Source organism: Cyanistes caeruleus, chromosome 2 (assembly GCF_971803275.1).
Source record: "Cyanistes caeruleus chromosome 2, bCyaCae1.hap1.1, whole genome shotgun sequence".
NCBI classification, from domain to species: Eukaryota; Metazoa; Chordata; class Aves; order Passeriformes; family Paridae; genus Cyanistes; species Cyanistes caeruleus.
Window position 1 is genome coordinate 57,299,437 of NC_141702.1, and position 126,630 is coordinate 57,426,066.

Sequence of the window (126,630 nt, forward strand, 5' to 3'; positions counted from 1 at the left end):
GATGCAGTTTCCAACCTTCATCGTGTGTAATGAAGTGAGCCAGGTTACACATGGGAATGAACACTTATTTAATAAATGTTGCCATAGATTTTCTAAGTGCATTAGTAATCCAATAAAATAATTCCCATGCTTCAATTAGATATGTGTGTATTTTTCCCTCTATCTAATCAGGACAAGCTGAATTACATCAGACAGGGCCATCATGCCTCTTTAGGCACGGGCTGGCAGTTGTAAGATAGCAGAGCACTGCATTCCTGGCGCAGGCGGAGGATTATAACCTGTCGAGTCAAAGTCTTAATCTTTTCTCAGCGATGAGTCAGTGTTGAAATGACAGTCAGAACATGCACAGGCAGCAAGAGAAAGATTTGTTGTGGCTAATGGGAACAGTAAGGAAGAAAAAACTTCATCTGACTTTATCAAAAATGTAGAGGGCTCTGCTAAGAAGAGCTAAACTTATTGACAGTACTCATAACAAAATTAGAAATAAACCTAAACATGCTACGAGAGAGGCTTATTTTAAGCCTTCTATTAATTTTTATAAGTACACTGTAAATGTTTTGACATAAAAAGAAACATGTCATGTCATGTTAATCTACGAACTGAGGATTCAGGACTAACAAATCCCATAGCTAATACAGGAAAAATGGGGATAAGCAGGGTAAAAAAAACCAAACTAAACAAACACATGATAATTTTTGAATTGCTTAATGGAAAAAAATCATTACTGCCATTAATACCCTATCTCCTATAAAAAGAACAATATTGTACAATATAATATATTCATCCAGGCCTGGTGCAATAGAGAGGACTATCAATTCAGAGTAAATTCAGAAGTAATTCCTCCATTTCCCTTCAGCAAACAAGGAACACCTGTTTTTTCATTTTCATCTTTTTTTAGAAAGAGATTTCTAAAAATATAACTTACACAAGCACAATGCCACCTTCTTTTGAAGAATGCAGGGATGTGCAGCATCTCCTATCAGGTATATCACACTAGAGATTAAGCCAGGCATGTGTCTTTTCATTGAATCATCCCTTCTTTTTTTTTAATAATGTTTTTTTTGGTGGGTTTTTTTTTGGTTTTGGTTTTTTTTTTCTTTTGCACTAAGAGACAGTAGGCCAAAACCCTATGGCCCCAAATCAGGGAAGAGAACTGAAAAAGCCTAGCAGGAGACACTGGCTCCATCCATGAAAGAGTGCAATGCTTCACTTAAAAAACTCATAGAAAGGCTGTTTAATAGTATTTTTCATTATAATTGCTGGCAGAAGGTTTTTAGGGTGTGACAGGCTTACTAACGGCTAAGGAGAGGTATTTGTTTCAACTGTTTTCAACTGCCTAAAGAGCAACTCCATAGTCAAAAGACTCTCTCATACAAAGATGGAGAAGGTGACAACAGAATTGCATAAAAAAGAAAGTCTCTTCTCAGGAGGTTCCACTGGTGCCTGCCAGGGCAGCCCCCACAGCCTCTGCTGAAGTCAGACTGTGAGCAGTAGGCTAAATAAACCCGAATAAAATGCTGCAAGCACATTGATAAGCTGCTTCTAGCTCTCATTCACAATCAGTGGAAGCAATTCTGAACAAGGCTCACTGCTTCAGACTCAGTTTGGGCAAAACTCTGCAGAAGCAAGAGCTTGTTTGGCTTCCTTTCTGAGATGCCTCCTGTACTGTGTAGAAAATGTAGCTGCCTAACCATGGGCTTGGGATTCAGCTCTGAAAAGGGAAGGCAGTCAAAGGGGATTTTATTAACTTTACCTATAACTGCCTCATCTACATTGCCACAGAGCTGGACTATGTATCATAGCAGGGATAATTTAGATGGATGAATATAAATGTACTGTTCCTAGAAAAAATATCAGTGTGAAGTACACTTGCATGTCAAAAAATAGCCACAGGTAGATAATTCAACAACAGGGTGTCTGAACTGAAGGATCATTTCACACAGCAGCAAATATTGGTTCAATCTTCTTCATACGCTCTGCCTCTCTAGTTTTTTCAGACTTACCTTCCATTTTCTATAACAGCTGCTTTAGATACAGCCTCATCATCAGAAAGCACATAACTTAGCAGGTGTATCTCATCAGATTCAATTTCTGACTGTTTTTTCCTTTGATTCATTAAGCTTCCATTCTCAGGATGATCCATGGCAGATTGCAATCTTTTCCCATTTACAACATACCAGGGACATTTAATTGTCTGTTCTGTAGAGATGAATCGCTAACGTACTCAGCCACAGAAGCTAGCATGCATCTACATGTCATTTCTTCAAATGCCAAGGGTTTTTTTGGAGGTCAATCTAGTGAGTTTTTCAGAATCAATAGAGAGGCATTGGAATAATAATCATTAGAAATCATTAGAAATGTCCTAAATGATTAATGATTAATTTAACATTAACTAAGATGCCATATTTAAAAGTAGAAACATACTACCATTTTTTAGTGCAAAATACTACAAACATATCTCAATACCATGCCTTTTGCATTGCATAGGACCAAAATTTAAGTAGAATTAATAACTTATTTTTTTCATAACTCACATTTTTTGTACCAATGTGTGATGGAGGGGCATTTGCAGGCTGTGGTGCAGAAGAAGATTGAACTTTGTAATAAAATTCATGCATAACTTACTAATGGTACACTATCCAAGTCTAATATATTGATTAACCCTCCTGTGAACATCAAACAGGTCAGTGCACTAAGAGGTTACTAACTAGCTGATGCCTGTGGTGTTTTTCTTACAGGGGTTTAAAAAGAAAAGAAAATAACCCTGACTTTTTTCACTACTGTGAGAAATATATGGGTTCATTTTGCAACACTTCTCTGAATTTCAGTTTAGGAAACAGTTTTATGAAGTGCTGATACCCAGACTCTCAGTGGTACCTAGAAACACGCAAACCTAGAATGATAAAATAGCTTTAAAGTTGACTACAGTTAAAAGAGAGTAACTAGTTTTTACAGAACCTGACAGCATTTCACTCTCCTCCTGTTACAATTAAAAAGTTAAATATGGGACAAAATAGGTAAATGCCCCAAAATCATCTCTGAGCTACCAAATTCTTTGAAGCTTGTTAAATGGAGACAATCTGGACAGCATCTAAGAGATTAACCAATATGTATATTTGTACAAGAAGAGGAAGTTTTGGAGCAGTCATGTCATTGTATAAAGCTTACTAGCTTCCTGGAAAATGGCTTAAGCCTAAGTGGGGGGAGGAAATGCTAGATTGTGCCTTATACTATAAATTACTTCAGATAATCTCATTTTTTCACTTAAGAAAATGTTCTTACATGATCATTTGGGACAAGGAGTGTCTCTTGCTACAGATTTGAGCAAGTATTTAGGATAATGGGATTGCACCTTGGTAATACTGCAATGAATTATTATAACTATTTTGTATTTATGAACATCTTATGCATACTCATAGAATGTTTCTTTTCCTATGTTATTTATACAGAGATACTAAGTGCAGCAAAATTGCATGAATGCCCCAGAGCTTGTTGTTGTACACATAAAAGCTTATTCATTTAAATTGCACATATTTAGAGAGGGCTTTTGGATTCTCCTTGTTAAAAATAGCTTGGTACAGAAATACCCAGAGAAATTAGGACTGGAGGGCACTTTTAGGGTTGTCTATACAAGAAATGGGGTCATGACCTCTTCTTTCTCCCTGAGGGTAAATACCATGGTGCAGATGAATACTTTTCCCCCATGTATGAAACCCTTGTCCATAGTGGTTGTTGAGGACAGTCTTTGGAGATTATGTCCTCAGGACAGGGACCAGGGCAGGGCTGAGCTCTAATGGGTACAGCCCTGGTGGCTTAGTGAGTAGCTGGCTATCAGTGCTTGAGCCTTCTCCTGGCCCTTGAGGGCTTAGGGTGATAGGTGTAGCTTGAGAGACTCCTGGTTCAATTTGTTACCTTCAGGCTGCTCTCTGTGGAGAAATAAGTAAACAATAAATATTTCCCTTTTTCTTTCTGAAAAACCTTTGAAGATGTGGATTACACAGTCTCCCTAGGCAGCATATTTTGTTGTTTCTCTATCCCTACTGTTTAAAATGTTTTCAGCACGTTTAATCAAAATCTTTTTATTGCTTCAGTTTAGGCTCATTACTCCCTGCACCCACCACATGAGATCCAGAGCACATTATTTCCCCCAGCTTTATCAACACATCTGCATTTTATAAACAGAATACTTCTGTTTCCTTTAGACTTTCCCTGTGTGTCTTTTAGATGTCCAATCATTCCAGTTGCTTCTCTTCAATTTCTACCAAATTGGTCCAATCTCTTCTGGAGTATAACAGTCTTAGCAAGTGAGAATTAAAAGTCCTTACCTGCAGAATCTTGCACAGTTAAACTTACCTTGTGTCTCATATGCATGACATACCTCTTTATACACTCCACTGCAATGTAGCTTTTTTCAGCACAGCATGTTTTTGACTCATGTTCAGTCTGCAGATCCCTTGTTGATCCTTGTGGTAGAACTGCTGTCAAATTCACATTTTCCAGTTGTGTATTTGTGTAGCTGACTAGTCCAGATGAATATGGAGTGTTTGCATTTCTTTTATTGAATTTCATCCTGTGATATACATATAAAAATGATTAACTGGTTTTACTGCAGTTCTACATATTGCTGATCACCTGTCTTCAATCCTGCACCCTCCATGTTTTTAGTAGATCCTGAGGGACGCCTTAGAATATCCAACAACTTGAAAAGTACTCTTCTAAAAATCTTTCAGAAAGGCACCTAAGTCGTATTGTTCTATTTCTGCTCCTTGTTTTGTTCTCTATTCAAGCCCTAGCTAATAGCTTCCACCAGCAAGCCTTCTTGATTGTTTATGGCTCCTCCTTCAAAATGGCATTTAGCTTGAAAGAGCGTGCACCGGGATGGCATCCATTACTTCATGTTTTTAATGTGCTCTTGGCATCTTTTGTTATAGCCTGAGAGGGCACAGGTTCTTTCTACGCTAAACAGCCCAGTAGGGTTCCTGCTTTCCCAAAGGAGGTAACTAAGGACTTAGAAATCAAGCATGTCTACCTGATATGCAACCAAGAACAGCCAAGTTTTATCTGCCAGTTTTCAGACAATCTGCATACATGCTTCTGCAGAATGCATTAAGAAGCAGGGGTGAGAGAACCTGAGGAAAGCAGGACTATCGGCATCAAAATTTCTAAGTCATTACTTTCAGTACAGCTTTTTCTTTTGTTGCTTCCCAGATTCAAGCACCTAAATTCCATCACTCACCACTAACTGCCAAGCGAAACAGGTAAACCACATTATGTCCCTCCTGTGCAGACTGGCCAAGTTATGCAGAATAACATATTATCATTCTTCATTATTTCTTGAGTGCAAGTGAAATGGAGTGTGAAGCAAAGGTGACAGGTACTAGTCTGGGAGATGACTGATCCTGACAATTATCAATCTTGATATTAATGTCTTGCTCTCTAACCCATACTATCTTTTAATATTTTTGCTTATCTCTTTTTATGAACTAATACAAATACTTTCACTCATTTTCTCCCTTTGCATTTTACCAAAGGGTTAATACTTCTGTGTAAAGCAGAGTGGGATTCAAGGGCAAAACAACAATCAATATTACTAGAGGCTGTGGGATGTTAATTGTCCAGCCCTGCTTCCTGGTTTGTTTTGCTGTTGGCTTTTTTTTCAAATCTTTGCCTTTATTGATTTCCTACCTCCCCACTAATCCCTTCCAGAAAAAGGATGGCTGTCACATCTTTCTAAATAAAAGTGACAGCTCGGATGGTAGTGCTCAGGTGAACAATCATAGGCTATTTGTACCTGGAATTGCTGATGTTATTGAGGGCAAGAGCAAGTAAACAGAGGTTACCCACTTCTTTAGTTGCTACCTATCCTCCACACAAAGTGCCACGACAGCAGTCTGTGCATCCTAACACGTCTGAACAGCGGCACCAGAGATGCTTAGAGGTGCTGTATCTGACACTTGAGAGCTCTCTGAATTTCTGGCTGCTTTCTGAGACACAACACTGGGCACCCAGACTGTCTGCCTTTGCACACTGTGGCCCTTCCACAGAGACCTCCTGCTCTAAAGGACCCTGCATCCTTTCCCACCACTGCTGCTGCAACTGGGAGAGACTGCTCCATTGGACAGCTGGTATAGAGGGGTCCTAATGAGCCTTCTTGTCTGGGAGCAGCTACAGAGGTGTATCATGTGGTCCTAGACTATGTGGGTAAGGTGAGAGTTTGGAGGAATTCCACCACAGAGATATGGCCACCACTGGCAGATTCAGGGCATTGTGGTGTCTAGCCACTGCTGGCATAGGGAAGAAGTGAGGCTACAGACACATTCCATACTTGGATCTCTGCTCTGAGACAGGAAGAAATTGTCATTGTGCACATTTTGTAGCAAATAATGAATACATGTGTAGAAATTTATTTTTCCCTCTATTTTTTCTCTCTCATGTAGCACTTGTACCTGAGTATATCTTGGTCAGTGTAACTTAAGCATATCAAACACTCTCCTCCTGAAATCCAAATCTTCCAAAGTTTCATTATCACAATCTCAAGCTATAAACAGATCATATTCTAAGCAAAAGGGACCAGAGCAAGCACTTCAATTTAACAAATATTTGCTTTGTGCCATTGTTTTATCTGACTCATATTATTAGAGTTACTGTTTTGACCACAGGTAAAACAGCAGCAGGTTGAGCAATGATCCACTGTTCTTCACAAGGAAGAAAAAAGGACAAAGTAGCCCCTGGTAACAAACATTTGTATGAGCCAGACTGTGATGAGCTTTGCAATAAAGGCAAAACAAACGAAAAAAGTAGGGATTTGGAGCATCAAAAGGATGACTGCAAGAACAAAAAGTCACCAGTGCTGAGAGTGATAGATTGACACAAACACTGTGTCTTTGGAGTATGGAATATCAATATTGCAAACAGATGAAAAGCAATTATAAATGAAAACAAAATCATAATATATCTGGAAAGACAAGAAAGTTACCAGCCAGAAGAAGGGACATTAATTAGGACATGCAAAGTAGGTAATCACATAGAGACACAAAGCCCATTAACAGCTCATAGCCCCAAGCTAAATTCAAATAGGAGACTCAAAAATTACACTTATACATGGTCTGACACACATGGGGTACTGCTGTGATGAAAGCAAAACTTAGTTCTGCAGTGGTTTATGAAGTATGGCAGTATCCCCCTGAAGTGCTTTGGTTTACTGATGAGGAAGATGGCAACATTGATCCAGACAAGGCAATGCTCAACCACGACCCCAGCACCCACACCACAGAGGTAAGAACTCCTCTGAGCTGAATGGCATGTTAAGGCTCTTCACAGATGAACCACTTTTCTTACACAAAAATAACATAATTTAGCTCAGGATGGTATCTTTAGACTGCTCAGATGCTGTCACCAGGCACAAGACAGACTATCTGGTTGATGGAAGGTTCCAACAATGCAAAAGAGAAGCCCTGCAATAGTGAATCTCACTGGTGAGCCTGGAGCAAAGCCTCACAGCTCACCAAAAAGATACCACACAGAGCTTTTGAAAGGCAGGGTTAGCCAGTAGTCAAAGACTGTCTGGCCTTGCAAAAATAATGGAGTCTATCATTATACACCTAGGAGATTCCCTGGCAACTCTTGAGTATTTTGTTAACAAGACAAGGAATACAAGCATGAAATTACTCCTGTGATTCTGAGAACATGTAAAAGCAAATGTGCATTTCAATAAGGAAATAAAATCACCAACTGGTGTGAAGTTTGCAGCTTTAAACAATTCTGTGTTGCTGAAAATCTCCAGCCATGAGTCTTCCACTCAGCCCTTCATTTCTTCATGAACACATCATGTGAGGTAGAAACCACCAGAACTAAACTCACGTGAATCCCTGAAAGACAAACGCCTCAGGAAAATAACAAATGCTGAAGAGTATGAAATTTCATGACACATACTGGTTTATTTCAGAGCCCAGCAACTATTATTTCCAAAGTTGTTCAGAAAAAAGCTTGGAAAAACATAAGAGAAGTTGCTATGAAGCAATGGAAAGCCATGGAGAAGACTCAAGCTGCAGGGGTCCTTCCTTCTAGCATCCTCTGGGGAAGGAAAACCTGTGGAGAGCAGCATTACAAAAGAGGTCTTAGTTTTGGCCATTGTAGTATTTGACAGCATAGGAAAATGGGTATTCAGACTATCACTGGAGATAACAAATCTAAAGTTCATTTCCTAAATATCAAGGGTGCCTGATAGCCACAGAAATGAGTTTATGCTGACATTCGTGGCCAGCACTGGTGGGAAGTATCAATTGTTTAGGAAGAAAATACATGTGCTGTCATACAGGGTTACTAAAGATGAAAAGGCAATTAACACTCAGGGCCTTGAATCCCTAAGGGTCACTGCCTAAGCCTCCTGAAAAATTAGTCCTTATGTTCTGTATTATTTCCTTTGAAAGACGGATTAGGACTGTATGATATATACATGGGAAGTGGATGCAGCTTCATGTTGCTTACATTCACAAGAGATTCCCACATCCACTCTTTGGGAAGTAACCTAAGGAAGTGCAGGTTATGCAAGTGTTCCTCTGCCATTGGTGTTTCCTACTTCATGCTATGTCTGTTCTTTACTTATCCTGTCCTTTGATACAATGCTCTTGTGAGAGAGATTTAGACATGATCACATTGAAAGAGCGCAGTATTTCAGAGGTGTAGTATTTTATCTCCCCTTTGGCTTTATTGATCAACCATTAGCTTTAGATTAAATGCTGCACTGTGATTTTTATTCAGTTGCTGAAAGAACCTTGTCTATGAAGCCTAGTCTCTTATGCCTTGAATCCATTCCTTAACTTAGGTCTAAAACTAAGGCTGAAGTTTTGTGAAGGATTGTCTTTCCCCTGCCACATTAGCTCTTGCCTTTGTTATGGGTGGAACCATTAATGGTTCCATTGTGGTATGGAGAAGTATTTGTGAGGAAACTTCTCTCTCCAAGAAATGTTCTCATATGCCTCCAGCCACTCAGGAGTAAAGTAGAGATTGTGCCCACATTGGACTGCATTGCTCGTTGCCAGGACATTAGCAGATCTAAACGTTTTTGCTCAACTTTGACTTTTAAACAACTAGTTCTTTCTTTCAAATGAAGCAAAAATCATTGCAGAAAAGATTCTTGGCAGCAGTTTTTGCTCTGGCTTCCTGAGGAATGTGCTCGCTTTAAAAACTGAATGAAAAACCAATGGCACATAAAACTGCCTCATGACAATGCTGGCAGTTCTACCAGTTTCTCATCCACCCACATTTACCAAGGACTATGCATTATGTTAGAATTGTAACTTTGAAATGATAACCTCTGAGGACATGCTTTTTAATCACTAGTACCTCATTTTCCACTTTCAGAGTGTTGTGGAAGTGTTATTTGAATAGCGGGTACCAGATTTTAAATGTCTGCAGTGATTACAATATCCTGGTAGTGATAGTATCAGAAAAGTCCTTCAGCTGAGACCTTCCAGATTCTCACACTCAAAGAAAATATTTTAGCCATCTGTTCACCTGATTTGTGCTACAGCAGAAAAGAAAAAGCTCAGTATTTTCTAGTCAGCTTAGGTCCAGTGTTCTTTTGGCTTCAGAAAACATCCTATTATGGTGAAAGTTTGGGTATTCCTACTTCGTATCTCACAGAATATATCCCAATTATGATGCTCAATATGACTTAAAAAAGCCTCTAAAGCAATATTGACATTCTTTCACGTAAATTTTTTTTTTCTCAGCAACTGTAGACATCAACCAGTCTACAAAGATTAAAATGTTCCTGCTCTGAATAGGAAAGTTTTAAGTTTTGTGGCTGACTTCGTCAGCACCAGACTTCCAACATGACATACAGAGCTGAAGACCCAAATTATAGGCCACTCCAAACACAAAAGTTCTAAAAACAGCCACTCCCCTCTTTCAAAAACTCTTTTGTATTCTTTCTGGTTTCTCTAAGAACAAGTTGTTGATGATGGTATTTTCCTACTGCATTTACACAAGCCCAGAGTTATAAAAGCCAGGCAGGCAGCACTACCCAGCTGGAAGTTGATATTGACTTGCGTAATGGCTGCCCTGTGAATAGGGCAGACTTCTTGCATAAACTCAGATTTGTGGGATATGACTTTTTCTCAAGCTCTGCTTGCAGCCCAAGCTTCAAGCGTGGTGATCTACACTGGTACCTAGTTGCAGTTGCTCAGTATCTCTGAAAATCGTGTGGTCCCTACACGCCGATAAGGAGCTTAACTCCATATGCTTTGCTTTGAAAAACTAGGGCTTTTTTTAGATGAAAATCTAAAAGCTATCATAGCATTTCAGACCAGTAATAAGATTTTATCAGGTATGATCCCTTTAGTAGCACAATCTGTGTTTTAACTAAATAGCATGATGAGGCTCAAACGCCTCACACTAGCCTCTTTCTCGAGTGGTGTGTCACATGCTGAGAGCAGAAGCTGAAATGACACGGCCACCATGCCAAACAGCAGCCATGATCTGACTGAAGCAGATCTACCCAGGCACATGTGGCTGGTTATCCATGCCTCCTTCCTCCCTGCTCCTTGCTGACTTAAGACATCCACCCCTAGGGCAGTGTGGACAGGAGGTGGTTCCCACATTCATACCCAAAGCCAAACTTGGGACACCAGGCACTTCCAGTCCCAGGTCTGCACATGCAAGAGCTTGACTTCTGCCCTTGCCACAGGCGAACCTCTTTGCAAATGGGGATGGTCTGGCGTCCCTAACCAGCGCTGTGCTATGGTGGCTGCTTCTTGCAGTCATAGGCACATTTTGGTGTGTAGGATGGGCCATCAGTGATTTCACTCAGTCTCTCCTGAGAGACATGAAGCTGCTGAAAGCACTGATGCTAAGCTGGGTGTTTTAGAAAGCCATCTCCACGTGGCTAATCGTCACACTGATTGGTGATAGTGTGAAATATTTGCTGTTGGAGTTCACTATCCTGAAATCATTACGCGCACCCACGCCCACACGCACCGCGAAGTGAGGAAAACGATCGCGTTCAGCGTTCCAGTGCTGCAGGTATGCAACGCACACGAACGCAGTGTGCGTGACGGGGCAATGCTGCATTTCCTTCTAGAAAAAGAAAAGTCATAAACCCCCCAGCGGGCGAATGCTCCCGGGCAGCGCCCTGCCGCGGGCACAGCCGCTCCGCCTCCGCCGAGGAGCGGCAGCCCCGAGGCTCCGCCGCGGCACTCTGGGCACTCCGCTACAATCCTCCGTGTTGTGTTGTGCCGTGCCGTGCCGTGCCGAGCCGAGCCGAGCCGAGCCGAGCCGAGCCGAGCCGAGCCGAGCCGAGCCGAGCCGAGCCGAGCCGAGCCGCGCCACACAGCCCCTCCTCTGTCCCCGCCCCAGCCGCTCCGGGCCCACCCCCCGGCGGCGGGGCCGCTGCGCCGCCGAGCCATGCGAGGCTTTAAGCGGCAGGTGCGGGGGAGCGGAGCACACGCGAAAGCGGCGGCTGCTGCGGCCCGGCGGTAGCGGCGGCGGGCGCCTTTCGGCTCGGCGGGAGCCGCGGCGGAGCGGAGCATGTCGGTGGCGACCGGGGGCAGCGAGGCGGCGGCAGCAGCGGGCGGAGGCGGCGGGAACCGCGTTTTCTTCCAGAGCCCCCGCGGCGGCGGCGGGAGCGGCGGCTCCTCCGGCAGCTCTTCCCGGGAGGACTCGGTGTCGGCAGCGGCGGCCGTGGTGCAGGTCCAACAGCGGCGCCACCAGCAGGGGAAAGTGACGGTGAAATACGATCGGAAGGAGCTGCGGAAGCGGCTGGTGCTGGAGGAGTGGATCGTGGAGCAGCTGGGGCAGCTCTACGGCTGCGAGGTGCGGGGCCGGGGTTGCGGGGTCCCCGGCGCGGTTGCTGTCGCCGCAGTCCCCTCGCCCGCCGCTGCCGCCCTCGCCCCCGGCATCCCCCTCCTGCCCCGAGTCGCATTTTGGCGGTGGGCAGAGGAGCGCTGTCATAGCCACCTCCAAATGACATTCCCGGCCCGCCGCCCCCACCCTGCCGCTGCCCCGCGCCTCTGTGGTGCCCCGGCTCAGGGAATGCTGAAAGGTGCCCCATGTCCTATAGAAAGGGTGTCCCCCGTGCCCTCCCGAGGTCAATGGGAGGGGACCGCCCTTTGGGGACGGGCGGTGGCTGCCGCACGGCCGGGCATGGAAGGCTCCTTCTCCTCCGGGGGTACCCGGCGGCTGCGGCAGCTCCGGGAATACCAAGAGGTTCGCCCGCGGTGGTGGTGGAGGGAGCCGCTGTCCCCGCAGCCTTCCAGGGCAGGGCGGAGCGGGGCTCCGAGGCGCCTTCCACGGGCTGGGCGGGCGTCACTCTCCGTTAGACGAGCTGGCCCAGCGCCGGGGAGCTCGGCGGCTGCAGAGCGTGTGCTGGGCACAGGGCGAGCAGGGACGGAGCGGGACATACGCGGGGGCTGTGCGGAGGCGGCTGTTGTAGAGGAAAGACTCCGGTGCGGGTACGGTCCCCTCTGGATCGTGGTTCTGCGTTGCTCCGACCTAACAGGAACGGGGTAGATACTGGCCGGGAAATCGCAGTGAGCAATTCAGAGATCATTAGGACGAGAATCGAAAACACTGGGGGCTTGTTCATACCTGATTTGTACGTATCAAATCTGTTTTTCTGTTACTCTGGGCAAGAGGGAGTGTCGCCAGAATGAATTCTCTTTCATAGAGGATAGATGAGCAGGAGGATGTTTCAAGATTGTTCAAAGGAATGACAACTGTTGTCTTCCTTGTGATGTTGTAAGTAAAGGAAGTACCAGTACTTTGTTTTGTCAAAGCTTCATTAAAAATGTAGACTTTGTTATCCCCAGTGGATAGCGTCTCCCACCTCGGGTATTTACTCTTATAGAGGATCAAAACCTTAGGGCTAAAGTGAGGTTCGCACATACTTTTCCCGTTAGTAGTCTAAATCACTTTTGTTAGAGAATTCTGAAGTGAGATTTGTTGAAGCCAGATGTGAATTTTGCAACCAGCATGTCCAGGAGCCAACATCTCACTCCTGAGCATGCTGGAGCTGGGAAGAAAAGAGCTTGACAGTCCTTGAGGTGTGGATGTCTTGAGTGGGTGTGAAAATATAAATAACCTGAATGGAATATCTAGCACGCACATAATACAAATGTTTAAATGAACTCCTTTAATCTCAAAAGTGATTTATTGTCAAATATGTTAGAATGACACATAAAAAATGTTCATGTGTCAAGTTAAACCTCCTTCCTAACTGTTCACATCCATGAACTGTGGGAAGGAAAGATACAAATGGAAACTCCAGTTAAAAATGATAAAAATAAGCAGTTTTTAGACTTTGTCTTGGTGTGACTTGCCTCTCCAGTCTCATGACTTGTTTGGCCGCATGGCCTGTAGGCTGTGAGGATTTTTCTGAGGCCGGAAGTGTTTGCAGTTGTTTGTGTGAACTGATGATTCTGTGCCTGTGCAGGCTGATAACGTAGTTAGTGTGTGGCCTGCTGGATGTGTCCTCTGGTTTGACTCTCACTGTTCAAAAACACCAGGCCTGTTTGGGCTGTGTGCTTTTACAAGCGAACTTGTTCTGCTCATAGGAAAGGATGTGGGATATAGGACCGAAGCAAAGCCCAATGGAATTGTTGCTGCTCTTTACAATATTCAAATCACAGGCTTGTTGGAGGAAAACCATTGATTCTTTCACGTGTTATAGTTGTTGCTTCTAACTAAAGTAGAAGGAGGTCTGCTTTAGAAGGTCTCTATTAAGGTGGAGACCATATATAGCTGCATAAAAACAACTTGTTTGATGATTTAATTTCTGAAGTGACTTTTAGGGGTAAAAGTGGTTTAGCATAACAGTGGTTTAACAAAATGTTTTTAGATTTGAAGGCCAAGGGCAAAATGTTCAAGTCCTCTTCTGCTCTTCTTTGCTGTTATGCATGAACTCTATCCAGAGTCAGCACAGATGATGGTAGTGAAAAGGTCAAGCTATTAATATGCTATCAGAATAAAATTGAAGATGTATGATGAGTGTAGTGATTAAAGACAATAGCAATTTAATGCAAGATGCTTTGCTTGAATCTGCTTGCATTACTTCTAGGCTTAGAGATGTAGCTCTCAGGCTGAAATTTAATCACCTATGCAGACAGTTAATAACCCTGTCTGAGGGCAGGTTGGGAGGGGGTTGGGAATTGCTCACTTCAACTTCTGTGGAAGACCTACAGTAACTTCCCAATGCAATGACATTTAATTTCTGTAACAATCTAAAATCTTCCAGGTTGTCAGAAATAGCCATTGAATTTTTAATCCTGAAAGAGCTAACCAGTGTCAATGTTTCATTGCTATTCTGATTCAGAGCTCTATTTCTAAGGAGCCATGCACTTCATTTCTGGGAAGAGCAGAAATAAATAGAGGGTGCTTGCAGTTTGGTGCACTGAATGTAAGACTCGCATGTCTCTTTGTGGGACTGCATAAATGTAGTGCCTGCTCACTGTTTTCCATTTAAATAATGTTTGCTATTATGCTGAAATTCATCAGTAAGTGGATACTTGCAGAAAGACTCCCTTTATTCAAAACTAAACATGTACTCATAGTCTCTCAAGTACTTGCAAGTTAAGTCAGCTATAAGCCTGTCTTGGCGTGGTGACAACATTTAGGAGATGAGGTTAGGAAATAATGAGACAGGTTTGTTTGTGTTCTTTTTCTAGTGGATCTTGTCTTTACTGGTACATTTTTAGTTTTAAAAATTGGATGCCAAGTGATACAATGATGTTGGGGATGTGACTTAGAAGGAGATATTTGAGACTATTTTTAATGCAGGGCTCAGTTATATGACACAGAGATTAGCTTTAGAAAGGTTACTTCCACATCATACAGACTTTAGGGATAAAAGACCCTTTACCTGAATAGTAAAGGTTATCAAGGTGGAAAACTTTAATAGGACCAGAGAGACTTAAGCAGGATTTGTTTGGCACCAGAACCTGCCAGGCTAATGTACTCAGGTCTGGTGCTTCAGGTGAGTATGGATCTGTCTGTTTGCTTCTGGGACTGCTTCATAAAAAAAAAAGTTTTATAACCTGTTTGTTCTGGTTTCTGTGAATGCTGAAACTGAGGTTATAGTTGCAGGTTAGTATATTGAAAATGCAATCCCTTAACTGCAGGACTTGAACTGGCTTCAGTGTTGACCTTTATTAGGGATCTTGGTACTAAATATAATTTCTTCACAGATGCTTTTATTTTGGGCTAAATCCATTATTGGTTAGGAATTGCAGAATAAGGCTGCACAGAACAACTTACATCATCACTATTCATTCTCTGATGGTTTGCAACTTGTAGTTCAGCATGAAAATGGTGACAGACCAGTTTTTCAGATGTATAATCTATGTTGTGTGCACCTGCCAAATTTGTATGACTTTATATATGGAAAAAAGAGACCACTGGACTTCTCCCCAGAAACCATTCAGTTCTGTGGGTGAATTTCTGTGCTTTAGGGTCTTGTCTATCTGGAATTATAGCATTTGCTACAAATGGCACACAGATTTTTGCACAATACTGAAGAAAGATTTTGCTTGTGCTATGGGTTTGTTGCTGAATGTTTTTTAATGTAGAGATTTGCATGTGCAAATCAAGTGAGCCCCTAGACTTGGCACTCTAAAAGCTGAATACCTTGCCTTCTGAGATGTTGCTGAGTTTAGCTGAGTAATCAACTATTTTATTAGAGTATGTCTAATGATGTATGGAAGTCAGTGCTTGGCAGGGGATATGATATTGGTCTGGAAGTACCAGAGTGTTGTGTCCAGGCTTATTTTTCCATTCCAGGAATGGAAATTCCCTGAGATTGCATTTAAAAATTCACTGTAAAATAAAATACAGTTGGAAGGGCCCATGCATAAAGGCCCTTCAGGCATTTCCTTTGAGAGTACAAATCCATGTCAGACTGAGAATTGTTATGTGTAAGATTTTCTTCTGTCTTCTGGTACAAATACTGCAATGACAAGAGTGGTATAAAGCACTGAAATGGGTAAGGGATTTCCTGTTGGCAGTGGATGGTGGGAGTGAAGGGAGCCATTTAACTCAGTCCTGCATGGATCAGGAGCTTCCTTCACCTGGTTGCTCAGTGACTGCAGAGCTGGAGAACACCCTCTTTGTCTTCCTGAAACTGCTGGGATATGCTAGCATTTCCCTCCACACACTGTCTTTTCCAAAACAGCCTGGTCAGCATGCTGCTGAGGCTGCCATATGGTGATGTGGACCTGGTGGTATGATCAGGTACTACTTACGCCTCAGGCTCTAGTGAGATAATGTTTGGAATTCTTCATTCGTCTCTCAGAAAGGCATTTGTTAAGTAAATCCACTGAATAAAACACTACAGAAATGAACTTTTGCCTACAGTCTCACTCTTTGAATAGATTTCTTCTAACTTGGACTGAGATCTCAGAAATGGTAATTGCATGTGGATTCCCTTCGCAGTAGATTATAAGTGGAAAGAGGCTGAGAAGGATCTGAGAACTAGAGAGAGTGTCACTCTAAAAAGATGCAAGTTAGTAGGAGGCGTAATAAAGGATTTCTTTCTTCGGCAGATTGAATGTTACAGTTTAGATGCATTGGAGTAATGTACTTGTAGGTCCACCAAATTGCTTAGAAATTTATTTGGATTATTAATTTTGGATGGCTCTTACAGATCTCCGTGTTGTACAGCACAAACTTTGGTGTCCTCTCTTGAGAGCAGGGATAACTGTACAACATACTTGTGTCAGCTGAAGGGTTGCTGTGATGAGACCTGTAAAGGACACAGGAAACACAGGCATAGAAAAGGCTCATTCTATCGTGTATCAACCACAGAAATGTATTTGAATCCCAAGAGCAGAAAATGGGAAGCCTAAGAAACGCATGTTGTTTTAAAACAAACCTTGTGAAATGCATGCAGTTCTTGTTAGAGGAGTAGGCATAAGATCTGTGAGGGTCGAAAGCACCTGATGGTGATAAAGCCAGAGCCTTTTGTTTCTAAATGAACTTCTTAACATCTCGACTCAAGTTCTAAAGACCCTTCTCTAGCAGGAAATATACTACTATTCAGCTACTGAACTTGCCTTCTTTTTGCATGCAAAATGTGTAAAACACTGCAAAGGAATGTAAGGACAGAAGTTCATCATAGTCAAGTGCAAGGTTCTGCACAGAGAGGCAGTCCTAATCACAAATACTAGTGGGGTGGAGAATGGACTGAAAGCAACCCTAAGCAGAAAACTCGGGGGTGTTGGTTGACAAGAACCTCAACGTGAGCTGGTGATGTGCACTTGCAGCTCTGAAAGCCAGTTGTATCCTGGGCCATGTTAAAAGCAGCATGGCCAGCAGATCAAGGGAGACAGTTCTTCAGCATTTACTTCACACTTGTGAGACCCCACCTGGAGTACTGCATCCAGCTCTGGAGCCTCTAGCATAAGAAAGACATGGACCTGTTGGAGTGAGTCCAGAGGAGGGCCATAGGGATGACTGGGGGCTGAAGCACCCCTCCTGTGAAGGCCAAGAGTTGGGATTGTTCAGCCTGGAGAAGAGAAGGCTTCAGGGAGACTTAGAGGGGGCCTGCAAAGACACTTGAGAGGTGCGTGCAGTGAGAGGACAAGGAGGAATGGCCTTAAACTGACAGAGGAAAGGCTTAGATGAGGTATTGGGAAGAAATTCTTCACTGTGATGGTGGTCAGGCACTAGAACAGGTTGCCTAGAGAAGTTGTGAACTTCCCATCCCTTGAAGTATTTAAGTTGAACTTGGATGTGGCAGGCTTAGTGGAAGATGTCCCTGCCCATGGCAGGGGGATTTGAACTGGATGAGTTTTAAGATCCCTTCCAACCCAAACCTTTCTATGATTCCAAGAAAATAATTTTTCTACTATTTGATCTTTGTTTAGTCTAGATGTCATTTCTGCACTGGTCAAGGTTCATTGTTTTATCTGAATCAGCAGCACTATTCTTGACTTCCAGTTTAAAGCTTTGCAACACAGATTATCTTTCAGCAGCTATTCCATAGCATTTATTTTGTCCTTTTTCTCTCTGTTCAAGATTCAACTGGTCTCTTTGCTGAAGCAGTAGGTGTGGTTGTTTTATACCAAGGTGAATAAATAATTGATTGCTTACATCACTTAAGATTTTATAATTGTACATATTATTGAGAGTAGCTTCCAATCTTTGTGGCTACAAAGACTCTTGTGCCTTTAGGCAAATTGTTTTACATAGAGCCAGTACTTAATTATCCAGGATAACAAAGGAGAAAAGGGGTTGGGTGGGAGAATGTGGATACAATGGAAAAACTCTGGATAAAAAAATAAATGGTAAACTGCTACGAATCATGCAGTGAATGTGCAGTTGAAGGGGAAGAGGGGGAACTGGTCATTAATCTACCCTTTTTTACCATTCAGGTTTACCACAAAAATTCATTATATTGCTTTTGGATTGAGTGTAGCTTGGATGGGTCTGTACTTGTAGCACAATTTAACTACAACATGGATGATCCATCCACAGATAGCTGAGAGCAGGTTACATTGTGCTTTGCTGAGGATGCTGGGCTGATTCGAGCGCTGTTGGCGCCTTGAGCTTTTTACAGCACTCCTCATTGGAGGATCCCAGAGTTCTTTAGCAGCAAGTATAAATATAACTTCACATTACCTTGAGTAAAAAAAGGGAAAGTAAGAAAAATTTGCATGTGGGGGGAAACAAGTGGCAAAAGCCAAGAAAAAGGCTGAGTACATAATGTATTTTTTTCCTCCATCTTCAATAGTAAGGCCATTGTTCTCTGGATACGCAGCCCCCTGAGCTGAGAGATGAATGGAGAGCAGAATGAAGCATAACAGCCTTGTAACCCTGTGTTATGACAGAGTGGAGTCTCTCTTCTTTTTTCTCCGTGCTTTCCATTAGCTGGTGTAACCTGTGTTGTTGAAGCAAATGCCTGAAACAAAAGTAACCCTGTTTAAATGAGGAAAATACCTATTTCATGGAATGTTTAACTCTTCTTATAAGGCATAGGAAATATTTCTAAATAGGTCTTGTATCTAAATAAAAAGATGTGAAATTAAGTCTTACTTCAACTAGAACAAGTAATGTCATAGTTTACTCTTGCGACCACTCTAAACTCACTCTCTTTTGAGTCATACTTTGCAAAGACTGGCTAAGCTCCTGGTTGCATTCTCATAATTCTCCCTTTAGAACAGGTTATCAGCCACTTTAAAAACACTGTAAAGGTACTTAAAGCCCAACCAAAACCCCCAATGTGGTTTATAGAGCATACTGCTGTATATATTGTGTATGTTACATAATATTCTGACATTGTGGGAGATACCAATGGGGGAAAAAAAAAGCTATCCCATCTCTAACCTGATTCAATCTGAGTTATGTTCCCCTTGTCTCTTGTCACTACAGGTGATAAAGCAGCAGCAGCAATATCAATCCATTCCTCCAATCTTGTGTCTTGTCTGCAGTATTCAAAAGCAAAGTTGTCATTTTTCCCTGCCTTACATCTAACTCCAGAAACTTCTGTTTGACAGCATAAATTGAGCAGGTTAGACGTGGCCATCCATCTTTGTCAGTGCAAATTTTGGCTGCCTGTTTCAAAATGTTAGAAGCTTCTTTTGCTGTTCTCCCATGTGACACATGGAATTATGGAAGTCAAGATTCCTAGAACTTATTAATGCTGGAGAAGGGGTGTAAAATCTTAATTGTATGCAGTCCATACAGCAGTAATAGGACTGCGTTTCAAAGGATAGAATAAATTTAACCTGTTAAAGATCTTCTTGGAACAAGAAATTGTTTGGGCAGAGGTACACACTAAAACATACCAAATCTTCTTTGAAGTGATAAGTATTTAATTCTGAGGATCACATTTCATTAGCAGAACTGTTACCTCCCCTTGCTGCTCCACCACTCCCTCCCACCCTGGAAGCATGATATCTGTTCTAGGAACCAGTTCAGCATGGCATCTTAAAAACTATTTTCAGGGAACACACAAATCACAGCCCCAGAAGGCATCTTGTATATTTTCAATCCATGTGATATTTATCAGCAGCATAGATGTAGTGGATCTAAATATAGAGAAAAACCGTAACATGTTACTATAGGTCTTTAATTATTAGAATGCTTGTAGATGATTGATTCAGTGTAATACTGTTCAGCTTGTAAAGCAAAGGTAGTATAGAAGATAGCAATAATTAAGAGGCCTAATGGTAAGTAAGTGAATGGCTAGTGTGCATAGTGGTGCTAATCTAGAGGTGACACTTCTAGTGGTGACTCAGAAGAGTTTGCCATTCTAAATATGCTGCCAATGAGAGAATCACACACTTCAGTCCTCTGTGTTGGACTTCATAAGTGCAAATGATGGCACAATCAATGCCTAATGAAAATCCTCTTACCAGACTGTCTTAATAGGATTACTTTCCAGAACACAGAACTGGGTAGGATCTCCTAGGTCACATGGTCTGCATTGTTACTTGCAGATAAGCTCTTTGCATTTGATATCATTTTTTAATGGAGTAACTCGGTTATATGATGCTTCTTTCCACATAATTTCATGTATTCAAATATGACTTTTAAACCCTTTAGGCACTAGGATCTTTCCCATCCCTTCCATAAAATACAGAAAGACATAACCAAAAGACCAATACTTGGTTGGAATGAGCTTGCTTGGACTTTCACTCTGGGGTGAAATTTAAACAGATTGTAAATGTGCTTTACTGCCTTTTCTTACTGTGGGCATCATCATACTTAAGTGATGACCACAGCTGAGGGCAGAAGTATTAAGACAGAGATTCTCCTCTAGGTCACTTACTACCTTATAACAAAATCCATCTTTTGAGTATGTTTGCAGACTCAAGGAGAAATATGCTTACTAATATTTCATGGAATTAATTTAGCACTCCTTAGAAAATATGTTAGTGGCTTAAGATCCTAATTTATTTTAGCACTTGAATGATAATTTTTTTGAAGTCGATATCTAAATTAACTCTAGCATGATACAAGTGATTAGTTCTACTTTAGATAACTAGTATATAACATTTTGACACACTTACTTTAAACACAGAGAGTGCCCTGAACCTTTACAGTTGGTTGCATTACATTTTAAAAGATAGTACCTCAAGCACATAGTGCATTTTTTTTGTCAGAAAAAAATTCCAGATGTTCTGGAATAAACTGTTGTCTTTTTGTGTTTGTTATACTGGTAGTAATCATGCCATTTTAGGTTTATAGTTAAATTTTGTATTCCTGTTTTAGGTGTGTTGAGGTAAAACTGCTTAGTATTCTTTCTTATAACATTAACGAAGCTCCCTAGAGTTTGGATTATGTTGATACTGAAAACTGAATCCTTTCTGAGTGCAGAAACTGGTGAGGGGAAGGAGTGCTGTTGGTAACTAGTTCACAGGCAGCCAGAAACATTCCAGCTCTTACTTCAGCTGTTGCTGCAGTACTGTCTAGTCTGCTTAGCTAAAGATTTAATCAACTTGCTTACAGCTAGCCAACTACTTTTTGTTTATTAAACCCAAACTCTTAGGCAGAAGATTTGCTTTAGTGTCTTGAAGTAATAGCAATAACTAGTGCATTCATTTATACAAGGAATCAAGGTATCGGTCTTTCACTGTATAATGTTGAGACTGTCTTGTCTCAGGTTGGGGGCAACAGAGGCTTCCAGGACTAGTTCTGTAAAAATCAACACCTAAGCAACATTTCTGCCTTTTTTTTCCCTCCCCAGTATGTCTCTGAACATTTTCTTTTTTTGTTTTTTTTTAATTTATCAGATTTCACCTTAACATATGTAATGACTACATTTAGTATTAGAATTTTTAGCTCATACTCTTGGTTAGTAGTTTGCAGTGCATTTAATGTAGCAAGTGGAGGGAGAAAGGCAGGACTATGTGCCAAAATACTTTTCTGGGAATCTGACAGTGATAAGAAGCACTGGAATCAGACAGGGGTCCTATATAGTCTTTAGCTCCCTTCTCTTTTTGTCATCCTCGGTGGGATAGTCACAGCAGGTTATGCCACCTCCTGGATCTGGAATTGTTTGCGAATTCATTTTAAAGATCCCTCAGGCACTTTTCCATGTTTTGCAGTTCAGGGACTTGCCTGTGTAGCCAAGTGGTGTCTCTGCCCCCCGGGGAAGAGGAGTGTCTGCTTTAAAGCATGTTAGAACTCCTGCTGATATTTCTTGACACCACTGGACCAGAGCCAAAATGCATTGACTGCCAGTCCCTGGCCTGCCTGCTGCTCCAAATGAGTATCTGGGGGGAGGGAGAGTCGTCACTGTGTAGAGCATACTGCTATGCCCAGGCACCACTTGGAGGAATGACTTCTTACAAACCATGAGAAACTCTCTGTATCTCTTGTGTACTAAATTTCTTCAAAAATACTGCATTGCTTCTAGACTCTGCAGGATGTGAGTGCACTTGTTTCTATACCACTGAATAGAACATCCCCCCACCTCCCCAGCCCCAGAAAACAGACTTCTTTTCTCTTGTGTTAAATCTTAAAGGACCTAATACTTCAGGCTAAATAAATAATGGTGGTTGAAAACTGTCTCCTGTTCCAACCAGTAACACTTTAATTGGCTGGTAAGACAAAAATGTGGTGAGAAGACGATGAGTGTGTCAGATGCATGATGTACCCAAACTGTATGACTTTTATTGCAGTAGTCAATTTACACGCAGCTTCTCAGTGTAAAGAAAATCAATGCTGGAGACTAACAGATTGTTTTTACAGGGCTGCTGAAACTGAGATGAGAAGAGCCATTTAGAGGCCTCATTATATCACGTGCTCGTTCCTTGTGTTCTTTCAAACAATTTGATGGAGTAATTAATCCTTGAAGTGCCCCAAGAGGCAAACCTGCTTAATTGCACTGCTGTTTAGCCTAAATTCCCAGACTGCAAAGGACCTGGTGTTAATCCTTTTTTATCAAAATTTTTTCATGGAGTGTATATATATATATATATATATATATATATATATATATATATTCCTTAGGTTGTTTTCATCTTCTCTCTTAAACAAAAGCAATCAGTCAAATTTGACCTAGTGTGGCATGGTCCTAGTCATTATTGCATTCTTGCTGTAGGCAGAATTATGTACAAATTGCAGGGAAGCACTCAGCTGCCCTTGTGTTGCTTGGAGATGGAGAGTGACCTACTGTTGTGAATTGCAGAAGGTAGATATGTCCTGTGACTACTATGTGAAAAGTCATTCCACTTGCATAGTCATCAAGGCAGCAACATTAATGGCTGGTGGCTTAAGCTCTGTGCCTTTCAAGAGTGACTAGGTAGCAGTGATTTGGTGTACAGCGTGTATTTGCTACTACTTTCTGCTTGACATGGAAGTGGATGATCACAAAAAACATGTGTCCTTCCTATCTGCTTTGGAGTGTTTTAACAGAAGTGACATCCAGGCATAGAATTAGCACATCCTATTTTTGTTTTGAGAATACAAGGCATTTGTTTTGGAGACAGCACTTGATTTTCAACAAAGTCTTGTTGAGATTGAATCCATGTTATGGATATGGTTAGGAAGTGTTGAATGCTCAGTAAAGTCTGTGATCAATGCTTCGTCTTCATTTAGCAATTTCACACTCTAGTGATTCCTTTAGACTTCTGTAGAGATGCACAAATTAGACAACAATTCCTTAACCAGCATGATCTGGATATATTTGGATAAGTTGAAGTTGTTTTGACAGTTCAGTTATGAAAACAGCAAAGTAGCGGTGCTAGTACTGAAGAAGATTAAATGAAGTCTGTGACTGGGTATCAGTTCCTTCTCTATGCTTACTAGTGACACTGAAGTTGCAGAGTGCAAGGTTCTTCGCATAATGAGCAGAGAGATTTAATTTTTTAAAAAATTAACAATTATAATTAAATTAAAATAAAAATTAAAATTTGTTATGGACAAATGGAATGCCTGGTATGCTCCACTATGACTGGCAGTTTTTTCTTGGAGAAATGGGTATTTTGGTAGAGTAAAATTTTTTTTTCCTGTAATCACATCATCTCGCCAATGAATTATTTTTCTGTGTTGTGCTAAAGATGATTGAACTGCAGCCATTGAGCAGGTGATTGACTTTAATTATTGAAGTTATGGACACCATGAAGTGGAAGATTCAGAATCTTGTGGCATTTGCCCTTGTATTTCATGTGATGCTTCTTTTTCATCACTTAGTAGCAATGGCATGGATCCCAGAGAGATGCTCTGCCTTGTGTCTTGCCCACATCCCCACCTGCTGGCTGTATCCCTATGTTCACTGCCTTTGGCTCTAGGGTAATTTATCCTCTTAGGATGCTTACCACAAGGACACATCTCCTGCCTTGAGAACTGCTCTGAAGTGTAAGTGCTTGAGAAGTTGCAGTTGTTGGTAACTTTTTTTAAAACTATTGTTCTAGCAAGTCATAACTGTCCTAGCTATCATAAACACCATGCCTTATACTAGTGAAGAATAAATACACCTCTGTCCTCTAGAGCTTGCTTCTGTCTGTCTCTGCAGTAGGCAGCAGACAGTTATCCACTGCCTCTGAACCAATGGGAAGTGCTGGGTTATCAGGGCCATGTGGAAAGAGATTGGAAAAGAAAGTGAAAAGTTGTGAGGACCTGGAGAGGTAGAACTAAGGTAGAGATTGCAGTATGCATATGTAAAGTGTATAGTAGACTGCCTGCCTTGTATACATATTTTTCCAGGTTGTTTATTTCAGTAGTGTGTACTTCGGATCTAGGTGTATAGGTGAATGTCTCTCTGGCCAAATTCTGCTGGCTTGCTTGTGCCAGTTTGATAAATATGAGTTATTTTTCTTCTGGCTTGCTTTCTTCCTGTGCCTTCAAGTCCCTGATTGAATTTGTCCCCTCTGTCTTTCTCTACTAAAGACTCACAGAAATATTCACAGTAGTGAAAGAGAGAACTTCAGAAGTCAGGGGTTGTAGGGACAAATGAGATTGACAGTAGTTTGCTATAAATTTGCTTCTCTTGCTCTGGAATTTTGTATTTTAGGAAGACGGAGGTAGATTAGAGGGAGAAGTAATATGGTTGCTATCAACAACTGCTGGTATTTCTACAATTAGTGATGATGTCTGTACTTCTGAATCTAAAGATACATGACGTACTGAAATGCTTCTAAAGCATTTGTCCAGTGTTTTTTTGTAAATTGTACACCAGTTCTGGGTAAGTGTCTTCAGGTACACTTGTACAGTCACCCTGTCACTCCAAGCCTATTGCCAATAGGTGAAATGGTCTTTGTAGATGGCTTTTCCTCAGACAGTTCTGGGATGATAGGTAAGTTGTTGATGGCCATATGGACTTCCTTATGGAACAGGAGCCAGGTCCAAAGATCTGAGGTGCTGGCTACAGCAAAAATGAAATGACAGGTTTGAATTGATGTTCTGCACTCTGTACCTCTTAATGGCATGTTATGAGGAAAATTTTTAATAGAGGAGATTTTCCACTCACGAAACTCAGCTAAACACTTATTTAATTTTAGTACTCCACCTCTGATACAGATGGTTAGCGTTAGAAAATTGCAGTCTTCCACATTTATTGAAGTGACCTGTTCACCCTGTCACATTATGGCATCTGCCTTTATTATGGAATACCACAATTTTCTCATCCTTTTGACTTTAAAAAAATAAATTATGAAAAGGCAAAACCTGAACAATATATGCAGTTATTTCATAGCACTGAACTGGAGAATTAGGGATGTATTTTGGAAGCACTGTAACAGACTGGCTGGCTATGCCTTGAAAAAGCATATTTCTTCCCTTTTCATTTTCACAGCTGCAGTGTTAAGCATAAAAGCAGTGAAGTTAGAGTATGTCTGACTCTGTCCTCCCACACTGGCTTGTTTTTCATGTCGTATGATTGTTACTTTTAGGAGTCATCCATGTTTATGTGGGTTTTGTTTTCGGCTTTGATTTTCAAATGGTCAGTTAGCAATCAACATTAAGAAAGTTGCATGAAAGCCTAGCCTGGGAGTTTCTTGCCCTGGAAGACAAAATACATCGACATATATAGACAAGGCAAAACAAGGAAAGCCATCTGTGCGTTAGCAAAGACTGACTTGCAGGGTAGCTGTGCACAGAGCAGTTGGCTTTCAGCTCTGCTGCTGTAGATGAGAGTCTGGTGCTGTAGAGGAGTCTTTGCTTGCTGCAGTCTAAGGAGAAAGGGAAGAATAATAGCAAGTGGAGGTTGTGTGTTACTGGAGAGGAATTAATATATGCAAAGATATTCTCGTTTGGCATGACTTTGACATTGTGTTGGAGATATTGCAGGAAATGAGACATGGAGTGGAAGTTGGAAGAAAAGGAGTGTGACTTCTTGTCTCCTCTCTTCTGATATTCAAATTCTCCCCACTCAAATCTTATAATGCTCAGTGTAGAGCAGTAGTGATGCTGGAGCTGACTTCTGATAAAAATGCAGCTACAGAACAGTAGTATTGCTGGTGAGGCTGTCTGGCAGTGAGGAAAGAAAAACCTGGGCACCCTTGGGAAAGGAGGATGGTTGTGGAATCATATAATTGTTTAGGTTAGAAAAGACCTTTAAGATCAGTAAGTCCTAACATTAACCTAGCACTGCCAAGTCTGCCACTAAGCCATATCCCTAAGTGCCACATTTACATGTCTTTTAAACACCTCCAGGTATAGTGACCCAACCAATTCCTTGGGCAGCGCATTTCCATGAAGAAGTTTTTCCTAATATCCAATCTAAACTCCCCTGGCATGGCTTGAGGCTGTTTGCTCTTGCCCACTCAGTTGTTATTTGGGAAAGGAGGCCAACACTTCCTTTCAGATACTTGTAGGGAGCAATAAGGTCTCCTTTTCTCCATGCTAAACAAGCCCAGTTCCCTCAGCTGCTCCTTTTAAGACTTGTGCTCCAGACCCTTCACCAGTTCTATTGCCCTTCCCTGGAAATACTTGCAGCACCTCGCTGTCTTGCAGTGAGAGGCCCAAAACTAAACATAGGATTTGAAGTGTAGCCTCTCCAGGACTCAGTACAAGTCAATGATCACTTCTCTTGCCCTGCTGGCTGGACTATTTCTGCTACAGGCCAGGATGCCATTGGCCTTCTTGGCCACCTGAGGACACGCTGGCTTGGGTTCAGCTGCTGTTGACCAGCACTGCCAGGTCCTTTTTTAATGAGCAGCTTTCCAGCCACTCTTCCACAAGCCTGTAGCGCTGCATGGGACTGTTGTGACCCAAGTGTGGGACCCAGTACTTGGCCTTGTTGAGCCTCAGCCCAACAATGCTGCCTGCCTGGATCCCTCTGCAGAGCTTTCTACCCTCCAGCAGTTCAACATTCCCTCCCAACTTAATGTCATCTGCAAACTGACTGAAGGTGCGCTCAATCCTCCATCCAGATTATCGGTAAAGACATTAAACAAGACTGATCCCAGTACTGAGCTCTGAGGGATGCTACTTGTGACCAGTGGTCAGCAGCCTTGTGTGTGGCTCCCTGGTGCTGGGCAGGAGGTGTTCCTTGCATGAGCTCAGCTGGGGATGCCTCTGCCAAAAATGTCAGCAAAAAATGGTATTTGGTGGCAGGTCTGCTCTTCAGTGTTGGTTTATGCAGCGATCTGGCAGTGCTGTGCGGGGCTCACCTCAGCGTGCAGCCCTGGGCCTTGCTGCAGGTTCCACAGCACCCTCATGCCACACCTGTTCTGTGGGAGTTGCCTGGAGCAGGGAATGGCAGCCAGGGCCTGTCCCACCCCCGGCCAGGAGCACTGGGGCAGCCCCAGCCCTGGGCGTCTCCCTGTGGCTGAGCCAAGGGCAGGCTGGGATGTGGGTCTGGCTCAGCAAGGCCTGTGGCTGGGCAGGGCTGTGGGGAGCTGCCCCTGCTGGGACGAGGCTGGGCAGGGGCTCATGGCAGACATGGGGGCTGTGGGGACAGCCCTGCGGCCCAGGCTCTCCAGTTTGGCTTCCCGGTCTGGCTTGCCTGTGGGTGAAGCCTGTTTTAGGATACATTTTTATGGGAGGCTTTGGGCCTGGGTGTTTATTAAGGCTGTTGGGTGCAAATAGAGGAAATCTGTCCTTGAAGGGAAAGCTCCAGGTCTGGATTGCAGACTGTAATGCAGGGCTGTGGGGTATGTTAACATCTGTGTCATGACAGCATTTGAAGAGGTCGGTGCAAACCCAGCTTTGTTATCATAACCAAAGTGGCCATATGGACCCTGATGAGAAGGTGTGTGTTGCACCATTAATTTAGTTTTCATGTAAAGACTTGTTTTTTGAAGTGCTTTTGTTCAGCCATGAAACCCATTTAAACGTCAACTTCTGAAGCCGCGTTTCTTATTTTAATTTCCTCATATCATAACAGTTTGATATGCTGAAAGATTTTGCTTGCTACAGAGTCTTCGTTGCTGAGGCTGAAATAGCTGTAAAAGGCAGAGCAGGAGACAGGAAAAGAGAAGCAGGGCAGGCAAGCCTGGAGTCCATCAATGCTGCTTGGAGGCTCTGCAGTCTTGTTGGGGACTGGCTGGAGGTGTTAAAAGGAGAAAAGACGTTTCTTCATGAGTACTATAACTGATCTACTATTCCTTCAGAAGCTGGCCATGCAGTCTCCTCCCATCACTGGCATGCAAATGGAGTGGTAGGTAATGCAGGATTAGAGGAAGTACAGGAGCTGATTGCTTTTCTAGTTGTGTCTTCATAATATTTAGAGTACTACTTGACCTGCAAAGATTCCTGTAGGTAAGAAAAAAAGATTAAATTTGCTGGATAATAGTTTCTTTGCAGCAGTGTAAGCTGATCTTGACTGCTGCTGTGTTATTGGTGCCTTAAAGAAAACTATCAGCAGGCTAATGGCAGCTTTGAGAACAAAAATTTAGTTTGCTTCATCCTATTCACGTCCAAAGAGATGAACATTTCCAATCCTAATGATCCATTTGACTGCCAGGATTAAATACATCTCAAGAAAAATTATATGCAGTTAAACTAGAAGAAGCCTGTTAATGTAACACTGAAGCTGTGTGATTTGGGACAGTCAAGCAACTGGAAGAAAGATCTTTAGAACTGAGGTTGGTTTTCATTTGACTCTCAGACAATTTTATTCTTCCTGTTTCCCAGATAAATATTTACATTACTTTAATTCTGAAGCACAATCTGAAGTGCTCAAAGGTTAATGAACAAAGCTTCAGTACTAAGGGCTACCTAAGTATTTCCTCTGTGTCAGAGATGGAAACAATCACTTTGTGACACACATACTTGATGGTAAGATCCTACTGGCAGGTTGTTGGAATGATTCACCTGTTTAAGCTGTGTTTAATTGTAGGACCACCCCCATTTACTGTTTGTAATTCGTTTCCTAAGTATGAAGTTCCTCACTCTTCAGAAACAAACTTCCTTGTGAATTGCAAACTTCTGCAGGATAGCAGGCTTGTAATACACAAATTAATTTGGTGTTCAGCTGGCATGTTTCTTTTGTGTGCAAGACAGCCTTGCATGTAAAACACAGCCAGATGCAGAGCAGGTGCACTGGCCTGGGCTTCTGGATCCGATGCACTCTTAAAACTGCATGGATCATTGTGTACTTGGGCACTTCAGTCCCATATGCCTGTTGCTAGGACCACAAGTGTCTTATTCCAGCCGGTTTTTTCCTGCATTAAACTGAGCTGCTTTTATTTCCCAGGGAATTGTGGGCACTTGTCTGTTCTTGTTCTTGTTTTGAGGGGAAAGGAAAGAAGATATTGTGGGAAAGCATCAAATAACTGAATTTGCTCTAGGGCTGAAATCAAAGGGCTATAATCATCAAAAGGTGGAAAAGAGCTAGCCCACAAGAAAGCAGCAGTGAGGGTTTTGCCTGTAACTCCAAAAAGGCCAGGGTGGCTGGGAATGGAGCCCTGAATGCAAGGTGGACTGACTACTTAAGTGAGTGAGTGGGAGCTCCTTTGGAGCAATGCCTGAGTAAAGGCCAAAGCTGACTTGGTATGAAACAAAATGTTACAAGAAGGCCAGAACAGTTTCCCATGAATAAAAAAGACAAATGAGACAGTTACTGTTGCCTTGGCTTCTTGGGCAATGTGAAGATGTTTTAATGTAAAACTTTGGCCCAGAGCAATCACTCTTCTCACCTAAGACAGATTGAATGTATAGATAACATAAGCCACCAAGCTGATCTTACTGAGAGATTGGTAATTTTTAACTGCAGCTTGTTTCCCTGTACATTTGGAATCTTGTAGATTGGAAGCTCAACCAGCTATTATTTCTCCTTTGGCTCTATCTGATGTGTTTCAGTACTTCATATGAATATTCCCTACTTGAGTGCATACATGGAGTTTCAGTTATAAAAGGTGGTTATTTTTTCTTTGTGTGTATTTTCTGTTTGTTTAAGAACAACGGCATGAGGGAACTTAAAAATTAACCTGCATTCCTTAGTGTATTTTCATAAGTAGTTACCCAGATCTACAGCAGAAACCACAGTAGGAAATTAATTCTGGTCTGTGTAGAAACAAGGTGAAACTGATGTCCTAATTTTTCTAATTAACTACATAATTGTTTAATCCCTTTGGAAAATGGTGGTGTAAATTTGTGTACTTTGGTTTTGAATATTTTTGTTTTACAAAGTATCTTATGACTTGGCTTGTCTTTATTCAGTGGTAGATGCCAAAGGCATTATATGAAGCATCTTCAGCATTTTTAAAGTGGAATAAATATAGAAGTACTCTTGGCACAGCTATCTCCATCTTGCAGCTGAAGGTAATGGGGATTTCAAACAAAGGGTGTTTGGTATATTTGATTTCAGTGATTGGCAATGGGTTCTGCTACCTTCTTTTAACTCTGAAGTTAAAAGATAGGCCAGCTAGAAAGCTTGTGTTAGCCTCTTTTCTGGTCACAAAATGCTTCCTGGTTGCCTGTATTTTGCTGTGCTGAAATGAACAGGCAAGGACTGCTACACCCATTCCATATTGAGTGGATTTTATCCTGTGAACTGTTGTTATGGAAGGCAGCACTGTTTATTATGAATGTAGAATTTATTAGTGTCCTGACTTCTGTGCTTGGCACTGTATGTGCAGAGCTGAACCATTTGTGGCTTATCTAAGCTACCTGCCTGTGGGAGGAACATGGGTACAGTGTCTTTTACACATATCTTCTACAAGCTGTGAAGATGCATGTGAGGGGGTTGCTCCATCTTCTGTCTCCCAAACCATCTGGGTTTGGAAGAATTTGAGAAGGATTAAAAGTAGATATTTGGCAGCTTTGGGCAGTAATAAGAGAGTGGGGTCCTCAGTGTCCAAATGTAGCTTCTTTAGAAACATCTCAACCTTTTTTTTCTTCTTTATCTTGAGAAAAGTTCTCACTCCTCCAGTCCTGTATGTTGTCTTTGAGCCAGCAGACAGAAACCTCGTAAATGGCCCAAGCTTTCTAAGGCCTCCACCAGAGGAGTCAGACATTTCCTAAGCTGTTGCTTCTACAGTGAAGTTAAATAAACAGGGATATGCAGGGATGGAAAGTGTTTGCTGCACTGGAGGAATTTCACATGTTTAGATGTGCTCGTTGTGGAGACATCCTGAAAGTGGTAAGGTGAACTTTAAACTCTGCTTGCATTGGCCATTTGAATGATTAAGAAGACTGGCACCAAATGCAGGTCAGTGGGAAGGAGCTGATGATACCACTTGGTGCTGACAGGTCCTTGTGCCAGCCATTGCCTTTTCTGAGCTAGGTTTCAAATGTTTTCATTTGGTTTGCTGAAGCAAAGCTTGCCTGTGGAGGTTGCATATGTGTGCAGCTCAGCTCTGCTTAGCTGGAGCAAAACTCCTATCCAGGAGTTTGGATTCAGGCCAATTACTGCATGAGAGAAATTCCATTCTCCTCCTGTATTTTTGTATGCTCATTCAGCCTGACCAGCTCTTGGAAAATAACTGGTGTTTCTTTAGAATTTGAGGGTGTCAGTCAACTCATCCAAACTTATAATTTGAGACTGGGTATTCTATTATTAGCTGTAGCCTGAAGTGATTTTCAGTCTCCACCTGTCATTTTGATTATGCTTACTCTTTATTTGTTTTGTTTCCCTGTTCATTGATATGAGAAATAGTAAAGAAATGTGCATCCCTTGCAGCTTGTGGCTAATGTGGTATGCTAGCATGTTTTAGAATGTCTGTAAAGAGTTTTAAAGGAATCTGGTAACGTAGGTTGGACAGAGAGTGATTGCATGCAACCATGACTATACATGGACAGTCATCTACAGCTCAGGCTTTTGATTTGAGAGAAGGGGGAAAAAAGAGATTTCCAGCTACCTGAACATTGATTTACCACTACCAGTTTTAAACAGGTCCTCTTCCATTGCAGAAAGTCTTCTGAGCTGGTGCTACAGGGTACTTAAAAGCTGATCAGGAGCACCTTTTTATTTTATTTTTTTTTTTTTTTTTAAATGGGCATAAACACTTTTTCAAGCTCAGGACAGCTTGCTGAACTCATTTAAATACAAACCCTGGAAGCTGCTTCTCTGGCCTATATGAATTTGGATTGTAACTAGACTTGGCTGCATTTTAAAGTCATTAAGTTTATTTATTTCCATTATTAAGCTAAAATGACACATTAGAAGTGTTTGGCAGAAAAATTTATCTGTGTGTGTCTTTTGCTATGCTCTTAGCACCTGAGCTTGATGGTCAGAGAGACAATGATATCATAACACAATGATAATTGTAGAATTAAGCTGTTTATTTTCACAAAACTACACACCCTCTGAGTATCTTCACTAATGGGGAGAACTTAATCTTCTTTTAGTTGGCAGTGAAACCACACAGGTAAGTTGTTACAGCTTCTGTTGTATTCTTGAAAAGGAAAAGGCTTTATTTGGGCACCTGAAAATCAAGACATGAATTACAGGAAACCCGCACTTCCTTAGCACTGGTGCTTCCCAATCCATATTACTGTTTCTGCTCCATGTAAGAACAGACATGAGGAATTCAAACACAAAACAGGTGTGATATGCAGCCTTCTTTTGAATAGCTCCTTTGTTGGATACTGACAGACTAATCATGGCAGATTTATAGTTTTGTTTTGTTTTGGGGTGTGTGTGGTTTTTTTTTGTTTGGTTGTTTTTTTTGTTTTGTTTATGGAGGACTATTCACTTTAAAGTGGATGTTTTATTAAAGAAAATTACCTCCTAGTAACAAGTCCTACACTGATGTGAAACACTGTCAAGCTACCAGTCGTTCCCTGGATCTACTTTGTTGATGTGCCATTTCATTGCTCTTTGTTGTGCCACAGTGTAAAGAAAAAGCAAGCCACAAACAAACAACAGAACAAAATTTTCCACCTGAAGATGCAGCACCTCACTTCTCCAAACCCCCTTTATCCTGGACAGTACGCTGGGAGTACCAGCTTTTGTCTACAAGAAATCTTGTGGAAGTCAACCCTTTTGGGATGCATTGGATGTAGTTTGTGCTGAAAACTACTTTGACAACTGAAATCTTTTAAAGTGGAAAACAACAGAAACATGAGACAGTAGCAGCATGGAGCTTCCTCTCTTATCTTTTTTTCCCAGGGAGGCAAAGGGAGTGCCTGACTTTGATCTTATTACCTTCCTTCCACCTGATTCTCTGTGCGTGTTCATGCAGTTTCATGTCTGGAGACTTGATTATCATTTCTGGTGTTCCTGAAATATCTCCCTTTTGAGAAAATCTGTAGGTGGAGATAGAAAAGCCTGTGAGAATCTGGAGAAGCAAAGATTATGGGAGTCTTCCTCATTAACATGTTTGTGTCCAGGCTGATTTCTACAAGGGCTTCAAACCTTAAGACTGTATATTTGCAAAAAAAGTAGCCAGTTAAAAATAACTTTATTGTTTGTTTGACAGAGTATTATACTTAAAATTCAAATTTCCTTTGAACTGGCTATTCTGTATCAAACATGGACTAGCACACAACTGGTACTTTAAAAATGTACAGGAGTGCTTCTGGATTCCTTTTGATGGCAGCAGTTCTGTAACCATGACTGTAAGGTCAGACTCCATGTTTGCAGAGGGCATACGATTGCTTATGGCTATCATTTTGTTCCTAGAATGGAAATAGGCTGCTGCAGGCTTATATGCAGGAGTTTTGCAGGTGTGGGCCAAATAAGAAGGAGCTCTACTGAAGGACTTTATTTTGGATTGCTGGGAATTAGTTCCTCAGCTATGCCCTGTAGGGTAATGATGCTGTGTTTCTTCACTTCACAGGTACTTCACTGCCACTTGAAACTCTGGGTTTCAGAGTATAGGCTAAGTACAGTGTCAGTGAGAACACTACTGTCCTTTACACCTACCATTTTATCTTCAGTTGAGGTGTTTAAGTGCTTGAAGTTTTCTTCTGCTGCATTTCCAATCCTGTCTTTTATTTCAAAAGTGGAGTAATGTGAAAAGAATGCAAAATAGTCAGCTCTTTGTCTAAGATGTACTAGTGATAAAAAGCTGAACTATGTTTAAAAACTGTAACAGAAAGGATGCCCAGGTGCTAGAAAATAATTTTCTACAGAAAATACTACTGCACTGTATGGAATAATAAGTTACAATCTGTCCAAATTGAATGTTTGACTTAAGAAAGGTTAGGGTTGTGGGGTTTTTTGGTTGGTTTTTTTTTGTCACTGAAATTAACATTTTTAGGTGGTCAAGGTAACCGTCTGGCTGTGCTCATCTTCAGAACTTTTGATGTGGTAGTGAAATAATTACTCTTAAAATACAGCGTAACATATGGAAAAATTAAATTCCATTAGTTGTGACTTGTAATATGTGACTTTTGGTCAAGTATTATGAGCAACACAGTCAGCCAGCCTTTATTTAAAACAGTCTGCCGTTAGTCCCATGTCCTGACCCAACTTTTATCATGGTACACTGGTTAACTTTATCAAGGTCTGAAGGAAAGCAGGTTTCCTGGACTACAATGATGCTGTATGTTGCCTTCAGGATCAAAAATAGCAACAGTGAACTTCAGCTACTCCTTTAACAGAAGGATGTAAGTCCTCCATGTAATTATATGAGAAATACCACTGGTAAGATTCATCTGCTGGGAGACAGTCCTTTGTGCTGTAGTGCTCCCTTTCCAGTCTCTTGTTTACTGTAGATGGATGGTTGCTCAATCATAAAATCATTGAATGGGTTGGAAGGGACCTTAGAGACCATCCAGTTCTAACCTGGCTGCTGTGGGCTGGGACCCCATCCACTAGACTGAGTTGCTCAAAGTGCCATTCAACCTAGCCTTGAATACTCCTAGGAATGGGGCATAACACTTCCAGGATGGGGGCATGACACTATTTCTATGGTAGACATAGAAAGCCTGTGGTAGACCTATAAAGCCAGATGTGAGAGATCCCACCTTGTGAGCCCTGGGCCTTGGTTAGAAAAAAAAAAAAAATTTAAAAAAAATTAGTAGCTTAGCTTTAAAATATTGCCCAACATAAATGACTTTGACCAGATGAAATTCTCATTTGGGAAGATGTCTGCTTCTGAGTTAGATATGACTCTACACATTAAGTGGCTTTGTGTGTATGAACTTTAGTTGTCATGTGATGAATGTGTGTATTTGATAGCAGAGAAGGTGAAGAATGGAGAAGGCTACCCTCCAAGCATTTCCAAGAAGCCAGATAGTTAAAGGAAAGCGAGACTCAGAAATGAGCAGCTGAAGTGCGAATCCAGGTCAATTCCTTTAATGGTTCCTTGAGAGTGTGCCAGAGGCTAGAAATCAGTTAGAATTGTCTATAAGGACAAAACACATGTGTGTCTCATCTGATGGCTTGCTCAAGCTATTCTGGCTCCTTGCTGCAAATATATTGTATTGTCTGAGTTCAAGATCTAGAAATTTTGAGCCCATATTACACAAATCATGAGGTAATTTAGAAAAACAAAATTGCTCTGTCTCTTTACTCCTTAACTGCTCTCGCCAGCAGCTTTTGAATGATGCCAAAAACCATTTTTTAAAATGGCTTTGGCAGTTGCTACAGGTCCTTTTGCAAGACAAAGTCACCATTATTAGAGCCCTACTGTGATAGACACTTAGTTGCAAATGAGATTTTTTACTGCCTGAAGAATGTCTGTGGTGGTGACTGCAATGCACCCAAGTGAGATGATGTTCAATCCATCCAAAAGCTGTTGGTAGTCTCTAGCTCTCATCTGAGGTGGCTGGCCTCAAAATAGGATATTAAAGATGAGCACCATTTTGGACTCTGAAAAGATTCTGGATGGCAGAAGACTTAACTAATGATACTTTGTGATCACAAAGGTAGCCTTCTAGAAGGACACTTCAAAACTTGTGTTTCATGAGCTTCCAGGGATGGGAATCAGCTCACTGGACATCATCTCAAGACTGTATAGTAAAGTTCTCAGTTTGTCTGTTAGGTAAAAAACTGCATTTTAACTTCTGATCACAGTATTTTTCTGCTGCAATTTCATGTGTTCTGGGGCCTGAAAGACACATTTAAGCTTTTGACCTCTCCTCATGGGGATTTTCAGAGATTTGGGCTCAAAACTTTTTAATCCTAAGCAAATCTTAGCTCCTGTAGCTAGGTGTAGTGCTAAGCAGAATGTGTGTTGTTTTTAGCCACTCTCTGGCCAGGGAGCAGTACATGTAGGCATAGCCTGGGTTCCCTGTGGCCCTGTGAGCAAAGCAAGATGGAATTTTTGAAAAATGTTAAAACACTTAGCTCTGGAGATGGCTCAGAGCAAGACCCCTACACGATGAGTAGGCAAAGAGGCTCCTGTAGTATCAAGAGGTGGATTTTAGCAGAACAAACCAAGATGTAGCTGTACATACTACCACTAACCACATCCTCTAATGTGGCAAAGCTTATGCTCTTTGCTGAACCAGACTTCAACTCTGTTTGGTTATTTGTTTGGAGCATCTGTCTTTGTTGTGAGGATCAAAGTACTATCTGGAGGTACATGTGAGGTAAAGTGTCTGAGATTGTTTCAGAGTTTATATGACAACAACATTTTTAGTGTTTAGTGAAGAGAAGAATGTATTTTGAGATTTGACTTGTTAAGGACTCGTTTTAATAAAACTTATGCTGTGTTGGTTTTCCTATTTGGAATTCAAAGGCTGAGGAGTTGATATTCAATTTCAATCCCAGCTCTCCTGATTGATTTGCTATTTTTAATTTTTTTATTTTTTTAAGATGCAAAGCACAAGGTTTCTTGGTGTAGTGCAGATGATACTGGCAGTTTTCACATTTTTGCAACTTTTAATGAACTTGAGCATCTCTTAGCATGGTGCCTGGCATGCTCTGAATTTCAAGATTGGAGCCTTGAGAAAGATAATAGTTTAACCTTGACTCTTTTGATGCCAGCTCTTCTAGGAGAAACTGAGTTGAGGTTGCTGAGATTTAGCTTAAAAATTTTGGAACTAGCAGAGAGCTGTTTTGTGTCTCTTCATAATAGCTGGCCCTGACAGTTTAACAGAGCTTATTGACCATCTGCTTTGTCTAGTTTGCCACATGGCAGAGTAACAACTAAGCCAAAATACTGGCGGCACAGCGTATTAATTAAACAACTTCCCCATGAACATTATCAAGATACTAATGTGATTGATGTTGTACATTTAACTTGAAGAGTTTTGTCCTTTCTCTTGCTCCAGTTGCTGGATATTGAGCTGAAGACCATAGGATAGGTGGTGAGGAAGGAGATGTTTGGGTGTATGTTGGAGTTCCCTATTTGTCTCCTTACCCTCTGTGTTCTGTTAACCCACTCTCAACAGATGGGATCCGAAGTATATTACAGTCTTGTTCCCCTGCTGCTACTTCTGACTGCTGTTCTTTGCCTCTCACAAAGCAGGCAAAGCAACAGCTGTTTCATAATTTTTCTGTTTGAAGGGAGAAATATAGCAATGGGGGGTGGGGGGAGAGACTGTAAGACCAGTCATCTTACTTGCATAAGACTAGAGAGAAGTGTTCTTGTCTCTTTTTAGGGAGTCAGTAACTCTGAGAATAGATTTCATGTTCTTCAGTGTTTGTGTTCCTGAAAATACAATGCGTCTTTCTCCAAGGTGAGAGGAGAAGTTGAGAACTTTAATCAAATAGCACTGGTTCTGTCTGCTTATTCCTCTAGCTGGAGGAACCTGACTGTGGGCTGCTTGTTAGTGTGACTAATTCTGCTCAAAGGCACAGCCTCCTGGGAAAGCAGATTTTAAATCCAGACTGTGCTGGTGGCAGAGATGTGTAACATGCTCTCTGAAAGGGATGTGGCAAGACTTTGGCAATATCCAACAACTGTCTGCTTGATCAAGGGACATGCTGTAGGTAGCATCTCTGCATCTAGAAGATGAATCCTGTTGAGCTTGTTATAATGAACAGATGGCTTGTTAATATGTTCTGCTGTGCTATGGCAAGCCATGCTTCTTCAAGGCATTGCTAGCTACACTTTCATTGCAGAAATTTGTATACATTCTCTTTCTTCTGATAATTTTCTGTAACGACGGGTAACTGTTCATGCATATGTGGAGGTAGGTGTATATTTGTGGTCTGTTAACATGGTCCTGAAGGGTTAATGTATATGTATGCTTTCAGTGTATATATAGTATGGTCTTGGATGGTGTAACATGAAATAGTATTGCAATTCAGTGCAACATCAGTCTCAATGAAGCTACTGTTTGGCTCTATTTTTAATATACCTAAGCTGCTGGAAAAGCTTTGCATAGTATGGAAAGAACTTCAGGAGAAAACTGAGAGACTGCTGTACTCATTTGGGTTCTGTCTGAAAAGTTGTGTCTAGCTGGCTGCAGACAAAGCCTCTGATAACACGCCTGTGTTTTGGCCTCTGGAAACTCAGAGCTAACCAGAAGCATTGTTCGGATTGTGTTTGGGACTTCCAGGAGTTACAAGACTACAGCCAGGTAGTCTTGGTGTGTGCATTGCCCTGCAAAGCCGGGAAACTATTTTAGAAATGGGATCTTGAGTATATATGTGAGTTCTCCCCTTCCTGGGAATCTTTGGTATTCCTGATAATTGAAGGTGGCGCCTTCCGGCATTTAAGGGACACTTGAGAAAATTACATTCCTCTTAAAATCTTTTTCTCCTCCTCACTTTTTTTTTTTTTTTTCCTTATTCCCCCCTATGTGTTAACTAAGATACTTAAGACTAATCTTTCACTCTTTTTTAACTTGATAATGTGAGGATTATAGTCCCTCTGCTAGGGCTCCAAACCTAGAAATGAAGGGCTAGGCTTGATACAGCTTTAAAAAAAGTAGTCTTTTCCCGGAGCTGCAGTTTAGTCTTAGGATACAATTTAAGCAGTTGTTTCATGTACTCCCATGAAGAAAGGGCGGGGGGAATAAGTGCTCACCCTTTAGCAGCCTGTTGGAGTTCTCTCTCTTCAGTTCAGTCCAATTGCAATTTCTGTTTTGTTATTGCCATTCTGCAAATTCATCTATTTTAAAGGCCTTCATCAGTCCTGGACTTGCTTTGTTTGCCTGTATCATCTTTCTGCTACAGTTATTTGTGAGGGCTAGCAGCTGTTGCATGAGCATCTGGAATTTTTATGGTTGTACTGGAAAATACTGCTTGTTTGTGTATCTGAGAAGCAGAGGGACACCTCAGTGCTTCAGCCCCATTCTGTTTTGGGCTTGCTTACACTGTCACGATCATGACACCTCACCACACCACAATTTTTCATTATCCAGTATGAAAAGGTCTGTCACATGTTTGCTACTGGCAAGAGAGTATGTTGTGGAAGATGATAGGCTCTTTAGCATTTAAAAAGTAAAGCTGTAAGTAAATTAGAAGCTTCAGGAATTACTTCAGTTTTCTACTTTCATACAAAGCCAAAACAACAAATATCTTGTCTTACATTATACTTTTCTCCTTCTGTATGCCTTAAATTGCTTCTCAGGCTATGGTTATGGAACTACAAGGTTTTTATTTCTTAAAAATATATATATATATATATTTATATATATATATGCATATCATCATAACTTCTTTTGGAATGCCACTTGGAAGAAAAACACTGTTTCTTCAGCCTGTGACAATTTCCAACAATGCATATGATTAGAGATTGCTGACAAGTCCTGACTTTGCATGTTTGTGTCTCTCTGAAAAATGGAGGCAAATGTTTTCACATATATTTGACATCTACTTAAGAAAGATAAATCTTGTTGTGAAGTTGAAGCAGCAGAGGAAAATAAATTTTAGGCTGACCACAGCAAAGTGAGAGTTTAGGTGAAAAAAGTGTACTGTTTAGGGGTCAAGGGAGCTGAAATGGGAGTCCCTGGTGCTACAGGCTTTCTTGGAAGGCAGTTAGGCTGATACTGTTCTGAAAACAGTTGTTGCAGATCATCGGCAGGCTCTGCCAAGGGACACTTAGTCTGCATTTTCAAGTTGGCATTTATAATTATATTATATATTATAACATAATTTATATTATTTGCTGGCTGTTTGGAGTGCAGTTCTTTGGCAGTGAGCAGAGGTTACTCTTGGGGTGGGTAAATGTGCCTGTAGGGGGCTTCATAGTGAAACGGGTACAAGAATGTGGGAGTAGCTGGGAGTCAGAAGGTTTTGCTGGAAGCTTTTGTTTTACTTGGGCTTTGGACTTCTTCACAGTGAATTCTTCTCTTGCATTTGTGCTCTGGTGGCCAGGATGTGCTCTTGATGTGGAAATGGTGTCTCCTTACAGCCCATTTTTTGGAGACTCTCAGGAAAGTGTGAATGTGTATACTTGAAACCAAATGAATGGCAAGGCATTTTGACAGACTCCTGAGAGCTTTTAAATGGAGATATCCTAAAATGGTAACTAAAATTCCTTTCAAGCATGCTGCATTTGGATATAATAAAGGGATTTTGGAAAGAAAGAGAGTGGTTCAAAGCTTGCTGGCAATTAGATATTGACTAAAACAAGATAAAAATGACGTGACACAGAACTCATGAGCACAGATGTCAGGTTGAGAAATGTGTGAAGGAAGGGTGGTGCTGCATGTTGGAAATCCCAGTTAACAAACCAGCTGGGAAGATAACACTTCAGTGCAAGAAAGATGTGAATGATTCCATTGAAAATCCCCATCTTGAAAGGAATTAATAAAACATTACAATGACATAGAATATAATCTGAATTTACATGTTCACCTTCACCTTCCACTTGTTTTCTCTGTCTTTCAGTGATACAAAATTTTCAGAGGAGACATTTATTAAATTGTGAAGTGGTAAAGAAATGGAGCTTTCTTTGCTCTTTTCTTACTGGCTTGGCCTATTTTGTCTGCAGAGAAATGTTGAGCAAAGCTGGTTTTTTTCTAAGTTAATAGAAGCATCTGCATTGATATCATGATGACTCTTCCTTGAAGACTAGGTAAGAATTTCCCAGCCAGGAGAAGAAAGCGCAAAGAGGTATTCTGCATATTATGGGGAAGTGGCCATGTTTCTGTTGTGCTGGGCAGTTGCATCAGTGTCACAGTCAAAACCATCTGATTTTTAAGGGCTGTGACAATTTTTGCTGAAATTGTCAAATACATGGTAAAAGATGAGTAAATTACAAGTTGTATCTGACCTTCAACTTCCATTTCCCAAATAAACTGATTCAAGTATTTAAATGATGGGGCCATGAACCAAGCAAGGCATGCCAAACTGTGTTTTTTGGCCAGCTAGGGATCCCTATAAGCTGTTCCATTCCAAGTCAGAGCCAATTTTGGTTACTCAGTGTTGGATGCTTTATGGCAGTGGTTCTGAGCAAATGCTTCCTAAACAGCTGCTCATACAAAAACTACTGTGTATGGACAGAGCACAGTCAGTGCTGCAAGTGTGTGACCCCTGACTAGGGTTTCAGTCGCTCATTCAAGCAACAGATAAATACCAAACTAAAAATAGCAACTCCAGGGCCCAGGGTAAGTATTTTCAGTCACCTACATAATAGGCTCTTTTGAAAACTTGTTAAAACACAGGATACCAAGAAACTGATTTGATTTAAAAAAAACCCCTAAGTAGTGTGTACGTGCATTTGTTTTACCTTTACAAAATTCCATTTAGCAGTTAATTAGAGGGAAAATTAATCCTATCGATTCTTTGCAAATTACTTCCTTAGCTTCCATATAATAATGAATAAATAAATCTTAAAAAAACTGAGAGGGAAAAAATCTTGAACAGAAGTGGGGAAAAGAAAAGTAAAAGGATCTGTTATTTATCTTTCTTGGCCAAGGCACCTGCATAGGCCTCCAGTGCTGTTCATGGAGTTGCCAGGCTGCATCCAACACTGCATGAGTTACCTCCCTGCTGCTGATGGGAGAATGCAGCCAGTGAAATGTGGCAGCCAGCCCAGGCATCTAAATAAAGAGGCATGGTCTTCTGAAAGAGCACAGAAAGCCTTCCTTCCAGCAAGAAAACCTGCTGAGTGTGTTAGTGACCAACAGTAGGCAGTGTGTCTGCTAGGTAGGCATGGCCTTAACTGAGCTGGCAGAGTTCAAGGTGCAGTAAAACTTAGTTTTTCTCCTAACACATTATTCTTTCAATAGCAGCTTTGTGGCCCTGCTAACAAGCAGGTTGGAGAACTGTGGAAAGAGAAGGAACCAAGATTTCTTTTGCAGAGGCACTCTAGAGTATTTGACTGAGGTCACCATGTCACCATTTTTATATGGTCTATATTAACATAAAGGCAACTCTGACAATAGTGGTCACATTGATGCAGAAATGTAATAAGAATTTTAATGACTAATTTGCCCTACTGATTAAAGAGAGCCCCTGATCTCCATTTGAAAATCCCATTGCCACCACTACTGGGTATAGGTAGGCCCAAATCTACATTAAAACAGCTTGCAGAAATGATGATGCTTCATCTGTTGAAAGTTGCTAGTATTATAAGGCTCTACCTTCAAGTTGATATATCAATGTTTTTTCAACTACTTGTTCTATTGTTGTTTGGGAAATGGTACCATGTTTTATTTGAATCTTCATGTTGGCATAACTGTGTGGCACCGAGGCAGTTCAGGTGTCATGGGTAGCATCTGTTTATGATGCAGTGGAACACAGTAGCAGAGGAGTGGTCCATATTTTCCAATGTTCTAATGTGGAAAACCCAGGGTTGCATAGCTTCTATGTATTGAGTTGTTCTCAGAAACTGGTACTGCTTCCCCTTCTGTGAATAACATCAGTAAGGATTTTGACAGTGCTTGTACCTGTCTCACTGTGCTTTAGCTTAATTTCCCCTTTCCCCTCCTTCAGCTGAATTTTTGACACAGTTGGCTGTCTTATTTTTCCGTCACTCATCATACAGGTTAAAATGTTATGCTAACCATGTTGTGATATAGGACCTAACAGCTGACTTAAATTTAGTGCCTGCAACTGTAAGGAATTTGTCTGAGGAGAATCATGGTGTGTTGCCATCGTCTTTCTGTCCTCTAACCTTCTAATTGAAGGAAAGGCAAAACTGCAGTGGCATCTGCAAAGACAGCAGCTGACTCTGTGTTGAATGTCATTGCAGGAAGGTTTGTGTTCTGGGGGGATGGGTAAAGATATTCAGGGAAGCTGGGTGGGGAGACCTGTGCTCTCTCTGGATGTGGATGTTCTTTCCCTATCCTCTTTCACAAAGACTTGCCTATAAAGAGAGCTTTCACAGGGATTGCATTGAGGGATTGATGTTCTTAATCTCTGCCCAAAGCCCTGATCCATCCTTGCTCATAGAAGGATCCCACCTGGAATAAGGGTGCAAGAGATTTGTGTTCTTTTTTATCACCTGAGTGCCAGGATTGTGCTGTTGCCATTTTTGTGTACTTGCATGCTATTTTATAGTAAAAACTTTGGAGTGCATTTGCTGCTTTAGAGGGGCTGACTCTGAATGGAACTTGTAATTGGAATCGCACCTGTTTCATCTGCTCTACTGTTGCTTGAGAGCCAAGAGGAGAAGCTGATCTATGACAGCTTGAGACAAACAACAGTGGTTTACAGTGACTGAGGCAAGAAAGAGCCAGCTTGGGTAATGACATGGAAGAACTTGGCTTGAGTGGGTGATTCTCCCCTGATTATTAAAAATATCAGTTATTAATTCTTTATTGAGGTTCACAGCTAGAATTTAAGTGTTTTGTGTGTACTGTATATCCATTGCCATGTTAATATATTTATCACTTCCACTTGAAGTCTGAAGTTGCAGCTGTATCTGACATGTACGTGGACATTAAGATGCCTTTATACTTAACAGGTTCCCAGAAATTTTCAGATGTTTTGCACTATGTTTTTTATTTGTAATAATTTCTAAGTAAGTTTGAGCTGTTCTTCTATTCTTCTTGTATTTTTAAGTAACCTTAACATACAGGATCAGTGTTCCAGTTTGCCTATTGTGATATCCTTATATAAGGTTTGTCCTGCTTGAGATCATTCTTTTATGAATTCCTTTCTCCTTTCCATCACCCAAACTCAAATCCCACAAATCTGTGACCCTCATGACTTACTCTTTCTAGGCAACTTGCAAAAATACTGTGTGACAAGTCATATCAGGTAACATAGCTCACAGAGGGAGCACATCCCTTTTGTTTGACTCTAAATCTCTAAATTTGTCATTATGTAGACTGATTAAATCAAAACTTTGTGTCCCTTTTTTCTGTAAGGAGCATACTGCTCAAACTGGTCTCCCAACTGTATGATAGGAGAAGACAATGGTGATGGTTATGGAGGAGGCCAAGAATTCCTAACAGTGCTGTTTCAGGGAAGGCTGACTATGCTGTGGGATAGGCATGCTTTTTCAATTATCCAAGGACTATGGTGGTATCCTTTTAAATTATAATCCTATGCTTTTTCTTCTAATGTGTCTCTGGCTGGGAGCAAAACACACTGAATTTGCATACTGGCCTGGGTCTGGGATGCTGTTAGGTTATGCTTTAGATCTTGGAGCTTGATAGTGCTCTCTGTTCCCTAGGTTCAGACATGAATCTCCAACAGATTTCCTAGTTGACATTTCCTTGTAATATTATGTGTACTTCCTAGTCTAAGCTTGGGGCTCTTTCCCACTTACCTACTAACCAACATGGGGTAAATTGGCAGATGCAGACAGGCATTTAAAAAGCTGTTTCTTTCTTCTCTGAGCCAGGTGGATATGGGTAAGCTTTGCTCTGGAAATCTAATTGCTGTGTTAATAAACTGTGGCACTTGGATATAGATGCTCTGCCAACAGGATTTGCTCTCTTGGTCTGAAAGCTGCCCTAATGCAGCTATGTTTTCTGGACCACGCAGTTTGTGCACACTGTCTGAGCAAGCTGCAGTCCAGCTGTGCCTGCCCATGTAAACACCATCACTGTGTGTTTGTATCTGTCCATCTTTCTCACCTTTTCTGCAGCTTTGTTTCATCCTCTATATTGCTAGACTTTTCAAATTCCCAGGTAAGCTTCCACTCTGCTTCACAGCAAGGTTTGTAGTCCTCCATGAAGAGCTCTGTGAGCATTGTTCTTGGCATTACTCTTGATTTAACAACTAGCAAACACACTTAAAATGTTGAACTTGTGTAAATTGAAATAATCTAGGCTGAGGAGGTATGTGCCTAGCTGAGCTGGAATATCTTGGAAAGATATTTAGGTAAGACTTAAGTTATTTCTGATACTGAGACTAAAATCAGGAAGAAAAAAAGTGGTTTTCCACATAAGGACTATCAGCAGCTGAGCTGAAACTCTGGTATGTGTGATCTTGGAAATTTAGGAGGGACCAGATTTGCTGTGCGTCGGAGATGGCTATGGCCAGTTTATGAAAGTGTTCTCAGTTTAATCAAGCAACTCCCCTCCTCTTTCACTTGTGCTTGTCATGTGCCTGAACTTGTTAAAGTTTGGCAATAAGCTCAAAGATTGTCATATGTGAACAAGCTTGCTCTGTGGGGAACTAGAAGGGGCTGGGCTCTTGCAGTTTCATCTTGGCAGGGAGCCCTTATCACGGTCTCTGGGAGCGAAGTTGCTCCTTTTTCTGCTTCCAGCAGTCCTTTCTCTGGCCCTTGGTTGCAGAGAAGGGGTAAAAAGGAAGGGTATAGAAGCAAATACCCAAACAGATAGGAGCAGAAGTGATAGGATTTTGCAGGAAACAAGATGTTAAAGTAAACGCGGAGGACTACACTTTTAAGAGCAGGAGCAGAGGCCAGTGTGTACTTGGGGATAAAAGACTCTTGTTCTCCATACCAAGAACTGTACACGGGGCTCAGAAGACCTTTCCATGCTTTACCAGCAGCTTCAGGGGCCCTTGTGTTTGCAAAGTGTTACCTCCCTCTAGTGGTGTGTGCACAAGGCTGTGGACTGCTGGCTGCTGGGAGAGGATGCGTCAGATCTGGACCATATAGATAAAACACCGTGTTCTTGACTTCTGTCCAGCCCTTCGTACCATGTTATGTAGATGCATTTGGTGCACCAGTGAGATACTGGGCAGCTTGCCATTCTATTGATAGGTGTGTCCTTAGTGTCCCTCCTTTGTCGTGTATTTAACTGGATCCAAGTGATGTCAGACTTGAGGACAGGCTCATCACAGAGAAGGTTTCTGTTAAAGAGCCACACTGCCATCATAAATTATGATTATTCATAAACAGTAGGATTATTGACTCAAAATGAGTAGAGAAATCTGGTAACTTTGCCTTGAATGTCTCTGCACTTTTATTCAATAAACAAGAGTGATGGAGGAAGATAGACTTGCTGTTGGTGGAAGAGGCTGCTGCTCTGGTTAGAACAGATTAGGTACAACATGGGTTTTTCTACCTCTTAGTTGGAGCCAAGACTGAATGGCATGTGCTTGAGAGTGTGGGGCCTCAGTCACTGTATTGCCTTTGAGCTTTCACGTTCAGTGACTGGTTGCTAATGAGGTAAGTGCCTGATGGGAGAGAAAATAATTTGCAACTGCATGCTAAAGGTTTTATCATACTGGAAGCAACATCCTAAATGTGTTCACTGATGATCAGCAGTACAAACTAATATTCACTGTTGCATGAACTGCTTCACCTGGACCAAAAGAAATGAGAGCTAATTTTGTTTTGGTTTTTTTTCATACCCTTAGATCCTAATGTCTGCTATGGTGTTACTTCTCTTAATATTTTAGGACTGGAGAAAAACATGCTGTCATTTAGTACTGAGGATTTTTGTTCTTACTGCAAATTTCATGAACCCTGGCACTTTGGACTACCATCTTGCTGTCTTCAGCATCCTTTCCTAATCTTCTCTTCCTCATACCAATCAATAGATGGAGCAGTCTTTTTGTCTTGTAAATAGCTTTATTTTAGCTGTGTATTTCGACTCTGCGCTTAACTAGGATTAGCTTTAAATAAAAAAGAGCTTTCTTTATGTCTGGATTAATAATTTTTGATCACTTAAACTACTATTTTTATTTTTTTTTCACTTTTATCCACTTTTCCCCTCATGCATAAGTCCCCCAAAACAACTGAGTGCTTTGAAACAAGAAGCACATAAGTTTTTCTTTTGTGTCTCCTAAAAATTACTATTTGGTCATATTAATTTACCTGGACTAAGTGCAATCCATTCATAATCCCACCAGGCTACATATGCAAGCAATGACTTGTAGTCCTGGTAATTTATGGTTTTTTTTATTTATCATTCTGAGACTTGTATCCCTGTTTTGCAGTGCCATCCATCTCTGCAGATGAACTGGTTTAGAGCTACCTTTATTAGATGCCCAGCAGATGCCTGTTCTAAAATAAATAAATATTTCCATATATTAAATGTATATTTCCAGAAAAACTGGGACTATTTTCTAGTTTGGTGTTGATCACTTACGATCTTCTTCTTGATCACTGCCACTCTTCCAGGACTCCAAGAGAAATCCCTGATTCATACAATCTGAAACTTGCATACATCTGAATTGTATGGTCATCTTTCTTTCCTTTTCGTGCATTTTTCTCTTGTTTTCCTTTCCTGCTGTTTCCAAACTCACTATACAAATGATGATTTTAACTTTTCTTGCTGCATTTAACTTCTCCTTTCTTTCCCAGATTTAAAATCTAAAGTAAAAATCAAACAAGCCTATTTAATTATTTCCCAGCACTGCAAATGTGATGATGCACAGTGAGTAACAGTGAGGGTCTGGGATAGTAGGTTAATTTGCCAGTTGGATTTATCTTGGGAAGTTATCCATAGAGCAACCATTGCCCTTTAAATTTTAAAGCCTCTGATAAATGTTTAATTAATAGATACTTGAAATGATGTCAGACATGCTTTTGCTGAACTTTTGCTGAGGTGCTGTCCTCAGGGTCAGTAGACTGAAGTATGCAAGTGTTCCTCAAGATGCCACTGCAAAATCCAGCTCTTTGGCTTAAGCTGCTGTGGGAGCTGGTTTTGAAGACCTTTTTCTGGTCTCACTAAAAGATGTTCACCTGTTTCTGTTTCATTCACCACTGCCAGCTGGAGAGGTTATAATGTCTTAAACTGTTACAGCTGTTTAGTGCTTAATGCACTTAATGTCTGTGCCCAAGGTCTTTTGCCAGTAGCCTGCAAAGAATTCATGCAACCTAAGGAGTAATGGGGCTGTCTTCCAATGCAAGGTTGAATTTAAGTTGCATTAAATATCATGGAAATTGTCTTTGATATTTTCTGACTTCTGAATGATGAAGAGGAAATCAGCTCATGTTCTGCCTACATTGTCGATGCAGCCTGCAGAGGGTGCTTAAAAGGAGAGTGTCCATCCTCCTCTCCCCCGAGAGTTTCAGTTGATAGATGTTTGCATCCAGAACCCCCACACCCCTATTTTAGCTTTTCTGGGGGCTGCTCCCTGTCAGCATGCTGCTAGTGGTTTCTTGTCCCCTCCGTCATCTGCTATTTGCATCACTTTGTCTCCCTCTTACTGGAGTAGAACTGGTGTCAGTGTTTGTTTTTTTGCACAGCCTCATGACAGTAACAAGACCCTTAAAATACCATCCTTTGGCTATTCTCAGACCCTTTCAGGCTTGGCCCAGCCCAATCTGTATCTAGCTGTTGAATTGTAATTGGAGCAGACAGACTAATCTCACCAATAAAATCTGTCAAACAGAAGGCATGACTTTGTCTTTCTTCCTCTGTCATTACAGCTGTTATGGAGTGGTCAGGCTCCCCACCTAAGGGCATGTTTTTCATGCCTAACATAAAACTGTTTAGATCATGCAGGCACAGTAATTCAGATGGAGAAAAGGTATTTTGATTGTTTGTTCATTCAGCCAAAAATAAGAGCGAGTGTTTCCTTTTTGGGCTTCCCCCTCCATTCGTGTTGTGTATCAGAGTTCAAATCTGCTGTGAAGTGGAGAAGATGCATGTGATCTTTTACAGAAAATGTAACGTAATTGAATGCCATTGTGCCAGATACAATTATAGTTCCTTGTTTCAGAAATATTTGTAATGTATTTTTTGCTATCACTTTCTGTGATGTACAGGAGCTGTGTTACCTCTTATACCAAAGTTTCAATGAACTGTTGGTGCAGTTGCCCTCTGAATTGATGGCACTGTGAACCTTGAAGATGTAGGAGAAAGTTGAAGGTAAGAGGGAAGAGGGATAGAAGCAAGGATTTCTTCCACTCAGATGGTACCATTCAGAGTAAAACTAACCTTACAGGAGCATTCAACTTCAAGGAAGTGTGATCACAAAAAAGCATTTTATACCTTCTAGGCAATTTCCTCTCACTGCTGCTTTTCAGTGTTTCAGTTTGCCACTCCAAGGGAAAAGAGTTCAAAATGTGTATCTGACAAAAATTCAGTGTGCTGAACAACACTTCTGAATGCAGACATATGCACAATTGCTATTTACACAGCTCAATGGATGTGCATTTTGGTAAGTTTACAATATTAGCAGTAACTCCAGGCACCCTGTCTTAACAGTATTTAGGCTGAGCTGCTTAGATAAAATGTTCAGGAGGTTCACTCACTACCTATGTGGGGAATTTCTAGTTCTTGTTGTGATATGTGAATTAGCATAGAGTTGGGATAGTAAGCTACTAAGTAACTGTACCACTATTATAGATTATTATTATGGATTATTATTTATCCTTTCCAATTCTGATGGGTTTTGCTGAATATATATAGCCTATGGAAGACTTATCCTTCCTTTTGTTTAAATTACTAGTGAATCTGTTGCATTGGATTAGAAACTCCCATACTGCCAGATTGTGCTATAGTAATTGGTATGTTTACTTCATCTCAGCAAATGTCCATGCATCCTTTCCGACCAGGCTGATTGGGAAAAGGGTGTGCTTTGTGTATTTTTGTTCATTGGGTCTAACTGCCTGCATGACTGCACTGTAGTGTCCCTGCACACTTTCCTTCAGAGATGGGGAATAGGAAACTTAATCATCCAAATTCTGTCCTTCCTCCTCACACTAAAAGAGCTGTTGAACAGTTAGCATTTTAGCTTGAGTTTGATACAGTTACTTGTTTGCCGCTTTGATGCTTAACTTTGCTTAGATTAACTTGAACTAACTTATTTTCATTGCTAGTGTTTGCACTGTCTTTTACCCAGTAGAAGAATAATTTTGGTATTACCTGAGACAGTTGCTATTGGAGCTGTTAAATTATTTCACAATTGTTGAAAATTCTGCAATTTGCTAGAAACCACCCCATTTTTGTTAAAATGCATTTTTAAAGGCTCTTGAAAAGTGTTGGTGAGGTACAAGAATGCAGCAGCTGCTGTGATCATTTTGCTTCATCCTGACTCTTTAATCCACCCTCCCCTTTGGAGACTTTCAGGTCCCTGCCTTCATTAGGTAGGTGCCAGAGTGATGCCACACCAGTGAGTTGATTGATGGCAGTGTACTTGTGGGAGAGAAGAGTCTTGCAGTGCCCATGTGTTGGCTTAGATGGAGGAGGGGCAAGAGAGGAGCTGAGGCCGCTGTCAAGGCTGGACTTGGTGTGGCAGAGTGGCTGAGGCCCGAGTTTTGTATGTGCAGCGGGGAGCTGCTTAACAATTTTGGTGAGAAAATGTATAAAATGGCCAGCAGAATTTTTTTTGCATAAGTGAAAATGCAATAAATGGTGGTATCTGTGGATGATGAATTCTCATTGAGATTCTACAGGTCAGGGGTCCTTCAAAATGTATGGACTGCTGATTTGACTCGGGGAACAAGGCATCTGATGTGTTGGTGATGCAAAGAGAGAAATGTGTGGGTGTAGGAGGTTTAAGAAAAGCTCTCTAAAATACTCTATGCCTTAGACTTTGTGCCTCACTGCAGGAACTGAAAATCTGAGTTCTTCTGATGCAGCATGTATGTCATCCTTGTAAGCAAACTTTTTACACAAGGGAGATCTTCCACGGTGTTACAAAAAAAAAAAACAGTCCAAAGCAGTCAAAAATGCTTTCAAAACAATTTTGTGGCTTGCTGCAGTTATTATCTACTTCCTTTTCCTTCTGCTTTATCTTCTTCGTCCTCTTGCCCCGTACTGTGAGAATAGCATGACTTGCCCTGCTGGCCATGAGTTAGTAACACGTCCTGGCTGTGAGCAAAGGATTGCTTAAGAGCTGTCACCTCCTGTGAGGCTGGGGCTTGGCCTGATGCTGGCCTGGAGCAAGAAATCAAGCCACTGTCCCCTATTGATTTCCTTGTCTGGCTCCAGGAAGATGGGTTTGTGTGCTATCACTGGGCTGCTTTTGGGTTAGTTGAAGGATAGCTCTATAGACTAAGTGGGTATTTTTGCATTTCAGGAAGAAGAAATGCCAGAGGTAGAAATTGACATTGATGACCTTCTTGATGCAGCCAATGAAGAGGAAAGAGCTCTCAAATTACAGGTAATATTATTTTATAATTTTAAATAGGAAGGTGGCTAAAGTAATGCATCTGGATCAATATCTTGTGTTTGATTGAATCCACTGTGAATGTAGAATTAGAATGGAGAGATTCCTAGGTCTAATCTAGCATAGTCTACTAGACTGTTCAAAGGTAATCAAAATCCTTTTAGATAAAAAATTTTTGGAAGGTAGCTGATAACACTAGTAAATAAAAGTTCAAGGAACTTGATAATAGAGGGAAATATGCTAAGGCAAATTAGCCTCATTCTAATTTGTACAAGTATATAAAAGGAAGAACAGAAAACATAGGAAAATGAAGAACAGCACATGGAAGAAGCTACATGGCTGAGAGTCAATTATGATGACCAGATAGTTTACGTGATTCAATCAACAATAGAAATATCTATACAGACCAGAATTCTTCCCTTGTGCTTAGGCTACTGGCAGTTATTTCTCTCTATTCTCTCTATACTAGATAGAAATTGGAACCCATCAAAAAGTTCAAAGAAAGCGTAAGATAGTCAGGAACAGGGTTAGAATTAGCAGGGAAGTTCAAAAGCTATCTGCTGAAATTACACCGTTTAAACCAGCTCTCTGAGTCTTTGAAGCTTGTATGAGGTAGGAGTTACTGAATGGAAGAATGAGAGGGAGAAGAACACATCATTGCTTTAATGTAAATCTCTCTCTAAATCAATATATAAAACCAATAGGAAATGTCTCCATTTATAATCTTTTCAGATGCATTAAGAAAAGGAAAACTGTTCCAGAGTCATGGCTTGCCCTCAGCTTGCTTCTGGGAGGTGACTAATGTGGTACTTTGATGCAGCACATCTCATTTTAGTGCCTGTTTAGCACTCTTCCCGGTGCCCACTGGCCAGCCACAGAGATGTGGGGCACGGCCCCAGGCTGTTTGCTCAGCATTCATAAATAGCTTTGCTGCTTCTGCCTAAACTAGCTGCAGCGGCCCCCTGCTAGGAATGCCCTGCTAGGAATAACTAACATCTCTATTTCTGCATTGCAAAGACTCTCATGTCCTCACAGAAAGCTGCCTTTCACATGTCTGTTGCTGGGAGAAGTGTTCTTGGACTCTCCTCCTCTTCTCAGTTTTTCCAGGAGACAGGGATTCTGTAACTCCCTACCTGGAGAAAGAAGCCGTTATTTCTCTCCTGGTACAAATCACTCTGATCAACCTGGGGAGCAAAGGTGACTTGTATAACTCTGGGTTTTCAGTAACATCTTCATTCAGTGATTGCTATTATTGCTCCTTTTCTTTCTCCCCTCCCTTTCCAGGTTTCATACCATGACTTGTTTATGTTCACAATTACTCTGTATGGATACTGACACTTTCATATTTTGCTTCTAGGAAACTCTTGTAGATTGCTACAAACCAACAGAGGTAAAAGACTTTTTAAATGCTATTAACCTGTGGAAATGGTAGTTATGTTCAAGCTAAAGTAACTTTTTTTTATTCTTATGATAAAGTAACTAGGTGAATATTAATGGCTAGCTAATGGACTTGGAGCTTTGTATCCTGAAAATGTTTGTGGCTGTCACTTAGCTACAGTAAGAATGTGATTGTATCCTGTGGAGAAACTGCTGGTCGTTCCAGCTTAACTGTCAATATTGTTTGCTGTAATGTCCTTACTGACTATACTCACTTCTAAAGCTGCCATGTTTATAAGAAAACTAAATATAATTCTCATCAGATGGCTAAAATATTTGCATGTTGGACCGTGCTCTTCACTGTGAAATAACTTAATTGTATCTAGGACAGTAGAATTTATTCTGAGAACTGCTATGCAGATATGCAGCTCAGCCAATTGTTGTGTGAATGGACTTGAACAAAATTGTGGGATAACCTGTATTGACAGGATTTAGTTACTCAACTTCCAACTTGTGTAACTATTAATGTGTCCAGTGCCAACATAGCCTGCTTTTCATACAGTAATGTGTGCTTACTAGGAAGAGTAGATATTGTAAAAAAACCCCTTGGACTCATTGTAGAAATCAAAAGTCTGGGTCATGGGTCAGTTTGTTAGTTCCATATATAGAGTCAGTTCTTTCCCAGAAGTGGCTGCTGCACAGTATTTAATAGAGGGGTTGGCTTACAGGATTCCTCTTGACAGAAACCTTTCATCTGTGCATGACTAGAAGCCAGCTGTTTGGCTTTGAAACAAGGCTGCAAATAGGTTGATTCTTCTGTAATATCTGCAGCTGTAGCCACATAAACTGGTGGGGCTTAAGGATAGTCAGACTATAAGGAAGAAATGCTGATGCAGTTAAATAGGCACTTCACAGTCCATGATATTTTCTTCAAGGCTTTTCCATTGTTATTGATTCCTATGGTAGATTGGGAAGATTCTCCAGAATTGCTATTATAGTTGCTGGTACAAACATTTTGACAGCGTAGGGAATTGACCCAGAAGGACTCATCTGATAACACCTGTAGAGTTGTTGTGTGTTTTATATTGGTTACCCTAGAGCAGGTAACACATATTTCCCATTGTGGAGTTGCTATAATGCCAGGTCTTCACTGTCTTACTATAGTAATGCTACACCACAGATGACCTGTCAACCTTCTCCAGCCCTCTCTAAGCAAGCACCACAGAACCTTGGTTCTTCTTAAGATAGGTGTGAAGATGGATACAGCATGTGGAGCCTGATGTGGCTCTTGTCACAGGCTAGTAAGAGAAAGCTGGAGTCATGATTAGGTGGGAGGAACAGGTTGCCAAGAGCTTAACAGTCATGCATGTGCTGACCTCTTATCTCTGTGTTGTCTGAAGGCAGAGATCAAATAATTACTCTTCTTCCTTCTTCATTAAACATGTAATAAATTATTTTTATTAGCTGTGAAGTTTGATATAATGCAAGGACAAATTTCAGAGAGCTGATAAGGGTACATGACAGATGTCAATGAGTGTTCCACTGGAAACTTTGGTTGTAGAACTACAGGAAATATTTGTGCCATACTGGTAAATTAAGTTGGTGTGGCAGTTTGCAGAAAACAAAATCCTGGACATATGTCCTTGTCTGCCCTTAAGGCACCTGGATCAAGGTGAGATTTTAATACTGAACTGGTGATCTGTGTCTTCAATCTTTTATGGATGGGATGGAAGCAGTTCCCTTATCTGTGAGAATTTTCATCTTCCTAGACAATCTCTAGAGATAGCTAAGTTGAAGGGGTACTTAATCCAATCATTCTCTATAACTAGCTGAAAGGAGGTTGTAGACAGGTGGTGTTGTCCTCTTCTCCCAGGAACATAGTGATAGGTATGTCAGGGAAGTTTAGGTTAGACATTAGGAAGAGTTACTTCACAAAAGGGTTGGTAGATATTGGAATGGGCTGCCCAAGAGATTGTGGGCTCACCACTGTGGAGGTGTTCAAGGAAAGGTACTTCATGCTGTGGTCTAGCTGACAAGGTGGCGTTTGGTCATGGTTTGAACTCAATCTCAGAGGCCTTTTCCAATTTAATTGGTTCTGTGAGGATAGTTTTCAAAAATGAGTCACATCCCAGGACTATTTTACAACAGCAGCTTTTCTTTTTGGCATGATGAGCCCAGTAATACTTCATGACTGCTAGCTTAGGCAACTTAAAAATAGTGATTTTTATCCTGCCATGTGTGGACTTAGAAGAGGCTTTTAGTTGGCTTAAACTTGCTATATAAGGATCAACACCTTGTCTAGAAAATCTGCAATATTTTTATATTTGCAGACCATTCAAAACTATTGAGGGAGTTGGCTTGTGAAAGGATTTTTAGAAGGTTTGTGGAGAATGGAATTTCTCCTGACCAATGAAATGCAGTATGTCGAGTGCACTGGGGTTTTCATCTTCAAGTGTTAAACAATTTGCAAAAGGTAGTAATCCCTGACTGGGGGAAAAGTTATGATGTCCCTGCTATTCAGAAAGAAAAATAGTACAGGCAGAAAGCTTAATAACTCAAAGCTCTTATCCAGCTATGAAAAAAAAATAAAAACCCTCTAAACCTGCAAATGTGTATCTTAAATTTTTCTCAATATCTTCTATTTAGACTAAAAGTTAAGGAAAGACTGAGGAATGTTTGTATGTATCCTGGATTGACTTTTCATCAGAATAAGCTGAGCTATCCAGTTCACTTAAAAGATGGAAAAAGTTCCCCACCTCTTTAATAATTTGGCCAAAGATAATAGCTGACAGTAACTTATGAAGAACTGTTACAAAACCTTTCTTCTAATGGAAATACAGCTAGACAGTTGGATGTGCTTTAAAATATTAAAAGCTTTTCTTAGGTAGCATTTATGGCTGTTTTAATTTGTATGGAAATATGCTTAATGTGGATCTTTATGTAAAGACTCATTATGTACACAAACTTAAAGATTTAGTATCTGCTGAATCAGTGCCATAATCAAATTATGGATCTGAACTTTCATAATTGAAGAGGAGCAGGGAGCAGTATCCTCTTCCTGCATCATCTGTGTGCCAGAGCAATCAGTTCTTCATACAGTCCCACACCACTTGTGGAAAAGTCCTTTGTTCAGTTGCTGTTGCAGTTCTGTTTCATCTTCTCTGTCATCATCTGATGGTGGAGAATCTTAATGTTAGCAATGAATATAACAAATTTAAATACAATCTGCTATCTTGATGATGATGTTTAGATACTTCACAATAGACTCTTATTTAGGATAGAAAGATAGTTCTGATTGTGAAATCAATGAGGTTTTTTTAAGGCATGTATTTTGAAGAAGGCTGACTAAATCTGTATTGCTGTTACCTCTGCTGTTGGTAACAGCAAGGCCACTCATTTAGACTGGGCATTGGAGAAAATCTGAAATATTTGTGGCTGATGTGAATTAGAGCTTCCACTAGTGGGACTGCCAACATTATGACAAGAGAAATGACAAGGAAATTCTTAAACTACTTTGGGAGAGAAATCCAATGAGTGGGCGATTTTTATGCTTACTGACTCCAAAAGATGCAGCTGAGCAACAAAAGGACTCTGGATAACGAGTGTTTGAAGAGAACTGGATAAATTAAATTTGCAGTTTATTTACTTCTTTTTTTTAATATATAAATATACAAAACTTCAGATGAATGGGCTGGAGATCTCTCCTATTCAGGCAGGATTAAATCTATTTTGTTAGTACAATTCTTCACTTAGTGCAAAATGGAAGAAAAAGGAGATGAAGTTGCATCATTAAAGAAAGCTACATTCTGGAAACTTATAATAATAATTGTCAATGTGGTTTGCAAACAAACTATGTTGAATTGTGCATATTTTCTGGAGAACTTGGGCAGAGATTTAAGTTACTGACTACTCAATTACTTCAGCACTTGGACTATTGCAGCAGCTTTTAACACTTTTTAAAAAAGGTAGAGATGCATTTGCTTAACTGTATGTATCTCTAAATTTAATTCCTAGTTGGAGTAAATTAAAGGCTTGTGATGCAACTTTTTAGAGTGGTTTAGATGCTGTGATTTTTAAAGGCAACAGCTGTTTTGTGTATGTATTGACATAATGTATGTTTTTACTATGCAGGTATGAATAGAAAGCTCTATGCTTCTGAAACAGGACCCCATAACTTTTAAAGGACCATATGTTTATTTTGGTCCTAATATGTTATGAATTATTTCAAATTAGTGTTACTATTTGTTTTTTCTATGTAATTGCAAGGCAGCAATATGTAGGATACCCACAAGAAGCAATTGTTGTCACTGCAGATGTGTCCTAAAGCCTCAGTGCTGTGTGCTTACATCTGGACAAGCCAGGGCAGCTGATGGATGGTAAATTATTAAGTCACAGCAAATATATTTTGTGTCCATATTACGTGAAATGAAATAGGAGAATCTGTAGAGAAAAAAAGATTAGAAAACATGCTTGTTTAAAAGCAATACAGGCAGATGCATTTCCAGAAAAACATGATTTCTTGTTCATCCATTTGACTACTGAATTCAGTGAACTAAAACTTTTTACATGCCTGCTGAGATCTGCCCTATATTGTACTACAGCGTTGGAGGGAATTAAGTTTGCGTGTTTTCATTTCTGCAAGTACTCATGAATACAACTTATAAATACCCATAGCAATATCAGAATGGAAGAGCAAGTGGTGATTTGACAAAAATAAGCTGTGCTTGTTTAAATGCTGCTGAATTGGAGAATAATTAGACTGCAAGTCTTTGCCGTAACTAAGCTTTGTGGTATGTAGTAGTGCCTTATACAGAGCTCACCAAGAAGTGAAATTGCTGCAAAAATTTCCTGCTCTGGACACTGATGGCGCTGTGTCCTCACTGGAAAGAACATATTGAGGGCATAGTTCAGTGGGGCTACAGAGATGCTGCACTGGTTCTTGCTAATAGAAGGCATCTTCTGGCCCTGTTCTCCCAAAGCAGTTCCCTTCTTTCTGTACAATTGGCTTTGTGGGGGTTTGAGCCTGTGTGGAAGAGAAGGTGTTTGGCAGTAAGATAGGTTTTTATTTAAATTGTTTCCCAAGTACCTGTGGGATTGCTCTTCAGGCTGACTTCAGTTTTTACATCCAACTGTTGAAGCCATCTCCAGGAAATAGCCTTGGGCAAACAGTTAAGGAAATCTTGGTTTTTGACCTGGCTACAGGGAAGTAAAGCTGTGAAGGAAAGCTGACTTAGGACTCATTTCATGCTCTAGTGAAGCAGGAGGACTAGAAATTCTAAATTTTAGTTTAAAAACTAGTCCTACTACATTGTGTACTGTTTGAGGAAGAGAAATCTGGAGAGGCAGAGTCTAATTAGTCTCCAGAATTAATTGGAAGACTTGAATAGGAAGCCTGGAATTCATTGTCTGTCAAATGACCTCATTAAAACAATGAGTCACACCACCAAAGCAGAGAGGTGATTTTCTCCCCTTTCCTGAATAATCATTTCACCTTTGTTTTTTGCCTTTATTATTTTTTTGCCTAAGGCTGAATATAGATGAGTACAAATGAACTGTAGATTTGGTCTCTCATTCAAATTTGCCTTTAGAATGAGAAAGATGTCTTCTAGAAACAATGATTTAGAATTACAAATTAACAAGATTCTCAGTATTTGTAACAAAGGTGCCTCCTTGCAGAAATTCTGTAAAAAATAATTTTAACTAAGTTTGCATACATTTTTTCACTTTTTAAGAAATTTATTATTTACTTTGTTTACTAAGGCACAAAGTGTTGGTATGAAATTTTTGTTATATTAGAAGTGCATGTAGCCTGTGTATTCCTGGTTATAGCCCTTCAGGGAATAATAAATAAGTTCTTGAATCCTTAGCTGAATTATTCTTGGTTTTTAATTCCATGAATTAAATCAGTATATATAGGCAGATAATTCAACCTGTATTACAGAAGTGCTTTTAACATAGATTAGTACATGATCAGCTTTCAATTGTCTGATGCTAAATTTCAGCATATCTTGTTAGAGGGGATTTCAGTAAAATACTCTGTATAAAATGATTTTTGTGTACAAAGTGGAGGCAGATGTGAATATTAAGTCTTGACTCAGATGGCCACAAGGAACAACACTACAATTTTTGAGTGATGGCTTAAGAAAACAGATTTTGCTGACATAAACCTGAGTTGGTTAGTTATAAAGTGAAGGTTTACTGAAATGCTATGAAGTCTCCTTTCCTGCTTGCACGAGGCAAAATGTGCATCTTTTCTAGAACTTTTCCTTCATGGGGAACTGCTAAGCAAGAAAGGCACAAGCACTGGAGCACAACTGTGTTAATGACAACCAGCTCCATGCAAGTGTCAGATGCAAAGTGATATTTAAACCAGAAATGTGCTGAACCAGTGTTGCAGTTTTGGTGTCCATGAGAAGTGCACAACAGTGCTACTGCACTGTGCACAATGTCTGCCACATGCAAAATGCTCCTGTTGGGTTTTACTCTTAAAGGTACTGTAGACCTCTATTTCAAGGGCAAAAAATAATTCCTGAGGCATAAAGCATTTTAAATTATTATATGTACTTCTTCAAATGAATGCTTTCTCTGCCTTAAGAATAGTTGCAGTTACCTCAGGTCTCTTTTAAGGGTTAACCCTATGGTTTGGTTTATTTCAGCAGCATTAAGAAGTTTCCAGTTGGTGGTAAAATTGCTTGAAAACTTCAAGCAAATATCTTGTTTTCCAAAAGAAGGCACTTGTCATAACGCTGTTCAAAGTATAAGGGGAAGAATTTCTCTCTCTTGCTATAATGTCATATTAAAAAGCAGCTGACCCCGGGCTACATTTCATATCTAAGCAAAACTTGCTCCAGACTCTGCTGTGTTGTGGGGGAATGGGCAGAGGAATGGCAGGGTGAGATATCCCAAATGACTGCAGAGTGCCATAGATGTCCCTTCCCATAAGGCTCTTACTCCTGTGAAGCTGCTGGAGAGTTTCCAGATGTAGTGTTTTCTTGTAGAGTATTTGTGGCTTGAACAAACAATTTAAAAAGTTTTTCTAAGGGTAGAACTGCACTTCAGCCCATTCTTCTCCAAAGCTGATGGAACTATAGGTTTTGTTTTTGTTTTTTTAAATAGAAAGACTTACTGAGAGGCAATGTAAATTACATTAATCCCAAGTAAAAATCTTCTAAGATAACTTTACTTTAATGATTGTACTGCAAGGCTTTTTATAAGTTTGATAGTAAAAAATTCTGAAGTGTGTTTATGTGTTTCAAGCAGCACCATACCATATAGTTTTGCATTATCTAACAGGTCCTTAGTGATGATATGATACAGAACTAATGCAATGTTTGTTGAAAGCTGTGAATTTTTAGAGTAAGCATGTCTTCCTCCTTCTTCTGATTTTTTTAGTGGAGGAGTACTGGACTGTGACAAGTTTAGAGCTGGTATTGTTGCAGTGACTTGTGCCTTTGTGAAATAAGTCTGCTTCAAGAGGATAGGGGATTTGGGGATCTTAAACCTGTTTTTCTGATCATTTTATTAGGCTGTCTGTCCAGATGGCAAGCATGATACTGATATGCATAGATGTATCCCTGAAGTGGCTTTCACTTAGTTCAGAGTGGAGACCCCACTGTTGTGTAGCTGCTCTGCCTCTGCTGCTGTTCATTGCAGCCACAGGTAGTGTGGATGCAACAATAAGTGTGATGAAGCAGTACATGCAGTTCACTATAGCTGTGCAGAATCTGTCAGGGAAGGAAATTGGTTTGTTGGGACTATAGTTCCACCAGAAAAAAACTGATATATTTCACAAGTTAAAATGCACATTTACACAGATCTTCCTTGTGTGAAGTGTAGCACCTTATAATACATGTTTCAATGTGACCTTCTTTGAAAGGTATTGTGTTGTCATTTAAGTGGAGACTTTATTCACTGGAATTTTTAACTTCAGGCATTCATCCAGGAAATCATGCTTTTAGTTGTTTTATAGAATCATAGATAGGTTTGGGTTGGAAGGGACCTTAAAGATCATCTGATTTGACTGCCAAGGCCTGGGATACCATCCACTAGGCTCAAAGCCCTGTCCAGCCTGGCTTTTCACATCCACCTAACAGAATAATTACAGTCTATGTTTACAGCTAGCTGATTTCATAAGAATCTTTTTGTAAGTGTATACATAGTACTGTGGATAAACATAATTTTCCCAATGTGGTATTAAGGAGGTCATTCAGCTTTTAATGCACCTGCAATAAATTGTATACCAAAAGAATTTCAGAGAATGTTGCATATCTGTAAGCTTCTGTTCTTACACAGTTTAAAAAGAAGAAATCTGCTGAAACTGGGGAAAATATCACCATGAATAAAGGCCTGGTCCATTAATTGGTTTGTTGTGTTCTAGGCTGGGTTTTTTTGTGGTGGTTTGGTTTTTTCGTGGTTTTTTTTTGGGGGGGGGGGTGTTGATTTTTGTTTGTTCATTTGTTTTCAAAGTAGTGTTATTCACTTAGCTCTGCAACCAGTTTCACCCATCACAAATCAGTAGCACTACATCTGGCTCCTTTTTCCTGCCTTGCCTTGGACTGACACAAGTGTTAGTGTGGGCTGAGTGGTGGGCCTGGTCAGAGGGCTGAGCCAGCTTAGAAAGTAGCAGGGCAAGAGGAAAAACAGCTGAGATTTTTAGCCAGATCAGCTTTCTTGTACAGCTCAGCATAGAGCCAGCCAAAATACTAGTTCCAGCATGGAGAGTGGAAAGAGAAGAACCTCTTTTGGCAAGAGTGCTGATTTCTGTGCAGTCTTAAGCTGTGGAAGTCTGCTTTGACTGTTTGCATTGTATGCAGCCATAGGTTTTGCTTTATTCAATAGTTGGTATAAGGTCCTGTGCAGTAAAAGCCTGAAAAATGGGTTATAACTGAGCTGGGACAATCACTAGGAAAAGCTCATTGTTCACACTTTTGCTGGATGGGGAAGGATGTGTCTAAGGTTCCCAGCTATCAGGCCAGAGAAATTCCAGCTTAGTAGTAAAAGCTTAAATAAAAATGTATTTTTTTTTTTTTTTTAAAAAAAAAACTTGATTATGGTATTATGGGATCGTTAAAATGACTCATATTTTCTTTTTTTTTCCCTAGGAATTTATCAAAGAGCTGCTAACTCGGATAAGAGGAATGAGGAAACTCAGTCCCCCTCAAAAGAAGAGTATATAAATAACTCAAAGTAATAGCACTCTGTAAAAGACATGGCAAGGGAAATGGGACTTTGAATACAAGACCTTTATTAAAATAATTGTCTTTCTCCACAACATTTTTGATTTTATTCAGTTTTGACTCAAGAATTGTTTTGTGTGTTTTAAGGGTTCTTTTTTTAAGTGTCAATTATTTTTTATCAAAAATATCAACAATTTGGATGCTGCTCAACTTTCACCTGAGGATTACTGAAGCAAGTGAAGAATCCAAGAGTTAGTGATGAGGGGCAGCAAGCCTATGTGGTGAAACAGAAGATCTTGTAAATTTACAGAGCTAGGAGACCTCTCCTTGCAACTAGTTGGATAACGTTTCTTAAGTTGGTTGTACATTTAACTCATGGATGTCAAGTTTCTTGTGCTTGTCTGTACATAAATTTTAAAGTGGGTTGTGAATACTGTTTCACATGGATGGAAGGAGAAGTTTGTTATAGTAAATTATTTAAATGGTGGTTATTGCAAATTTGCTACCAGAAGGTACCAATTTAGATTACTAAAATGAATGCTGCCATTTTTCTAAATACCCTTAAAGCAGCCCAGTGAAGAATCTCATCATATCTCCTTGTTTAGACTGCAGCATATGAAAATTGGGAATTTTAAGGGCTTAATTTGTAGACTTAAAAGTTATTTGATCGACTTTGATGCTTTGCCAGATCACTTCCTCTCCAACTCATGATGTCTTGGGAGCTGTGCTAACCTATACTGAATATGGGCCTGGAGTGATATCTAGAGAAATGTCCATCACTATTTAAAAGTTGGTTCATGCTGGAGGAAAGGCAGTGATACCAAAATAAATTGCAAGTACTGTATTGCATTTAATGATGTGGTCTTAATCAAATGCAGATTCCTCTCCTATAAAGGTAGGCAAAGAGTAATACAGCCTTTGTTTATGGCTCTGCCCTGAGAAGTAGGGAGACTTCTTAACCTAGGCTCTCTTACTTGTAAGAGCAAGAACAGAGATGCCTGCTCCCTTCTGGAAAATGTCCTAACTAGAATGTTTGATAAGCTACCATTTACTGGTAGGTGACATTAGTCAGGCATTTTATATCAAGGGTGCTCTGAACATATTTTATTTTTCAAAAGAAGTACATGTTTGTGAATTTTATGTATACTGGCAAGCTTTTTTAATGTATTTAATTTTGTAATGTTTACTGATGATTTTATTTACCAGATATTTACTCAAATAAATGGAACAACTTGTGACTTGTTACCTGTACACTTTACAAGACTACTGTTGCTGAGTAGGTTTGTAAATGGAATTGCTGGTCAAAAAGAGAAGCCTGTGAGGTGGTAAGTACATGGGAACCCATGTGTATTGACCCTAACTGGCTTTTAACATACTCAGCATCACTCAGCCCTTGCCCAGTATCACTCACACTCCTGTAACCTGGTGCACAGCTTCATTTTTGAAGGTCTCCTCCAGATAAGGCCTTCCTTCCCTGTGTCCTGGGAATTTAAAAAGGGGTGGGGGAAAAAAAGCTTGGCAATTATTTCAGATAAACACTGGAAAATTCAGATAATGTTTTTTTCCACCAGGGAGGGACTGTAGGGGAAGGCTTACACTGGGTGTCTCTCAGTTTCCCAGTGAAGGTGTGGCAGAAGGGGATCTTTCAGTAGATACTCTTCCTTTCTTCTTTTAGGCACCTTTTTTGGATCATCAAGAAATTCCAGCACCCCTGAGAAAAGAATCACCTGCAGCATTTTAAATTTAAGTCTTGTATCTTGCTAAAGTTGCAATTTAGATCTGGTTTTGACTTGCTGTCAATTCTCATGTTCAGAGTTTCGAGCTGGAGTCTGAAATAACCCACCTTATTTTTCAGTTTGAACAATAAGGATTCTAGTAATTTTCACATTCACAGATGCATTTTGTGACTTCACTGGCAATTTCAAATATCACTTTTTTTCCTTTATAATGGTGTACCAAATCAGATGTCAATTAATGGCAACTGTACCAATTCTCTCATTACCATTTAGAGAAAAAAAATTAAAACCACCAATATTTTTTCTTTGTTGTTTGACTAAAAGCTCCCCACTCAACTGTACACATGACATGTTTGTGTCTTTTATCCTATTCATCTTGCACTGAAGTAGCTGTGGAAGGTAGCAGTGTACACCTTCTAAAACTAGTAGGCTTGGTGGTGCACTTTAGAAATGGTGAAGACTGGGATGGTCCTTGTGTTTTCTTGCCTTATGGAATGGAATAAGTCACTTTTGAGAAGGGTTTCTTCTCCAGCTTCACAGGTTTTGCTGTCTTAAAAGCATCAGTGAGCAAAGATAAGCTCTAAATAGCTTTTTTTTTTTTGCAGCTGGCCTAATTTTCCTGAGGATTTACAGGGTCTCAGTCTTTCTAATTTTTACTTAATGGAGCTACTCTTGGCCTTGGTGTTAGTGAGGGGAGAATTGACCCATTCACTAAAGATTTAATTGTGCTTTATGCCTTTATACTGTGTGGGTGTTCTTGGCTCTGTGGCAATATTCAAGGGGGATATAAATAGCACACTGTTACTGAAACAACTTGAAATTAAATCTTGCAGCCCAGTCTCTTCACTTTCTTGGCTGGACAGCTTTCATGAGAAGGGCCAAGTTGCTGCAATGAGAGCTTCCTCTGGGCTTTTTTAAGTGGTTAATGAAAGAAACTGAAGTTCCTTCTAAAATACATAGTGAAGCTGAGGTTTTTGTTTTGGAATTGAAGTGCCTCTCCAGTATAAAAAAATTGCCTGCAAGACCATTTGTTTCTGGAGTCTGCTTCATGACATAATTAGCTTTTGCATGTTTTACAGCAGGACCTTACAGTTGGTTTAGAAGGAAAAGCAAAGTGCTTGTATAATCATACTTATTGTGCCTCATGAGGCTGCAGTGACAGGGTGGTGTACTCCTGTGGCACAGAAGAAATGAGAAGACATTGAAGACATGAGCCATTTGTCTGCCAGCCTCATTTTTAATATAATAATCTCATCCTTCCACCCAAGGATGGAGATTAGTTACAAAGTTGCCATTCATGCAGGGAACATAAGGGTGGAATGTGGGAGTTTCTCTGTTCTCAGAGAATATGACCAAGAAAAGCAGGAGCAAAATATCTGCTCCATTTGTGCACTTGAAACTCTTTGACAGTCTTAGTAAGAATTCTTAGTACTTTATGCTGATAGGTATAATAGTGTATGTGAAATTGAAATTACTCAGCAATTTTTTCAAATTCAGGACAGTCTTAATATAAACATGCAGCTCCAGGGTAAAAAAATTGTCAGCCACACCATGGGTCTTATTCTGAACAAACAGCTGAACTTAAAACTCTGGTGAAGTGTTGTAGCAAAAGGAAAAATTGCATCTTGGCTGCATAAGATTTGTCATTGCCATCCTCATGACTAGATTGTGTACAGGTACTGAGTAACTAACTGTGTGCAATACTTTTTAGAAGGTGCTGAGATTTAGGGAGTGATGCCTAGAGAGGCTCAGCTAGAACAGAGGCTAGACAGAGTTGAAGGAATAAAGTAGGTATTTATTAAAAGACCTGTAAAGGGTACACTTTGGGCGCTACAAGAGCCCAGCCATGGCTCAACCCAGGATGCAATATGGACAATTGGTCATGAGTTTTCAGACTTTTATAAGTTTCTGTCCATTTACACATTTGGGTTAATTGTCCACTTACAGCTTCAAGGTTATGAAGTCCTATCCTCCCAGATTGTTCTTCTCAATTTGCTGTTTGTACGTTTTGGGCCTGAAGCTTGCAATGGTGTCCTTGGTTCTCAGGCTGGAAAAGGATTGTTTTGTCTACCTACATTGTGAAGAGAACTTGCTAACACTTCATATAAAGTTCAGAGTTACACACTAAGGCAGTACAGAATCTAAAAAAAAAATATGAAAATATGTTGGGAAGTCCAGGAAAAAAACATCACAAAGAAAAAAACCTGTTAGGAAAACAGAAGTCTTTTGTTACTGGATGTATTTCTGTATGGAAAGAAAATGAGAGATGTCAATGCTTTTATGTATTGGAGAAAAGCATGAAGAGGAGGAATGCCTGGAAGATAAAGGAAGGAAACTTGAACAGTTGAAGAAAATAGAGCATCCTCATGGTGATGAGCCCCTTAAACTTGCTACTGTGGGAATAGGTGAGACTGACATCTATTAGTATCTCCAAATTGAAATTGGATACTTTTCTAGATAAGTTGTCATTGGACATTTCATATTTTCACATATTGAGTTTCAGTCAAGGTAATCAAAGGCCTTAAAACTCTATACTTCTGCTTCATGGGGTTTTGTTTGTTTGTCGTTACTTTTTCTATGATTGCTTTTGGTTTTGTTTTGGGGTGGTTTTTTTGGTTTGTTTTATTTTTAGGTCAGCTGGTTCTAGATTTCTGTTAAAGCAGAGGAAACTAATAGGAAACTGATTTCTATATATTATGGCAATGTACCTATATGCTCATGTAGTGGTCAAATCAGATTACTAATACTAGCTACAGATTTTATAACTTCACTACTTTTTATTTGACTTTCATGTTACTACTTTTAATTTTTCTGGAAGTAAGCAAATAGTAATTATGAATGTAATTAAAGTTGCTATTGAAAGCTAGAGAGAAGTTGATGTGAAGAAGAGAAAATGTGACCAGAAAGTGCTTAGTGCAGTAAATTTTATTTTTGCCACTGGAGGATTTGGTCATCAGTGTGTAAATAGAGTGTTTCTGAAGTTTTGAGATTGCTATTTAGGGTAATCTAACCTAGTGCTGATGGAGTTCTATTTGTTTTGTGGGCTTTTTGGTGGAACTAATTTCCAAATTCTATGAACTTACACTGTTTACAGACTTCTCTGTTTTCCAACAAAAACTGACATTAGTTGTTTAAAGAAACTGAGCTATTTTTAAAATTATGTTTAAAAATGTATATAAGACTGAAAATTCTTTTGAAGGTGCAGCTAACAGGTTTTGTTTGGTAGTAAACTCAGAGGTCTTACTGAATTGATGTTTTAATTGAACTTTTTACTTTCTAAGATCAAAATAGAAAATATCATATATATGCCTTAGGAGAGGTTTCAGTCTGCCTAACTATATAATACTGGGTCAGACTTGAGGCCCATAATTACTTGGCAAAGAATGGAGGAGCTGATCCTCTTCAAGGACAAAGACTTGTTTTACTACCCTTTCTAGGGGGCAAAGGAGATGAGAGCACAAGAAGCTTTTCTTCCCCCTTAAAGGAGGATCCTAAGTCAGTGTCAGCAAGGCTTCGGCTCTTGCAACAGTTTCATGCCCAGTTTCTGCCACTGACCATCCCCAGTGAACTGCATGTTTTCTGTTGTCTTTGCAGATTTAATTTCAAGCCTGCCAAAGCAATAGTTACTAAATCAGTTTTGGTGCCCATTATCTCCTGTACCTCATGGTGTGTTTGCCTACAGTCTGCATTGTTCTTCCCCATTCCTTCAAGCTTGATTATTTCTCGTAGGGATCTTTTACTACTAAATGGAAATGGAAATGTGCTGTGGTTCTATTTCTGCCACAGTGTTTATGCTGTCAGTACCAAGTCAATCCAAAAGACTACAAAGGATGCTGTAAATTTTAGTGTCTTCTGATTTATGGTCTCATTCCACTGGAGTTTACTCACTTTTTGCATTATTTCTTAATTTCCTTGAGGAAATTTTTGCCAGTGTGTGCACACAACTCAGCCACAGACTCTGAGAACAAAGCTCCTAGAAATAATCAGTTTCTTTTATATTAAGAGAAAGAATGCTAAATGTGGTTTTTATCTTTTCCCTCCAAATATTTGGAAGATGCATTTGCAGTGTCACAGAAATGTTCTTATTTGGAAACCTGAGGGTGTAGTGTAAGTAATGAAACAAGGACTAAATGGTGGCAGACACACAAACTCACCAATGGACACATTCCTTGTGTCCTTCAGGAAAAGAAAAAAGGATCCCACATCCATGTCTCCTGGGCTCAGTCCTTGCCAGAGACTAATCTACTTCTATTAGGCTCTGCTTGGCTTTGTGCTGGGTCCAGGCAAGGACCATGTGGAGAGGTGAGTACTGGTCCTTGAAGAATACTGCAGATTTGTGTAATTGCACACCAGCTAAATTAATCCTGAATCCAGTGTTTGGGCTGTTAAGAAGCCAGTGCTTCAGGCAGAGCATTGGTAGGATGTGTTACCACCCTTTTCCATTTAGCAGTGACTATGATGTGTTCCGTCTCTTCTGGTCCTGCCACTAAGGAATACTGCATTTTTTCAGGAATTAAATAGGAAAGAGCATGTTTTCATTTGGGAGTAGTTTGTTACCAACCCACACATGCCAATAACTTTGTTCCTCTGATACATGTACCTAAAAAGCAGGCCTTTTGAGTGAGTATAGCTGTAAAAATGCACTGTTACCAGCTGGCAGTGTCTGGTTTTGTGAGAAAATGAAGCTGTGCAATGTTCTTTTTTTTCTGAACTAATTTAATTCATGCCTCCTAAACCCCAGTTAACCTTTTAATATAGGTTTCACAGTCATAAGGAAAGTTTCAGCAGCTTTGGGGAATTTTTCTACTGCTGGTTTAGACTTAGAACCAGGCACAAAATGATTCAATATAGGAAAAAGGCTATAAGTTCTTTTTAAAATTCCCCTCTTTAGAGTTGTCTTAAAGGTATTTCTGTTTCCATATCAACAATGTACCACAGTAGTGCTTGTTTTATAATGGTAAATCCTTAGAATTTTAATAATTTACCTCAAGTGTCTGCTCTTTCTTTTGTCCTCTGATGTGCCTTGGCCAAGAGCTGATACTTAAAGTATTATTTCTTCATCTGTGAAGCTGTACATCCAGCTCAGCACTTAATCACTCTGAGGCTGGATTTTTTTGTGCTTGGCGCAAGGACAACATGTTTAAAAATCTATGTCAACTCCTCAAAATTAAAAATTTTAATGCCAGGGTTGAGTGAAGTGATAATTGTTTCACGTTTTCTTCTCTTGTTTACCTTTGAAAACTGAAAAAACTTAAGTGCTTTCTTATATTAGTATGATTTTTTTCAGTTCTAATCTTGTTAGCTTCTTCCTAATTCATTTAGTACTTGTATTTCTTACAGTTTTTATTTGCAGTAGCATTTAGTATCTGCTCTTAACAACTTCTCACCCTCCCTCAGAATTCTTCTCCTCTGCTTTCATCCTTTTGCAACAGAAATACAGGTATGTCAAAATTATGCGACATCTGCAGCACCAGCAAAGATAACTAGGCAGGGAGTCAAGAGACATCAAATAAATCAGACTAACCCACAATGTTGCAGTGTTTTCTTTGCTGGAGAAAGTTAGGCTATCATGCCCAGCCCACTCCTGAATTTCACTTCTCTTTCTCCCGCAAGCAGACTCTTCCCTAAGAGAGTGGTTTTTATTCTAGTTGTTTAAGCACCCAAAATAAAGCACTTAAAACTCTGGGATTTGGTTCAAAAATCCCAGATGGAACTAATTTTTGAGGTTGGCTTTTAAAAAGAATAAGTTTGGGGCTATCCTTGGTATCCAACCACTCGGTCTTGTTAATTAGAAATTGTGGATCAACTATTAAATATTCAGGGAGGCAGGGATCCCATATCAAACAGCAGACATGGAATATGCTGACCTTTCACTTCTTTCAAAGTTCCCTCACTGTCTGAACCTTGCTTATCTCAACTGCTCAAGAATTACAAGGCAAGTAAAATAGGCACTCTGAGGCTGTGGAGTCCTGAATTTTTTATAATGCTTTGATTGTTCCTTGAGTTGCTTTCTCAGGGACCACTTGTAATTTGTTCATACTGTTGATGGGGGAGTGAAGCTTCCTTTCCCATCTCCAGCAATTTCAGGAACAGAAAACCTCTGTTTTGAAAGATGCTGGGCTTGTGATAAAAGCATTAAAGTGAGAGACAATCAGAGAAATAACATCTGTAGATGCTGGAGCTGACCTTACTCTTGATCTGCTACAGATCTGCTTTTTGATGCATCTCATGTAGCCCATGGAGCTCTCCCTGTGCTGGTAGAAGTTCAGGCCTGCTTGTGCCCAAAACCTTACTAGGCAGACAAGCTAAGTAAAATTAAAATAAGCTGGTGTCACTTGGCATTAGATGTAGTTTACTCTTTATCCATTTCAATGCGCTCACTTCATTAGCTGGAAAGCCACCTTCATTAAAAGTAGGTTGGTGATGGGGGCTTTTGTATATCACTTCATCCCTGCTTTACTGCAGTACACAGGGAGCCTGGTGGAAAAAAAGCTGTTCTTCAGTGAGTACTAGAAACAACCAGCTCTCTTTTTGGTATAAATCATTGAGGACAGAGAAAAGCCAGCTCATTTTTAATATGTGTTTAGATTGAAAGTGAGTTGCAACACCCTGAGCAATTATACTTCCAAATTTTGCCCTTTGGGGACAGAAGAAGGCTGTCAAATGCTGAGCTCCCTGCAAATCAAAAAAGTCTTTTGAGTTCTTTTCATTTTTAAAAGGGTCACTTACTGAGAGCAAACAACTCTAATAAATGAATAGTAGTTGGTACTCAAAACTTGGCAGAAGGTTTTAGAGCTGTGTAATGGCATTTGGGAGATGGATACACAGCTTGGATACAACGTGGATATGCCACATTTGTGGGGAGCTCCATAGGGGGAGCAAACTGAAATGACAACATTTTCATTATATCCTTTTTCTGTAAATGACAGGTGAGGTGTGGGGCTCATTTATCCACAGGTCTTTCCCTCAGGATCTGGGACTACAGCAATGCTGAGGCGAAACAGATAACCAGTGGTTACTTTCTGTATAGAGCTTTGGACAGGGATTATTTTACAAGATTTCTGTGAATGCTGTTGGGAGTTAGTCAAATGAAACAGTTCATAGGAACCCTCCCCCTGTTAGGGTAGTGCAAGGAATTGAAAGGGTTCCTAGAGAAAGATCAGTCTGCATGGAAGGGCAGGGGATCCCATCCGTTTGTCTGGTGCCAGACAACTTGAGGTTTAGCCAGAGGTAAGTGCATGAAAGACTTGAAGTTATTTACTTAGACATTGCAAATGACTGAGCTCTTGTATTTAAAGACCACAAAATACTTTCCCCCCTATTTGTTGGTATTAATTAAACAGGATTTAGTTATTTACTTCATCTGTTATTCTGGTGCCTGGTAACCTGATCAAGACTGAGATTTCTGTCCTATCCATCCTGTTCCAACATAAAAATCTCTTACTGTTTGCCATTTTGTCATCTGTCTCCTGTGTTGCAGATATTGGAGAAGTGTTTTCCACAAGAGGGTATAAGACAGCATTTTGCATTAATCCACTGCAGTGAAACTGGATGTTAATTCCTGCTACTTGCATTATTCCTACATGGATCATGGCAGTGTGTTTAGGGAAAGAGAAAGACACTAGTGAGCTCAGCCTGCCTACTGGCTCCAGTTGGGCTCAGGTGAAACACACAGATTTTCACATGTTCACACCTAAAGTGGTGTCAGCAAGTCCCACGGCTGAACGCCCAGGCGTGGGTGACGCCCTCCTACAGATCTCAGGTGGGCCTGTCACCAGTGGTGAGTCAGCAGCAGTGTCAGGGGCAAGGAGCAGCGCTTCCTCTCCTTCACAGAGCTGCTCTGGACAGTCAATGTGCCAAAAGCTTTGTGTAAGACAGTCTGCTGCCTTTAGGAAAATAAACACGGGAACTCTCCTGCATCTGATATTAGATCACATGGTCAAAACAGCAATCAATCTCTTTGAAGGAAGGAAAGGAAATCCTAGTGCCCCTCGTAAACTTCAATAGTAGTGCTTCTCAGGACAGACATCTAATGGTATATCAGTATTTTTCCTTCCTTTTTCCTGATTTCTAGTTCCCTGAAGGACTGGAGTTGGTCCTTTCAGCAGCTGACATGTCAAAAGCATTCAGGAGGAAACTACAGGAAGCTGGTAGTGACTTGGAAAAATGAAGCAAATCTGCGGGGAATCTCTTGGCTGATTCAGTGACTTTCTAACATCTTTCCCTTCCAGCTGGGCCTGCCTCCTGGTAGCAAAGGCCCTGTCTAGGCTGAACACATCAGAGACAGCACACTGACCTCTTTAATTTCTGAGGATTAATGAGGTTTTACTGCTTAAGGTAAACACCTAAATTAATGTTAAGGAGCTTTGATCACATTTCTCTATCTTTTTCTGTCCTCCATCACCTCTCAGTTATGACTCACTGGAAGGAGTCATAAATAATGTAGTGTTTTTAATAACTCTGAAAAAATTGAACTGTGTAGTATAAGATCACTTGTGAAGGAGGAGCTGTGGCAGCTGTAACAAGTAGGAATCCTGCTGAGGCACTGTTGTTGTTTGGGTATATTTCAAAGGTTTAAATAGGATTAAGGTATTTATTATTATTAATGGGAAAATAATCTTTATCCCTCCAGAACATTAGAGATACACTGGTTTTTTTATGCCATAGAGGAATACTCTATGGGCAAATACAAGGCTCTTGTAGTCTAAATAGTCAGGCTTGAAGCTTACGCAGATTGAGGATTTCCTCTTGCTAGCAACACACACTGCTCATTCTGCTGCAACCTTGTTAAGGACAAAGGCTTAGGCATTCACTGGTGATTTGAAATACCTTGATTTACTGGTGTTCCACATGGGGCACTTTAAAGGGACCTTCATTTTTAGGGGAATACTCTTCACAATGTTTCACACCTAGAGCATAAATTTGAGGCTCCCTGCTTGCTGCTCGTTCTTGAAAATCTTTGGAATATTATGGATGAACAAACAGCATTTGCTTAGATAAGAAAGTCTGTGACTGCTTGGTGCTATAGCATTAAAAGTGGAAAAAAAAGAAGATGATAGGCTTTATGGTTAAAGAAACTTACATATTCTGACAGGATAATGCTAGAATCTGATTTGTAAGGCAGGCCAAAGGCTTTTTCCTCTATAGAAATCTTGGGTTAAATTAAAAAAAAGCACCCTCTCAAACCACCTTCTGCTACCTGAAGAACTCTTAAAAATTCAGTAGGTAGCATTATGTAAAATACTCATTTTACACTGGCCACTGCTTTTTCCTTTGTCCCAGGTGTGGGTGCAGCACTTTCTGCTATTTGAAGTGAGAAGAGGTGCTTTGGTGTGGTTGCCTGCCTCAATTCAGGACATATAAATATTTTTTGCTGCAGAGGATGCTCTTCCTGGTGTGTGGAGCAGAGCAAGGTCATCTGGAGCAGCCTAAGGAAGGGAATAAATCAATGAAACAAGCAAAGGCAGTTGCTGGTAACTAGCTAAGAATAAAGAGTCATGCTTGGGTATGCAATGTTCACTGTCAGCAAACAGAGCTTGAAATCCTTAAGCCAAATGTTGAATTTCTGAGCTCAGGACAGGCCTGGAGGAAGTGGAGTGGTTATTGGATCATGGGATGCTGTGGTCTGAGAGGTCAGCTTCAAACAGTGTCTGCTGACAAGTGCAATAGAGGAGCTGCTGTGTGAGCTGGCTTTAATGGACTTGAATGAAATAAGAAACGTTGGACCCTGAGTGTTGTTAAAGGGTTTTGTGTATGAAGCCATTATGTCTTGGGTTTGTAGCCTCACTGTTTTTGCCTGGCTGGGAGATGGCAGAAAACCTTGTGGAGCTCTTTCTGACCTGCTGGTGGGTAAGAAGAGGACCTGAGTGCCTGACTGCAAGGTTTCCAGCCCAGTGAGTAGCCTGAAAAGAACTGGATTGTTCAAATGCACTATTAAAACCCTGTAGATACTCCGGGAAGGAAGTAGCACATACGAGGTTTCTTGAGTTCTTAGTCTGGTTTTAGATTAATTATTTCATTCTCTCATTCATTTCAGTCTTTCATTCATTTCATTCTCTTTTATTTTAACTGGCTGCTCTGGTTAGGTAATGCTGCCTTGACATTCTTGCTTTCAGATGTTAGTAGCATGCACTGGACCAGGGCTTGGTCCAGCTCAGTAGAAAAGTAAAATAAAATACTCCTGACTATTATAGAGAAAGTCTCAGATTGCTCCTTGCTGTGCTTGCCCCCGTGGGGCATGCCACTGTTTGTCCCTTCAGCCTTCAGGCTCAAGTGGCTGTCCTTGACATACCTCACCCATCCCTGACCCTCCTGCTTTGGCAACTCTTCTTTGCTCACAGGGAAGGGAAACTGAACTGCCTCCTGCCCCCAGGGCTCTGTTCAGCTGTAGCATCTCAGTGCTGTTCAACACTGCGAGGAAGATGTGCAGGTCTCTGGCCCAGCTGAGAGCTGGTGCTTACAGCCAAGCAGCTGCACAGCATCCTCCTGTGAGGAATTACAGGGATCTCCCAAGCTATTACTGCTCTGATGCACCTGTGTGGTGTTCTGCGGATTTCCCGCTTGGCAGGGAGGAACTCGCAATACAAATGGGCTTTGGCTGCAATAAAGAAAAAAACCCGCAGTTGGTAAAGGATATCATCTCCTCAAACTGTGATTTAGGCTTGCTGTTCTGCCAGCACTCTTCTGTGTGGCCTTATGAAAGCTGCTTCTGGGCATCAACCCCCCCTTGCACTAATGGTCCAGGGCTGGTTTTGTCGCAGGGGTATTGTCAGGATAAATGCAGCTGAGGCCACAAAGCATTGTGGTGGCATAAAACACTTCACTGTCTTGATTGACCAAATCTGATAAACAGGATGTCTAAGTCACCTGACTCACATCACAGAATGTCTCACTTTCACCTTGATGAAGTAGATTTTCTTAGTTTGCCTGGAAATTGTGTTGATATTCTAAAGCAGAAAGCAAAACCAACCCCGAAGTCCGGCGCATAGAGACAAGAAAGGTTATTTTTAACAGTGTGGGAAGTGCTGTGCTTACAAGGCTAATGCTACCCACGGGACGTGCCTTGCATTTTGCTGAACAGAAGCAGAGCCCTCTCAAGTTACGGAGCTGAAGGGAAATGGCAAGCTGGTGTGCTAATAATTCCCATGTTACTATTTTTAAAGTTCTGCCTGCCTTGTCTGTAGCATTGTTACCCAGCAGTGCCTCCTGATGCCAGGTTACTTCAGGCAAAGTTGGTGTTTGCTCTTATATCTGTACTAATTTACTTGCTTTTTGTTTGCTTCTTTCCCCTTCCTTATAGTCTTAGGCACTTGAACATAAAAAAAGAGATAAGCTTGTGGCTAGAAACTTGAATTTTACAAAATTCAAGTTTGTTGTCTTGTTCAAATTCTCAGAGCTGTATTAAGAGAGTCCCAGCACCCTTAGTTGTGGGTACATGAAATGACTTTTGTGAATTTATTTTTTTTGCCTTGATGGCTCAATGCTTTCCTAGTCAGCTTGTCTATGAAAACACCATTGAATGTGTTCAGACAAGCTGAGGGGTCAAATAATTAGAGGTACAAAGCTCCTTTTCGCATGCCTGCCGTGGTCCCCAGTGGAGGCTCGCAGGGAGCCTTGGTCTGCTGCTGTGGGGCTTGGTGGAGCCTCTGCTCTGCTGGCAAAGCTGTCTGGGAAATGTGGTTCCCTTGCAAAGGCTCTGGTGACATGTACCACAGCTGTGAGGATGCCCCTGAAAGAACAGCTGCTGGGGGAGCAAGGAAAGCAGTTATTAGCAATAAAAGCTGAAACATTTGTGAGAGTCCTTCTGAAAGATAGCACATTTTCTACAAGACTGTGGAAAGCCAAAGCACAGCTTGTCCTCTGCAGTAACGCTGTTTCTTGCCCCTTCTATGCACAGGGAGACTCCAGCACATGCCTTGCCTGTCACCTGTTGGTGCCGTGATAAAGCATCGCTTACCTGGAGGCTTACCAGGACTGCTGACTTCTGCTGTGTTCCTACAGTGACAGGCAGCCTTCCCTGGTGCGTGGAGCAAATAGGGAAAGGGGGAAGGAGGCAGTTCATTTTTGGGGTCTCAGGGGCAGAAGGTGTGAGAGGGAGAGTGGGGAGGTGAGAAGAGAGAAGTCCTGACTTACTGTTGAGCAGTCTTGCCGCAGCCTCTGAAGCCCCTTGCTTCAGAGGCTCCCATCTGCCAGCACACAGAGGTGTAATATAAAGGTTATACCAACGCACAATTCCAGGCTTCATTTTTATTCCACGGGGGCTTAAATTATTTATGTGCAGCACAGCAACAGCTGAACCTGCTGTTAGAAGGTACCCTGTAGGACCTTTTTAAATATTTAGTACTTACTAACAGAATGAAGCAAACAAGCAGGAGTAGTTAAAGTGTTGAGGATGCACTCAATTTTTAAACAGTTAAAACAAATTAGGCAACACTTCAGATGACAAGTGTGCAAAGGCCATTTGCCTCATACCAAGAGGTCTGCATGGTGACAAGAGACCATCTGTCTGATCTGGATTCTTATGTGGGGCTGGCTGTTCAGTTAAATGGACAGTGCTCTTAGAATGATGATACTGTAGATTCAGCTGCTTAGCAGCTCCTGGATCTATCTTTTGGTCAGCCACAGTGTGAACCAGGCACTTTCCTTTATAAAGATGCATTTGCTGTGAGCAAATCTCACTGTGGTATGTCCTTGTAGACCTATGCTGGAGCTTTCGCTCTGCCAGCTTCCCTCTATTTTCCCTTCTGCGTGGGTGGATGTTGCCAAAGCGAACGGATAGCGATCGTGCTTCCCCTGGGCAAAAAAATAGAAAACATTCTCTGGCAGCTTTCTTGATTTCTTATTCCAGATTTGTGTTTATCTTATCAATATTCATGGTGCTCTGTATATTCTCAGGGTATCTCATAGGCCAGTGTGAGACTAAGTAGCTTTAGGAAAGCTCTGTTCTCAGTGGGGGTTGTGAAGCAACTGGACTTGCCCAAGACAATGCTGAAAGTACAGGGCAGGAGGCTTTGTCTCCAAGTTTGCTGGATATGTTATTCTTCCTGGCTGCTGCCACAGGAGCTCAGCACAGTGTCCCTCCCACTGTTGGTGGTGGCATCTGGTAACAGGGGCAGCCGTCTGTGCGACTTTACAGCACCTGGGCGGGAGGAGTGGGTATGACTTACTGACCTCAATCTTCCAAGAAGATTTCTTGGACTTCCAATGACTTTTGCAGAATGTAAAACAGCGATCTTGGGTCCCTGCTGGGAAGGAGGGAAAAACCAAATAAACTCAGCATCCAGCTCAGGGCTGGATGCAGGAACAGCCCTGTTTTTAGAGCATCTCTTGTCTGTCCACTGAAGCCAAGGGTCAGGAATAGCTCTACCAGAGTCAGAAAAGATTGTTGGCTCTGTGGCTGGACTGAGGATATCTCTGCACCTGGGTCTGGACTGTCAAACACAGGCTGCCCATGACAGCTGCCAGCCATAAGGATCAGGGATGAGGTTAGCACAGAGGACAAGGGGGAGAGCAAATGTGTCCAAGAGAAACACTGCACTTGAGCTTGGCCTCTCCCCCCAGCAGGAGGGAAGATAATGTATGACACTGGATTGCTCTGGAATAAAATTATATGGACAAGAGCTTGTGTCAAGCCAGAAAAGCTGTGTCTGAGAAGGAAGATGAAGATAGGAACTGATTGTGTGAGAGAGGTGCAGGGGAGAAACAGGTGAGAACAGCTTGAGATGAAATGAAAAGAAAGTGGAACAGAGTACAAGCAAATGAAATCAGACGTAATAAAAATCTTAGCAAGGACTAGGAGCCATAAAATGAGGTGTGGCTGAGGGAAAAGATATAAATATTAGAAATAAATTAAAAATGTCCTGGGCTGCAGAGACAGTGGAAGATAATACAATAACATTAAATAGAGCAAGCACTAGCACTCCTATGCCAGGATAGATCAGTGCTATATTTATTTGAGTAATGAAAATACACTTCAGAGTTGCTTAAAAAAGATTATATGGCCAGGGCATAGTGAGTGTTGGCTGCAATAGCTGACAGTAAATAATTACAAGTGGGAGGGCTAGAGTTACTAATTATGGAAATTTCCTGACCTTGCTCATTATAAGATGTTCATTTTGGTTATTAGGCTGTATGACTGGGCTGTAATTTTTCATACCAGCTGTCTGCCCCAGGCTGAATATGTCTGAAAAACAGCATTTCAAGACAACTGGGACGAGACTTGGGATCACGAAGAAGATGGAAGTGGGAACAGACAATAGGAGTATAAAAGCATCCCCTGTGTGCCTAAGGATGAAATCAAGAAGACAAAAGCCCAGCTGGAGTGAAGACTTGAGGCAGGCTTTTAAGGCTAGCAAAGAAGGAATCCTGCAGGTATGGTAGCCGCTAAAAGAAATTCAGGGTAAATATGGATCTGCTAACAGAGAGAGGAGGCAGCCATGTTTGACACAGAAAAGGGTGAAGTGCTCAAGTACCTGAAAAATAGTTAGAAAGAGTGCAGGACCCAAATCTCTCCCCAGTATAGGGTCACTGCCTAGGGGCAGTGACCACAGGCTGCACCATGGGGTGCTTGGGTTGGAACCAAGATAAAAGGTGATGTTTACTGCATAGAAAAGCTACCCAAAAGGGTTTTGAAGGTTTTTGGGGCTGAGATATACAAAGCTGTGACTGACTTGATGTGGCTTTGCTGGTAGCCCTGCTGTGAGTGGGGTCTGGACTGCCTTTCAGCCAGCATCTCCTTGGTTGCTCTGAAGCTGTGGTGGAGAGCATTGCTGTGACTATGCTGGTAAAAGGTAGGATGACTTTTTATTTGAGAAGATTTAGTGTCTCTGTATTTTCAATTAGAAAGGCAAAAGAGGTCAGGTTTTGGGTCATGGTGGAGGACCCAAAACCCTGGCCACCAAAGCAGCCTTTACTTATAAGTCTATGATGACAACCTGAGGTTTTCCTCTTTGACTCTTACTCTGCTGTCAGGAAGCATGTGGCATGGGCAAAATATCCCATCTTCCCTGGCACTGCAGATGGTAGAAGAAGCAAACCAGGTTGGGCTTTCAGTTGTGCTCTTCTTCCAAGTGGCAGCAGTCAGCTGCATATCTAAACTCTGGCAAGCTCTGCACGTATTTTTCCCCATTTGACATCTGAATGCTTCTGACATACTTGGAGACCTGATAGGATGACTGTCTTGAAAAACACTGGAGTAAGCAACTAATTCTTTCTCCAGAGCAGGGATTAAGTCACACTTCATGCAGAAAAATAAAGGTGAAACCAAAACAACTGTGAAGTGAAACCCAACAATTCTGTAGTAAATAAAAGGAAGAGTCCTGTGGAAAAAAAATGTCATATAATAAAACCTGTGCAGTTTCAATTACCCAGGTTGTGGCTGATGCCTGGCAGTCAGGTTTAAGTAGGAAAGGTCTCTGCAGCAGTCTTGCACACCAGGCTCTAGTTTGCTCTGAAACCAGGAGAACAGCATCTTGGTAAAAAAAACACTGGTGTATTTGTAGACCCCCTTTTAACTTAGCAGGCCCTTGGCATGTGAGGAATGGGTGTAGGCAAACAGGAAATGAACCTGTATATCTTCTGTCTGTAGGGCAGAAATGTTACCAATGTAGTTACAGGAATTCAGAGATGTGGTTTCAATGTAGTGGGTCAGAGAAACAGAGCCCAGCCAGCCAAGCTGAAGATCTGAATCTTAGCAAAAAGTAGAGGATATTCACTTGCTGCCTCCTGGAATATCACTCTTGGCCAACCCATAGAAGAGAAAATCCTTACGCAGGTTTAAAGTCAGGAACCAGGGCAGAAAAAAAAATGTGCTGTTCTTGGATTAGACAAAAATCACCAGAGGAGCTTGTGGGGTCTGTGCAGTTCAGCAGATTTCTATGTGACCTGGAAAAGGGGTTAGCACTGAGCTGCCAACATTTGCTGATGGCATTAAATTGTTCAAATTAGTTAGAAGCAGAACCAGCTGTGAAGACATGTAGAAGAACCTTGTAATAGTGGGTGACTGAGCAAAAAAAAAAAAAAAATTGCATATGGCATTCAGCATAAATGAATGTTCAGGGATGCATGTAAGAATAGAACAGTTATGACTCCACATATAAAACGATAACAGCTGATAAAAGCTGAGGGAGCAGGGAGATATAAATCAGTAGCTTGATCTGGGATTACATCAAGCACCTGACACATTGGTAGTGATCAGTACTCTGTGATAACATGTTAGGGAACAAAACAGAGCATACTAGTTTTGGCAAAATAGCACTTTTGCTCTGACTTGACTAGATTGGTTTCCCAGGTTTTTTTCTTGGAGACCAGATGATGAGTGCTCCCAGCCTTTGGGCCATTCCCTTGTCTCAGAGAGAGAATGGGGAGAGCTGATAAAGGAGAAGTTTCTTCTCCTATTATGTTATGTAAATTTTCCTTTGATATCAAGGATTTGTTCCTTGATTTGTTCCTCTGTCAAAAGAAGCCAATTTTGCAATGTGTGGACGAACAACATGAGGCCTCCAACAACTGCTCTCCCATTCTAGTTCATCTCACCTCAAAGGCTGAATGAAGGATCCCTGTTAAATGCAGTAAGGACAATACAGGCGAAAACTGATATTGGGGTGAGGTTATAGCTCAGGATTATCTTTAAAAAGTGTGCATCTTCAATAAGATGCAGTAAGGAGTTCTTGGAAGAACGGATTAATTAGTGGAAGGAATACTTGGAGGTCATTTAATCTAACCAATCTCTAAAAACAACATTTACCTCAACATCAAAATAGGTTGGTCAGGACCACTTGTGATGCAGTGACCAAGTGGATCACTGTGTCTTGGCCAGGCTTGTGAAGTAATGAATCTTGCAGGGTCAGGGTTGTTTCTTGTATCTGCTCACCTTATCTGTTTTTCACTGGGGCTGTGATGTTGGCAGTTTATGCAGGATGTTGAGATAAAAGGACAATTAAGTTGCCAGTCTGGGCTGGGAGGGTTAATGGCAAATAACATGCTACAAGCAGAGCACTTTGGGCTCTTGAGAGAGGAATGATTGGCAAGACTGACACCCAAGTGCACTGCACAAGGAAGGCTGAGGAAAATTATCAGCTTTTCCTGTCCATAAGGGCAAGTTCTTGCCCAGCTGTTGAGTGGCAGGGGGACCACTGATTGATTATCTTGTGTGTTTTCTCTGGCTGCTCTGAGAGTACCTTTCCTAAGAGACATTATCTCTGGGCCTTGCTGTTTCCCAGAGAAGCTGAGCAGTGTGTGGGCTTTAGGTGAAATTCCTTACTGGCTTGGAAAAGCCAGCTCTTGGTCCCTGTGGGTCATATGTTTTCAGCTTCCCTTAATGTTGTGTTGACCACTGCTCCCAAGGTAGGTTTGTATTGGGAGTGAGGGTCAGCATGTGTGGGGATTGGGGGTGGTGTTCAAAGACACTAGACATGTGATTATGTCTCAAGTACTTCTTTTGAGTGCCTTCTCCGTGGTTTGTTGAACAAGATGAAGAAGCACAATTGAAATCAAGTACCCTGGTTGTGTCAGGTCCCTTCCTAGTCCCCTAGCTCAGCTTTCCTAGCCCAGATGTGCTCCTGCAGCTTCTTGCTGGTGAGCTCACCTGGCAAAATTAAGGCTGTGGATGACCTGGGGCTGAGGGCAGGATGGTGTCCCAGGAGCTGGACACAGGGGGCAGCCAGCTGCCTGCTGCTCCCCAGCTGTGTTCTCTGCTGTGCCCAAACAAAGGCTCACGGGCTGGCTTTAATATGTGCAAACTTTCTGCCACCTGCTCACAGAAGAAAAAATTAATATGCTTATGTAATGACGAAATTATGCTGTACACTAATTCCTGAAGAAAATGTTGATAAGAGTGCTTTGAGAAAGGCTTTTAAATATCCTTCCCAACTGACTAAAGGAATTCCAATTAGACCCTACATGTCATTTTCATTTCCCTTGTCATTGCTGTCTAATTCTGAAAAATGCTTCCATCTCTCCTACTTTCATGTATCATCTGCTTTTCTTATATGTCCACCCATAATCCTGGTGGGTGACATGACAGCTATTTCCATGGCAAGAGCATTACAGATTCTAATAATATCTTTCACTGAAGTAGCACTTTTATCCCTGGTGGAGCTGTGCAAAATGAAGTTTTATATACATCATTTCATCACTTCATATGGTTTTCTAATCTCACATTGTGCAGTTCCTGGTTACCAGATTTCACGTAACTTGCTGGAAAAAAAAACCCCACAACACTCCTTTTTTTCCCTTTGTGGTTTCAATCTAAAAAAAAAAATCTTTTTGGCTTGGAAGTATGATTTATTCAGGGTTTGGATTGGAAACAAAGCTATTCAGCATTTAAAAATGTTAAGAAAATGTCTCTATGTGCTAAACTAGGTTTATTTTGGTTTGTGTAACAGAAAGAAAAAATCCATCCAACCCCTCTGAGTTTTAGCTAGACAGCTTTGCATCTAATTACTTCTATCCCATGCATCTTTACTCTGAAAAGTAAAAATGCATTTTTGTGACAAAGATTTTATATTAAATAATTGTTTTATCTGCCATTGAAACGCATCTACTTTTTGCAAGGGGTGTGGCCAGTGCTGAGCACCGAGCTGCAACACTGTGCAGTAGCTGCTGGGATGCTGTGAAGGGAGCACAATGGCCAGGCATCAGGATAGAGAGGATTTGTGTAGGCTGAATGTTAATGACTCAAACTGCAGTCTTTCCAAAGCACCAGGCTCAACTTCTCTCAGGATGGAGGACAATGAACAAGAGATCTTCCTGGCCAAGTGTCATGGTTTTAGTTCAGCACAGATGTGGGGGGAAGGTTGCTGCTGACCACTAGCACTAGTTTGTTGGGTTTTTTGCAGTACCTGGGATTTCTTTGTCCTTGGTAATTAAAAACATGTCTGTGAAATGAAGGAATAATGAAAAATATACGATTACTTCTTTGGGTGTTGGCTTAGGACAAAAATGGTATTTCCTAGAATTGTCTAATAGTTCTGCTCTGTGACTGAATAAATGTTGTTTAAATTGGATTACTACTGCTGCAGCCTCCTCTCGAGAGGAGAGAGGAACTAGAGTTCATTTGTTGGAACTCTGCTACATTTGTTCTTATACAGTACTGAGCTTATCCTTGGCTGTTTTCTTATTTAATTGCTGTTGTTCAGGAATAATTTCACTGAAGGCAGAAGACTGACACTGCAAAATAGAGCCAAAGAGAACTAAGTAATGCACAAGGACTAAAAGTCTCCTTGTGCATTACTTTATTAATATGATTGAAAACTAAGAATATAATTTGAGTCAGTGAGTCACTGTTTCATAGCCCCATCAAATTGCCAGGGGTGGCTGTGCAATTTGTATTTTCCCCTGGAGAATCTGTGAGCTCAGTCATGTCCAAATCAGAAGTACTTATGTATTTAGTCTATATTTGAGTTCATTTTTATTAATCCAAGGTTAAGTATGGATTGCCCTTTTACTCTGTGGCATTACATCACTTGAAGGAAAACTTTTAGTTGTCCTATATTTTGCAATGTGTAGCCCCAAGTAAAGGGGGTATTTCACAAGCAGTAAGTACATGCTTTTTGTCAAGACATGCACAAAAGACATCAGTGAATGATGTTTGAAACCACTGAAATCTAAAATGAGTACTCCATGAAATTCTGGGGGAAGTCACAGCATGACCTGTCCATTCCTCTTGCTGGCCTTGGATCCAGGGTGCAAAGAAAAACACATGTGCAATGGTTTAAAGGAAAGGAATTGCACAGTATATGAGGGCATGGCACAATGTACTGTGGCACTTGGTCATGCAGAAGAAAATTTTTGTACAGGGGAAAAATGTTGCATTTTCAAATTCATATTGTATTTGAAAGAGACCTGCAGATATGGTAGCTGCGTGAAAAAGCAAAGCAAATTTGATTACATGTTCAGCACCGAGACTGCCTTCTTTTGATGCTTTTGTGTAGATGCTGAATGCTCCCAAAAGCAGAGAAGTTATCCTACAAAGCCCTTAATCAGTATGCTGAAAGTTATGGGTTTGAAGAACACCTAATTATGACTTTAGAGATAGTTATTTCTGATATTTTGTTTGAGATCCCTTATTTTGTGCTTTAAATAACATACAATGCTAAAGTGCTACAAATCTAACTTTAGAGAACTTGTGAGTAATATTAAAATATAGTAGATAACATCCTTGATCCCAGGGATACAAAAACTTCTGGAAGAGATGATCAGAGCTATGATGTAAAGCCCCAGATTATTTTAGGGTTCATCTAGATTTTTGGGAACTTTTTGCCTGCCCTGCACTGCTGCCCTGCTTAGAAAAGCTGATTTTGCCATGATGTGTGCACTAGGGGTAACCCAAAAGAAAACATCAGGCCCAGAACTTCTGGCTGCTTTTGTGCTGCTACTTCCATTTTCACTGCTACTTTAGAACTTTTTTTTTTTTTTTTTTTTTTTTAATAGCAGCTGAGTCCAGAATCAAATTGATTGTCTCTGCTCTGGAAAAAGTGGCTTTAATTCTTCCTTATTCTTCCTTTCCTCAGAGGAAGTACCATCTACTGTCTACTGTAACTAACTGTGCCAAAGCATCTCTGTTTCCAGTCTGGAATCCCTTCCCTGCTGTTCCAGGGCAAATCTCACATTCCTGAGCAGCTCAGTTTGGTTGGCTAAACAACAGCTGTTTAAGTGCCTTGCAGTATCAGCAGAAGTGACACAGAGTCTGTGCACAGTCCATTCCCTACAGAGGAGCAGGGTGTGGTAAACCCAGCATCTTAGGGGAACTGGGGAGAAGTTGTGGATGTCCCACCCCTGAAAGCATTCAAAGCCAGCTTGGATGGGCCTCTGAGCAACCTGGTCTAGTGGAAGGTGTCCCTGCCCATGGTGGGGAACTTGGAAATACATGATTTTTAAAGTCCTGTCCAACTCAAACCATTCTAAAAATCCCACCCTCTCCTGATAGTATCTATCTGTGTCAGAGTCTAAATGAGGAGCACGTGGATGGATGAACCTTGGCCTTCTAGCAGGATGCTTGCCTTGCAATTCCCGTTGGCAAAGAGCCTTCACAGGGAAGATGACGGAACAGAAAGGTAGGATTAAAGTGTTTTAGGAAATAAGGACACTTCTGGGACAAGAGGGACCTGTGCAGGCTATGCCATGGTTAAAATGAGGTCAGGCTGTGCCTCTGAAAAAGCTGGGAAGGAAATAAACAGATTGGAATGAACAAGGAAATGAGGCTGCCTGTGGTCCCTCTTGGCCAGCAATGCTCAGTGACAGAGCTAGGGAAGAACAAACCCATGCTTTTACAGAAGCACTTAGTGTTTAAAAATGAGGATGGGAGAATGAGCATTCCTGGGCTCAAATGGGAACCCTGGCAGAGCAGACATCCCAGGGACACGGTGGGAGGAGTAAGATCAGTGGGATATGGTGTTGCCAGGCTACCAATCTTACAGGAAAAGAAAGCAGGGCATATTGGTGGGGGAGTGATGTTGTATTTGAAGGATAATATGAATTGTAATGGCATAAAAATGTTCCAAGGAAAAGAGGCACGGAATGGAACCCCTAGTTAATGGTGGCATGGTACTGACAGGCCCCTGATTAAGGACAGGGACTGATCATCATAACAGGACTGGGCTATGTGAGGTGAGAGGAGCTGCAGATTCAAAACAGAGAGCAAAGGGGGTAGTTGTGCTGTTCCTTGGGATTGATGCCTTTTCAGGGCAAGGTATGGAGGCAAAAAATTTTGACATGCGGAGTTTCCTGCTGTGTAGAACAACTTGCAGGAGAAGGTACTGATCTCTGTTTGGACCCAAGTGGCTCATGAGAGCTACTTCAGGAGGTAGCTGTCTCAACATGATTAGATTTCAGCAAAAGCAAGCCAAGTGAATTCAGAACATGAATATTCAATTTCAAGACAGGGTGCTCTGTGGAAATGAGGCAATTTGTCAAAAAAGAAAATAAAACAACCTTGAAGACACTAGTCTAGGAAGTGAGAAAATTGAAGCTTCTAAAAATTACAGTATTAGAAGTTGAGGTAAATTTTGCATTACAATTAGAAAGAAAACATAAATCCAGTAAAATCCCTTCAAGGCTTAATAAAGAGATAGAGGCTATCACAAAAAGTGGATTGATATTTAAAAAATGGGAACACTGTGCAAATTAAGTGAGTCCATAAATTATGACAAGTAAAGAAGAAATTAGAAGGACAGATAAAAACCCCGTGAAACTTGAAGAGAGCCTTGCTAATGATGCTTGAGTTGTTAGTGACAAGTTCTTCAAATGCATAAGAACTGGGAAACCAGACATAGGATCAATGGGACCACTTGCTGGCCAAAGGTGAAGGTGTTCTCAGCACATTATATCCAAGAACCTCACTCTATTTGCACATGCCTTTGCTGCTGGGAAGATTCCTAAACCAAATTATTTTAATGATTTTTTTTTCACAGCAGGAAGGTCAAAGGATCCAGAGGAGGTTTGACTAAGGAGGTAGGTTAAGAAGTTCCTACGACTAGACGGCATCTAGACTGGACTTTGGAAGGATCTCCAAGGTGCAGTTACTGCTCTTCTGCTTGTGTGGCACACTTGTTACAAGTACCTGCCATGGTACCAGGCTGCTGGATCTCCCTTGTAATTCCTACCTCTGACCCTACCTTTGGGGCTGGAGAGGATCAAGGGACCTATGGTGAATCTGACTTCCACCCTTGGCCAGTTAATGTTGGCAAAAAGGTCACTGAAAGTGTGGATGAGCAGAGCTGGCTTGGGAAGTCTCTGTCACTGCAGGGAGATACTGCCTTGCTGCTCTGCTCAAGTTCTGTATATGCATCAGAGAACAATGATAAAAAATTCTTGTTGGTGCACTGTAGCTTGGATCTTTCATGTTCAGAATGTCCAGAAGGACCATGGCTCTAACCCAACAGGGTGATTCTAGTGCTCTCAGATGCAAGATTTAAACCCTTGTAAACCTTTGCAAAAGAGAACGAGTTCTATGATGCGGGGCACTGTGCAAAGTGAAGAGTTGCTGAGGGCCGCTGCTACGGCATTGCAGTCTTTCTCCTCTTGGAGTCTACCTGCTCGTTATGCAGATAAATAAAGTCTTCCTTTCTCCAATTTTTTCTGCACACTGGACAGAGGAAAAATGGTATCTGATCCCTGAGAACTTACATCTAGTTTGCCCAGACTGGCAAATCACCAAATTCAGTTTCCTTGCTGTTAAAGATTGGCAGAGATGTCCCAGCAAAAATGAACTTACAGAATGCTTCAGAGCAGCATGTGTTGTTAATGAGAGTTTAATTACCTGGGCATTTACTGAAAACAAACATGCCAGAACAGAGGTGGTTCATCCAATTTTTAGTATACTGGTGGAGAATTGTGATACCAGGTGGTAAATACAACTGGGAAGAAAAGTACTTAGTTTTATTTCTTACTAGAAGGAAGAGCTGAAAAGTTTATTCTAGAGAGAAATTAATATAATGGTGATCATGAAATGATACAGTCTCTAATCCTCTGGATGAGAAGAGGTGACAACAGTCAGGGTCCTGGACAATGAGAAAATTACAAGTGTGGTACTGATAACTAAAACAAGGGAAGCAGGTGAGTTATTTTTAACCTGTCACTTCAGTTCTCTGATAAATTCTGAAGCAAATAATTATGTGATGTTCTGTAGGCACCCTTGAGATAACAAAATAAAGATTACTGTCATGAATTTGTCAAGAAAAAAGTGTTAAACCAGTTTTTTTATTTTTTTTTCCTAAAAGAGCAAACCCATTGGCAGGTAAGAAAGAATCTGCAGGAGCTGGCATTTGACACTCTTTCACATGTCCTTATAAGTAAACTACAGAAATATGGTCAAAATTAAATTGTTGAGATGCAGAATGAAAATTTATACAGTACCCCTTTTTCTCAGGTGGCATCAAAGGTTTGTAGTCAAAGTGATAGGACAGATCAAGTCGGGGTTTGGGTAGTATATACTCATTTTTTTTCCTCCTTCTAGGATCCCAAAGCATTTTGCTAACTTGAAGGAATTGCTGGGAAATGGAGACTGTTCAATAGGAACAAGTTCAAGGTACTACTCGTGGGTAGTTAATAAATGGAAGCAGTCAATATTTGCCCTGAGGCAGTCTGTCAGCACATGCACCAGTCTCTGGAGCCATGAGATGGGAGAGGTGAGTGCCTGCCACAAGAGGATCTGGGGCTTACACAGAAGCACAGGATGAACTGATCACCAGCTCTGTGTGCAGAAGGCCAATGGTGCAGCTGGTGGGGAAAGGAAGGTGAAAACCCAGGAATCAACCAGATACCTGCTGTTGCTATTTCTGAATAGGCCAGGGCAAGAGCCTTGCACCTTATTTTGGGTGGTAAGAATGAAGAAAAATGAGGACTGCCTCAAAGGATGAATGTGTAGAAACAGTGAGAATGATTAGAGGGCTAGCAGGCATTACCCACTGGGGGAGTAGTGAGATTGGTTAATTTAAGGAAGCAGTCTTTGAATACAAGAAAGGCTCTTGAGAGGAAGAGGAAAATAAAATAGTTCTGTAGTTATGGTAGTTGGGGCAAGGGGTAGGGTTATGACTCTACTGGATATGAGGCAGAGATGATTCAAATAAGACACAGGTAAACCTTTCTAAAAACAAAGCACAATAATAGATTCCAGAGTGGCTGTGTTGGTGATGCCTCATCACTACAAGAGGTTAGCCAAATCAGTCCTGGAAAAGATAGAGGTAAAAAGTGACCCTGCTGTGGGACAAAATTATTCTGAGACTTCATTTTCTTCCCATCCTATGTTGTCCTGACTTCATAATTTTAAATTAAAAAACTTTTCTGAACTGCATTCCCTTCCTCTGTGCTCTATTTTGTGCTCTCTTTGATGTGATATGGTCTTTGAATAGTGCTGCCGATTCTTTTCTGCTCATCTGTTTTACCCAATTCAAAAATCTTAGAAATTCTTTGCATGACACTTTTATTCCTAGTCTGCAATAACAACCTGATACTTGACACAATAATCACTGGAGAGCACAATTGCTTCAGCACTTGATGAAAATCTCAGCAAATAGTTGAGGAATTAGAAACTCCCAGTTTAGTTTAGTGTTTAGAAACACCAGTGTTTTTTTTTCTGAGTATCCCTTGGCTTTTTTTAAAAAATTCTACCCTTTAAATATTTTTATACTTCATCTCTTCTACCTCCACCTGTTTTATTCTGTTCTCCAAAGCCAGTAAGTTCATTAGGAAGGCGTATCTTGTTCCCTTGTTCTGTACTTACAGTCCTGTCCCCTCTTTAAGCACACTGCTTCCCTCAGTGTTGCCTGGGCTAAGTAAGGAAGGATTTAATGTAATTATTAGTGAATTTGGAGAGAGCTCTGTTGGTAACATTGTTGGTAACTGGGACTAGTTCAGTTGTTTGCTGTATGTCTGTCTGAGCAGAATGAGTTAAACAGATAAAAGGCTGCTGTCAGTCTCCTGTGTGTGTTGTTTTACTCCCACGGCAATTTTTTACCTTTGTTGACAAGCATGTGCCCACCCATTATTTCTGTCTCTCTTAGGAGAAGACAGAGCAGTGAGTCAACGTGTTTCTGTCTTCTGTTGGGAAGTATTAATCTTTCCACAAGGCTTCATGTTGTGAGATAGTGTGGTGAAGCATCTATTCCTGTCACCATGACCTGGAAGTTTTGTATGGAAAAATTGCTTCCAAATACATTCAGCCATTGAGTTCTGTTTCTGGAAAAACCCCACCTTTTAATCTGCGAGACACAAGGGACCTGTGTTGAGGCCACCTATTTTAAGCAGACTATTAAAAAGCCATAGGAGGGTGTCTCACAACTCAGGTGGGGTGTTTCCAATTAAATGATGAGACAGGAATGGGACTTGTGTGAGCAGGAGGCACAGTATCCTGTAGCAGGCACATCTGTGCCTCAGCCACCCTGGATGAGTTGTGATGTGCGTTGCAGAGTGTGGTTGAGAAGATCTAAGGTAGTGGTCTCCTCAGCAGCCTTGGGAATGGCCAGCTGCAGCTGTACCTCTGTGCTGATGAAAGCTGTAGAAGACAAAACAAGCTTGCAGGAAGGCAAATGGAAAGAGCAGGGTCTTAAAATATTTGTTCTTCCCTTCTGTCAAGATTTCTCACTTCTGGAAGTGAATGGGATATCCCTATGAGATTTGGCTTGTTTGCAGGAAGAGAAGTGAGTGTTGTGCTCTCTGCTGCATCCTGCACAAGGACAGCAGCTCAGGGGAGGACGAGAACACAGCTGAGCATAGAATAACCAGGAAAAAAAAAATTTAACTGCTGAAAGCCATGAAAAAATCTTGTCTCTGTCCTGAATGTTAAATTCACCAGTGAATCCCTCTGGGGCCATTGCAGGCAATTTGCCCTTGGGTTTGGTGTGGCTGGTCAGATTGGCCACTGCTGTCCTGCTAGGGCAGCTTTTCATGGAGGGACACATGGGATGGGAAAGGGTTTTATTCTCTGCTCGGTCCATTTGTAGCACAGCTACACTGAAGGCAGGCCTGCATAAGATTCAGTAGAGTGGCTTTGACTGGAAAAAGGGCTCTGCTGCAGATAGATGGGTGCATCTGTTCAGTCTTCACGCTGCAGTGGTAATGTTCATCAGGGGTGTGACCCACTCAGCAGATGCTGTTGTTTTGGAGTAAGCGTTAACATTGATGCCTTACTTATTGCTAGGTTTGATCAATGATTTCAGTAATCAGGGAGGAGTCAGTGCTTATCTATTGAGATTCCTTAGTAAAGCAAAGCATGACAGATGATAGACCTTGATGGGTAGTAACCCGTAATCAATCGTATTCCTTATCCAAAGGCAAACTAAACAGCTGCCAAAAGAAAGGATCCTTACACCCCAAAGTGTATCAAAAACAGGTTGTACAGAGAGCACAAGCACTGGTGGGACCAGGGAATTGTAGTGTGCAGCCAGGATGGGAGTGAGCATGTTGATTTCCAGCACAATGGGAGCACAGAAGCCAAATTGGTGTGAACTCCAGTAGAGAGAGGGAGATTTTTGATCACTTATTTTCCATGAGTCAGCTCTTCTGACTGTTTCTGTCTTGGAGGGTGAGGGGGAAGGATGGCTGTCAGAGGAAGCAGAAATTAAATTACAGCAACTTGGGATAACACAGTAGCATTTGATGTGGATTCTGAAGCTGAGATTCTTATAGAGATCACAGCTGGCATCAAAACGTCTGAGCTTGGGGAAATGAAAATTATTTGTGTTGCTTAGTTCTTTGTGACAGGGAGTTTAGTTCCTCATATTCTAAAAATATGCAAGACCTCCCCCCACTTTTAACAGCATCATTTCAACATAAATTATTTCCCTCTACACAACCTTATTTCTCAACGGAAGGGTCTTCTTCTGTAGATGCTATTTTAACTTTACCGTACAAGAGACTTGTCAAAGCATTTCCCCCTCTAATATTCATTATTAAATATAATTTAAATTGACTTGAGAAACAGTTCTGTCAGCTCTTTAGCACTGAATTCTCCTGGGTTTTGGTTTATTTATTTATTTATTTTTATTGAGGTCATTTGTGTGTTATAACAAGATGCTCATTCAATTATTTCAGAGAAGCAAGTGTCTCCATTCTGGGGTTTTACTTTGATTAGCACCCACTAAAATGTTTCTGTGAATGAATTCTTTTAGTCCTCAAGAATCTCATGCTGTTCAGACACTGCTGTAGGAAAGAAATGGACCTCTTCTTTCAGTGTGTGCACTGAAGTATACAGCAGTGTTTTACAGAGTGCCTTAGAAAAAGCAAGAAGTCGGGGACTTTGTGAATTGCATTCATAAAACCACTGGACTGGCACTTTGTGATGCTCTCTTCTGGGTGACCCATTGCAATTCCAGGCAATAATCCCTCCTGCTAAGAATCACACATTCTGTGTGATTTAATCAGATCTGTTCCCATGCAAGGCTTCCTTCCTCCTGTGTGAGAAGGGAACCAGACGCAAGTGTTCAGATTCCAGCACAGAAGAGAGCAAGGGGCTGGTGCAGGATATGGGGCTCAGCCCATTCTGTAAGAGTGCAGAGCAGCAAGCCACTGCTGGGATCCAAGAGGGATGGGGAGAGGGTGTGTGTGTGTGTGTGCAGGTGGATATGTAGGAAACAAGTACAGACTGTGATTTTACAGGACGACTGCTGCATATCCACAACTTGCTGTATGTTGACCTTGGGATGCACTGAAGGCTTCCCCTTCAGAAGAGATTGCACAGCCAAATACAGGAACAAGTTATACATTCTGTACCTGTTTCATCACATTCAAATGCATGAATGGGTGAGGTGTGCTCCAACCCCTGCAGCAGCTTCTGCCAGCTTAGTCCACAAGAAATGATACAGTGCTTGTATCACCTTGTTAGAAGCTTTTACCTTTTCCTGTTTATGTTCCTGTATCTCACTTGTTTCTCTATCAAATGTGGTGCTGCATTTCCTAACCATGGTGGAAAATGTTCAGTGTGCTGTTCAGTCCTTCTTTTTTTCATCACAAGAACACTGCTTTAGACTTAAATATCTGCACTGAAGTAATGTGAGCTATATATTGAGTCAATGACTGCTAAATAAATGGGGCTGTAGTTCCCTCCACAGTAAGTGTGAATTATTCCAGATTTTGCAAGACCATCTGTATTCCAGACTTATAGCTGAACTTAGTGCAGAATATGCTTGATAGACAATAGTGTTATTAGATAAATCAAGTGTTAGCAATAGGCTGTACGCTTAATTATGGTAGCTGACTGCTCCTAAAAAAACAGTGAGTTGTTTGGGATGAAAGTGTCTGTGTGATAACCTTCTCCAACTTCTTGCAGATCTTGAAGTTGGTACAGCTAGGCAGGAAAATGCCTGCAGCAGAGCCCTGCTCATATGCCTTATTTATAGGTCCCTCTTAGGGTTTTATGTTTTGACACATGGAACAACCATTGACTGAATTGCAGCATGACCTCCACAGCCACTGAGCCACAGCTCTCTGAGAGGGCACTTAGAGATTCTCTGCTGTTCAGTTGGCTTGGCTGTTAGGTTTTTGTTTTCTTTTTATCAGCCAATTCATATCAAGTGCCCTGTGTGTTAACATGAGGCTGAAATAGTGAGGAAGCAAGATGTGCATGAAGCATCCTGGAGATGTTTTAGGCTCTCTAAAACATCTTTTGGTGCTTGAAAAATACATTCATTCAAAAGTGAGCGTGTGTTTTTTTTCATGGTCCTGTTCCTTGGGATTCACTTACTCCTACATTCACTTGCAACCCAGTCAAATCCTGTCTGCTTCTTCACAGTCTCTTCCTGGTTTGCTTCAAGAACCTGAGATGGAGATCAGCTTTCTGGTAGGAATAACTAGGCTCTGCAGTGAAGGCCATCACCAACAGTGGGCTTCACAATAGGACTGGTAGTAGAAGGATATTACACAAGTGTTTTACATTCCAAAGCAATTATTAGAGTTTACTTTTAAATGATACCTGCATAATTTCATCTGTTGCATTTCAAGACTGGGGCTAAGAAAATGTCCAAGAGTCGCAAAACTTGACTGTAACAGGGTGCTGCACCCCGGGGACTGGGAATGAAACTGGAGGCTCCTTCAAGCAAAGTTCCACTGGGTGTGTTCAGGAAATGACCTTATGCCAGCTTCTTGACTGGCTCTGCAGCTACATAACCAGGCTTTTCCCCCTTCTAAATTCTCCTGACAACCTTATATTCAATGGCAGTGAGCTATGCTGTCTCTCCCAAACAGCACTGACTGAAACCTCTCTGTCTCCTCTTCATCTCATCTGCCCGTTTATGTGAAAATATCGGGTTCCTCTGGCATTGGATTTCTCCCTCCTTCACTAATGTTAGTTACCATGGGGACTGCTAATAGGAAAAAAAATCAGTGTAAAACAAGTAAAAGATGAAAACATTTCAATGTTATGTTCATGCTATACACTGAACATTTAATTTCCTGAAGGATGGAAATACTAGTGATTGTTGTGTGAGCAGCCTGTAAATGCTAAGTAAGGGGGGGTGTTGCTCTTGTCTTCAATATATCTGTCATCATAAAGGAGTGTTCTGGTACTTTTGCTTTCATGTACCCTTAGCCATATAGTAGTGGGATTTCTCTATCAAATCGTATTTTTTCTGTTTCAAAATACTCATAAAGTGTGTATCAGTTAGCTGTGACTGGCATTTTTAGGGTAACAAAAAAATTCTACCAAGTTTCAAAGAGAGAGAATACTCAGATCTTAACCAATGACTTGATGTGATCTGAGGTGAGGCAAGAGTTCAGAAATCTGAAATATTTTTTTTTAATATTTTTTTTTAAGTAGAAGTTGTAGATGACTGAAAGAGATTTCAAGAGTGAAATTTCCACTTTTCATTATTGCATAAGATTCTCCTCCTTGGTGGTGGCTTTCCTATAGAGGAAAAATTAAACAGAAAGAAGAAACTGCTAGGAAAAATTTCAGAACAGACCAGCACCAAAGATTTGGTATTTTGCTGGGGCTGCTGGTAACTCTGCTAAAGATTGTGGCTTCTGTAGCTCCTGTGCGATGTGAGGAAGGGATGCAGCTCTGGATCTTGCCTCTGCAGACCTGTGCCACACTGCCATGAGGCAAGGTAGTGTCCACCCTCTGTCTTTGGTGCCAAGCTTGTTCAGGCACTGATTTTGGGTTCTATACAGGTTTGGTGCATGCTGAGGGAGTTGAGGAGGAAATGGGAACGTGTTGAAGTATTCTGGTTCAACCTTTAGCTTGCCCTTGGGATGCATTAGGTGTGGGTTTCTGGTCTAAATTCAGCAAATGGTACTTACAAGGTTAAAAAATCCCCATGTCCATCTTCTCCCCCTGGAAAAAAAAAAATACACATACACATGCAGAGAAAAGGGTGCAGTGGAGGAATTTGTATGGAAAGCTTTTCTTTTTTTTTTATGCCTGGTAAATACCTATATCTAAAAATGTGATTTAGAGCTCTGCTCTTTTCCAGCAAAGGAGAAAATGTGTGTATAGTTTACCTGCTCAGCCCTGTTTCAGTTCTGTATAGAATTTCTTCCAGCTGACCTTTCCCAAGTTGGCATTTATGTTTTGAGGGATTCTACATGAATCCCTCAGACTTATCCTGCCTCCTTCTGTCACTAACATCACAGTGAGATGGCTAAGCCAGCATGGAGTGCTTTTTCACCCTCAGACTAATGCAGAAGTAAAAGTTGGAAGTTAAATGCTGTTACCCAGATTGAAATTAGTGAAGACAAGGCCCCACATGCCAGGCTGTGTGGTTAACAATGACTGATTGAAGAAGGGCAGGGTTTCCAGGTGGAAATCCCTGTTCTTGATCTGCCTACTTTTTCAGGGGGTTTGCAGCTGGGGCTGCAGAGTGCCTGCAGTGGATGTGTTCACTGATGCAGGATGAGGTGCACTCCTGAGCTATTCTGTGGGGTTCCACCTAAGGCCTCTCACATCTTCTTGCCCAATCCTTCAGTGAATGCTTCCAACTATAGTTCAGCCCAGGGAACCTTCACATCCAAAGAAAGTCATCCCAAGCTCTAAAATATTTAACTTTCCCCTTTTCATAACAGGAAGTGAAAATATGCCCTTTTTCCAGTGTGTGTGGCGATGGAACGTCTCCTGAGCCAAGAGCACTTTTACAATCCCAGCTCTGCCCAGTGTAACTAGTTTGAATGGCTATTTCCAACGAGCTATGAGAAATGTTTACGGGTTTTTTTGTTATTTTTTTTTTAATTGCATCTGCTATAGAGAACCTTCTTGTTGCCTGCCTCTGTTATTGATATAAAGCTCTGTTAAGGTTTTTTAAATGTATGGTGTTTCACTTTTTATATAATAAGAATTAATTCTGATTGAATACTTTGCTTCACTGAGCTGCAGATAAGATGAATGGGGAGCTGCTGGCTAAGAAAAGGCTCTCACAATGTGTTTTAGACCTCTGTGTCCCTGAGCACTTGATCTATTGATGGGTTTTGTAAAGCTGTTTTCCTGCTGTTCTAGTTGCAGGATTTTACCTCATGCTGCAGAGTGCCTGCAGAAGAAAAAAGAGAGGAAGAAGTAGTGGTGACCCAGTTTTTCGCACGTGTGTGCACACGGAATGTCCTGGATGCCCTACAAGTCATTTTTGGTGAACAGTTTTCTTTGAACCGGGGTCAGCCTCAGTTTGTTGCTCCTGCTGATGTTCCTGAGGAAGAGAAGCAGGACAGAGTGGATGGTGTGCTCTGTGTTTGCAGCAGATCGTGTACATTTTTTTTTTTTTTAAAATATCCAGAGCTGTGGTTCTGATACTACCTCGTATCAGCAGGTGAAATTGGGGTTTTAGGGCTGCTTTAGGTATGTCCTCAGATGTGTCTCTTGGGGCCTAATGCCCCTTGGTGTCGGCTGTGCAGAGTGAGGGAGAGAGTTAGTATTAACAGGGCTCTTTAAAAATATGTGGTGGCTAACCCTCAAAATCCCAATGCTGAAATTGCATTTATCTTCTTCCAAATGCTTTCTCAAACCATAAGCTTGCAGGGCAACCAGAGATATTTTTAACTGGAAGAGACCAGGCTGCAGGGAAGGGGTGTTTAGCCCAGGACCAGCAGCATTTAGTGCTGCTTCTTGGCTCCAGCCCCTGTGAAGGGAATGAAAGGCAACTTACTTGCTTTGTCCTTGTACCATTGCAGCAACTCAGTGCCAGTGCCAGCCTCATGACCTCCTGGAGTTCTCCCAGCTTAAATATTTCCTTAAAACAGATACCTAGAGGGCTGGATTCCAAGTAGTGTACCCCTTCTTATTAGATATACACCCGTATGGGTAATTTACATTTCAGGCAGTCTCATTATACATTATTCTTGACTGAGCAACTGATAGAAAATGCAAAATATTAATGATGAGCATGATATCCAAAATCTGTACAAATAGTGAATGTTTTGGTCTTATGAGAAATCTGTTCTAATGTGGTAGGCAGGGGCTATACTGCTTTGGACTCCACTGTGCAATGTGTGTAGAAAATTATGCATGACTGGCCCAAAGTAAGGTCCTGTTCAGGTTCACAGCAATTGCCATTTATATCAGTGATGACAAAGTTGCGAGGTTGAGGCGTATCTCTCAGTGTCTGTTGAAATTACTGTTATTTTTTTTGTCAGATATAAAGTGCAGTTGATATCTGCTTCGACACCTTCAACATGTTTTCACAGCTGGCATGTAAATACACTTTTAAAAATCCTTCCTGCTAATTGGCTGGTTGCCAAAGTAGCTGAATGCAGTCACTGCCCTCTTTGAATGTGGACACATGTCTTGCAGCCTCTGAGATGCTAAATAAGTCATGAAGTGTTGCAAGAGTCAAACTGGTGTTTAACCGCTCTCTTAAAAAACAGTTCTTGGAGCTCTTCAAAAATTCCCAGCACTCTGCTTGTGTGTTTCCTGCAGGGCTTCTTGCAGGGGGCAAAAGATCTCTCCACAGTAATTCTGAGGTGGTCCTGTGAGAGACTTTGCTAATGTTTTAATCAGGATCACTGCATTGGTTGCAAAGCTGCACATAATTGTGAGTTTTGGTGGGGCTTTTTTGGGTTTTTTTATTGCCTCAATAAATGGATGCTATCTGGTGTTAAGGTAGATGGCCAACAAGAGAGACCTGTCAGGAGTCACTGGCTTGCCTGGCCTTCCCTTCAGCAGCAATGGCTCGAGACATCTGGCCTTGGTGGGTCAGGATGTTGAGGGAATTATATGAACTGCCTGGCTGTGTGCTCTTTAGGCAGAATTGCTTACAACTAATATCAGAGGATGAGGATCTCTGGGATAAGTCTCTGTCATAGGCATGACCTTTACATGTAGTAGCTGCCCTTGTTCCAGAGAATACAGTATGGATGCTCTGTAGCACAAAAACAGATGTGTTTGAGCATGTTTCAAATTTGATGCTTGCCAATATAGATGGTTCTTTCTGATCCAGACATCAGCCTTTGAAATTAAAAAGGGAGATGAATGAGCTTTTATTGTAAATGGGGCAATTTTTACCTCCCTTCCTTGGGGCTTCCTGAGTTTCTAATTAAACTCATGTTAAGCTAGAGTAAGAAAAATGTCTCTTTTCTTTGTGGCTATTTATTGTGATTACCTATTTTCAAACAACTTGAAATAGATGAAAATTACTGAGACTGCATAAAGGCATTTTGCTCTTTTGTGAAATTTCACAGAATTTGGCCTGTGGTCTTAAGAAACCTGTAATGTGCACACAAACACACACACACTGAAAATGCACTGGCTTTATTTCCACAAAAAAATTAGGCTAAGAAGGTCAAACTGTGTTTAGCCCTGAGGTCAAATATCACACTTTGGGAAATATGCCTCTGTTCTTGGTTTACTTCTAAATGAAAAATATTATTTGTTTCTAACTTCTAACAATTCCTAGCACTGCAGTGTTTCCCTACTTTATTTAAGGTTTTCTGCAATTAAAAGAAAATGAATAATGCAAAAATGGATTTGCAAATTAATAGGTTGAATTTATGGTGCTAAAAATGAGGCTGCATTATGAATTATTCATGTATACCTGAATGAGCACTATCTTTTCTTAAAACGTTTGTGAGGTCCATAAGATTGAGAATTTCTTTCCTCACCAAAATGGTCTTGTTTGGTAGCCAAAAATAACAAAAAAAATCCCAGATGAAATAGGTTTTATGAGTCATATTCATTAAATATGTAGAAACACAATGATCTGTTTTAAATACAGACTAAATTTGAAAGAAAAGAATAGTCTAAATACTATACAAATCAATGTGGATGTTAGTCTTTGCAGAAAGATGTTGTTAGAGGGTGACATGAATTATTTGTTCAGAAACTTGCATTAGAAGATGTTTTAAAAAGATCAGCATATTTTATAAAAGGGCAGAAAGCCTATTCCAGCACAACTTGCTGAATGAAATTGCCACATTCAAGTGCCCTGAGGACATCTACTCAATATTCAGTTTCTGCAGCTCTTCACATTGTTGTCTTTGACCAGAGGCTCTGTAACCACAGGAAGACCTGACAGAGGAGACATACTGAGTCTTGACTTCTATCCTTCAGATCTGAAAGGGAAAATATTTAGCACTACAAGAATGGGAGACATGAATGTTGGTGTACTGACAGACCATCTTTATGTTTGTATTTAGCAGGAACCTCATGTTTCTTAGTCATGAGGCAAATCCAGAAGTGATCTGAGGTGCTCCCCTCTAGTTACTGCTCTCTTTCAGGGCTCTGCATCTGAGTGACATGATGATGCTATCTCTGTGAACTCTTGGAGGAGGCAAAAGGCCTGGAGCTTTCTCCTGGTCTCATTTGCATGTGTATGGAAGATTCACAAATTTATTTCTAGACAGAAAAGTGGGCTCAAAGCCTGATGCTGTCCAAATCACCATTTAGGTTTCTCCTATTTAAAGCCAGATCAATCTTACAGCCCTTTTGGCAACCTCTGCAGATGCTGGGCTTGTTCAAATTAGCTTCCTGAGAAGTGAAAATCCCAAATACACTATGAGTTTTCTTTGTAGTGTCTCCAGCTTCTCTTCCTCTGTAATCCCTTCCACTGGGGTAAAGTGACTCAGTACTGCTAGTGGTAATGAGCAGAGCATTTTGGCTGATGAGCACTTCACACTGATTCTGTGATGCTGACAGAAAGAGCACATAAAATTCCCAGAGTGCAGCCTAAAAATGTTCTTCACTCAAACCACTTTCTTATCACACTGATAAAGGGAAGGGAAAAAAAATGGGTGTGAGGTTAAATACTGTTCTGCTTTCAGGTTCTGCCTTTTAAGTACATCCTTTCCATTAATAAATATCACTTTGTTTAAGCCATTATCTATGCAGTTAGAGCACACCAGGATTTTGTCAGTGCTGGGGTCCCAGTTTGCCAGGTGCTGGGCAGTGAATGCCAAATTGTTTAAAGCCTAGTGAAGCCAAGACACTATGAATGGACACAGAGCAAACTGCTGAAAAGAAAGGAGAAACGTGAGTGGAAAAAGGAGTTGTGGGAACAGATGTATATTTGCAGGCCAGAAGCAAATGTAATGAAGAGGCTTGGATTGCATACAAACATCATCTCTTCAACTTGCTTTTCTCTTTCTCCCTAGATCTCATCTGATGTGGCATGTCAGATGGACACTCAAGTAGAATTTTGTATAAAAGGAATTAGAGGAAAATAAATATTCTATTTGTTACATCTGGGAGACTCTTTACATGTGTTTTTGCAAACACTCATTAACAGGAGGTTTTCCAAGTGGGGAGAATTGGGTTGATGACAAGATATTGCTCTGTCAATATCACAGGATTTGAAGAAGAGCTGCTGGTTGTACTTGAAGCTAGAAGTGGGGGAGAGGAGCAGTGTTAGCCCTGGACTGGTAACTGCTGAGAAAAGCAATAATTTCTAAATCACTCTTTTTCTAAGATGTGGTGGCTTTGCACTGGGGACACTAGCTCTGAAACATCTTGGTGACTTTTTTTCCCTTTTGTAATGCTAACCCCTCTCTGACACACTGGCTCTGGCTTCCTTCTCTCTCCTCTCTCGTGATGTTTGTCAGTGCTTTTACAGCCTTTGGCTGCTTCCCAGCCAGAGCAGGTTCCCTGCCAACAGAGTCCCCTCATAGCAGCTCAGTTTATAAAGGGCTGACTGCTTTGATGGATGATAAGGCTAAGGAGAACGAAGGAACAAGGGATTTTTTTCATTTTTAAGGAAAAAATCCCCCTCACTTGCATCTGAAAGACACATTGTAGGTAGACTCAGTCCAAACCTTGCAAGCTTTAATCAAGAGGGAACCCATCGGGGGTGAAAGCTGTTCTTGTGGTGCTCTATGTGTGATACTAGGGGTGGGAGGTGAGAACATGAACACAGGAAAGGTTAGGAAGTTAACAGGAGAGGAAATTAGAATTTTAGACTATGAGAGAAAAACAGTGAATGAAGAGAAGGGAGGAATAATCAGTCAAGGGAGAAAACTGGAACAAAGAAGGAAAGAAGTTGGAAAGCAAAAAATAAAAACAAAAATGGTCTGGAAGCTGAAGAGAAGTGCTGGAAGAAAATGAGGTTGGCGTATATGCATCCATGTGTGCACAGTTACTAGAGGAATAAGGAGGAGCTGAAGCCAGGATGAAAAATAAATAATTAGAAAAGACAAAAAAAATCTTTCTGCTGGCCTCTCTTCTCATCAGTCCAGCTAGTACCATCTCAATGTCAAATTTAATATTTATGTTTAGTTCTGCAGGTGTCTGGTTGAGCCTCAGAGGTCTTGATTATAATCATCTTGTGGAGATTTGCCTCAGTGCTCATAATTATTGTGGACACAGAAAGAAATACATGTTTTGAATCAGTCCAGTGTTTCCTTCATTTTGCATGTCCTGGCTGGACACTGATGTTGGCAACTACTCCAGCTTTTCCCACCTTACCCTACCTTACCTTAACACATCTGTTGTTTATCAGCTATTCACAGCTTAAGAACCTCTAGTGCAATGTGAACATCTCCTGTGGATTATGTTTCACAGCCTCTGGCTGCAGAGAAACATGAAATGACACATTCCCTCAGTGTCCATATGATCTTTCCACAGCATCAATATGTCATTTCATTGCCTTGCTCATTCTGACAAAAACCCTTATATGAGTGTGATTACTCAGGAGCATGTAAATTGTAACTTATGAGAGAGACTTGTACAGATCTCTTGGCAGGAGCAAACCTGTCCTACATGCCTGTAGGCTTGGATAAAGCTCTCTTGGGTCTTAGTCCAGACTGGCTCATTACAAACACTGCATTTACAACTGCCTTTTCCAGAGGCAACGTGCAGCACATTAATGGTTACATCATTAAGACTTTTTTCAATCTTTTTTTTTTGTTGTTGATTTTCTTTACCCCCAGCTGAGGAGGACTGCAGGATTACCATTAATTTAAGGTGACTCTTAAATGTCTATAAATAGGGTTATTCTGCCTTTTGAACACCTTTCTTACTGACACCTGTATCTCTTGGGGCATTCCTGTCCCATTCACATTTACTGCGATAGCACAGACAAGCGCTCTCTGGAAATGATGCATCAAGTCTTCTCTAAATGTCTTGGCTGTCTTGGATACCACAGGGTTGTCTGTTTCCACACCAAGTCAGTGGTGTTGCCTATCTTCCTGCTGCAGGCTGTGCTGTGGAGGTTGGCACAGGCTCTGCTGCCTGCCTGCAGCCAGCAGGAATGGCCGTGGGCCCTGCTCTGCTGGAGATGCCTGTGGCACAGGAAGGGAGCGATTCCAGTAGGGAGGGATTGAGCTGGATTGAAGCAAGCTGTGCCTTTAAAGCACGGTGATGTTCTGAGTACTTGTGGTGAATCTGGAAAAAGGTCACATTTTTGCTGTTATTTTTTCCCCCCTTGTTTACTGGTTGCACATACTGCTGCAGTGATTAGATAATGTGTTTATATTCAACCTCAGCCTGGTTTGACTCTTGTTACCCCCTACCTTCAAGGCTCTGCCCCTGCTTCTGTCTTTGGTCTTTCCTAGTTTACAAACCAGTTTCCTTAGGATATAGACAGAGCTTTTGATGTTTAGGAGGCAGTTATCTGCTTAGCCACAGCTGAGGTTTTATGGGACATGAGCACTGGCCTGAACTCTGGATTTTTCAAAACCAGCCCTTGGATTCCAGTGAAGGTGGCAGGTACTCTCCATTCCATGTTGAAGCGTGGGCATTCCAGCCTAAACTATGAGTTGCAAATGCATGCAGATCCTTCCCCTCACTGCCTTGGTGCTGGAAGAATCATGTTTTATGGGATTATGCAGACTTCAGTTTCAATGGGTTTGATGTGAACATCTAATCTGACCTCCTATACTTCAGGCTTACTCCTATAGAGCAAGCCTGAAGGTCATGAAAATAATATGAGAGTTTAAAAAAATATGAGAGTAAAAGTGAAATAAATAAGTTAAGAACATTCTAAGAGTTAAAGTGAAATTCAGTTCATTCTGCCTGTGCTTATTTTGTGAATCTTTGCTTCCTCTATCAATCAAAAAGAGATTAAACTTCCTCACTTGCTTAATACTTGGTTAAACATTACACAGTCCATCAGCTCCAGATAAATGTGTCCCCAATTACATGGGACTTTTACTAATAGAACTTGAGCTAAGTAGTAGTCATTAGAGTAAATCAAATACACCACCAGTAAAGTGGCTTCAGCTGAAGTTAGGTGCAGTGCAATCATGGCCCTCAGGGCATGTGGCTTGATTGCTTACAGCCTTGCATGTATGTTTCTGTAAGTGCCATTTTCTAAATGAGAAATGTCTTCTTGTTTTTTTTATTTTTCTTATTTTTTTCCTGTGGATCCTTTCAATTTATAATAAACGACCTCAAGTACTTTTTTGAAGCCTCCTTGAGGGAATTCTATTTTTACTGGGATTTAAAAAAAGGGGAATAAATGGGAAAACAGGGAGAATTACTGTGTTTTATCTTGCTCACCAAAACCTCACCTTGTTTGAACTCAGCAGTCAGAGTATATTCAAACATCACGGAAGCAGAAAGCGTTCAAGTTTGTGGAATAATAGCCTTAAAAAATTCACAGAGTGCTAAATATTGGATGAACAGCTGAATGAAAATTCCAGACCTAGAATGTGGAAAGATTAGTCAAACTTCCCAAAGGAAATGTAGCTTGAGCAGCTACAGTGACTTTCTAAGCTGCCTATCTGTCCTCCCCCTGGTGTAATTTTTGAAGCCACTTGAGCAGATCTGATGGAAGCATGGGGTTTTAAAAGGCATGGAGTTGTTTCATGTTCTGTGAAGTTGGATAGTTGGAAGGAGGAGCAAAGAGGCTCTGCAGGAGGATAGAAGCTTCTCCATGCAGCTTCTCCATGGGGCTCAAACCCCTTGCAGCAGGTGCTGCCCTCAGTTCAGCAGCCAACAGGGAGGAGGAGAAGGGGGGGGGATGTGGAGAGAACCAGAGGTGTTTGGGGTGGTTCCAGGGGGCCACTGTGGGGGTGTGCTGAGATCAGGAGGGTGCATGGGATGTAGAACATTAATCACCAGAAGAACAGCTTCATTAGTCCTGTTGGGAATGGGACAACTTGTCGGTGCTGTGTGAAGGATAGTGAATCTCTGTGCATTTATATGAACAATTTTCATGTGTAGTTCAAGACTTCAAGAATGCAAGACATTACCTGAGCCCTCCTCAACCCCTTCCCTGATTCTGCTAATAAAGCAAGATGTCAGGAAGAAACTGGGCTGAGAGCAGAGCAGGCAGGACTGGGAAGGCACAACTGGGACTATGCAGGAGGCACCCAGGAGAAGCCTGGGCACTGCAGCTCAGTGTGAAGCTCCTCAGACACTGCCTGCACTGTGCTGGCCCTGTGGTGGCCACTGGTCAGCTGGCTACAGGGATCACCCAGTGCCACAATCAGAACCTACAACTCATTCATGATTGGGTTTTTAGATCTCTTTTTCTGTGATTGTTGGGGTTGTTTTGTTTTGTTTTGTTTTGTTTTGTTTTGTTTTGTTTGGGGGCTTGAGGGTTTTTTTGGGAGTTTGTTTGGCTTTTTTCAGGGCAAGAAGGTAGGATGCTTCTGCTGAGCAGGAGCAAGATGTCTTCCAGTTACAGCTGCTCCTGCAGAAGCTCTGTCTGGTGATGATTTGTTTATCTTGCTTGTGAAGATTGTGAGAAGGGAACCAAAAATACCAAGTGAGCTCTGCTTTAAGGGATAACCTCTATGATATCTCTCCTTTTGCATCAAAAATGTGCAAATAGAAAATGACAGCATTATTTTCCTTTCCCTCTTTTCTTGCTGCAGTATGCTTTCTCCCCTGCCTGGCATACTGATTTGCTTGAGAATCCAGGCAGCACTCTGGTGGAGAAAAAAAATCATTAAGTACACACAGGCTTTGCTCAGCACTGTATCATGACTGGACTCCTACTACAATCTAATAGTTTTTAGCCCAGATCTCAAAGTGGCCCATTTTAAAAAAATTCTTTCTTTTTTCAAGCTTTAAACAAAGGGGATGATCAAAATATACTTCACAAATCATCTCGTGGATGTTTTAGAGATCTTCCTTGTCCTCATATGTGTCACACAGCTCTTTCTCAAGCATTTTTGCATACTTGAGACAGCATTTTGTATTGCCAGGATATTCTGGTTGCAAGGCCTTTCCTTATTTAAACTGAACTTTGGCAGTAGCAATAAAGCTTTATGAAAGCCTTGAAATCACCAGGAGAGTAGCCTAGAAGTTGTAATTTAAATTAAAATTATGTTTTTGCTCTTTTGAACTGGGGCTCTTGTGAGCCTGGGAGATCTAGTCAAGCTTGCCTCTACTATGAAATTTTAAAAAATATGCAATTCAGACAGAATTAGAAAATTTTTAGGGGAAGGAGCCAAGAAAAATGGTAGATTTGACACAGAACCCCAGAGATGAATCAATCCATAAAGAAAGATGTTGAAATTTCCTTATAAGAGAGAGAATTTAGTTATTTTAGAATATAACATTGGTGATGCAGACTCTGCTGACCCAAGGTTCACCCAGCCCAGAGTGCTATTTCTGACAGTATCCATAGGTGAAGACCTATGAGCAAGACAGGTATGTGTGGTACTTGATGTTCTCCCAGCTTTCATGTTTTTGAACTCAGAGACTGGGTGGTGAGATGTGGTCCCAGGGCAGTTGCTCTCTGTGAGGATATGTCCAGCCTTCCCTTGAAGCCACAAAAGCTTCCACCTTCTGTAGTGCCCTTTGTCAAGGAGCTCCTGCTGCCCTTTTTGCTGTTATTTTGGCTCCTTCAAGCTTCGACTGATGACCCCCTATTGTTGGTACTGTTAGAGAAGCAGACAATCAGTCTTTTGCAGACTTTTTTTGTATACACGGAAGCGGTCTCTTTCACAGCCTGATATGTCCTACCTCACTCATTTGTTCTTGCACAGCAGCTTTCTCTACCTTTGATATTCTCTTCTGCCTTTCTCTGAACATTTGCCAGTTCTGCTATAAAGCTTTTGAGGGGTTTTCTTGCTCAGTTTTATATGATTCCTCTGCAATTTTTCACAGCTGGTGCTAGTCCTTACTATCCTGAATAACTTAGCATTCTTGATAAGCTTCTTCCCTTCACCCTTTACTAAATTTTCCATAAATACACTGAACAGCACAGACCCCCCCTTGAACTGTTCCTTACTCTTCATTGAGAAAATGTTTCTACTCTGTTTCCTAACTGGGCAAAGACTTTGCAGGGATGCTTGGTTTCTTCTAACACTTTGGGAGATGTTTCTGAAAATCCAGGCAGCCGGTGTCAACCAAATTACTCTTACCTTCAGATCTGTGGATCCCTTTGCAGCTCTCCAGGGAGAGCAAAAAAGACCTTCTGATTATAAAAGCCCTACTGACTTCTTATACTCTGATCAGCCCAAGCAGCTTGTGTTTCTCTAGTTGACCACTAATTATTTTTACTATTACAATTCCTTCTAATTGTCTTGCTTCAAAGGCCAGGCTACTTTTCCTGTATGGCTTCTGGCGATTTTTTAGGAATTGGTGTCACTTTGGCCCACAGCCGTGACTGAATGTTACAATGCAGCCTGGAGCTGAGGAGACGGTCTCCAGGAGCTCAGCACCCTGCTGGTGTCCTGGCCCCATCCTTGTCCAGTACACAGGACACATCACACTGTTCTAAGGTGAAGAGCAAGAAAAAGTATTAAAGCATACACAGGTAAGATAGGCTGGGTGCTCACTTGGGCAGGGCTGTTCAGTCCCTGCTGTGCCACAGCTTAGTGCCTCTCTGCCTCTCTCTGTGCATGTGCTGTGGGCGTAGTGGTACTTTCCCAGCTCACAGGGTTAGGGCTGGATAAGCAGACTGGAGACAGGAAGAGCCTTATTTACTACTGGAATCTGTGCCATAGTAGAGCCAAAAATAGGTGGGTGAGTGTACTTACAGTACCGGTGGAGCGTCGCTAACCTTGTGTGACTGCGCGAGGGCTAACATGCTACAAATGTGTTGTGGAGAGGCAGTGGGAAAGCCCTGGCTGAGCACAGTAGGATCAACCTCTCCTCATGGAAAAGGTGCTGGGTTCCCTTGTCAAAACATTGCCTTAGGCAGGGCTTTTCAAACAGGGCATTTTTTGTCTGACTTAACCCTTTGTGAGCTTTTGGGCCCTGCTTAGGATTGTAGACCCATACCTTCAGACATGCTGGTGGTTCTTCATGGTCTGGAGATGAAACTGGGGTGGCAGAAAGGGCCTTGTGAAACACAAAACAATAGAAAGGGACTGTCACCGAGGGGAATGTTGGCCACAAGTCTGCAAAGAGTAATTCAAATTGGCTAGAGTAGTTATTCCTTATGTTCCACTACACCTGCCATTTGAATTTCACATTCACAGTAATTTCTGTGTAGAAATTACTTTCAGTGGGTGGTGATTTGCAGAAAAAAAAATATTTTTCTACTTGGTATTATGAGAGACATCTCAGGCTGTCTGAGGCACATTGAATTTGTGCTCTCCCTGCTTCATGCATTGTGCATTAGTCCAGCCACACCTAACAGAGGCATTTGCATGAGTAATTAACTGCCATTTCCTGCAAATCAAATTACTTGGAATTAGAATTTAAAATTACTTTTCAATTACTGAGCCACACTTGTTAGTGAGAGCAGTGTTTTTACTGTGCCACATTTAGAAAGGGCAGAGGCTCTTAACTCTTTCAAGAGAGCAATTATTTCTGAGAGGCACAGTGTGTCCAGGGATCCCAACCTTATTTGCTTCACACTGTTAATGACCACTGGAGCTGGTAATGCTGTTCTCACAAGTGAGACAAATTAATTTGCTTCTTAAACTTTATGAGTGGAACAACATAAAATATCCTTTATTAGTATCATGTTTCAAGGATGGTTTTATGGGCTCCAGTACAATGTTGGTTTTTGTTTTTAAAGTATACAAGCAAAATTGTTCAGAGCCTTTTCATGACAGGCTGTGTAACTGTATGTGCAGATGTATATATAATTCTAAATGAGAATGTCCCTATTATCACTTAGAGTATCAGATTAAATCGCCAATGGAAATGTTGCATTAGTATTAGAGAAGAGAATTTCCTAAAAATATTATTTGAAAATTTACAGACCATGAATTTCCTCATTGAGAGGAAATTCCTGTGTCTGATAGTGATCAGAAAAAATGTCTGTATTTCTGTCTGCCTGATACACAAATAAATAATAAAAGAGATTATGTAAAAATGATGAAGCTAGGACATCATATTTTCAAGTTTTGCTATGGGAACTTTGTCTGGCATCAATGCATTGAAGATAATAAATGTATTCGTGTTTCTTGATTCCTGCAAACCAAGTCTTGCATGTAACTTAAATGACTTCTGGGTTATCTAGTGTGGCTTCACAGAGTCAAAGCCGTATTATTAATGTCTGCTTGAAGAACACAGTACCCTGTTAACTGTTAATAGGAGTCAATGAATCCTAATTGATTCAGTGGCCAGGGAATATTTGATGTTCAGGATCATAAAGTATTATGAGAACAGGCATTAATTTTTGCTATCTGCTGCCTAGAAAAGGAATGGATTTAGTTAAAAGAAGTACAACTTGTTTTTTCTGTATTATATATAAAGGCATAATGACATGGTGTAGCTAACTTGAACTGACAAGAGCAATGAAATGTAAGGTTAAGATTCTTACTACCTTTAATCTTGCTGAGGCTGGGAGTACTGCAGTGCACTAAGCAATAACACTACAGAAATAAAGAGACCAATTATAATTGTAAACAGGACCATGGAAAAAGGACAGCTTGACTCATTTCTTATCAGATTTATTGGCAGACTGTTAGAATAATCATAGAATAATCCCTTCTGAAACCAATAGAGGTCTCCAAATTAACAGCAAAAAGAGAATTTGCTAAATTTGTTTCATTTCACCCTAAATGTCACCTTTAATTTAACCTGTCAAGCTGGGGCATGGGTTTAAGGAGGAGTGATGAAAGGAGAGGAATTTAATTGGTGCTGCCTTCTTTCTTTTGCTCAGGCCAGATGGTTCTGCTCTGGGGAACCTGCAGCGCTTCCTGGAGGGCAATCATAGTATGGGAGGTTGAAGGGGAGCTCCTCTGCTAGCACCCAGACAACTCGAATTCACTGACTCTAATGTCCTAATTGTAAGGCAAGGCAGTATTTGTGCTGTTAAAGGGTGTTTGGACCTGTGATGGAGGCTGAAAAGGGAAGAGTGTTATGAAGTTGAACATGGGGAAATAAAAGTAGAGGGAAGAAGTGGGGGAAGTGAGAGGAGGATGAAGCAGATGACCAGGCTGATGATAAATGAGCAGAGCTGTGTGCTGCCAAGCAGCTCCCAGAAGGCAACATGGGGGAAGAGAGACTTGTCTCTGTGAGGCCTGAACTTACTGCCTCCTCCTGGGCTACAGCTGAGCTTCTCAGCTTGTGTCAGCATGTTTTCAGTGTCCACAGGAGGGTTTGATAAAAGGGTAATGAAGAGTGCAGAAAAGAAACCTTTCCTTAAGCCACCTACTAGCACAATAAGCCCAAAAACCAGAGGGTTATGGCAATTCAAGCCTTTGCCTTCTGAAGAGAAGGCTGACATACTTGCAGAGATCAGAGTGATCTGCTGGAACCATTGCTATGAAAGGACCTGGTTTTGAAAGAGATGAGGATTTAGCATTGTCTGAGGTATTTTTTGCCACCATTGCCAGGATGCTGGAACAGCTGAACAGTTGCTTGGATCTGTCAGTTTGGTGTCTGTTCAGAGGCTCATCACAGAGTATTGCTGGACAATTAGCTCCCTGAACCTTTCCTAATAGAAATAATGCTGGTCAGAAACCAGACAGGACAGTGCTATGCAATATATTTAGACAGTTAAATGGTTAACAACAGAGCTCCTGTTGTGATTCTGTTGTGCCAGTAGCATAATGCCAGCTTCTGTCCTCATCTGACACTTCGATGCTGCTCGGAAGGAACCGCTGGGGAAATACGCTTTCACAGATTGTTAGTTGTACAGCCACAGCCCTCCGAGCCTTGCATAATAAGGCATTGGATGAGGAGGGGGAAATAACCGAGTGCTGGTCACATACCACCTCTGTTTTTGCTATCAGCACAACCTCAAAGGCAGCTGATTCTGGGTGGGAGGTAAAGCTTCTCAGAGGTCACCTCAATTAACATCAGGGCTTGCACAGGGGCCCCGCCTGGTTTCATAGATAAAGCTTTGCTGCTTTTTCATTTACTGAGATGAACCTGACTAAAATGAGCAATTGGGTTCTCATGCTGCAAAAAGCCACTGGCAAAGCTCTAAAGCAGGATCCTCTGTGTATGTGTGCACCTGCTGGCAAAGCACAGGATGACAGACTACCTCACAGTTAGCAGGGGCAGGACCAATCTGTAGCACAGAGAAAGAAGTATATAGGTCCTAATTATTTTTTATTATGGAGTGAAATCACACTGAAAAGCAAACAGTTGCAGTCAATACTGAAAAATGAGCTTATTTATCTTTTTGGACACAGAAGATGCTCCAGAATTGATTGACTGCAGGGCACTGATTGCAAGGTAAGATATGATTGATTGCTGGTGGGAAGACACTTGGTATTGGGGCAGCACCTTGGCAACCTTTTAAAGAGCATCAGCCACATGTGGAGAACTGTCCCAAGCTGAACTCCACATGCAGTGAACAGGGACTCTCTTGTTTCTGCAAGATAATCTGGGGCATCAGGCAGGGCAGAAGTCTGTTCTGTCACTGTGCTGGTGACAAGGCAAGGTGAGGGCAAGGATGCTGGCAGAATGCCTGGATTTCTAAGTTCACTCATTTATGGTGCAGATTGTATTTTCTAGAAATACCCATTCATAAGTTTTTAAGTAAAATAACTTCTGTGGAATCTAAGTTTCTTCTTCCTCATACCAATGGCTACAGTGATAATGTATCTGTGATGTGAAGAGTTTCACAGTGGGTTTTGCCTATGTAGTTAGTCTGATCTTTCCAATGAATTTAGATTGCAAAGACCCAGAGGAAGATTTCAGGTAAGCTCATTTCCAAGCTCTATATGCATAAATCAGATCTAACTCCACTGGAAGAAACCACATGCCAAGTTCCCTGTCTGGTAGAATAGCAAACTTCAAGAAGTTTAATTGTCCCACACTGTTGTATTTTTCAAACAGTCCACTAATATCCAGTTTCAATTTCAGAGAGCAATTGTCTGTAAAGAAGTGTTAGCTGAGTAAAGTGAATTGTTTGAACAGTGCTGGGATTTTGAACTGTCATTGTGAGAAAGGCTGGGATTTTTTTGCCAGTTTTTTGTTTGTGGTTTTTTGGATTTGTTTTGTTTTTTGTGTTTTTTTTGTGTTTTTGTTTAGTTGGTCAGTTTTGGGGTGGGTTTTTTTTTTGGTTTTTTGGTGGGGTCTTTTTTGTTGTTGTTGTTGTTTTGTTTTGTTTTTGTTTTTTCTGGACTAGCCAGGGAAAGCTGCAGCTTCTTTCTACAGGAGGGACGATGGTGAATATTAATCAGCCCTATCAGCCCTTGGCAACCTGTCAAGTGGTGGGTTGTAACCCAAGAGAAGTGATTTGCTGATTATCTGATGTGACTGGTTAATAAATCAATATTTACACATAGGGTAAAAGTAACAGTAGGGTTGGGCAAGAGATCTACATCTCCTGAGCTCTTAGGTCAGTGATTTGTGTGGGAAAAACGTTTTCCTTTCCTGGGGAAAACAAGGGTGGAAATATCTTTATCAGGAAATACAATTTAAATTCTCTGTGCGCTTGGGATTTCTCTTTGAAAAGATCATTCGAGAAAAGAACAAGATTGGCAATTCTGAGTTCCTTGGCTGACTTTCCAGCCTTGGGACTGCTGTGGCACATGCTGACCTGACCACCCAGCTATCTCACCCTCCCTGGATACCAAAATATTTGACATGATCAGACACTCTAAAAATTACTCCCATAATGTCTGATGTCTCTGGTTTATCTAAGAGCCAGGTTAGGATCTGTGCTGTTCTGGATTTTGTGCGTTGCACGGGCATTTACTTCCCAGCCTCCCTTCACAAGCAACAAGTGCTGGAGCAAGGGAGAGGGAAATACTGAACATCATCCTTGTTGCAGGTGAAGCAGAGTGCCAGTGGCAGCTGATCCTTGGCCACTGATTCTACTGTGGGAAGGGAGGAAGATTTTCACTTGGAGGTAATTCCATGAGGCTGCAAAGTCCCCCTGGGGAGATGCTCTCTGTTAGGCTGGGTGAGGAGCCTATGTGGAAACTCCACCATCCAAGCCAACCCTGTAGACAGTCAGGTGTGACTCCTGTGAAGGAGAGCAGTGGGACAGGGTAGAGTTAGTGATGGACAGACCGACCTTAATGATGAGAGGAGGCTGTGGATGCCCTTGGCAGTAAGGACAGGCCTTCAGACTTGTGATAGATTTCTTCAGGGGGCTAGGAGACGAAACTCATTCAAAACATGTAAAGAGGAAGGAAATAAATTTGAAACAAGCAACCCAAAAAAACCCCAAACCCTTTGAACATTGCTATTTATGATTACATAGGAATTCAAGGCTTCCTTCATGTTCGTAGCTAGAAACTGTTTTCCTAGATAAAGTTTTAGAGGCTTAGATGTAATCAGCTAAGGAACTCTTCAAATAAGCTAAGCAATGTTTTGATTTGGTGCAAATAAGAAGAGAAGTAATAGGAATAGCTATTCCTGGAACAGCTAAAGCTTTGAAATGCTGATTTAAAATGCTCCATGCTGCCATTCAGCTGTCCTGCCATAGCAGTATGGAACGAAAGACAGTTTTCCTCTCTGTGAACATACAAAAATAAGGATATATTAGCAATTGTAAATAAAAATCCAACTCTAAAAAACAGGGGAGATGATTTTTGTCCTCTTTTACCTTTTACTTTATATTTTTATTCTATTTTCTTCTCCCTGTATTTCTTCTTAGTGTCAAAAAGACAATAGCAATATTTCTCACATAAGTTGCAAAGGACATCCAGTTAGCATTTCTCTGCTGCCGTTACCTCACTTGACATCATGATCTGGAAAGTCTGATCATGTGGGGCACGACTATAAATTTGCTATAAACACTCATTCTCCTGCACCATGAGCTGACAGTGGAGATCTGGGATGATGGCTGTGCTGGAGTCAGAAGCCCAGGCAGAGCAAGTATGGGCTCTTCATCCCTGGGGATGAAGACTGGGAGCCACAGCTGCAGGGGTGCCAGCATGAGGAGCTGTCAGAGTCTTTGCCCAGATCGTGGGTAAGCCTTTGGCATAGTGATACCTGTGCTGGCTTGATCATGGAGCTGCTTTTGGTCTACCTATACAATGTTTCAGCCCCACACCTTGGGCAGTATGGTCATACAGAATCTGCCTTTTGGATTTCTGTCCCTGCATTCTGCCCTTGCCTTCCCCTCTTTGGCACAAAATGCAGAGAATGTTTGCTGTGATATTTTATCTGAAAGAGGCTATTCTCAGCCTGCTGGTCCCTGGGAGGACAACATTGCTACTCCCCCTTCCTGTTCCCTAAACACCCCTATTCTGAAAAGGTTTTAGCAGTCTCTATTAGGCTGTGTGCTCCCATGGGGCTACCCAGAAATGGTCTTTACTTTTCCCCATCAGCTGGTATCAAAGGTAACTCACAAAATAAAACAGATTTGAACATAGCCTATTATGAGTCTCTGCCTAAAAGAGATTGTGGAAAAATAATATTTTGTCTTTATTTTGCCCCAATCTGGGGCAAATATCTTCTGAGGTTTTGTTATCTGCAGACCCTTGGTGGTCTCCATCTAAGTTCAGGGAAGTTTTTGGGATCTTTGTTTAGAGTTCTGGTGAGTTTCTGAAAACTCAGCCATGCAGCTTTACTTCAGTGAGTAGCACAACTAATGTCCACCAAATTCCTGCCATGTGGAAACTCACTCCTACAGCTTCCTGGTGGTAACATTGGTATAGCAACAGCAAATTTCTTGTTCTGCTGTGAATCTGGGGGTCAAGTAGTCTCTGGCTTATTTTCTGAAATCAGTTATAAGTTATTATAAATTATATATAAGTTATATTTAAGTTATCAGTTATAACTTATATATATATATGTTATTTTCTGAAATCAGAAATAGTTTTAAGAGCACTGATCATCCTGTTGAGAACAACCAAAGGTTTATCTGATAAGACGGGTCCTAATAAATGGATTGTTCTATTTAGAAAGATTCAAGTGAATCATGTCTATAATTAGATTATTTCTTCTGCCTGTAATACATAAACACAGGGAGTTTGCAAGTGAAGGGCGCTATACTGAGGACAAATGGAAAGAATTGCTCTGTTTCATGGTGCTCTGTTGTCTTGTGCTTTTGTTGCTATGGGATGTAATTCTATTACCCACTGTACTGTTAGATTTCAAAAGGGTAGTTCATAAGCACTAATAACATTTGTGGCAATCTGAGCTAAGTTAATGAAAAAGATAATCAAATCTAATGCTCCAGGGCAAGATACCTGATATCTCCAGGGGTCATAAAGAGATCATACAGCTGTCTCGGGGCAAGGGTTGGTTGTATGTGTGAGTGCAGGAGGAAGCAAGAGGCAGCAGAAAAGTGAGGGTCACCTTGCTCAGAAGCACTGTGTGCTGGTCACTGGCAGAGGCAGGAGGGGATTGATAGATATGTCACAGAGATGGAGACGCTTATTAAGCTAATGATATTTTTAGTAATGCCAATACCTAATAGATAAGTTTCAGCTGATCCCAGACATTTGTCTCAATGTGTTGATTGGGAAATTGGATTAAGTAGCTCATGCTTAGCTCATAGTTCTGCCTTGCCCACAGCAGGCATATACTGAGTTGGGAGCTGACCAAGGATGGCAGTGAAATAGCCCTTGGAACTTGTTTTTTGGCAAACACAAGCTTCAGTGTGAAACTCGCATCTGAAGCAAATGTAGTATTTTATTGTGTCTCTAGACAGAGAGACCCAGTGGTGACTTTTTCTTGCTTCTAACTATAAACACAGATTTTTTTGTAGACCCTTTCATCACCACGTATTGGTACGTCAGTTGAGGGTCCAAACAGATGCTTCGTGCTCCTTGTAGGTATGTAACTGATAATGTTCAGCAAAGGACATTTGCAATGGGAATTGTGGCCAGCACCCAAAATCATGTTTTCTCTCAGACTCATGGTGTATTTATTGCAAGTAATTCCTTCACCTCATTCTGCACTTCTGTACTTTCACTGTGAACATTCTTCTATTTCTACAGTTCTCTTTAGCACAGATCTGCTTTTCACTACAGTAAGAGTTGTGTCCCAGTTTTGGCCAAGGACAGGTTAATTTTTAGCAGTAGCCACGAGGTGGCAGAGCCTGGAGTTGTGTGTGTGTATATCTAGGTTTCTACTCTATACCACGCACTTCATCAGGGGGCACAGAAGTAAGGGACTCTCACTTACAGGGAGGATGATGTGGCTTATGGACATTACCAATGTGTTTTTCTTCACTCTTCTGGCAGCAGAATGCAGGCCTCAGGTTGCTTTCACTTGGAGGGGCTTGCAGTACACCTGGAATTGACTCCTCCAGGGGCGGAAGTGCAGCCCCACCATCTGCCATGGGCTGATCCAGGCATGGAAAATGGTGAGGCTCCAGAAGACTTGCAGTTCTTTGGCAACAGAAGGGGAGAAGGTAACCCAGATCCTCCTGAAGGTTGGTTCTGCCATAAAACAAAGTAAGATTAAAGGACCTGCCCAGGAAATCAGGTTTTTGCAGAAAAACGGCAAGATGAATGTTGTCACATTCTTATGGACATGGTCAAAACCCAGCAAAATACCAGCTGTGCTCCCACCAACAGGCAAGAGGGAAACACAGTTTTTTATCTCTTTGCTGTTTCCAGTAATTTTTTCTTATCTCAGCTAAGGATATCTGCCCTTTGTTTGTCTCACTGGAGGCAGGGGGAGGAGAGTGGGGGGTGGTTTTCATTTTAGTGGGAGCACTAAATTAGGTCATTCCATTCCTATACCACAACGACTTCTCAGACCAAATCCTAGCCATGTGAGGACATCAGGTGCTATAGGTGTGTGTATGGCCAAAGGTAGATGATTAGGAAAAAAAAGAATGCTAAGGACTGCATTAAATGGTTCCTCTTTCTATATGTCTTCCTAAGCCTCAGAGACTTCCTAATTTATGTATTTTAACTGCCATACTTGGGCTTTGATAGTTAATCAATTCTGAATAGATGTGTTGGATCCCTTTTTGAATGTCCAGGTCTTATGAATTTTCTGTAGCACCCAATAAGGAGTCCTAAGTGTTCTCCAAAAAAGAGACTTCTCAAAGTAAAAATGTGTGATGAGCAGGTGTCATTTGCTGGCTTCAAGTGTCCTTGCAGCCTGTGATGGTGCATGGTGCCCACCACAGTCTTGTGCCCATGGGTGATGGCTGTGTGACTGTCCCACCATGGGTCCATCCACTACTGTCATTTGCTCATCACACAGTTTTACTTTGAGGGCAAAAAAAATAAAGGGATATATTTGATACTAAAGTACTTTTTTTTTTTTTTTTCCTTTCAGAAGAGTAACAGGTATCCACAGAATTTAATGGGAGATATTAAAGAAAGTATTTTGGGACCAGAAGCTTTTAATATGATGGTCTTTATCTTTTAGGAGTGGTTACATGTTTTTCATGCAGTAATAGTGGAGTACTTTGATATTTTCAATTGTTGCATTTCTCTCAACATTTTCTAACTTCTTTCTATGTTTGTCAGAAAAGCTCCATTAATTTCTAAGAATAGGGTTATTTGTGAGTTTCTCCTGACTTTTTTGAAACTCGAAAAACCCCCCAAAATTCAGAAAATAGTCTTAAGGGTTTACTATATAGAACAAAAGAAATACTTGTAATACATTTTCTTGAATTTGTCATGATAATATTAATCATATTTTAATAAAGCTTGTATTGGACAAAAAAAATTAACAGAAAAACTGATTGAAATCTGATGTACAAAAATTAACTGCTTCCATCCACCCTTTCCCACAGTTCCTCAAGACATTACTATGTTTCTATTTTAACTGTCTGCAATGTAGAGTTATTTATACTAATTCAGGTTTTAATTAAACAAGGTAGTCTGGGGTTTCTGTGGGGTTGAAGTTCAACCTAACAATTTTCAATATGTAACACCAAGTAAATTTTAAGTTAATACCAAAGGCACTTTTATTTAACTTTCTTTCTCTGTTCTGAAAAAGAAAAATTAATATCACCTCTAAGGAAGTCAAAGTTATTCTGGAACAGTGATCTATTACAAAGTTTCCAGCATTGCAAATAGAGGTAGTTATTTTAAACAACATCATTCACCCTTCTATAGTGCTTCTCTCTTCAGCACAGACTTGTCTCTTCATAGAATGGATTCTCAGCTGCAAAGCATCCAGGTCCTAATTTATGTGTACATGAATATTCAAGGTTAATATATTCCCTGTGGGAAAAACAGTCAGTGCCATTCAGACCACATTCTGTTTTCCTCCCTTGCCAGAGAGCAGGCTGTTGAAAATGCATCTGATGAAATTGCAGGTTCCCTCTCCAGTCCCATTAATTAATTTAATGTTTTTAATTTGGATTAGGTGAAGTACCTCACCCCATGACTGGACAGCTATCAGGTGGGACAAACGAGTTTAAATATCTACTCTCAATCTAAAAGGAGAGAGAGGATGAATTTATATATTTTCCCCACATGATAATTGTTCTACTCCTATAGAGTGTACTGGTTTTGGAGCTTTTTATAAGTGCAGCCCAAGTCAATGACCCAAGCACATGTACCAGGTCACAAGTTGACTGGAGAGTGGGAAAGACAAGAGTCATGGCTTGGATTTTCAAGCAAATTGTCCTCTTACCCAGAGGTAGATGGAAGTTTATTGCCACCATTACTAGATTAGATTAGATTAGATTAGATTAGATTAGATTAGATTAGATTAGATTAGGAACCTAAACACAATTTTTGCATGTCCTCTTTATTACATCTCTGCTGGATTTCTGCAGTTCCTTGGCTGGTTCTGGGGCCACCTTTCTTACACAGACTCCAAATATTACCTGTAAGAATCAGTGCCTACATGAACTGGGGGCCTGTGTGTTGGAGTAGGATGCAGTGCAACAGCAGTAAAGTATTTATTCTCAGCTGGGCAGCCGAGAAAGCCCAACCTGTGTACAAGCTTTGAGGCAGTTTCATTTTGCCTCTAAGCTTGTCTGGACAATATGTGCACAGTTGTGCAATTTGCTTGACCTTGCCCTTTTAACACAAGGAACTTGTATTGAAAGAGGATACACGTCTGGACTGTCAGCCAAACTATCTTTGTGTGTGGCCAACCACTGTGGTCACACATTCCTCTTCTTGTCCAGAAGCCTGGTCATTAATCTGTGCTTCCCAACACACAGACCAACCCTCAAGGCAGCTGGCAGCATCTGCTGGAGCATTGGAAGGCAGGGAGCCCTTGGACTGACGGTGTCAAAAGGGGCCAGTAAGGGTGTTCCCAGTGCTGTGAAACTGGTGAGGTGAGTGGTAGGGTATGGACTGAGAACCTGTCAGGATGGAACCTGTACATACCCCAGATTTTCTCTTGTGTCCAGGACCCTTTGTGTCCTGGTTTTCATGTTGAGGGAAGGGGACTGCAATGACCCCCTGCAGGTGCCAGCTGCAGTGCTGAGGTGCCCTGGGACTCACCATCTCCTGGTATGGCTACACTCACATCTGCTCCCACTTGTGCCAGGGGGTGCTTATTCAGAACACAGATTATCTTGCCATGGATGCCAGGACAGCAGAAATGGCCCTGTATGACCTGAGATAAGGCTTGGCAAGGATAGTGCTTAGCAGGTGCTAAGAAGAGCTGATGACACTGGTGAGTGCATGCAGAGAGCACTCCTGCACCCTGCTCTCACACACAGCACTCTCTGCCATCTGACATTTCCTTATGCAGTACATCCAAACAGCCCCAGATAAAGACAGAAAATCAGTGTTGCTGTGTTGGTTCAGTTCCCAAGCAGCTGGCTGAGGTAAAAATGGATTAAGCATTTAAACATTGACCATTATTGAATTATATCAGGATCATATCAGTTTTTAATCTTTGGTAAGATGCTGAAGCATGGCTTTTAAATTCACTTATTTTTTACTTTGAATCCTTGAATTCTTCTTGTCAGTTCCCCCAGAACAACCAGGATGAATACGGGACTCTGTGAATTGCCTCACACAGGCTTTATACAGAGACAATGCTGCTTCTTTACTTATCTGTTCTATTGACCCGTTGACATAGCTGAGGGTGGTGCTGCAAACTGATTTGCAATTGGTGATATTTTGAATTCCTGGGGTACATGTAAGATGCTGATTTTATGAGTTAAACATCAAAGAGGAGCCATTAGTTTTTAAAAGTCATATTCCCACTTGGCTCTTTTCATAATTAACTGTTACGAGGAAGATTACTGGAATGACCCTAACTATAAAAATAAGAGGGGAGAAGTTTTTTGCTTTAGTTTAGAGTTTGAAATGACCTTGGGTTTCTTAAATTTATTTTGCACTGGATAGCATTTATGTGTATGGTCAGTGCCTCTGCTTGCAGTTTATAAGATATTTCTTCTCAGAAAATATTTAAACTTGGGCCTGGAGATTTTATAACTCTAGTAGCTGTTTATTAACAGCCTAGCCCATCCCAGATGAGATTGTGGGGGCGGTGTCTGAAAAATAGAAGCAAGATAGGGTGAAGGAATGAACCTTGAGTCCTCCCCTTTTTGCTTACTGCTTTGCTGCTCTTCCCTCTTCAGCCTCTCCTTTTCATGAGAAACTACTGAACTTGGAAGAAAGGCTCCACATTTCCATAGTCATGGCACTCTTTTCTTCCCTCACACCAGTATTTATAGCCATTATATGTGTTTTGATTGGGGTAATAATGAAGAAGACTAATGGAGAGAAGGAAAAACGTGACACTAAAAGCAAGCATCCATCTCGCCCATGGGTGGATGAAGATTTAAAAGATGGCACTGACCATCCCTTAGAAGAAGAAGGTAAGAAAAACCTTATCCCAAACACTTTTGTTGTTTGAGTTTTATCTGCTGATATGAATAAAGGATCTCCACAGTCACAGCAATGCTCAGTGCAACACTGCTGCTGTGTCCTGAGCTTGTCAGCTCCCAGGAAGGAGGCAGTCCTCATGTCATGTCATTCTTAGTGTAAATCTCTGTTCCCTCCAGACCCCACAGATCAGAGTGGAAAAAAAATTAATAATAATATAAATAAATAAATTATATATATATATATATATTCCCAGAGACCCCTGTCTGTTCCTCTGTATAGCAGATCCCAGACCTATGAGGGACTCTATGGACAGTGCAAGGGGAGACAGGAGATCCTGCTGAATTCCCCACAGTCCTTGTTAGTGTGAGCAAAGGGAAGACCTGAGCAGAGTGTTTCTATATGCAAGTCATCCCAGTTTATCACTCAGTGCCATGTATTTGGTCTCAGCACAGCTAAAAAGTTAGAAATGGTTTTATTACAGTTTTTACAAAGGTCCTCTGTTTGTGGCTTCTGAGAATGTCAATGACAGCCTTTATGGGAGCTGTGTTGATCAAATATTTAAGAACAAAATGGGGTGGTGGTGATAATCTGTTCACTCAGCTGCATATTTGAACCTGTACAGAATGCCCTTTATTTTCATTAGCTTTTTCTGATTCACAGCTTGGACAAAAGTCCAAGCACAAAATGTACCCTTCCTTCTTCTTACTTTCTAACTATCCTCCATAAACTCACTTTATTTCTTTGTGAAATAAAAATCTACAGAGTTCTGTTCCTATCAATTTTTTAAAGTTGTAGTTAATGCAGCTCTTTTTCTTTTCTATTTTTTTTTTCTCCTTCAAGATGGTTTAAAAGGCTTTTTTAGGGGTCTCTCTGGGTTATTTTTCCCCGTAATGACATTTTCCCTCAGTCTGCTTCTAGGAATCTTAAAACTTACAGTGTTCTTCTGCACATAGACCTATTTCTAAGAACCATTATAGTTCTCTTCTCAGTGTTCAGTGTACTTTGAGTTAGTGTTGTTTATCAGTTTCTGAAAATAGTTGATACCAGGAAGGGTTTAAACCCTATTGACTATTTTTCAAATATATAAAATTTCTTTACAAATCAGTTCATGTGTTGTATCCTCCTTTGTTCAATGCAAAATAGATTCTGTATAAAATTATCCCATAATTTCTTTGTCACTAATGGTTTACTACTACAGTAAAATTAGTGAAAATTAGAATTCCTGTGGTAGTTCAAATGATAATCATCTTGGACTATAGCTGTTTCTATCAGTTAAAAAATTTAGATCCTCTGCATGAACAAACCTATTAGTTCTTATAAAGGAGTGTCACTTCCACAGCTCCATGTATAAAATTTTAGTCTTTTATGTGTTAGTTGCTTTCCCTGTTATTCACAGAAAATTCAAACTGTACTAGTTTAAAATTGCTTGCAAAAAATTTTTGACAGGCAGCCATGTTGGTCCTGTTACTAAGTTTTATGTGCTTTTAAATAAAACCTTTCTCAATATACCATGTCATCCAATATTAAATTTTCTTGCTATTTTGCTTTTAGTAACAAATAATGATCTTTCCCTTAATGGTGTGTCATTCAAACTAATTTCTTTGTAAAACAGTCATGTATTTTATATCTAGAAATATTAAAGTAATTGCATCATTCACAGGGAAATTTTTCTTCATCAGGGGAAAGCCCAGCTTAAGAGAGAAGAGTAGCAATGAATAGAAGAAGAGTTAGTAAGGACCTGCTACTTTGCTAAAGCAAAATCCCTAATTAAGAATCAAAACATGTTAACCTTATTGTCAATGTTAAGATTTTTACTGATTGCACTAGATGCTGGAATAGAAAAATGGATGTAAAAAGAGATTTTTTTTAATAGTAAAAATACCTGCTGTGTAAATTCTGCTATTTTATTTATGTATCTTATTTTATTAGACAAGCTCAGTTCTACTTAAATGTCTCAGGCTGGCTTGTGTTTAAAGATTAAGTTCCTCTGAAGAGAATTTGAGGTAGGTAACATGAAACATTTGTAAGGCCTTGTCTAAAGCTAGACTCTAGGGCTGTCCCACGTGGAGAAGCTGAACTTTCAGCTGCTTCCTGAACAGGAAGGGGTGGCTGAAGACCAAGTCTTTTGATTCTTGTCCCCGACCAAAGCAAAATCTATTTGCTGTCTCTGTGAAGCACTCTGCTAGAAAAACAGAAAAGCACTGACCTTAGCTGTAGCCCCACAAGCCTTCCCTGAAGTGGAGCCCTCAGGGATGTTTTCTGTGAGAAGGACATAACTCTGAGCAGCAGACCATTCAGTGTAAGTAGCTGAACTGCTTGGGCAGACTCAGTAGGGTCACTTCTTGGCAATGAAGCATAGAATGGTGAGGGCCAAGTGCTCCTGAGCTTGTCTGAGTTGTGTTTCTCAGCTGAAGAAATGGATGTTTCTTGGAGCAGCCAGAAACCCAGTTCTTTTGTTAAGTGCAAAGCACTCAGTCCATTTGTTTAATGCTTTAACTGGCAGTACTTCAGATTTGTTTGCACGCCCATCTATCCTGTAACTTTCTTCTTCATTTATAAGATCCAGAATGAGAGATTGTTGTGCTGTGGGTTGGCAAGGACACTGATGGTACACTCTACTTAAGGACTACAATGCAACCCACAAGGTCACAAATGTTCCATTTCTTCTGAAGATGCACTGCTAGTTGCTTGTGATACTTCTTATAATAGACCTGTGCCACTTACTTGCATTTCTCTTCTCCCCAATTTCAAAGACCTCCCATATCTTAATAATACTACTACTGACATGGATGAGGCAGTAGCAATTTAAACCTCATTTTCAATGATAGTTCATGTTTTGTATCATTTCAGAACACAGGACTTAGAGGGACACAATGCATTACTGTGTATCTTCCTGTTACAGCAGATACATCTAGCCTTTCTCATCAGCTGAATGAACATGAAAACTGGACTTTTGTTACTCTTTTTCTTTAACCTTGCTGAAAGGCTGGTCCAGAATTTCTTACCATGGGTTAAAAACCCTCCTCTACCTTTCTGCCTGCCCAAACTTACTTAATACTACTGTATTCATATTAAATCTGTTCCATCCTCTTGATTTTAAAGGATTCACTTCCAGCCCTGGTATATACCCTCCCGTGGTTTATGGATAGAAACCAGAGTACCTCTTAGTTTTCCTTATTCTAGTTTTTCTCTTTACATACCAGCCACTCTATTTCTCTTAAGATCGTAAGAAACCTTCTGCAACTATATTTCAGTTGAGGTAATTTTCACAATATTTTTATGCTGGGTTCTTTCTTCCAGGGTCTGTGCCTCTCCAACTTGCTACTTCTTTTGCTTAAGATCCCTGACCCGCTCTTGAGGTTTCTGGGATCAGCCTGCTAACCACTATTTATAACCTACTGCTAGGGTAATCCATCTCTTTTAGTTCCCTATTAGTCACACTCAGTTCAGGGCTGGATTCACTACTGGGATTCCTGCAGTGGTCCATTTTGCAGCAGTCTGCCATTAATCAGACAAAGAACCCACAAGCTCAGTTACCCAGCATTTAAGACCAAAGATGTGAAAACTTTCTTTATGTACGTTGAATTTTTTTCCTATGCATCACGTCTTTACACTGGAAAAGAGAATGAGAGAGGAATTGTATGTTTAGGAAGCAATTCCCTAGAGAAGAAACTTGTTTGGAAAACAAATGGAGTAGTCTTGACTGGAGCTTCTCAAGGATCAGTCTCAGGACCAATTGTCAATATTATCTTGAGTGGAAAGTGCAAAGTGGTCTTTGCATAAAACCAAGGAGAGCAAAAGTGAAATATCTTAATGTCATACAACTGGAAGCCAGCAGCACAGAGAAGTATCAGTGTAGGTAAAAGAAGTGGCCAACAGAAGTGAAATGACAGCTTATTGTTCTCAGTGTGAGTTTTTAATTAAGAACTCATGCTTCAAACTGAGTTAAAATTTATTACATCATTTGCAAACTGATTATAACCTCCCATATGGACTGCTGGGAAGAACATAGTCATCATCCTAAAATGTATCCAGAGAGGCATTTCTGGTAGAGATAGAAAAACAGTACTTTTAAAATGAGATTCCATTTGGGATGTCTGAGCCAAAACCACTCCAGATTTACTTAAAAAACAGGAGGCTGGATGACTACTGTAAACGGACAACAGAATTGATGGCAGTCTTGAGACTGTGGCTACCAAGGTGATAGACTTGCTAGCTGGATGTCTGTTGTCCATCAAGCAGTTGAATACAAAGAGATATAAACAAGACACTTGTGGTATTGTATAACGTGACCGAACAAATAGGAGTATGTCTAAACACAGCAATCAGAGATATAGAGAGCGTGCACTAGACAGATGGTGCTGATAATGATTTAAAGTCAGCATATGGATAATGTTAACTGCTAAGAAAGAATGGTAGACACATGGTGGAAGAGAATATATAATAGATTAATTTATTTTAAAAAAATAAATTTGCCAGGAAAGTTTTGGTTTAGTGTGTCAGTGCCTGCACTGCTAGGTTTTTCTGCTTCAGCCAGTACTCTCATGTTGAGTGTACTGTGGTTTTCCATTCTCATTGGCCATCTCACCTCTGTCCCATGTTCAAAATCTTTGAAAGTACATTTCTTTTTTCACTTTATTATTTAGTTGACCTATCTTGACAAAAAAGCAGCTTCACTTCTCTTTTACTTACACAGGAAAACCACCCCCACAACACAAAACAAGCAAGCACTCAACACTATTTTACTGAGTGTAAACCACAAAGGGAACACTTTCAAGAGGCACCCTTTTACTTTTTGAGAGTGCAAGATGATCACAAAAATAATTTTTACAAGGGGTCACTGCTTTCCATTAACCTGGAGCCAGGTCCTTGTAGACTATGACCAAGAGTGCTTAACACAGGCATGAAACACTAAACGAAACAAATTCTCAGGGCGAATTCTTTGTACATGAAATGAAATGTGTGGGGACCAGAACCATTCCATTTAGATTCAATTTATGAAACTGGGTTTGTTTCACCCCTTTGCACAGGCTGAGCCACACTTGTGAATATTTCACTGCTTTTAAAATGAACAAAAAACCAGCCTCGTCTCTAAGGCAACTGCCTAGTACTAAAACACCAAAGTAATTTCTGTTTGAATTTGTGCTGGAATAATAGCCTAATAGCTACAGAAGAAGACCTGGAATATTTTTTCCTGACTCAGCTCTCGGTAGCAGATTGCTCAATACTATTGACTAGTCAAAATGTAGTATTTAAATGGCTTGAACTTCCACTTCATAGCTGCAAAAAAATGCTATCCGTGCTGATTCTAGGAATATAGGGGAGAAAGGGGCCTCAGAGACAACAGAAGATTCATTTTGTGATACAAACAGACAGATTTCAGTGAAATGGAGAATCCTTTTGAGTTCTTAAATTAAAGCCAAGAAACAAAATATCCTACATTTGATATGTTGTTATCCTAAGTATAGATGCCTGACATCCATCTCCTCTTGGGCTGAAAGTATCGGGAAACCAAAGAGCTTAACCACAAAGTCACATTTCTGCAGAGCCAAAGCTTGCAACGCTTCTGCTATGAAACATGAATATGGAAGAAGTTGACATTCAGCTCTTCTGAGAAGATTTTACACATATTGATAGTTAAGCTCTCTCCTTAACTTCAGTAATTTAATTGATATTTTTCCTTATTAAACAGCTCAAGAAGGAACACACATGTTCACATTTACTTGCTGAGAAACGTGGCCTGGAAGCCTGTCCACCTTTTCAATGCTGTTTCAGCTTGTAACCCATTTTTACAGGCAGGCTTTCAGGCTGAAGTGGAGAAGGCAATGACTTCTTCATGGACCCCACTTGCTATAGCCAGCCAGGACCCTCCTGCCTCCCACTTGCTATAGCCAGCCAGGACCCTCCTGCCTCTTGGTATTTAAACAAGGTGGAGCTGGGGATCAATGAGTTGTGTCAACTGGAACTTTAGACTTTGCCTTACCAGTGGTGTGTATGTGCAGTGCAGTGCATGCCACTGCAGGACCAGGTGCGTTATGGTGTGAATGCCAAGGCTATCAACAGCATTCTCCAGGAAAAAAAAAATCCCTAACCACTTGTATTTTCTTGCAGAGGGTGAGGAAGAGTGGCAAGGACTTGAAGAAAATGTTGCCCATGTCCCCTTCACTGGCGAGCACTACTCTGAGGCTGAAATGATTAAAAGGTCACAGACATTTTATGAGCTTCTAAATAAGAGGCGATCTGTCAGGTTTCTCAGTGATGAGCCTGTCCCCAGGGAGGTTATCGATAATGTCATCAGAACAGCAGGTAAGTACCGAGTGGCTCAAGGTATGCGAAAAAAAAGGATCAGCATTGCTGTTTAACTGTGTAACTGTGAAAAGGTGGCGTGAAAAAGCCAAGGGAACTGGAGTTTTGCTTATGGTTCTCCTAGATTCACTTGTAGCTGGAAAGAATTAGCACCCATTGATTGACTGGAAATTACTCAGCTTGAACAACTGTATGTTGGAGACTGGTTTGGAGTACTCCCAATTCCTTTGTATTTGCAGTTTAGCCATAAGGGAAGAAGAGCATTTCAACGGCATGAAACAAATAGCTTCCTTTGCAACCTTTAAAAGTTGGTATTTAAAATTAAATTTATGTGTAACCACATCAAGACATCTTTCAAACAGAAATATTGAAGTGTTTTCTCAAAAATGTCAAGCCATGTGTACTTCACTTGCTTTAAAATTGAACACATTATGATGATATTTATCATGTGTGGGTTTTGTTTTTTGGAGTCCTCTTACAAACAAATAGATTAAATTGTCTCAGCTATGCAAAATATTTCAGTTGACATAAATGGTTGGTGCTTAATAAAGACAAAGAATTTCAGTCTAGAACAAAAAACCTTTTCCAGTCCTTCCAAAGGTAGTGCCAGCCCCCTGTTGCATATGATTGGAGTGTTATGCTGAGGACCCTAATAGAGGTTATTTGA

The 126,630-nt window shown here is 41.0% G+C and overlaps 2 protein-coding genes and 1 long non-coding RNA gene across 4 annotated transcripts in view; 2 read left to right on the top strand and 1 right to left on the bottom strand.

Annotated features, from left to right (window-relative positions):
• Nucleotides 1-7,910: 7,910 nt before the first annotated feature.
• On the bottom strand, nucleotides 7,911-11,066 carry LOC111926696 (uncharacterized). The gene is made up of 2 exons (XR_002863131.2): nucleotides 10,981-11,066; nucleotides 7,911-8,088 (listed from the first exon to the last, which is right to left on the bottom strand). It is a non-coding gene; the product is annotated as an uncharacterized LOC111926696 (long non-coding RNA).
• A 329-nt stretch (nucleotides 11,067-11,395) lies between these two features.
• On the top strand, nucleotides 11,396-63,356 carry PPP1R14C (protein phosphatase 1 regulatory inhibitor subunit 14C). Of its 2 annotated transcripts, XM_086877214.1 has the most exons (4): nucleotides 11,396-11,814; nucleotides 51,458-51,541; nucleotides 52,905-52,937; nucleotides 62,026-63,356. In XM_086877214.1, exons 1-4 carry the CDS (start codon nucleotides 11,530-11,532, stop codon nucleotides 62,098-62,100), a joined length of 477 nt encoding a protein of 158 aa, XP_086733340.1. In that variant the 5' UTR covers nucleotides 11,396-11,529; the 3' UTR covers nucleotides 62,101-63,356. The 2 variants fall into 2 exon arrangements, with proteins under 2 accessions (XP_086733340.1, XP_086733341.1); XM_086877215.1 differs by lacking the exon at nucleotides 52,905-52,937 and having other exon boundaries at nucleotides 11,399-11,814.
• Nucleotides 63,357-119,356: 56,000 nt separating this feature from the next.
• IYD (iodotyrosine deiodinase) overlaps nucleotides 119,357-126,630 on the top strand; it is a 12,384-nt gene continuing 5,110 nt past the window's right edge. The window contains exons 1-2 of the mRNA XM_023923374.2: nucleotides 119,357-119,647; nucleotides 125,769-125,963. Of these exons, the coding sequence (XP_023779142.2) occupies nucleotides 119,467-119,647; nucleotides 125,769-125,963 (376 nt within the window). The 5' untranslated portion in view covers nucleotides 119,357-119,466. The remainder of the gene's footprint in view (nucleotides 119,648-125,768; nucleotides 125,964-126,630) is intronic.

What these genes read in the sequence shown, in the direction of transcription:
- PPP1R14C (XM_086877214.1), top strand. Translation starts at nt 11,530, where the DNA reads ATGTCGGTGGCGACCGGGGGCAGCGAGGCGGCGGCAGCAGCGGGCGGA. An exon ending in GGCAGCTCTACGGCTGCGAG is followed by an intron (nt 11,815 to 51,457) that starts GTGCGGGGCCGG and finishes TTTGCATTTCAG; the next exon opens with GAAGAAGAAATGCCAGAGGT. An exon ending in AAAGAGCTCTCAAATTACAG is followed by an intron (nt 51,542 to 52,904) that starts GTAATATTATTT and finishes TTTTGCTTCTAG; the next exon opens with GAAACTCTTGTAGATTGCTA.